This window comes from Mustela putorius, unplaced genomic scaffold, assembly GCF_011764305.1.
Source record: "Mustela putorius furo isolate JIRA1106 unplaced genomic scaffold, ASM1176430v1.1 tig00000589_pilon_pilon_pilon, whole genome shotgun sequence".
Classification (NCBI taxonomy): domain Eukaryota; kingdom Metazoa; phylum Chordata; class Mammalia; order Carnivora; family Mustelidae; genus Mustela; species Mustela putorius.
The window spans coordinates 7,222,657-7,366,835 of NW_025421425.1; the positions used below are offsets into that span (position 1 = coordinate 7,222,657).

Below are 144,179 nucleotides of genomic sequence, written 5' to 3' on the forward strand. Positions count from 1 at the left end.
CCTCCCTCCCCAAGCAGACATACTCTTCTGGTAATGACAACCAAGTAGCAAGGAAATGACTGGAGCTAAGGATGTAAAATGTAGCACTTAAGCATTTAGGATATTTATTTAAATAGGTCTACTGGGCCTATTTCTTCAGAGTAGCCTCTGTAGAACAGTCTTCCAGGACGCCACCCACCCCCCGGCCCTAGTAATGGCAATGGTGCACAGTCACCTCCCAGACCTTCTAAACGTGTTTATGTCATAGACATAAACCCTCCTACTCTGTCTGAGAGCCATTTCAAAGTGCATTCTCCACTACGTCCAGAAAAATCACCACTCATGGACATAGTTGCTTTAATTCATTGGAGCTAGGGTTTTTAATACCATTTTAGTCCAAATACAAAGGACTCGAGTCATGAAGTCTTATAAAAAAAAAATAGTTTGCCTGCCTTTTTGATGAAATCTCATTCTACAAGCCTCAGGAAAAAAAAAAGACCAAAGTAAGTTTTACCCTAGGGTATTTTAAGTAAAAGTGGGGAAAAGAAATAAAAGAACATTTTCAGTCCAAAGTTCTGTCAATAAATTTATTTGGCTTTTATTTGGAAAGGTGTTAATGCAAATTCTTCATAAATATGGCTAGGTAAAGGTTTCTAATGGAATAGAACTTGCTCCGGCATAATTCCCAAAGGCTGTAATTCAAACTGTGCTCTCTGAATTCTGTTTCCTGTAAGGCTATCTGGTCTGAGGCAAACAGCAAAGATTAAATCTGTGAGAAATAAATGTCACACTCTCTTCCTGAATAGTCTTCTGACATTTAAGATGTCCATCCACTTCAGGAAACCCGTCTCTGCCTAAATTCATGATTGGTGCTTTGGGCATAGATGTCAACAAAGAATTATATAAATCGATGTTTTATTTATTTTCTTTTTAAAGATTTTATATATTCATTTACTTTAGAGAGAGAGAGAGAGAGAGAATGAAGGGCAGAGGGGGAGAGGGAAAGGGAGGGTAAAGAATCTCAAGCAGACTCCTCACTGACCACAGACCAATGCAGGGTTCAACAGTCCTTGAGCCAAAACCAGGAGTCAGAGGCTTAACTGACTAAACCACCCAGGTGCCCCTAGAAATTGATGTTCTAAAAGGTACTTTCCTCTTCAGAGATTTTGAGAGAGTTTCATGAATTCCAGGAAAAGCATAAGCCATAGAGAGGTAATTTATTAATTATTAACTATTAGTTAATTGTTCTCTGCCATATGTCCATAGAAAGCTAAAATGTAAGAGAATGATTCTTATTCCCTCATTCCCAACGTTATGTTTGCCACTTTTTCCTGCTGTGAACAGTTTTTTTGTTTTATTTTAATTTTTTTCTTCCATTATTATTATTATTACTTAATTATAACTCTTCTAAAGGAGAATAATACTTGGTCCTGGAAGTGAAGGGAGGTGAGAGATACAGGAAAAGAAAGAATGGTCCTCCAAACGTGTCCAAATTTGAATCCTTGCAACAGGGGACTGTGTCGCTTTATATGGCAAAGGAGATAAACATAAACATTTTCAGCTATATCCTGTTTTCAAGAGATGAAATCTAAGTATAGATACACAAATAATTTATTTTTAAAGATTTTATTTTTTATTTGACCGACAGAGAGAAAGCACAAGCAGGGCGAGGGGCAGAGGGAGAGGGAGAAGCAGGCTCTCTATTGAACAGAGAGCCCGATGTGGGCTCAATCCCAGCACCCTGGGATCATGACCTGAGCTGAAGATAGATGCTTAATGACTGAGCCACCCAGGTGCCTCAAAACACAAATAATTTAAAAGTAAAAGGAGGAGGGGCACCTGGGTGACTCAGTCAGTTAAGTGTCTGACTCTTGGTTTTGGTTCAGGCCATGATCTCAGGGTGCTGATATCAAGTCCCATGTCGGGCCCTGTGCTCAGCAGGGAGTCTGCTTCTCTCCCTTTGCCTCTGTCCCCACCCCCACTCGTGTTCTCTTGTACTTTCTCTCTCTCTCTACCTCTCCAATAAATAAATAAATAAATAGAGGAGAAAATGTGTACCATTGTAAATAAAAAAACTATAAGAAAACTGGTTTGGCAAAATTAACATTGACCAGGTTAACTCCCATACCAGAGATAAAGAGCATTTCATGTTGAAGAACAGGTCAAGACGCAATAAACATACACACACACACACACACACACACACACACAGAAGCAGAGCTTTAAAACACATGAAACAAAAACTTACAAGCTAAGCAGAGAAATAGAGAAATCCACAATCATAAGGAAGTAATTGATAATAACATGTAAATTTTTGAAAAATATGTAAGGATATAGATTTGAAAACTATTGACCAGTTTGTCGTAATGGAAATCTATAGGATATCATGCCCAGCAATTGTAAGATCATGTATTTTTTCAAGAGTTCATGGAAACTTCATGAAATGCAATACATTAAATGCAACCACAAATGAATTGTCCCTCCTCTCATTAAAAGGTAGAACTCATTTTCCCACTTTTTAAATCTGAACCAGTCTTACTATCTGCTTTGACCAATGAAGTATGGCCGAACTGATGTTACACTACTTAGGAGTCAAGGCCTCAGAGGCCTTGACCCTTTGTCCCCACACTTTTGCAATGCTGCTACAAGGGAGCCAGGGCTAACTTCTGAAGTTGAAAGAGAAGCCCAGCCCCACCAGGGTCCCAACTGTGCCCAGCCCTAGCGAACTCTCCAACTGAATGCAGTCTCAGAGTGAGATCAAAAGAAATTAGCATGAGGCTCACCCAGCCAACCAACAGAATCATGAAATAATAAATTACTGTTTTTATACCAGTAAGTTTTGAGGTAGCTTGTTTTTTGGGGTAGCTTGTTATAAAGCAATAGATCTGTGATACTCTTAAGAAAGACCATATACTTGACCATAAAAGCATCTCAATAAATTTCAGTGGATTTAAATTATACAAAGTATTTTCTTGACCTCAGTGAGTTAAATTATAAATATTATAAATTAAGAATGAAAAGATAGCTAGGATATTTACAGATTTTTTAAGTTAAGCACATCATTCTAAGTAATTTATGGATCAAAGAAGAAAGCACTAGGGAAATTATGAAGTATTTTAAACCGGATGATAGGGAAAACAGTAGTCAAGATGTATAGAATGCAATTAAAACAGCACATAGAGGGAAATTCATATTTTCATGGGCTTATATTAGTCAAGAAGAAAGCTTTTAATTCCATTGATCTAAAACCACACCTTAAAAAGCTAGACAAAGAAGAAAAAAATGAAACCCAAATCTCAAAGAATGAAGGAAAAATACAGTCATAATTGACAGATATGGATCTGACTGTGTATGTAGAGAACACCAGGACTATAACAACAACAAAAACCTTGGAGAATAATGAGAGAACTTAGTGAAGTCTCAGGATACAAGATCTACATAGAAAGATCAATATATTTCCACCTACTAGCAATAGACAGATAAAATTAAAACATCATTCACAAAAACATAAAAATATGAAATACTTAGAATAGCTTTAACAAGAAAAGTGAAGGAACTCCACCCTTTAAACTGTAAGATGAGATTGAGATAAATCAATGAGATCCTAAATAAATGTCTAAATAAATGTCTATGCATTGAAAGATTCAATCTTGTTACACATATTTGCCCCTAATTTCACATTTACCTCTGGTAGAATTTTAAGCAAGAGACCAGCATGCTGGCCAAAGCAGTCTATCTTGGTCTGTGTGGGGCTGGGGGGTGCTTCAGCCTCATCCCATATTCTAGGATTCTCTCAGGGGTGTCTTCTTCTTCAATAGTTGTTAGTTGTTCTTCTTGTAAGGAGAGCAAAGTTGGGAGAAACCTCTGTCGCCATCTTGGTTATCTTCTTTAGGAAACTCTCTCTGAACACTCAGTTTGGGTCGTCTGTTCCTTTCTATGCAGTCTTTTAATGGCATCAAAGTGCTTAAACCACTTCATTGAACTGCCAATTTACTTGAGATCATCCTCCCCAAGATCATAAACTTTGTGAAATCAACCGCTTATCCCCTGTTCCCAGGCAGCCTTCATTATCACCTCTCAAGCAACCCCTTGGGTTTGCTGCCACTGTGCCACACTTTTTCTTGTCCCTCCATTATGACTGCCTCTTCTGAATTCTTCCTTATCTCATTATGGGTGGCAGCCTCCCCAGCCCATCTGGGAAGCTGGTGCTTCTTGATATACCCAACTGGAGCAGCCAGGGACCTCATTGCGTGTCTGGGTCACAAGACTTTAAAAAATGGCATAAGGGTGATCATGCCCCTTTGTGGTCTTAAACCAAGAATAATGAATAAGTAGGGAGAGGAAGAGAAGTAAGTTTCTTGGGGACTGCAGCTAACAAAACCAATCACATGGTGAAGGGCACAGTTAAATGGAATTACTTTTTCTTCTCCTGGTCTCTGAATCTATGCTTTGGCTCTTTCTTCTTAATAAATCTTGACAGTCCCAAGAGTATCATGGAAAGTGTGCCCTGTAGAGAATTTCCAGCTTCCATCCACATAGTTCTTGTCATCATAGCAGCTTCTGGGCAGATGTCTTGTGTTCCCAAAGCCCTTGTACAGCTGTGATGAGGCTCTAGAATTACCTCTTATACAGACGTTTCTCCCCATGGTTCTACTCACCCACAGCTGATGCCCCTCCCATGGTTCAACAGCTCAGTTAAAAATTCCTGCCTCATAGCTCCATAGGGCAGGATTTGAAAACATCCAGGTCACCATGATCTACCTACAAGCATTAGGCTCCATTCCCTATGCATCTTGGAGCAAACCTCTTTTTTCTACTTGCAGCTCTAGAAAAAGATAATTTTCCCCTGAAAGGCCATGTTGCATATAGAAAAACTTCTCAGAAACTTGAAAAAGTTACAACAAAATTAAGTGACCACTAACTTGTTTTGGAAAAATCAGTAAAAATCCTTTGAGGTATAGTTTGTGATGGTTTTTAAAAAATCACCAAAATTTTACAGGAAATCATGCATAACTTTCATTCTCCCACTGCCTCCCAGCATCTCTACTTCCTAAGGGGAACATCCCTTGAAATAACTTTGAAGTCTTTGACTAATTTACTAGATAAATCCACTGTGTGTAAAATGGCATCTTTACGAGATAATGAATTAATATCTACGTTCCACTGGGGCCTGGAACTTTGAGCTTTGCTGTAAATTATGACACCAGCTGCAATTCTGTATCACACACACACGCGCGCGATGGGAACATTTTTTCTGAAGTGATTAACTGGGTCTGAACTAACTGCCTCAAGTATCATCTTAAGGTTTTAAACCAATTATTTCTTAATATGCTAAGTATCAAATTATGTTTATGTTAGGTCATTTATACAAATACAAATTGAAAATTAAAAAAAAGAAACTTTGCCACTGAATTTGGATAAAGGATGAACTTGGAAAGAAAAATTTTATGGATCAGATATTGGTAACCTACTGTCATTAAAATGTGCAAGTCAAAAAAAATTAAGCTACAAAGAAAAATACAAATTATGACCTCTGTTTAAAATGACACATCAGTTGTTAGATGATGGCTGATCTGATCTAATTGTGGATTAGTAAAGATGCATTCATTTTGCTATTTCACTCCATCGATAAAGGAGGGTTGATTAGCACATCATCAAAAATATTAGGCTATGCTAACAGTGTGGGGAAAAAACAAGAAGAATAGCAGTCCCAGTCCAAAACAGAAGCAACACAGAGAGCTTGCTTAATTTTGGCATATATTTAGTTAATGAGACATATAGAATAAAAAAATAATTAATCATGTTTAAGAGCAATCGGATGATAATCTTTATCCTGGGAAGCGTTTAGGAGTATTTTCAGTAATGGAGATGCTGTCTTCTACCTCACAAGATTTACAATGTGCTTTCCTCTTCAGAATTACACATTTTGCTCTCTTCTGGGAGAGGGAGGAAAGCCCATTCCCTGCCCCCATATTTCTACTGCGTTATCTAACTTATAGCAGTAGATTTCTGTCTGGTCTCTGCCTACTACTTCATTTCGTAGGATTTCTCCAAACTCTTTTGAGGGTATGACCACAATCCATCATATTTTAGTTCCATCTTGAGAAGTGAGTGCTGCCCTTAGGTATGGGCCTAAAGGACATTTATTCTCCCAAAAATGACTTTGCCAGTGTTACCAGTTGCATGGTTCCCTGTGGAGTTTGGTCCCAGTTACCTAGTCAACCCCGTAGAAATGGATTGTGTCTTCACATGTATCCTCTGCTCCACAATGTGAAATCTCTCATCATTACTGAAGCCTGCCTATCTTCTACCCACAAGGAGCTATTCCCAGAGTGTTCTTCTCTATTTGTTCCATTGGCAAACTTCTACTCATGCTTCAACACCCAAGTAATGCCAGCTCCTCTGTGATGCCTTCCCCAGCTACCCCAGGGAAATCTGCTTCTCTGGCCTGCCACTGCCTTTTGCTCACCTCTATCCCAACACATACGCTGCAGTGCAGCATGGCCCCACAGTCTCCCCGAGAACCTGAGCTATCCTGTGGCCCACTGCTCACAGCCTCTGGCACACAGGAAGTACTCTGTAAATGTCTGTCCCTCAGATGAGTGATTGAAAAGAGACAGAGGGCCTATGGGTCTACATTTTTACAATATTGATAAATATTTTTAAAATAATGAAAATATTTCCAACTCTTTCCTTAACATAAATATTTTTGATATTTAAGGCTGCCCAAGCTTGAATTACAGCATTTATAGCTGAAAGTTAATTGTTTATATAACTCATATTGTCTATTAAAATTTTAATTGTTAAGCAGTGAATTCAGTTCTTTAACTGCATGTCCCCTCCCCATCTGGAGCACTTCTTTTGAGTGTAATTATTTCACTGATGGTACATTTCATTGAGTGGTAGTTCTACCAGATCCTATTTGAACCTTGACTCGGTCCCATGTGGGCACGTGACTCTGTGTGGGTGTGTTAGGAGGTGGGGTTTGTGAAGGTGAAGAGGAGAAATGGCAGGTGTAGACAAAATGTACATCCAAAGGGCAAGGTGCTGGAAAGCAGGAGAGCCTAGGGGTGCATACTCCTTCCAGGTTGACAAACCCACTCTGCACTCTCGAAGTGACCTCTCCACTTCCTGCACCTACCTGAGGCTACAGCGAGGGGTTTCTCATCCATTCCCCTTTTTGTTTCTAGTGAGTTGATGTGAATACAAAAGTGCACGCTAATTAGGAAGGCAGACTTGCTAAATACAGAGCAGTGATCGTCTAGTCTGTGTCTAAGTCTCCTTGTCTAGTATTTTTAATGAGAGGCTCTGAGCAGTGCCTACAATGATTCTCCATTAAACGTGGTGTTGTCGAAGACTCCTCTTGGTGATTGAACAGTCCAGGACAAACACGAACACGTGTGGGGTCCAAATAATGGACTGCTTCTTTGAAAACAGATTCGCATTCCTGGTGTCTCTATTCCATGATCTGCTCTGATCGCAGGTGGCCACATTCTGAAAGACAGGGACCAAATTTATACCCAGTGACTCACCCAGGGTTGTGGTCATTAATATCGGTTAAAACAAATGACACAGAGGGGCGCCTGGGTGGCTCAGTAGGTTAAGCCTCTGGCTCCTGGTTTCCACTGAGGTCATGATCTCATGGGTCGTGGGATAGAGCCCCGTTTTGGGCTCTGCCCAAGACTGGTGGGGAGTCTGCTTGAAGATTCTTTCCTTCTGTCCCTCCCCCACTCATGCATTGTCTCTCTCTAAAATAAATAAATCTTAAAAAGAAAAACCACAAACAACATAAAGAATGAGCATGTGTAACACTCTTCCTACGTCTGCCCCTAAACAGTAGTTGTTTTCTTTCTTCTGTGACTTCTGGATTCCTTCCCATTTCTGCAAAATGATCACATCCTTAACTCCTTTGTGACAGTTTAACTGGGAATATATTATTTCAAGTACTGGTGGGATTTGTTATGTTGGAATCACAGTGCTACCTATTCACATTAACTGTTCTATCATTAATCATTCAGAGGTCATTTTTAGAGAATAGGATGTAAAGCATTTTATTTCGTATGCTTTAAAATCTAATCATCAATTACTTCAAATGACTTACGTGTTCCACTCCTGTTTCTAAGGAAAGCATGACTGCCTGCCTCTTCATTTATCCTGTCATTGCTCATTAAACTGTGCCATTTCCCTCCATTAGGAGGATTAAAAGGTGGAAAATCTCCAGGTGCCACTAGTTAGCAAACTGTTCCTGGCGAATCAATAGCCTCATTTTTCTTTTCCTCTTTTCATTTAAAAATACTTATCTAGCGAAAGAGAAACATTTCTCGCTGCTGGTGAATATATTTCCAGGGACTTCATTAAACCAAGTAATAGAATCAGTGTTTAAATGATTAAGTAGGTATATAAGCTTTTACAAAAAGAAAATCTAATTAAGATAGGGCTCACAGAAATCAAGACACCAATAATTAACCCAAGTGACTATGATCGGTCTGTAAGAGGTTATGTAAATGTGAGGCAGTGTTACTATTATGCATGAGCAATGATGCAATGTGTTGGTGGGTTTTAGGGCTCGGAGTATCCAGAGTGCCTGCCTCCTTGTATGTAACACAGTACGTCATACATACAGGAGTAAAACTATTTTTTTTCCATTCATCTTTAACTTTTTATAAGCTCTCTGGGCTGTTTCAGAAGCTAGAAAACAGGCCAACATTCCTAGAACTTGTATTTCTGGTGACAGATTATTTCAACCCAGCAAAAAAGTCCCGCTCACATTTACCGCTAAGCACGAGGCACACAGAGGGCCAGTACGCAGCATCACGTCGCCGGTTGGCGCTTTCGCACCTGCCCACAGAGTTCCAAACTCTTTCCCGCCAGTAGCATGCCTGAAAAACTACACAGGGAGCAAAAAGTTTGACAAAAATATATTTAAAACAAGCAAGAAAAAATAGTTTCAGCCTTAAGGATAACTTTCATCATTCTTTTAACCAAGTAGAGTTAAATTATACGTAAAATGATTTCAAGTACCAACTTATAAAAGATGGGATAAGTCAGAAAACAAAGAACCAGAGTACTCTTTTTTTTTTTTTTTCAGAAAAATGTATTTGCAATTCAAATGTTCATATAAAAAGCATAAATTTTAAAAAGTTCATAGATGTGTGTTTTTAGAAGTGCTATGGTTTTGCCATTCATTGCAATTACATTCCAAAATGTGCAGGGTGGTCTGCGCCACGCCGTCTTACACTGTGTCACACAGAAGTCACTCTCATGACAACCTCCCCTGAGCTATTATCCTCTGACAAATCTTCATGGGGCCTCATCCGATTGAGCAGATGCAGCAACACGTAGCCACACTGGAACCTCGGGGAGGTTAACTGCGTTGGGTGGACCAAGTTCCTGTTCCGCAGAGCCGTCAACGGCAGCCATAAAGTCCTGCTTGTGGAAGACTCTCCCCGGCTACTTTCTTCGATGTCTGTGGCTTTATCGTAATTTAATACATCCCAGTGTAAGTTAACAGCTCTCCAGCGCTTAAATACTCTGTAAACTGCAGCTCCTTCATGGACAATGAGACCTAAAATTCATGGAAAAATAAAAAAGGCCTGTCATGATCAAAAAAGTTAAGAATGTTGTTTTCAGGTAAGGGATTGAAAAAAAATAGTCAATTCTCTGTTACTCGTCATCGTCAAAAAAGACAGTATCCTAACTTCTCAAATATTATGGCTAATGGTAAGCTACTTTCCAGATTACACAGGAATAATCAGTCTCCAAAGAATAAGGACACTAACAAGCACAGAGCAAAGTTCTCATGAATATAATTAACTTGCCTCATTACGGCTGAGAACATACCTTGGGCACGTACATTGCCGTAAGAGAATCATTAGGATTATTGATTCATTCATCATCTCTGACTGCCCACTGTGGGCCAAGAAACGTACTGGGGACTTTGGTCTCAACTGGTAATTTAGGAAAGAAATACATATTCAAGTCATTACCATCTTCCCAATTCCTAAAACAATGTCTGACACACAGGAGGTATGACACACGTTTTTCTTATTTTTATTTTCTTCAGTAATTCAACAAAAATGTATGTAGCACCGACTTGAGAGTTTCCGGTATATTACACTTCAGTGAGTTTTCACCATGAGCCCATCCCCCATTTTACAAACAAGGAAGGAGCTCCAGAGCAGACAACGAGTAGCCGTGGAGGAGGGATTCAAACCCAGCCAGGCCCGTTCTAGAGTCCTTGCTCTTTGTTGCCATACAGTAAACGGGATGATTACACATTTCTGAGACAGACTCTCGGGAAAATAAACAAGGTCAGGGATCGTAAACTGGCAGCCTGTAACTGGGACACCAGGCTCCACCTCTACCATCCTGCCCAGATGCCACCACACCCTGCATTTTTCAGTTACATTCAGCCTGGTCCAAGAGCTTTTGAACTGGTGACCCCTCACAAAAAGAAATTCCTCGGGGAGGTCCCTTCATTTGAGAGGCGAGAAGGAACTCGACTTTATGAGACTCAAATTCCACTGAAAGTCAGTGGAGAGATCAGTAAGCGTCTTTTCTTAGATGGAAGATGGCACGTAAATACGGCACATCAGGAGCGCCCCGAGTGGCTCAGTGGGTTAAGCCTCTGCCTTCGGCTCAGGTCATGATCTCAGGGTCATGATCTCAGGATCCTGGGATCGAGCCCCACGGCGGGATCTCTGCTCAGCAGGGAGCCTGCTTCCCTCTCTCCCTCTGCCTGCTTCTCTGCCTGCTTGTGATCTCTGTCTATCAAATAAATAAATAAACTCTTAAAAAAAAAAATACAGCTCTTCAGTTGGCTACAGGCACTGTTTAATTGAAAGTGAGCAGATCTACCTCCAGTATTTAGATCTTCGAGTACAGAGCCTAGAGAAACGCTCACAAATGAGAACAAGGAAGTGTGCTAAAAATGTTTACTATGTAGGGGCGCCTGGGTGGCTCAGTCGGTTAAGTGTCTGATTCTTCGTTTCAGCTCAAGCCCTGATCTCAGGGTCATGAGATTGAGCCCTGCATCAGGCTCTGTGCTTGGACAGGGCACTGGGGCAGGGGGTGGTGGGGAAGAGTGGGAGTGGATCCGCTTGAGATTCTCTCTTGCCTCTCCCTCTCCCCCTACCCCCTTCTTTCTCTCTCTCAAAAAATTAAATTTTTTAAAAAATGCTTATTCCATAATCATTTGCATTTGAGGGGGAAAATCCCAAACAATCTCAAAGTGCTTTCTAAGAAGAGTGGATCAACTGTGTTGTGTGGCTCATTGGATCACAGCCACACAAGTGAAGGGAACAAGGTCACAGGCACGAAGATGGAGAAATCTTAAAACACTGAGCAGAAATCTCAAAGTCACATTAACAAAAACAAAAACTGAAAGTTTCAGAAAGAAATGATGGGGTTAGTAAATCATTGTTAATTAAAAAGCCAATAGTGAATCTAAAGTATACTTGAGATTTAGTATACTTTACACTTTTATAAAGAATACTTTAGTATACTTTATAAAAGTATAAAAACATGCATAAAAATAATAACCATGAAAGACATGATGGTGGGGAGCTAAGAAAAGAAATAAGGTCCAAGAGAGGCTTCAAATAGGCTTTCTAGTCTCTAATGTCACTTTTTAAAAAAAATTTTGGGGGTGGAGATGTGGTTGCTCAACATATTCTGTATACTTTTTTCTGCCTGAATAATTCATATGTTAAAAAATTCAGAGAACTTATTAGGAAAATTTACCCAAGATGTACTGAGGGACAGACAACTACAGTTGTGGCGACAAATAGGGAGTTTAGCACATTGCACGGGGACAGCAGAGTGGAAACAGTAAGGACAATCTAGAGGGACAAAGTAATACACTTGCCAGATTTAAAAAAAATTGATAGAAATAGTAATGTGAGAAGCAGGAAGAACCAGAGGCTCACATTTTTAAGGCTGCATAAATGGGTGATTGAAAGGATGATAGTTATCTTCCCATAGCTACAAATAAGTGAGAGTTTTGAACATGGTTTTTTTTTTGAGAGGATTACTTCATTTTTTGTCAATTGAAACAATGACAGGTAGGTGATGGAGATACCCAGCTTTTGTTTTTGTTTTTAAATCACAACTGTCTAATACTAGAATTTAAGTTTTATATTGCTCCCTTCCCAGGAGATAAACTTCTGACACATGTGGCTTTAAAGTATTCCAAGGATGGAATACATAGGCCACTAAAACAAGCATGTGGTCCAATAAATAAAAATAGATAATTGCAGAATATCACCAAAATAATGAGAAGGATGGAAACTTCTGTTAATCATACCAATTGCAAAAATTGTGTTTTGGTCAGCTTCATTTCCTAAGGAATGACTGACAAAACTGATCAGATATTTTTTGGGAAACAGCCAGAATTAGAAGAAAGACTACCAGATATTAATTGATGATTCTATTATTAGCCTTCTGATATCTCTGTGGGCCATGATTTAAAGTTTCTGGCTCCATGTTTCCTCATTAAAACACAATCAGAGTACCTAATCTATACTTTCAGCAGGATAGTATGAATATAAATTGAAATTCATCAATTATAAAGCACTCAAATTTCCTCGAGATGGTGGCTCTATAAACACAAGACATTATTATTAACTAAAAAGTCAATAGTGAATCTATGTGGTGAGAAACATTCAGTCACACGAATCACAAAACCATTACAGCTTGCAACAGGTCCATTCTGGGGGATGGCTTCACCCCAGGAAACCACTCATTTCACAGGACCCTATTCTTCTTTTATTGATTTCCTTTAAGGGGCCACAAATCAGATCATTTACTAGAGCGTACAGTTACTTTCTGGGAATACATTCCTGGTAGCCCTTTCCTAAATACATAAATGTACCCAATGTGCACAAATAAATGCCACAGGTCTTTATAGGACATTTTGAACGGAACTGAGAGAGTTACTTGAAGTTTTCACGAAGCCATAGTCCTCTTGAATTTTCAGCTCCACGTGCTGCTTCTTAATTGCATTTCAAGTTATGAATGATGCTTAGATTTTAATTTCCCATGAGCGTTTGGAATGCACTCCACCCCCAAGTTGTCTTCTGGAAGGTACATTTCCCCCTTTCTTCTCTGAATCTTCTAGAATCACAGCAAATGCCTTTTGTACTTGATGTAATGAGAACATATGGCTACTCCCATCACTGAAATTCAAGAGTAAGGATTCATTTGACTTTAGCTCACAGGCTGAAAATCCAACAATTAAAAATCATGCTGCCATACTTCCTTACCGACGATCTTGTCTCCTCTTGTTTCACAACTGAGAAACTCACTTCCTCTAGTAGCTTCACTATCTGAGCAACACCTCAAATTAAGCTTTAAGTGAACTTGTCACCTAGATATTTCAGGTCATATAAGAATAGGCTTACATTTATTCTTAGATTTATATTTTTCATCTGAGCCACCAGACGTGAAAGGAAAAGCAATGATAATTTCTGTAAAATGTAAATATTAAATATTTTAGGATACTTGCTACATATTAATAGCATGGATGTCCACAAGGTAGGATTCATAGGAATTTGGGGTTTTGAGAGTTCAGTAATTGTGTGTGTGTGTGTGTGTGTGTGTGTGTGTGTGTGTGGTTATCATTTCCCTGCCAGTAACATTTAACTAGAGCACCATTTTATTGATGTGCAAAAGGAACACTTTTGTTAGGGAATAATCTTCTTTAAAAAGAGCAAGTTTAAATGTTTCTGGTTTCACTGAAATTAAAGCACAGTATTCGTGTATAGGTAAAATATCTTCCAAATTTGTAAGTGGTGTGTTGGTTGAAATTCTTATATAGTAGTAGAAAATGAATTACCCAAAGAAATGATGGGGGAGACTATCCAGGTACATATATGCTCACACACGTGTGCACACACACACACACACACACACACTTGTTCGTATCTATTTCAATACAAACAAGTGATGTGTTATAATGAACAGAGACTTGCCAAATTTACAGTCAAAAACAAATTTTGATATTAACAACCAAACTACCGATCAAAACATTTCATTTCTTGTGTTACCTGTATCAGCTTTTGTTCAAATAAGTTTGGTTGTTTTTCAAGATTTAAATTTTTATCAAGGATCTGTTTTGTGCCAAGCACTGTACTAAGTGCTTTATTTGCATGATTTTCACTTAATCTTGACATCGACTCTACAAATAGACCGTGATTGAACAATTTCATGGTTGAGGAAATTGAGACATGGAGAGATTTAATAACTGTTGAAGCCCTAATCCTTCATGTGATGGTATTTCAAGGTGGGACCTTTGGGAGACTTATTAGAGCTATTTTAAGTCATGGGGGGAGGCTTTCATGATAGGATTAATGCCTTTCTGTAAAATGGAAGAGACACCAAGAAAAGGCCATGTGAGGACACATGAGAATGACAACCATCCTCAAACCAAAATGAGAGACCCGACTAAACACTGAACATGCTGCCATCCTGACCTTGTACTTCCCAGCCTTCAGAACTGTAAAAAAACAAAAGTCCTCTGTTTCAGCCATCCAGTCTGTGGTATTTTGCTATAAAGGCTTGAACAGACAAAGACAGACCATGTAGAACTACAACACCCTCATTTAAAATATGAGTAAATTAAGCCTTGGAGACTGTGATTTGGGCGAAGTTATATAATTAGCTGCCATTTTTAATATCCTTGTGTGTCACTGACACTGTTCTATCTCTAAGAGGCCCAATGAAATAGCCCTTTTCTCCTCTCCCTACCCACGGGAAGAAAGTTGTTGAGGGCAACACTACGTTGGTGAGAGCCTCATCTGGGAAGCTGCATCCACCCTGAGCTTTCCCAAGAAAGCACAAAGGTCCACAAAGGGATATAAAGGCTAAAGCCCTGTGTGCTGTTCTGTCAAAACGACCTTTGCGAGAGCTGAAGAATTTGCAACACACAGCAGATATTTGGCCAAAAAAGGCTCTTGACTGTGAAAATTCCAAGATTTCTAGATTAAATTTCACCACTGTCCACTGCCAAGATTTCTTTCAGTCTCTCTCCCTCTCTCCCCACCTCCCACAGTGAAATTTACACATCCTCTACAAAATACAACCGGTGTCATCCTGAGAAGTCAGTGCGCACCAGAAGCAGACCAGGGACTTTGGGTCCCATTTAATCCCACTTAAGAACAGTTTGGAGTCAATCTCATAAAGTAGACCCATGTTTGACCCCTTAATTTCCATTACTCGAAGACCAGAGCATGGTTGTTCAAAGAGTATTAACTAAATAATACTGTGGTCAAAGATACCCTTTGTTGCATGATCTTTGCTAGAGTGTCATAAAATACATTAATCTTCCTGGTGTATTTTCCCAACCTACCCCAAATTTAAATGCTCAACAGTTATGGAGACTTAGATGTGACTATAGAGGCAAACACTTTAAAAGTCACTCCCCCATGGGGCACCTAAGTGGCTCAGTTGGTTAAGTGTCTATCTTAGGCTCAGGTCATGATCTCAGGGTCCTGGGATCAAGCCTCAAGTTGGTGGGAGGTGGTGGTGGTGGGGGGGGGGTCCCTGCTCAGCGGGGAATCTGCTTCTCCCTCTGCTACTTCCCCACTTGTTCTGGCTCTCTTTCAAATAAATAAAATCTTAAAAAAAAAGTCATTCTGCCATTGTTGAATCTTGTTAATATGAACCTTGAAGAAATAATCATGAGTGATTCTTTCTTTGTACACTGAATGCTTATTTTTTTTTTTGAACTGAACTATATGCACAGCTTAAAGAAAAAAACAAAAGTGCAAAAATATAAAACTTACAGAGATGAAGACTGAAAGACGATATAATAGATACCGTCCCTGAAGTCCCTAGATTCACAACACAAGGCCATCATAAACTGGTATCTTAAAAGTCAAATCTCTGGGACCTACAATGTCCTGATTATATATGGGGATTTTTGTAAAAATGTATTTCCAGTGCTGCCCATATCAGAACAAATAATGTTAAGAAATAGCCCACATAAAATGCACTTACAACTAAAAAAGATGAGTTGATTTTTCCATTGTTGAATATAAATTTTATATGTATATGTCATTCTGAGAATATATTAATTCATAGATTTAAATTGAGAATGTCAAGCTTATCATGAGAGCATAAAGTCCAGGGACTTAAACACTCAAACTACTGGTAAAATCTTCTGTGCAAGAAATGTAATAAGAATAAGAATTATTCACAAACTTCCCACAGCACAAAAACTCTTGCAACTAGAGGCTGGCTAATTTCCAAATACTGATGACCTGACCCACCCAGCCCCAAAGCAGAGTACCCAAGAGTACCCATGGGGAAAAGATTATTACAATAGTGAAGACCCTGAGTGATTGCTCCTCTCGGAGTTCACAAAAGAAAACTGATGGTGTCTGTCCTATGACCCTGTCACTCTCCCTGTCCTCCTGTCTGCTCAGTGAAGTCCAGTCCTCAGGCTGGATGCAAAGAGCACACAGGCACTAGATCTTCCGTGTTGATGATGTCACCGCCTGGCGACTGAACAAGATGGCAAAGCCAAATTTTAATGAGGAAGATAATAGTTTACTAACTGTCAGGGAATGAAGTACACTCTTTTCCAAGAGGTCCCGACAAGGGTTGAATTTGTTTCCTTTTTGTTGTTGTTGTTTATTTATTTATTTATTGTTTCTTGACCTCCTATTCCTGTTTCAGTTACTGACCATCCCCCAAGTCGGTTAGGCTAAAACCTTGGAATCACTTAGGCTCCTCAATCCTCTTGCACTAAATTCTGTTCATTCTATCTTCTGAGCAAATCTGTGATAAAGCTGTAAGAAAGAGACTTCCCTGGAATGATCCCCTCTCCTACATTTTCACCATGAATTATTATTAAACATCTTCAAGGTCCAAATTCTCTCATAATTTCTTCTCTGGCCCACTCAAAATTAATCCTTCTCTCCTACCTTCTACTTCACCACAAAGGAAATACCTGCACTGTTTTCCTTAATATCTGCACTGGAATAATTTTTTCCTATGCCCATGACCTCAATCAGCCAGGTGCTCCCTGAGGACAGGAGCCCAACTCCCACTTCAATGTTTGAAACACAGCAGAAACTCAAAAATCTTCACTGAATGAGAAGGAATGAGAAAGAGAAGAGTAGCCATCACTGGGATTTAAGGGGTGACAAAGGTCAACTTAAGTCTAGTCATGATGGTGCCATGAACACAAAATTAAAGTATTGTTCTTTAAAATCGTGAAGTACTACCTTAAGATATCAAACTAAGACACTGGGATATGCAACATGCACTCCAAGACTAGAGATGAAAAAGGCTTAGGAATCGAGGCCCATGTTTCATACATAGATAAGCATATGTATGCCTACACACACACACACACACACGCACACACACACACGGCCTGGCAGGGGCTAAAAGAGCTCAATTCCTTTGCAAGGACTTATTTTCAGTCCCAGTAAACTGTAGCCAACCCCTCCAGGTGTTGTTCCCTTGTCATCAAATGTCTCCCTACATCCAGCAGTCACAAACCCAGCTAGTCACAAAAGGACTACACTCGGGCCTAAGGCATAAGAGGTCAATGTGGATTCTTCTCTGCTATGTCCATGCAAAACAGGGAGCATAAAAGAGATTGTCCATTCATTTGACTATCTGCTGTTCTAAGAAGCCAATCCGTCAATCAATCATTTTAATTATTTCTTTTCTTAGTAGATGGGAGATTCCCGATCTTTCAATGGCTAGCCCTGCCTCTCAAATCTACCTCTGGCACAGTCACAGAACATTCCTCAAAAGCTGCAGATTTTGTTACATGTTACAAAACACATGATATGTTCATTTTCTAAAGGATTAAGAGAATTCACAGGAGAGAAGAATTGTTATATCATCTAAGTTTCTACCCAAAAGTGTCTGTGAAAAAAAGTCACCTATGGACATGATTGTTTCAATAAAAGAAATGAAGGAATAAGCCCACTGCCCTAAGAGATGACAAAGATATCCTAGAGTCCTCCTATATCTGGGAGCATGGAATAGAACTAGTTTAATTTCTGCTGAATACAACTTCAAATCTGTCCTTCAAGTCACGAGCAGATGAAACACCTTGCAGCAACAGGATGATGTCATCTATCACAGCAATCAGCAGTGGACGTAGTCACTGAATTTCAAAATTAGAAAATACTGGGAATGATTTCATCTAATCCCTTTGTTTGGGGGCATGAGGACTCTGAGGCCCAGAGAAGTGACATGGCTTGCCCAAGGGTCCATAGTTAGTGCTAGAGCCCAGGATCAGAGCCAGACCTTTGATGCCTAGTCCAGTGTGCTTTATACTCTGCAAGGTCTCAGACCTCAAGAGCCATCCTTGGCCAAAGTCAGTCCACATTAGTGTCTCCTTGGCCCAGGAGATATTATATCATGAAGGAGATAGAATCACAGTCTCTTCAGGAACACCCAAAGCTGGGATGAATGGTAAGTTCTGCTCTGGTCTTTATCTTAAAGAGTACACTGTAGCACTGGGAAGGATTACAGTGACCCTCACAATTTACAGAGGTAACTCGGCAAACCTCAGCAGAGCAGTATGGGGTTCAAACCCTATCAATGTCCATTTTATGTATTAATTAAAGGTTTTAGAATTGGGGATCTACTTTGGTAGATTTCCAGTTCTTTCCCCCACATTCTAGTATATGGACTGAACACAGATCTTTTGTTTTTCTTAAGTAGGCTCCAAACTGAGATCGAGAGACAGAGCCTGAAAGGACTGAGCCACGCAGGTGCCCCCGAGCAAACACAATTCTTAGGAGACTGTTAGTGGGCTTTTCCTAGTGGCACGTAGAAACCCAGCTAATTTAATTTGCCTTCTTCTCCAATGGACAAACCGTCTACTGCAAACTCAAAAAACGTGATTTTATTCATCTCTAGAGCAAAGCATGTATGTATTAGCTGTTCTATTTTTCAGGACTAGAACAATACTTTAAAAGATCTAAACTAAAATATCCAGAGCCTGTTTATCTTTAGGACTGTAATGGGCTACTTCATCTTTGTTGGCTTTGTTTTTCATTTCTTTTAAATCGTACAGGCAGTGAGTAAAAATTCCGAACAGAAGCAACCACCTAAACATAAATAAAATTTCTAACTCTTTGATTTCATTCATGCAACCTCAGTAAGGTTTTTTTAATCAAAAGTATTAGTGGATTTTTTAACCTGAATATTAAAGTGCTCAGACCTCAGCTTTCCCTAATATTCTATTCTGTGACCTAGCAACAAAATTCAAGGTTTCGATGTGATTCTTTACATATGTAATTCTTATTTGGAAATTGTCTCACTCAGATCAGTGGAAAGTGATTGCTCTTGGAATGCTGTATTAAGTCTTTCCTATTCTCTACTAGTATTTCTGTATGTTCTGTATGGCTCTACTGATTTAGAATACACGAGTAAAGGTTTCACAAAATGGCTACATTACTTTGGGTTTGGGAGGAAATTTTTTTCCCCATTCCTGATCTAAATTCAGCTCCCCCCTCCCTCAAAAAGGTATTTATTCCCATTGTTAGCCTCAGGTGTTTGAGACACCAACTGATGGTGGTTTCACTTCCTGAATAAACAATATCATCTTGCAAATGAACCATTCAAGCTCAGCATACATGAAGGGGTATTTACTAAATAATAAATAGAATTAACTGAATCACATAAATATTTGGACACGGGCTCTGGAGGACAAGGTCTGGATTCCAGTCTCAGAGCCCTCTTCCACTCTGGGTGACCTTGGGTGGGGGTGGTGAGGGTGTCCTGCTTCATGGTGCCTCGAGTGCTTTCATCTCGGAGACAGGAACAGCAACAGCACTTACACCTGGCAGGACAGTGTCGTGAAGATGAAATGGGAAATCTAAGGAAAATCCTTTTGTATAGTACTCGGATTAGAAAATAAAATCGGAGCCATTATTACAGTGTGGTCTTTAAAACTTTGTTCCTGCATACTGGCCCCAGGCCCCCAGCCTCTGCGCTGTGCACGGACGCAGCATCAGAGGAGGGATCATATTCACATTTTCTTTGGTGAATAAAGCTCTTGGCTGCAGAACAGCCTGGGGCCAGGAGATCCAGAGAGAGGCAGGTTCGGAAGACCCATCTCCAGGATTTTAGGCTCAGGAGCTGCCTCTTCATATCATGGTTTCCTCTGCCACACAATTGACTCTGATCTCTCCTCCCAGGAGAACTTCTGGTTCTGAGCCGGGGGCCTCAATACCAACCCTGTCTCCCACAGGCCTAGGGACATACTTGGATCGCTCAAAGGCTGCTTGGCTGTGCAGGAGCCTCACACATTTAAATTCCCACAGCTCTTCTTCCAGAAAGCAGTAAAGCCACGCAAAAGAAGGGGTAAAGTTGCACAAAACACGTGTGACCACGTGAGCACACAGGGTAGCCACGAAGGCAGCCCCTCCTGGCCCCTTGACCACTCTCAACCATCCCCGGTGCTCTGTCCCCTGGTTCCTGGGCCCCTCGGCCCTCTTGACACACACGACTTGGTGTTTCAGGCTGTTGTGGATGACCCGACCACGACCTGAGGTGCAGGACCTTCGTCCTCCGCTGCGCACCTTTCACTCCAGCCTGGGCCCTTCCCTTCCAGAAACCGCTCCAGCTGCAAGCTTCGGGACTCTCCCACTGGGTGCCAAGAGCCACTGCCTCCCGGGCTTCTTAACCAGTTTCTTAATCTCTGCGTGCCCTCCTCCACCTTCTGAAGGCCAGGCCCCTGGACAGCACATTCCTTCCCCATGGGCCACTTCTTTCTGGCTTTGGTTCCTTCCCCAGCACCAAGAAGACACCGCCTCCCCCTCACCCCCGACCCCGGAATCACTCTCCCAGCCCTGGAGATGAAAGTCAAGACCGCCAGCAATACTTGGCTCTCTGCAACTCTGCACAAACCCCATCTCAGCCCAGCCTCCAAGTTCACCTCTCTCCACTTACTCCTTGTCCCCAGTGAGTGAAAAATAGAGCCACACGGCCACCCTCATTCCAGCCTCCAGGGGGCGCTCTATCTTGCCCAGGGCAGGGACCAAACCCCTCACCCAGCATTGATTTTCATTTTTAATGTTCCCCTCAGATGCTTTCCCACACTGTGCCTTGACCCTACTACCAACTTGACTGAGAACGGGGGTCTTCTGCCAGGAAGCCCTTCAACTTGTTCTCCAGGAGCAGTACAGCCAGCCACGCCCCGCCATGCCACCTCTCTGCCTTCTAGCCCTTCTCAGGGGCACCACACCCCTCCTGAGCAAGGTCAACCCCTCCCCTGAGGGCTGGGGGCCAGTTCTGCGTTCACATAGGCATCAAGCTGTTCATTCTTCAATCTTTCTCTGGTTTCTTCTGGATCTTTCTTCTCAGCATTTGTCCCCGCCTGGCTCTACCATTAAAACAAATAAACAGGAACTTCTCTCAATTCCACACCCAACTCCAGGTTCTGCCCTCATTTGACTGTGTCCTTGTTCAGCCAAGATTTGTGAACCTACATTCTGAGCCCCCTTCTGCCTGTCCCAGCCACTCTCGGCCACCATAACCTTTGTGTCCAGTCATCCAACACCCGCACTGCCAAATACAGTGAGTACATTTTGGCTTCATTCACCGAGTCTCCTGGCACCCAACACTACTGGCGTGGTGCTCCCCTTCCCCCAAGTTCCCTCCTTCCTCCTCACCTTGTCTGACCCACTTTTTTCTCCCCTAGTCATGCCCACTGCCTGTTCTTTGAGTCTCTGTGTTCCTGAAACTGCTGTTCATCTTGCCGAGACCACTTTTCCCTGCAGGCTGAGGTTTCAACTACCACATGTCCATCTCCAGCTCAGATTTCTACCCTGTGCTCCAGACTCCTCTATCCAGCCACTTCCTGGCCATTTCCACTTGATTCTTCAGAACTTCTGCAAAAAGAAAATGCTCAAACAGAACTTATCATCTTTTCCTCCCATCTGCCAATCAGACTCTTTGAATTACACCTGATGGCCCCTCTCCTATACCCTCGCATTTCCGCCCAGCCTCCACGGATTTCATCGCCGTTAACTTGTGATCAACCTCTTTGAATTCCAGGGGCTATCTATGTTAATGATGGGCCTAAACCTTGCCTGCCTTATTATCTTCTTGCTTTCCAAGCATGTCCTCTGAGCCGGCCACCCCCTTCGACCCCACCCCCACCTCCAGAGCTCTTTCTTTAACATCACGCTGCCCAATCATGTGCAGCGACCACCCTCCAGGGCTTCTCTGAGCTTTCTGGGTTGGGTCCCACACCCACGCCCCACCCACAGGATCCCTCTGGACAATCAGACCTCATTTCCTCTGCTACTCCCCCAGCAAGTATCTTTTGCTCTTGTCACACCCCATTCTCTAGGAGTCCTCCAAAATACACGTTTTCATGTGTCAACAGACTCAGGCAGCTGCCTCTCTCTGGCCACTTTCACGCTCTTCTTTAAAGCGTAGCTCAAATAAACTAAAGTGTAGCTCAAGATTGCTTCCTCCCCATAGATTCTGCTGCCCCGTGAGGATGTCTAACCAAACTCCTCACACCTGCCTCACAAGTATTTGTCTCCTGGCACCTTCCATTTCCCATTTCAATTGCTTATTTCCCTGTCTCTCGCCAGCAGCTGGAGAGCAGAGAACATGTTACATTCCAGGCTCCACAAACCCTTTCTGGAAAGGGCCAGACAGTAAATATTTAAGGCTATGTGAACATTATGGTCTCTCACTGTCGAGATTGGAACTACTCATCGACAGCACATAAATGAATGGGTAGGTCTGTGTTCCAATAAAACGTTATTTATGGGCACTGAAATTTATATTTGATGTAATTTTCATATGTCACACAATAATATTCTTCTCTCAATATTTTTTAAACCATTTCAAAATGTAACAACCATGCTTAGATCATGGGCTGTTCAAAAATGGGCAGTGGCCCCTGTTCTATTAATACCTCTACCCTGCAGTCCAGGCGATGAACACAGTCAACACCCAGGAAATGTTGGCTTCATACATGACTGGTGCCCCTTCGGCTCCGCTGTCCCCAGTCGAGAGAGACAGCTGAAAGGGTCACCTTTTCTCGGGAGGAAATAGAAGTCAACAATATGAGCATGTTTGGTCTGTTGCTCTGCTAACTATTCAACATTTCTCCAAATGAGCTTAAACTTTACAAGGTCAAAGGAGAGAAGGCAATGGCTTGTGTTTTCTCCCCCATGAGGAAGCCTAAAGAGTTAATTTGCTTTGAGGGTCCATTTCAGGTGCTATACTGAAGGACAAGTAGCAAAAACAAGTCCTTCTATTCTATTTCCTGGGGTTTAAAGGCAGCAATTTCTCTAATAATCAGCCATGATCATGACCTTTAGAGATATTCGTAAACATCAGTATCATTAAGGCATAGAAAAGCCTTTAATTTGTACCTCCAGAGTGAAGTGATAATAATGGAGTACTTCTCAAAACATAGAAAAGGTGAAGGTTTGTTTTTCCTCCGACAGTTCTGAGTTACAAAGCTCCACTCTGCTCCTCCCCTGACGGGACTGACCATGATGTGCTCAGAAGCGAGAAATGTAGGGACCAGAGGACGGACTCCTGCTTCGGACTCTGTCTAAAGGAAGCCGTGGCATTTCCTGGGGCATGGTGCCTGCTCAGACACGCTCAAGTCAGGAAGGAATGATAGATGCTTGCCAAGGAGTTCTACTCTATTTAAGAAATGATTCCATATTGAACCAACCTTGCAGCCCTGGAATAAATCCCACTTGGTCGTGGTGAATAATCCTTTTAATGTACTGTTGAATCCTATTGGCTAGTATTTTGGTGAGAATTCTCGCATCTGTGTTCATCAAGGATATTGGTCTATAGCTCTCTTTTTTGATGGGATCCTTGTCTGTTTTGGGGATCAAGGTGATGCTGGCCTCATAAAATGAGTTTGGAAGTTTTCCTTCCATTTCTATTTTTTGGAACAGTTTCAGGAGAATAGGAATTAGTTCTTCTTTAAATGTTTGGTAGAATTCCCCCGGGAAGCCGTCTGGCCCTGGGCTTTTGTTTGTTTGGAGATTTTTTAATGACTGTTTCAATCTCCTTACTGGTTATGGGTCTGTGGACATTGGGGAGGGTATGTGCTTTGGTGAGTGCTGTGAAGTGTGTAAACCTGGTGATTCACAGACCTGTACCCCTGGGGATAAAAATATATGTTTAAAAAAATTAAAAAAAAAAATGATGTATTGTATGGTGACTAACATAACACAATAAAAAATAAATAAATTATTTTAAAAATTTAAAAAAAAAGAAATGATTCCAAACAAGCTAGCAGAGCACGCAAGTCTGGTAGCAGTCATGGACATGGTGGTACTAGACCCAGCAGAGCGGCCGCCCTCCCAGACGGACCAGCCTCAGCCTGGGACAATGGTTGAAGGGAATCCCAGAAAGGCTCTGGGCAAGAGTAGGAGGCTTTTGTCCTCTCTGCATTAGCGGCTGGACCACGTTCTCCTCAGTAGCCAAACTGTGCCACTGCAGGGATATGGATGCCTCGTCGAGCCACCGCTCAGGAAATGGAAGCGTTTCTTGGAGCAGAAGGGGCTGATCGTCTTTTACATCAGGAGGGAAAACTGTGATAGGAAGACTCAAAAAGGAATTACGGGGCTAGTCAAGTTCCCTAGTTATTCTGCCAACCGCTGTTTAAGCAGAGCGGCCTTTTCCAAATGCCTTAGGAGTCAGGCAGATGCTTCCACATCAGCCTTTCCTAGGACACTGGACAGCCTCCAGCAATGCCATCTCCTATGATTGTAGGGGGGCTTTCCTTCTGGGGCAGCCCGAAGTGCTGTCCACAGAAGGCTTTCCACAGCTCAGATCCCAGACTTGGGGGTGCTGGTGCTGGTGTGACTGGGGTGGGGGAATATGAAAGGCTGGATCTGGGCTCCCAGTGTTCTATGATTTCAAAAAAAAAAAAAAAAAAGAAGAAGAAGAAGAAGAAGCAGCTACATCTATTTGGAGTCTTGCCATAAAACTTGCTGACAGTTTTGAACGGGGTGGGGCTCTGAGAAGAGGCTGTGGGGGTTTGGGTGGCGGACATCTGTCCTCCCCACTTCCATAGAGGAAGCCCACCCAGTCATTCAGGATTCTAGGGTCATGGCTCTCCTGTTCCACCAGGCATCCTCAAGCCCTCTGTGCAGACAGCATCTACACGGGCCCTGAAGAACGTGAGGAATGGGACTATTCCCGTGGTAACTACGTTTTTCACTCAGAAACTTTTGCTAGACTTTATATGTATCCATAGATAAAGTTTGTCTCTCTGCAATAACCCAAGGGTTATTTTTTTTTTAACGTTTTATGAACTTTGCCTAAATTTCTCTTTAAACACACTTATCCATATGGTTGATGGTCCTGCCTGACAACGCGAGAACCAAAGGCTCTACTGGGGTCTCCGGCAAACCCATTTTCTTTCTGCCCTATATTATGGCACTTTCCAACTTCCAATGCTAATTTCTTTCAAATTCCTTAAGTAAATATGTTGTTTTTCACTGAAACTCCTTCAGGAAATATTGTCAACTTCTGAATCATACTGAGAAGTGCCAGAGAGCATGGAAAATTTTAAACAAGAGAGATTCCAAAAGTCATTTATATTTTGCTTGGAATGCATTAGAATTCTTTTTCCCGAGTTGATTTACTTTCTTAATCATGCTTTGCTTATGCTAATTGGTTTATATTTGTGGAGAGCGAGCCACAGGAAGGAAGACAATCTAAAAGCATCATTTTAGGAACAAAACAACCCGGGCATGACCACTGGCCCTCTGCAGTGAGAAGAACTCATCTGTGGTCACCAAGAGTTGAATTATCCTGAAATTCTTGGACAAAATTCTTCACTTTTCCTCATACAATATCACAGAATCAGAAAAGCTGCATTTTAAGCTCCGTGTCAGTAAAAGGTTCGATCACGTGTAACTTTAAGCTGCTTAGCCTAGTGGGAAGAAAATAGCACAGTGAAGCAATATTGAAAGCAAGAGAAAAATATTACCTTGGTTTTTAACATGTAAACATACGTCTCATATAATCAAAGACTGCAGGAATATGCAGCATGTATTTATCTGAAGTTCTATAATGAAATGTGAATATATTACCAATGGGTAACTCTACCTGGTTTATTTGAGTGTGCCCAAGAACCTTGAGCTGGACAGATCATCAAGTTATGAAAAACAGATTTTTCAAAACTAAGAGCTATAAAAATTCACATGAATTTTTTAAATTAATTAGATGGAGACTAGAGGAAAATAAAACCTGACATTGGAGGTATGAAATTTCTGCAGAAGGAGAGTTGGTTTTTTCCCCTACTACTGACTATAATTGGCACATGAAGGAAAAGTTATTTTGATCTGATCTTCATTCAAGTGTATATATCAGGTTATTTTTTAAAATTCCCCTAATCTCTGCAGTTTTCAAAGGCAGGGCGACATAAGCAATCTTAGTATAGTTTATTGCATTATTTAAATGGAGCCCCAAGAAGGACTTCTGGTTCCCAGTGGGTCTGTGTGCGTGTCTCCTCCATCCAGTGCGCCTCTGTTTTAATCTGAGAAACAGAATAAGAGGGAGAACAGGCAATAGTAGTCTCAGTGCTTTAGCCACAGACCCAAGTGACAGAGGGAGGCAATTTTCTTAAAAGCAATTTCTGGGAGCCCTTTGTACATGAAAAAAGAGACCGAGAAGTGAACTCCTGGAGTGTTTCATGGTATCAGAGCTAGGAGAAACTGGTCCTGAGCGCACATGTCGGGGAATGTGGGGTGTCTGAGAGGCAGTCATCTCTGACCTTGATCCTGTCTTCTGAATTCATGTTCAGGAAGAAGAAGTGGAGTACTTACAGGACAGAGCTAGTCTGGGCCCCTGCCCACCACACCCCAAGAGACGCCAGGCAGGACCAGCTGCCCTAAGAGCAGGGGCCCCAGCGTGGATGTTCTTATTTTCTTAAGGCAAAATTGCCCCACAAACCTAAATAGTTGCAAGACAGACTTTAAGGAAAGCACTTAAATATAGCTCAAACTACCAATGAAAATGTCAAAAGAAAATGGATATCCATTTTGGTCAAGGCGTGGGGGAATGGGAATTGTCATACAATGCGTGGAGGGCAAACTGGCAAAGCCTTTTTTAGAGAGCAAAAAATGGGGCAGGTACTTGTTCGTCAGCCCAGACTTTGTACTTCTTGGAACCTTGCCTACGGAAATACTCATTGGCAGCATTGTTTCTAATGGCGAAGACTGGTAACAACCAGGATATCCATCAGTAGAAGAAAAGTAAACAGTTGTACATAACACAGGGAAAAATCTCTAGATCATGTCATTGAGTGAAAATGCTGATTTTTTAAACAATGAATAATATGATCCCGCGTATATTGAATTACCTATGTGTCTGTATCCCCACATGGATGTAAACCCAATAAAAAAGATCGGGCAGATACCAAAACACTGGGGAGCGGGAACCTTTCCGTAAAGGGGAGGACATAACAGAAAGAGCAGTATGAGTGAAGTGGTCTTCTTTTAAACTTTATATATTCATAAAATGGGCTTATTTCAATACATAGATGTTTATACTACGTGGACAATTAAGAAATTTTTTTAAAAGAACAAAAGTGATCCAAGTTTTTAAATTTTATAAGCATATCTGGTCCCTTTCCTTGGTGTCTCAGGGAGGATCCAAACACTTTCCAGATACGCAGTTGGCACGAGTTTATAGTGTTAGTGAGATTAGACATAAGTACTGCTATTCCTATTTCAGGAATCCCACTGACCTAATGGGGTTTCAGTCTTATTTTGCTGCTTCAACAAGAAACAGGACTCACCTCATCAAGTTCTACCAGACACTGAAATGACTTGGTAACCTTTTAGAAGCAAGTTAATCATATGAATCCCTGTCCTCATGGCTGACTCCAGTCATTTTAGTCATCACTAAATGCCGTCTTCTTTGGAACAAGCTTCATCTGAATCTCACAACCAGTGAGAGTGACAGCCTTCTCTTTTCTCAGTGTGTGGAGCATGGAGGTCAGAACCAAATCCGGAGCCCACAGCCTCCTGCCACGCATTTGCTCTTCATTTCCCGCCGGGTTTGCTAATCTTCCTTTGTCCACTGTGCAAATCTCAGGAGGGAGCCAACATTCGGTGATTCGCCCTAAATGACTGCCCCGGGCTAACACAACTCAGTGATTTAAATCCTTCATATTAGTTCCCCTGGTACACAATCATAGTTGGAATGCCAACTGTTTCAATATTTAAAAGAGCCCCCCAAGTGTAATATAAAGTGATCTCTTTGCACTTTGAGTTCCTGCAGACCCGGCCCCCTTTCGCGGCTGTCTGTCTACCTCTTGGCCTCCTCCCACACCTTTAACACATTTCTCTTAATCCTCTTCAATTCATTCTTTTTTTTTTTTAATATTTTATTTATTTATTTGACAGACAGAGATCACAAGTAGGCAGAGAGGCAGGCAGAGAGAGAAGTGGAAGCAGGCTCCCCGCTGAGCAGAGAGCCCGATGTGGGGCTCGATCCCAGGACCCTGGGATCATGACCTGAGCCGAAAGCAGAGGCTTTAACCCACTGAGCCACCCAGGCACCCCTCTTCAATTCATTCTTACTTTCTTCATCTGTCTTGGTACAAAGCTTGTTATTTAGGAAATACAACCTATTTATACAGGTGAGGGGAACTGCGCTAATCAAACCCTTACACATTTAATTTGAATCATCATCTAGGATCTGTGCTGTCCAATACGATAGCCACTAGCCACAGGTGGCTATTTATTGAAATTTAAGCTAATTTAAAGAAAATTGACTTTAAAACTCAGTTTCTCTTTCTCACAAACCACGTTCAAGTGCTCAGTAGCCAAATAGAGCCCATGGCTAGTGTCTGTGGTACTGGACACCAGACAGACATCTTCATGACTGTAGTAAGTTCTACTAGACAGCCAAAGTCCAGGCATCTCAACCCTAAGAGTACCTCGGCCCCTGGGAGAATTCAAAACTTGAATGCAAGAAAAAACTGAATCTTGGCTTGACTTATTTCACTCAGCATAATCTCTTCCAGTCCCATCCATGTTGCTACAAAAGTTGGATATCCATCCTTTCTGATGGAGGCATAATACTCCATGAGAGACTATGGACTCTGAAAAACAATCTGAGGGGTTTGAAGGGGCGGGGGGGGGGTGGGGTTGGGGTACCAGGTGGTGGGTATTAGAGAGGGCACGGATTGCATGGAGCCCTGGGTGTGGTGCAAAAATAATGAATACTGTTAAGCAGAAAATAAATAAAAAATAAAATTAAAAAAAAACCTGAATCTTAGAAATGCAGAAAGGGTATTAACTAATAATAATGAATAAAAGCAGAAGACAAATTCACTATGTGTACAAAGGAGTAAACAGATTTCCCCAGGTAAATACATTTTCTACAAAACTTTGTATTTAACATTTCACCAATAATCTCTTCCTCAGCAGTACAACCACTGGCTGGATTGTAACATTTTTTTCATTCAGGTATAAGCTTCTGTGGATTTTCAGAATTATTTTTTAAACAACATTTATGAAGCTGTCAGTCTGCTCCTTCTCATTTAGGTGTAAACCAGTTTGAAAAATTTACCTTAAGGCCCTCTGCATGGGGAGTCAACTTGACATTGTCCAATGGTGACAAGGGGGCCACTTCCCCATTTGCTAAGCTGACTCATCTGTGAGCCTGCTTGGCTATCCCTCCCCCTTGAAATCTACCTGGAACCACCCCCAGCTCGCATACAACACCCCAGTACTCATGTCTCGCCACTTTGTCCAACTACCATTCCCGTTCCTCCCTCCAGAACCAAGTACATCCCACCATCTTCTCATTACCTAGCCGCCCGCCTGTCCTCCTCTGCGGCTGGGAGCTCCTCCGGGGCAGGAAAGGGACTGACCCTGATTTGTATACCCAGCACCTACCTGGCACTAAGTCTGACACAAAGAAAGTTCTCAATAAATATTTATTGATCTGAGCTCAGCAAACTGAACATGCTTTCCACCCTAACTCAGACTCTTAAATCCTGTGGTGAGGGATAATCTGAGGCATAATCAGTATAATCTATCTTGTTACTGTCTACGATTAATTCAGCAGACATTTGAATTAATTTGAAACATCAGCAGAAGCTATTACTGGCTATGATCCAAATGGTTAGTGATAGCCTATGTGTATTTGCTAACTTGACTATAGTAGTTTCCCAACTTCTCGAGGAAAAAAAAGTGATTTTCTCTGGGCCCGAACAGACCAATTAATGTGATTATGAAGTGACAGGAACAATGCCATTCCATCCGAATTCTTTAACATTTTTCAAAATACAAGTAAATGCTTACATGATGAGATTTGGATTTCATGAGTCAAAATGTAATGAAAGGTACTGTCAGTATTTAAAACTTCAGTAAAAACTCATGGTCCAAAGTGTAAGCCAGGAAAATATCAACTGGCTTTTGTTCCTAAGAAACTTATCTTTATAAAATGGGCAAATACCCAAATTTCAAAAGGAAGCCTGAATATGTCATATTCTGCCAAAAAATCATTAGCTCATATGTATGTGCTTTTAAAACCAAAGTTGAATAATTCTGATTAAAAGACTGGCATTAGCAATCAAAATTTAAGACCTAGTAACTCAGTACTAAATGTAACCTGTAAAAACCAGGAAAGTGAGTTCCCAACCAGAATAGTGTGTGTGTGTGTGTGTGTGTGTGTGTGTGTGTGTGTATTCCTCATTAGTGCTGTTATGATATCATGGTTCAAAGTCAACTGGACTCTTTCCCTCCAGGTTGGACTGGAAACCTAATGGTTCCTTTGTTTTTCATCTCTCCTTTTCGTATCAGTGAAATACCACATTTCATAACATTGATGCTGGAGGACTGAATGAACACAGTCTATCTCTGAACTTACTGAGGAATCTGTAGAACAATTCTGTGACTCTCCTTTATTTAAAGCTGTGTCCTGGAGACTATATTTGTATAGAGATGTGGCATTTCCAAATGCTTCCAAGTGCATTATCATATTTAATGCAAACTGTTTGTATACATAATTAGCTCAATCACTCAGGCAACATCTGCTCAGTTTACATATTATTCTTGACAGTTCCCCCTCCCCCCATTCTTTTTCCTTCCTGGCCTGAAATGTGATCGTTTTCTTTCCTATTAGTCTTGTACTAGTGGCAAGGGAGAAAGAAAGGAGAGGAAATTCAGGCTAATCCTATTTTAAAATTTATAGAGTTCTTTTAGAAAAAAAGTCACTGAGAATATTAAAACTTCCAGTTAAATTAAGGCTCTGGTTAGTAGAGGCATGTATTCAAGTGATTTGAACTATTTTAGTATTTGTGACTTATTCAAATGCCTTTCATTTATAATTTCCAATTAATAACATCATTGTTTAGAATCATCATTTCTTTTACTTAGTCCTGTCTGCTAGGGAGTATTATTTCCGTCTTCATGGGCGATGAAAGAGGACACGGAGAAACAGAGTTGACCTGTCCCAGCGGAGGCCCAGATTGGAAACCAAGTCACTGGATCCCAAATCGCACCCTTCCCTGAAACCAGTGGTTCCCAAGCTTGAGTGTTTGTGCGCATCTCAGCGGGCTTGTGATGCACAGATGGCCAGGGCGGGGGGTGGGGGGTGGGAGTGGTGGTATTTGTCCTAACCCTGAAATTTCTGATTTGGCAGATGGGGTGGGGCCTGAGAATATGCATTTCCCAGCGGGGCCACACTTTGAGAACCACTGCTGTCAACTATGGCTGCCTCTTTCAGCTTTCTTCTACAGCCTACTGAGCTGCATCAGGGCAGAGAAAGCCTCTTTGAGACCCTGTGGCCCTCTACGTCCCCACCCCCCACAGCCGACCAGACACCGTTCACAGCGCCAGGGCCAGGCACCTCACACACTTGAACCGGCTTCCGCTTTCTCATGGTACTAGGGAAATAGCGGATCGGCCAAGAGAAACGTGTAAGTCACCTTTTCTGGTAGGATCTGTTTAAGCTGAAATGTTTCATCCTTTTTCTCTTCTAAGCCACTGAATTGATTAAGCAAAACAAAGAAGCCCAAGACAGAAAGGAAAACTGACCCCTGGTCCCCAACCCTGCAAGGAGCACTTATGTTCTCGAGGAATCTGTGTCACCTCGCCACGAGGTAAGCCCTCCCAGGGACTGTCGGTCCTCCCCCCAAACACTCAGAGCACCACCGGCATCCGTCAGTGCTTCCCCGGTTTGCTGAAGAGGGGGCTGAGGTGCTCTCATTCCCTGGAAGTAAATGACAGTCCTTCTCCTGCCCACCCCAATCATTTCCTCCATCCCTCCTTCCTTTCCGTTGCAAAATAAGTCCCTTTAAATGGGCATTTTCCTGTTCATTTTTTAGACTGCATGGGAAGATAGATACTATGCTTTTTGAAGGAAGTGTCCAGATTGTCACACCCCCGACAGTCAAGTAGCTGGAAAACTGAGATCATGTGAACCACAACAGTCTATACGAGATCCCACTGGTGGAAACGTAGTAGCTGCAAGAAATGGATTACCGACAAGTTAATGTTAAACGTCATGGTCTTACCTATGCACACTAGATCCATAAAACCATACATTCCATAGCAGATTTGAAAAAGGATGTCCTTCCTCTGCCACACTGCATAGGGGCTGAAGGCGGACCAGAGGAGCCAGGTCACACTCGCTATTAAGAACAGGGATCCTAGGATTACAGCAATCATCTGAACTTTCTCAACCAGTGTTATAGATATGCTTTGCCACTAAAAGAAAAACAGAGGCATGTGAGAAAAAGGTGCTGCGTTTAACTTAAAAAGAAAAAAAAAAAAAAAACACATTTTCAGCCCCATGTTTCTCTCCATCAAGTTAGACCCTTTTCAATCTGATCAGCCCCCAAATGAATTTTTCCATTTCATCAGGCTATAAAAAATAGACAAGCAGATAAAGATTAATGAATTGCCTTAGCGTCATTATTTTCCATAATTCACCATTCTGCAAATTTAATCTAGTTTTATTCCAGATAACAGTTCTGAGAGCGAATGGCTGAAGAATATTTAGTACCTGTGATCACATTATTACCTTTCATGCATGCACAAAATTACATAGACTTTGAAGATACGTCTTGAAGACTCCTCTATTTGGAAACATATTTTGTTCTTTAACACATTTGGCTACTGCAAAAAGGGTCTCTTTGTACACCAAAAAAATACATAAGAAACAAATAAGTAACTTAAGAACATCAGTGAAAAGTCATTAAAGTAACACACTAGAATTATAAGGGAACTGTACGGTTGTACAATCTGTTATTGGTACATTTCATGTACTCAGATATTACTGAACTTTAATTATCTAAGGGGTGATCTGTGAAGCCATTTTTGTCAAGATTTAGAATTTGTAAACAAATGGAGAATCTTTGAAATTTTCAAACTACGTAAGTACCGCACTAGTCAACGGGGAGGGTAATTTGGTGCCCGAAGTATCCGAATGTGGGAGGATTTTACAGTACAAATGATCAAAAGTCTTTCAAGGGTGTTATCTACTTGAAAAAATTAATTAATCATGTTCTCCCTTTTGCATCATTGAGAAGAAACAAAACTAGAATCGCTATTAGGGTTTGTCAGTAAACAATGAAACTCCAAACAACCTGCACAATTTCATTCTGTGTGAAAGAGCTCTGGCTGTTGCAACATATGGCTTGTCAAAAGAATTCCGAAGCAGTTTAAATAAGCTTTAAAAGCAAATGAGCTTGAACAATCAGTATCCATTGGGTGAATGTGATATTTCCTTAAACTCTTTACTTACCTTTCAGTCTGAATACGAGCATCCCAAATGGCAAGTCTGTCACTACTTCCCTTTCTCCCTCACTGCTTCCATCTCTCATCATAAATACTTCGCGTACCGTATTTAAATGTGCCCTTTTCCTTGCATATTCATGGATATTGTCAAATTCTACATTTGTTAAAAATTAAGTATCAAAATGCATTTGAAATATTGAATTCTCTAAAGTCATTTATTTTTCCTTTAAAAACTTCAGAACCAAAGGACAGCTTGGTGGAATTCTACAAGAAGGGTATTTCTAACGATTTTAATATGCAGATTCATTTACTGAAAAATGACTTCTGCTTTTACAATTCTAGATAAAGTAATAATTAAATTTGTCAATATTATCTTATTATACAACTGAATCAATTTATTTCAAACGTGTATATGAATTTGATGTCTTTTTTTTTTTTTAACTAGTTTCCTGACATAATTTTAAACAGCCAGGCATTGGAATTTAAAGCCATTTTAAATCTGGTGTCACCAAACAGGTGTGAAGTGTCACTATTTGTTGGTTTTGTTTTGTCTCAGTGCTCACTGAAATCCGCATTAAACACAACAACATGGTAAACATCACAGGAAACCACTTCCAGCTAACATCCACCCCAAATGGGTGCTATCATGTCTACATGCATTATGTTACCCTTTATCAATTTATTAACCACATCAGATAGATGAAACAAAGCATACTTTTAAATTCATGGGGCAAAGGTACACAAGTTGTGTGTGTGTATGTGAGAGAGAGAGAGAGATTTTCGCATGGTGAACCATTTGTTTCAAAACTCATAAGCCGGAATCACAGAAGTCTTGGGTAAGCCCCAGTGAGTGAGGATTTATCCAGAACGGCACAGGGCGCCTGCGAGGCTCAGTGGGTTAAGTGGCTGACTTTGGCTCAGGTCATGAGCTCAGGGTCCTGGGATCGAGCCCCATCTAGGGCTCTCTCTGCTCAGCAAGGGCCTGTTTCTCTCTCGTGCTCTCTCAAGTAAATAAATAAAAATCTTAAGGAAAAGAAAATGGACTTAAGTTTTTCCTTTCCCAGAAATCCCTTACATTCCACGTTCATTCTGTAGTTTTAGTGGAGTTAAATTTGGACAGCTCAATATTGTACAACTAATCATATTTAGCTTCGGTTAGGCTTACTAATTAATTGATCCAAGACTGCCTGCATGTCAATTTAGAAAAACATGGTGGCCAAGGGCATATGTAGGGAGATCCTACCAACCACTCGGGAGTTTGGGGAACTGGACAGGGCGGAGGGATGCAGCTGAGCTATCTCCTGGGACACAGGATATTACAGTGGTTCCCATCGGAGAGTGAACGTGACTGCCAGCCACACTGGACCTGGAAGCTTCTGACACACAAGGCTTAGGCTGTTCCTTGGCAGGGAAGGAGAATGAGTGAAGGGACAGACCTACCAGGAAATAAGAAACACAGATGTTTCACCCTTGTCTGAGGACATCAAATTTAAAATGGTTTAAAATTCAAATACCTGGCAGGTTGAAATTAATGTGTTTTAAAATTATGCCCAGAAAGCTCGGGGGAAAAAAGAGAACAACTCTCAATTTCAATACACTGAGATGCTTATTTATTATTATCAGAGAAATTATTTTTTGTGGTAGAGATGAGAAATAATTTGAGATTTCTGAAGCTTCTTTCTCAAGAAGGATAAACTGCTCAAAATCTATAATAAGCTCCCTGAAATTTCTGGTTTTATATCACTCTGGTAACAATGCAAATACGCCAGTGTCTGCAAGTGTATCGATGTTCTTTATACACTGATGGACCTTAAAATCAGCACCATTCCACTGAATAGCTAATGAGGCAAATCCTTATTGAAACCAAAATCATTAAACTGATTATGAACACAGGGATTTTCCCTTTGAACGCTGATATCATCTTGGTAATTTCTTTGCCCATTATATAACGCTCTTTCTTACTGTTACCATTATGCAGAAAAAGTGGGATTGCTCACATTCTTCCCCTAGGAGAAATAATGCTGCTTTCCACCACTAGGAAACACCCACCTGGCATCTTTGCCCTGGGAGGTACACATTATCGAGCGGGCTCAGACTCAAGAAGCTGTGTTAATGGACCATTAGCTTAGACAATAAAAATAGAAGATGAGTCTCTTGAGGCTTCTCTCCCCATCCCAATGGTATCCAAGGCCTAGATTTCAGTCTGTAAGATATTTCTGAATCTTGAACAGAATTTGTCAACTGCTGAACATACCTTTCACCTCTAAAACTTAGTATGTATGGATGGATACATGTATGTGTCGTATGTATTTCTTTAAATTTCTTTCCAAGTTTGTTAATGTAAGTACCATACCAATAAGCAGAATGACTCTGAATAATTGTTACTGGGCACCTGGGTGGCTCAGTTGTTAAGCGTCTGCCTTCAGCTCACATCATGATCCCGGGGTCCTGGGGTCAAGCCCCGCAGCAGGCTCCCTGCTCAGCGGGAAGCCTGCTTCTCTCCCTCTCCCACTCCCCCTGCTTCGGTTCCCTCTCTTGCTGTCTCTTTCTCTCTCTCTCTCCGTCAAATACATAAATAAATCTTTTAAAAAATAAATAAATTATTATTATATCTATTATGTTTGACTTTTATATTCCTGAAAAGACGTTCACATCTATACAATCTATTGGCTGTATTGTTAGGAAAAACGGGACCAAGTAGTTCCTCTTCTGAAAATTCATCCTCATCTGTTGTAGAGAAGCAATTTAATAATTACAGTCTATATTTATAGAGGGCTGACATGTCCCCGGCACTTTTCTAGGAGTTTTTTAAAATTCATTTAATCCATTTAATCCCCACAACAACTCTGTGAGGAAGGTACTCTTATTATCCCCACTTTAAAGATAAGTAACCTGAGGCAGAGAGAGGTCAAACAATTTTCCCAAGGTTACACACCTAGTAAGGGACAAAGGCTGACATTGAACCCAAGTAGTCTGGCTCCTAGGTTCACACTTTTATATTATATTTATATTATATACTTCTATGTCCTTGAACAACACAGAGATTAGAGATGCCAACCCCCCCACACACAACCAAAAAACCCATGTATAACTTCTGAATCCCCCAAAATGTAACTACTAATAGCCTACAGTTGACTAGAAACCTTAGCAATGACAAGGGCACCTGGGTGGCTCAGTCAGTTCAGCATCTGGCTCTTGATTAAGGCTCGGGTCATGATCTCAGGGTTGTGACCTGCATTGGGCTTGGGCTCGTGCTCAACAGGGAGTCTGCTTGGAGAGACTTGCCCTCGGCACCCCCCACCACCGCGTGTGTCTGCACGGTCACTCAGATAAATAAATAAATCTTAAGAAGAAAAGAAACCTTAGCAGTGACATAAACAGTAAACGGACTCATATTTTGTAAGTTTATATATCAGATGCTGTATTCTTATAGTAAAGTAAGCTAGAGGGGGGAAATGTGAAGAAAATCCTAAGAAGAGAAAATACATTTACAGTACTGTACTGGATTTATCCGAAAACATCCATGTATAAGCGGGTTCACGCTGTTGAAACCTGTCGTCCAAAGGTCGTCTGTACTATACAGTAATTCTGAGCTCTGATGACAATTAACTACATAGATCCCATTCTGATGACAACTACATATATCCCATCTTTGCAGTGACACTACAGTTTTCCTGGGAACAGCTTCAAGTCTCCATTCTTTGGTCCTGAAATAGCTTTCCAGCTGGACTGCTGGCTATGAGCCATTCCCTGATCCCGAGTGGCACCCCCAAGTCTACATTCCTAATGAAAAGAGCCCCGTGACGGAGGGCTACATGTGTGGCACTGTGCCCGTGCCTGGCATATAACTCTCGCAGGAAGGATGAAAGGAACGGACAGAGGCATATGATGAGGAAAAGAGGGAAGGAAGGGAATGGGGGGAGGGGAGAGGAGGAGCGGGAGGGTGGATACACTCCCCACTTTTGCTTAATCTGTCTCCCCATATTATCCGAAATGTCACGTACTTTTCATTTTGGTCCCTCTCTGTCTTTGAGCATGTTCCTTTCTCAGCATGCTCTGCCCTTCTCCCTTTTCTCACGGGCAGAAATCTCTCACCCATCCGTAACTGGTTCACATGCCAAGTCTTCTCAACAGGATTCTCCCCTTGTGCAGAATCCCTCTGTCTGGACCCCATAATCCACTGTTTATATTTCTGTTTAATGCAGATTTCTCTCTTGCATCCCAGATGATTATCTCCCTATCATTGACAGCCTGTAAGTTTCATGAAGGCAGAAGGTGAGTCTCACCCAGAAAATGCTTGACTCCTTGGTATTCTGACTTCAGTTCCCATCATCTTTCTGATGTCCACAATCTCATTCTCTGCACATCCATTCTGTCCTTCCTATGGGATCAAGTCCCAGGTCTGGCCAAACCACCAGTGAGTAGAGAAGCGAGAATTTAAACTCCAATTTATTTCCAAAGCCCAAGTTCTTTCCAAAATGCCCTTCTCCCTGCCTACATAAACTGACACATCCTACATCTGAAAACAAAAACAAACTGAGCATAATCATACCTCTTGAAAAGATGGTTGTACAGCTAGGGAAAAGTCAACATACGCAAAAGGCTGTTGAGCAGAGCAGAGTGCCAACAAAATGGGACCAATTGTTTTCTAAATGGCGTTCTCGAATACTTCTTCAGTCTGAAAGTTGCAGTTTGTTATATGAATATTAACACAAAGAAGATAAACTCAAGGAGCTAGAGCTCTTTTATTTTACTGAAATTTAAAACCAATGAAATAAATTCACATTGGAAATTATTTAATATTCTCACTATACACAGCTGCTTAGAGATGTACCAAGTACAGTCCATCGGTCATAAAAAGACACAGACAAGGTACATGGCCCAGAATCGGGTATCACTGTGTGTGAGGGTTTATGTCAGTGTGGCATTCTTCATGAGAAATTAGACAATTACCCCAATAATTACCACAGACTTCTTTGAAGTCATGGCAAAACGGCTGCCTTTCCCAAAGAAATCCAACTAATTGATACAGATTTATAAGTTCCTTCAGAGAAAAAAGGATGAAAGAATAAGCTGGGAATTTTCTTTAAAGAAATGATGGGAGCCCAGTCCAAGGTAAGACCAAGTCATCTCCTCATATAAATCACTTCCAGCCCGTAAGATAAGAACGGGAGAAAGGCATCCACTCCATCGGGTCTCCAGGAAGCTATTTAGAAAGATGTACCTGTCATTCTATTGTCTGAAACAGTTAATGCACCTTCTCAATTTAGAACCCAATTTTCTCCCTGAAAATCACACATGCTCAGAGGGAACGAAATTGAACTCAAAGAAAGTGATTTGTTCGGTGTGCATTAAATCCTTCATTCTCGAGTACTGTTTCACCTTTGTTTTTAAAAGGCAGGTCAGATATGAATCATGAGCTAATAGATTTGTAGTATGATGATTTGTATGGGCACGTATGACAGCGGGATTACTTAACAGTGTCACAGAAGAGAACACCTGCTCTTAAGAAATGTCCTCTTCAGAAAAATGAATTTAGCTAAAACCTATTTTCAATCATCTCAGATGGTGTTTAAATTGAACCACTGTAAGCTGGGATTTGAAATGCTGGCAGAAAACATCTCTGTGTGTAATCAATGTGACATGAGGATACAACATTCAGTTAATTATATGCCCATTCTTTGTAGAGTTGTATTTATAGGCTGCATAGTAAACAGGATTTCTTGCTTTGGTATGGGTCCTCTCTGCTAGAAAAACTTCTTCAGAAACTTATCAGAGCTGAAATTAAAATCAGACAAAACACATTTGCTTTGCCTGAGAAAGGTGAAATCTTTTTTTTTTTTTTTTTGAGAAAGGTGAAATTTAAATAACTCAGAGAAAATAAATAGGAAAAAAAGAAATACTTCTTTAAAATAATTAAGAAAAACTGATAAAACTCTACTACAGGTAATGAGGGAAAAAAAGAGAAGATATAAAATGACTGTTTCTACAGGTAAAAAGAGTAATAAAGGAATATAATAAACAACTTTATGCCAGTTAATTCAATAACATAGATGAAATAAATTATTTGAAAAACATAAGTTATCAAAACTGACTCAAGAAGAAATAGAATGTATGACTAATTCTTCGAAAAATGGTTGAACTTATAATTAAAAGCCTTCAACAAATAAATGAACAAATGCCTCAAGGACCAGATGGTTTTACTGTAGAATTTCGTAAAACATTGAAGAAAAAAAAAATCAAAGTTACATATACTCTACCAAAAATAAAAGACAGAATATTTCCCATCTTATGTTATGAGGTCATGCAAAACCCTGATACCAAACCCTGAAAAAGAAAAGAACATTTTAAGAAAAATTTCAGACTGATATTCCCTACGAGCATAAATGAAAAAGTAATCCTCTACAAAATATTAACAAATCAAATCCGGCAGTAAATAAAAAGACTAATGCATCCTGAGTGAGTGGGACTTATCCTAGAGTTGAAATGTTAATACAACAAAATGTTAATCAATGTAGTTAATGATATTAAGAAACTAAAAAATAAAAGAGAAAGAGAAAGATCCTCTTAAAAGATGCGGTAAAATTGGGGCACCTGGGTGGCTCAGTGGGTTAAGCCTCTGCCTTCAGCTCAGGTCATGATCTCAGGATCCTGGGATCGAGCCCCAAGTCGGGCTCTCTGCTCAGCAGGGAGCCTGCTTCTCCCTCTCTCTCTCTGCCTGCCTCTCTGCCTACTTGTGATCTCTGTCAAATAAATAAATAAAATATTTTTTTAAAAAGATGCCGTAAAATTATATGACAAACACTCATTCAGGATAAAAACTAGGAACAGAAAGAGAAGTTCTTAACCTGAAAAGGGCATCTGCAAAAGACTGAAAGCTGGGATCACACTTAATGGCGTGAGGAAAGAAACCATGTTTTCTCCCTACGATCAGGAAGTGGGCAGAGACGTTCACCCTTATTACGCCTATTCACTAGGGAACTAGAATTCCTAGTCAATGGAATAAGTCAAGGGAAAAAAAAAGGTATAAAAATTGTAAAGGAAGAACTATAAAATTATTTCTATTTGCAGATGACATGATTATCTATGGAGAAAATCCTAGGAAATCGACAAGAAAACCTAACAGAATTAGGAAGTTAATTCAGCAAAGCCTCAAAAAATTTTCAATAAACAAACATCAATTGTATAAAATACCACAGCAAGAAGTTGGGAAATGAAATTATAAAAATAATACCACATAAAAAATACCATAAAACATTAATTACTTAGGACTAAAATTTTTGAAAGATAATCTGCAAATCACTCTAAAAGAAATTAAAGAAGACCTAAACAAATGGCACTTATGAAGACTTACTACTGTTCAGATAATTATTCTCCCCAAATTTAGGTTCTACAGTTAAAGCAGAAGAAATTAGTATCAGAAAAACAATGGTTTCTTGTTACTGTTTACAGTTTCAAATCAGAGGCCACTGGTTTAGAATGATCGCTAATCAGCTGACATCATCAATGTAATTTTAACTCACAATGATTAAAAGAAAAACAAATCTCCAAATCGTTGGTAGCAATCTCCACAGAAGTTCAGCAGAAAACCCTCTGGACCTACTTTCTTGTAGGGAATCAACTTTCCCACAGTTCCCTTGACAGGTCCTTAACACATATCCTGCGAGGCGCCTGAGTCTTGGCTACAGAACATCATTTTGTTTAATTAAAATGCCTGGAACTAGATCGCATGACCACCAAAAAAGCAGAAAAGTGGAGGGCACCTCCCTGTGTGTACTAGGGGATGTTGTGAGGGCTTCATATTATTGTGCAGTACTCACAGCACCAATGAAATTTTATTCTTTCTTCCAGAAACCTGGAAGTTCAAGAGGTTTGACAAGTCATGTCTCCTAACTACAGAGATTGTAGTCAATATGGTTTGCAGCTCAACGAGAAGAAACTGAGAACCTCAAGGTGAGGTTCACCATGGGGGATCCTGGGATGAGTGTCAAGGACTATGTGTCTGGGACCTAGGATTAAGTGAAGTAGGAGATTTTCTTTCCCCAGAATAAAGCCCCTTAGAAGATGGGGGTGGGGTGTGGGGCAGGGTTAGGGTGGCAGGTTATAGACATCGGGGAGGGTATGTGCTATGGTGAGTGCTGTGAATTGTGTAAGACTGAGGCCTGTACCCCTGAAACAAGTAATGCATTATACGTTAATTTAAAAAAAAAAAAAGTTAAAAAAGAAAACAAGAAGAAGAAGACGGCCTATAAGACTTCACTCTGGTAAGGAGGTTCTTCCCGGTTTTCCTCATGACAATTAGGCTTGATTGCGCTAGATATAGGAATAGGCAAGGCTGCCCTTTGACTTCAGGGTCAGGAGAATAAAGTCCTGTATGAATAGGGACAAAGACAAAACTGATCCAAGGCCACGGAGAGCACCAAAGGGACCACAGATCCAGAGCTAGGTAGGCCACTGTGACCAGAGAGTCTGCAAAGTGTGAAAATTTAGTTCTGGTGGTGGGGGCCGGGGGGGGGGGCGGTGGGAGGGAAGGAAAAGAATCTAAAATCAAATCAAGGTTTGGTTACTGAGAAGTAAAACTAGGGGAGCCCAGAGATGTGCCACGGGAAGGGACGCTACACGGGAGGGGCATCTGTGAACGGCTGGGGGCCACGACACCACTGCGCATGTGAGAGGAGCCTTGTAAAGCACCCCATGTCCAGAAAAAACCCTGGAATAAAAGCTGTCTCTTATCTCGATGCCAAATTTTTGGAATAGGAGACTAAGTCCTCGAGAAAATCCTCTCTCGCTGCCTCCAGATTGGCCGGATGATGGTACACCAAAGAAGCTGAAGGTGTGAAAAGTTTTCTTCTAAGAGATGAGGATCATTAATTGGAAGGTTTCGTCTGAGAAAAATCTCTCAAATGACTATGTCTATCCCCGACAGACCTCACTGCGAGTTCTCTACAGGCAGGGATGGACCTTACAGATGTCTGAGTCTTTGTCTCTTGGCACTGTAGGGACAGGCCAGCAGAAACAACAACTTTTGAACTAACAAGCATCACTTTACCAACTATAGGACACATAGTCCGCATGAGAAATACCAAAGATTCTGGATTTCCCTTAAGATAAAGCATATTGATTCTCCCCTTTTTTTTTCTTTTCATTCTTCCAGAATTATTCCCCACCTCATCTCTCAATGTTCTCTCTTATTCAATTGTTTCGATTGTTACCGATTTTCATAATTGTTAAAGGTGTATTAAACCACAATTTATCCAAAAGTTAGGATAAAAATACACTTTAGTACTTCAGTGTTCCAGTGAACACTGCCTTTTCTCTCTGTGTTAACTCTTTCTGTAACAAAAGCAGGTGCTATCCATTATTTCAAATCAGGGAAATCTGCTCCAAGTGCCAACTGTCCGATAGAGCTAGTCTTAGTAACTAGATTCTGCCCCATATGAATCCAAAGTGTGTCTGTATATAATCCATTTTTAGTTCATTACCCTTCTCAATATTTGATATTAATTATGTTTAAACACAGATTCCCCTGGAGATTTCTATCTAAGTAATTAGTCGGTGGTCATAACCCTATTTACATGTTTTCTCCACCAAGACTTGAAAGCTACCTTTGCTAAAGCTTATTTAAACTCTCAGTGGACTGCTGCTGTTTTCAATCTTGATCTTGGAGCAAAATTTTCATGGAAAGCAACTATCTTCCCATTTGAAATACTTGAGCTCATGTCACCCAAACACTGTATATTCTCGTAGTCAGAACAGTACATTCTTGTAGTCTTTTTCTTGGGTAATTACAAACCAGACCATGAGGAGCATTAGCTCTTCTGTGGAATTTATTCAGAGTCTTAACAAAGTGACTTTTTCTTAGCAGTGGCGAGGCAGCATAACGTGCTGGTACAAACACACAGCTGTGAATTGACTCTGATAACAAGTGAATTATTCTTATAAGGATCTCCAGTGTTCTCTATAAAATGACAGTTGACATTGTATCTCAGAATTATTGTGTACTGACACTCCATGCTTTGCTCCCCTTCCTTAATTGGGTTCTGGGGACTGAACGAGTGGCCATAAGACCATGAAGTCAGGAACAGGGAAGACACAGCCCATCACACTGAGTACTAAATGCACAGTGTCCACTACACGGAACTGGGCTTCGCCTCACTTCTTGGCCAGGGAAGACTCACCATGAGAGGACACCACCAGCAGAAAGGTGGACATAGAACAGCACCTGCTTTAAATTTCTGATGTGTATAAATGTATCCCCCCTTCAGCATATACTTACCAGATGCCTGGTACCTGTCAGGCACTACAGCAGTTACTAGGCTGGGGAAAAATCCTATTCTTACGGGAATCACTATCTAAGTATTAAAAAGAAACCAAAAAGGCTTTTAGGACAAGGCAATGGGGGGAGCAGAGTTTGAAAGGATGGGCAAGAATGTTGACTCAGTGGAGAGTATGCTGCAGACACGGGGAGTGATGGGAAAGGCAGACACGAGCTGCGAGGTCTGGAAAACAGTGAGATTTTTATTGTTGCTGGAGAGTAGGGTCCATGTGGACAAGCCATGAGAGCCAACTCCTGAGGGGATCCCAGCATTGGTTATGGAGTTTGAGCTTTATTCTCTCAGGCAATGACTATTAGAAAAATCACAAGGAAGAACCAGGTCTGAAGATGACAGGATGTCTCCGAGGGGTTTATCTGCCTGGCGCTGCTCTTGCTTCTGGTGTTTTCCAAAGAAGGACACAATGTACCCCTTCCCACATGCTCTTCTGCTATCTGGCCTTGCCCATTCCTGTCAAAAAGGAGCACTGATTTCTCCACTGCCTTGAGTAACAGATGCTTTAACCAGCAGAATATGGCAGAAGTGACCCTGTATCAGTTCCAAGCACAGACCTTAACTGTCATGGCAGCATTTCTTCTAAGAAGTGTGACCACCTCAAGACCGCCATCATGTAAAAATCTCAAGCCATGAGAAGCCCTGGGTAGGGACAGCATCATGTGAAGAGGGAGCCGAAAGAGCACTGAGGCACTAGACATGTGAATGAGAAGCAATCTTGGAAGTGGCTCCTCCAATCCCAGACCCCCAGCAGATACCACAGTGATCACAGAAGAATCACCCAACTGAACACTTTCTGACCACAAAATCATGAGCAAAAGAAAATGGTGGTTTCAAATCACTAAGTATCGGGATAGCTTTTTCAACAGCAAGAGAGGAGTGCGATCCCTCCCTTCACTGATCATTCTTTGCATCATGGTAATTGCAGGAGCAACAGGCTGAGAATCAGAAAACCCGACTCTTGGTGGGTCACCAACTCATTCCATTTCCTCAACTTCTCGACCCTTCTCTTCCTCACTTAAAATGAAGATGTCAGTGAAATCACCTGGAAAGCTTCCTTTCTGCTCTATAATTCCCTCAAATACCCCTTTCTATTATGTAACCTTACCTTCCCACTCTCATCTCCCTCTGTCTCCTTCTCCCCGTATCACCTCGGGGTCCTAAGACAAATTGTCTTTAAAAGCACAAGGATTTCTTGGGGGAAATGGAAATGATGTAAAACTGGAATGTGCTGATGGTTGCATAAGCCAATGTATTTACTAAAAATCACTGAATTGTGCATTAAAAATAGGTGATTTTAATTACATATAAGCTATACCTCAATAAAACTTATTTAAAGATATATTCATTTGTTTTAGAGAGAGAGAGAGCACTAGCAGGAGGGACAGAAGGAGATGGAGAGAATCTTAAGCAAAATTCCCACTGAGCGCAGAGTCTGACACAGGGCTTGATCCCAGGACCCCAACATCAGGTCCTGAGCCAAAATCAAGAGTCAGATGCTCAACCAACTGAGCCACCCAGATGCCCTTCAATAAAACTGTTTTTTAAGACCTCAGAAAGTCCTTAAAATAGCAAAATGAGTGAAATCTTTTCAGCAATTACTTGCTTGGTTAGTGTGTGCTATCTTTTATTATAAAATACTAGAAATGGGTTTAATTTTTTAATTCCATAGAATTCCCCATGACCCAACAGAGAGAGGGCCCCTCAGAAGGCCATTTACCCAAAATCACTCTGCTCTATCCACTATCCTCTGCTTGGAATCTGGGTGAGATTTGAATACAGGGTCTGATATTTCCAGCTGGTTGCTATATGACTTTGGACAAGACCACAGGGACTCCTCAGCAATCACATCTGTGCATGCAATGCTATCAAAGCAGATACACTGTATAATCAGAAGCCACAGAAAGCCTAGAGGCGAAGGTAACATGTGCTCTGGGGTCTTGGAGCATCAGCAGAAGTTCATTAGGCAGGAAAGAAGGTGCCAGATGGAAGACCCAAGGACCTGCAGTTCTTTAGCTTCAGGTCTGATTCACCTTCATCTTTCAGTCACTGTTCCTCCTAGTTTTGAGTTCTCTCCCGACACGGAGTTTGCAAGCCAACGACAGTCAAAGAGTGGCTCGCTTAGCCATTAATGTGAATAATCCAGTGTAATATCTGGTTTCCACCTTCAGGTAGCCCAGAGTCTCTTGAGTGATTAGACCCACGGATGGTAAGCAGGGGGCAACAGGCTGTACAAACAATACAGTATGTCATGAAGCCACAAGCTGAGCAGAAAGGATTGTGAGCTTCATGGGGGGAGTTTGCTGGATAGACACCGACACAAGCTAACGCAATACACAACAGCTTCCTGGAAGAGACGGGCTGGCCAGGGACTGGCAGGGAGAATTCAGGTGTGAAAATCTAAGCTAAAACCTTCCAGGCAGGAGCAACTCAGCAAGGCTCCAAGGCGGGAGAATGAGCAAAAGATGTTTCTGCCGAGCACAGGTTTTTAAAAGGGACTGATAATGCAGGATGCTGGAAGAAAGAATTTGAGAAGTAAAAAGTGTCATCTGTGGGATCAGGCTGGAACATCCAGCAGTAGGACTAATTTTCTCCCTGTAAGTCCTATTGTCCGTGACTATCTGTTCACACATCTGTCCTCGGCAGACCTCACTGCGAGTTCTCTACAGGCAGGGCTGGACCTTACAGATGTCTGAGTCTTTGTCTCTTGGCGCCGTAGGGACACGCCGGCAGAACTCAAGAAACAGGGGGTCAACAAAAGGACAGATTTTGCTTTATCTCTTTACCTGCGGGACTTCCCAAAAGTCACTTTCACTTTCTCATTCCAATGCAGCTCTCAACCAAGGATGACTTTGCCCTGCCCACGCCCCAGGGGTCATCTGACAATATCTGGAGGCATTTTCACTTGTCCTTCCTGGAGATGGTGCTGTTGGCATCTAGGGGTCAGGGGTCACAGATGCTGTCCAACATCCTACAACTTGTAAGTCAGCCCCCACAACACAAAATTGGCCCAAAAGTTTGCTAGTGCCAAGGTCATGGAACACTCTCCTGGTCTACCACACTTAAAACTAAAATAGATGCTGTGTTTCGACCGTTGGTGTTTTAGTTGTTTCCCTTCTGAACACAAAGCAAAAGAAACGAGAAGGAATGAGGCTGACTCTTCAAGATAATTGCACTTAGTTTCCTGGGAAACTGAACAGCAGAGACACCCAAGGTGTGCCACGGGTCAGCGTACCAGCCAGCAAACCACATTACATGGTCACTGAGTCTGGAAAATGTGTGAGAAATGGTGCAGAGAGGATGTCAGGTGCTGACTGACGCGCCCGTCTGTTCGCAGCGCCTGGCTAAACGCAAGTGCACACTCTCTGTGATGCTGTAGGCAATCAGCTACGTGTATATATTAGCACAACATGCTAATTTTTAAAATATATGACAGAGGATTCAATAAAGCGTTGATGAAGGAGGGAAAGGCATGTTGCTTAAGGAAAGATTTCTGTATAGCATGGGAGAGATAGATAGCAATGGATAGAGAGAAAAAAGGGAGGGAGGAAGGAGAGAGTGAGGGAAGAAGTAAGGGAAGGTGGGTGACGGATGGACGAATGGATGGACAGAGAGACAGACGGAACTACCCTCATCCAAGGCCAAGGCCTTGGTCACTATAACATCCGTAATACTGTATGGCCTTCCCACACTGTGTCTCCATACACGGTGATCACCCACATTACTGGAAACTCTCGGCCTTCTCTAGTTTGGACTAGGAATTGGAAGAAAGCTATACAAAAAGATTAGGATGCTGCTAATCCTCTGGTACCCACCTGGACCAGGCCACTTTTAAGCCTTGGAGAGAGGAGCCTGTCCTACAGACTAAACTCCTGGGTTGTAGAAGGAACAGCCCTTTAGACAGGAGAGAAAGGCAAAACACTCTGGTTCTGAGATGGTGAGCACAGAAGAAAAATGTGTGCTCTGGGGACCAAATTCAGCCTAGTCCAGCTCTGAACACACACAATTTAGAACTTGTCCTCGTAAAAGCACATTTGGAAGGAGACAGAACTCTCCTCAGAGGCCCTTCATTTTAAGGAGGAGAAGAGAGGAGCAGAGCTCCACGGCAAGGCCACCGAGCTGGCCGACGGAACGGGCACACGAGCATCACGCATGGGTCCTCAGCTACGGGGACTCCAGCCGGACCCCGACGCCTCGCCCTTCCTAGCTGGCTCCTCTCCTTCCTGCGGGCTGCTACGATTCACTCGTAACCCTGCCTTCCTGCTCCAGGAGAGCCAGCCGGCTCCTTACGATGGACGCAGAAATCTCCTGCCCCATGACCATCGACCGCGGCTGGATCCCTGGGCAGCATGCGACTGTTTTCACAGAGCTTCACCCCTACTTCTTATGAGAAAGTTCTATCTGGAAAACATCCTAAAAAATGAGCATCGTTGAAGGAATGAGTATGAAATTATCCTCCTGACAGCCCAACTGGCTCCGAAGCCACTTTACTGATGAACAAGATTTGTCTGCTAGAAGATGTGAGAGCAAATTTCCTAGAGTTTTCCCTCCCGGGAAAGGTATGTAGAGTGAAAAAACAAAAATAAAAACAAAAAAAACAACTAAGTGATTTGAAGATAAGGAGAGGGCTTGAGGGAAACACTATTGCTATTTTTGGAAATCCTATTACCATACTGTTGCCTTTTAGGAGGTTAGGTCCCTGGTGAAGGATAATTTATTCCTCAACAAACGTCTCTGACAAGTTTTACAACCCAAAGCAGGAGCACACGACCAGAACTAAGCATGTTTTGCAAATAACAAAAAAAGGCAACTTGCAATTCCACAAAATTAATAAATTATGAAGTAGCTGTGATAACATTAAACGAGTTCCTCGCTAAAAGAAATAAAGCCTGTATCTGGGCATTTTAAGGCAAAGACCAGGAGAGGGAGGGCAAGCATCAGGTTGTGGTAGTGGGTCCAGAACTTGGAAAGTCCTGTCCGGACATGAACCACGACATGAACCACGGAAGAGAAAGGGGACCTGCAGGGGTGCGGAAAGGTTCCCAGGGAAGGACAAGCTCCAGGTGGAGAAAGGGAGGAGCCCGGAAGCTCACATCCATTCACTTGCAGAAGCCCCAGCGGTCTGGGACAGGGAAGGCGGGCTGAGAAGGAGACGCAAAGCGAGAGAAGGCAGCAGGGAGGGCCGCTAGCACAGTGGTCCACAGTGGTCCACGCTGTGAGCTCTATAAGCTGCTCCCACTGACGTTACAACTCCAGGAAGGTGAGAGTGGGCAACACGGAATAAGGCCAGTGTATTTCCAGGTAGCTGGGACCTGGGAACAAAGCGTCTCTCCTGCAGCCACAGAAATGGAGCTCTATGTGAACAGCTTGATAGAGACAGCATCTGCGTAGTGTGTGCACGTGGGTGTGCGTGCGCGTGTGCAGTCACGGCCACGTGCTGTGTCCTCCAGCCTGATGATGGTCACCATCAGAAGTCCCAGCGGAGCTGGACCTCAGTGAGAGTGCTCACTGCCATTTTCTGTATAACCTGGGAAATGTGCTGGACATTTCAGAGCCTCATTTTGCAAAACAGGGATAATAATACCAATCTGTAGAAATGCTGTGAGCATCACAAGAGATCATTTTTATAAAATGTTTATTAGCAGCATTCCTGGCACGTAAGTGCCCAATGATCGACATCTAGCTATTAACCGCGAAGAGGATGGACTTCCCAGAATCGCCCCAGCTGAGCTCTGCGATGGTTTATCAAATGCACAAGTAACAGCAATGACCCTTTTTTCCCAGGACCATCAGTGTAACTTATCAGTGAAGTCCCATTTGGGGAATATGTTTTCTTTCTGGTTCTCTAGAAAAACTGGGCAAATTATATTCATCTATTTTGGTACTAATTTAGAAAATTTTAGAATATATGCAATTTTTAAAGGCCCCCTCTGAAAGACAAAAATGATAATGCAAAGAATACTAAGGGAGGCCAAGTTCACATAATTCAGTTTGTAAGATCACTTTTTAAGGGGGGGCAGGGGTGAGGGAGAGAAAGAGAGAATCCCAAGCAAGCTCCACGCCCAGCCCAATGCAGTGCTCAGACTCACAATCCTGAGATCATCACCTGAACCAAAATCAAGAGTAGGACCCTCAACTGACTGAGCCACCCCGGGGCCCCAGTAAGATCGTTTTCCACAAATGAATCACTAAAGCATGTCACTGAAGCAGAGGGGATCAGATATAATGACGAAGACCACTCATCCCACAGACTTCTGCATTTTTCCACCAGTGACATAGGGGCTAATAGTTGTAGGTAAAGAGCAGCAGCATCATATGTGAAGCACACTATAATACAATATAATCAAACAACAGAGTAGAAAATGGATATTTATTTAGACTAGAGAATATCAGAGGTTTAAAAAAGTACTTAGAAACAATCTAGTCCAAATTCCCATTTTACATAAACTGAGAACAAATGTAAAGTAACTTACCCAAGATCACACAGCTAGTTAATGGCCCACAGAACAGAAGTTACAGATCTTTTTTGTTTTTATTACAGATCTAATTTATCACTATAATTAATAACAGCAGACTCAGAAAATGGTGTGATTTTTATATTATGAACCCCCAGCCTATGAAGTAATAGTTATTATATTCCTTCAGGTCCAACAAGAAGATAATTCATTCCATATCAAAAGCTGAGGAATTGATGACACAACCAGAAAACATGAGTGTTACAGTAACCATAATAGGAAACTGCTCACACCGTGGCCAACATCCCCAGTAAACTAAAGCCTTGGCAATATGTGATATATTTAATATAGATTTATCTCTGGCAGATGTATTCTTTTTCCTTAAAATTATTAGTAGTTTAACATAATTTATAGAAAGCTCTTTATATACTGGATTGGTAATATTCAAGGTATCTCGTGCTTTCTTTTTCTTTGGGTGGTGGGGAGTTGAGACTTTCATTCCAAAGGAGCTCATCTGTATCTAACATACCATTAACCATTTCAATGCAACAACCATAATTAATGTTATCTAGTGATCAAATGAAAAGCATGACTAAAATTTGGAATATTCCCAGGCATACTGAAGAAATTCACTATGTTAATATTGCTCCATTTTTTAAAAGACTGAATTTTATTTATTTTTTAAAAGCTTTTATTTTTAAGTTATCTCTACACTCCATGTGGGGTTTAAACTCACAACCCTGAAATCAAGAGTTGTAGGCTCTATGGACTGAGCCAGCCAGGCACCCTCAAAAGATAGAATTTTAGAAAGATAGTTTTTAAATCAGAGTCTATCTTCTCCAGTTTAAAAAAAAAAAAAGTACACATATTTCAGTGAGGATAAAAAAGGGCATAATTAAAGAATGACATGTATTAAAATCTCAACACCGCACTGTCTTTGAGAAATTGTTAACAATATAATCCACCCTCCTAATTCCGATATTTTGTATCAAGGGAGTATTTTTATTTTCCAAGGATGGTCATTATCTTACTTTTTCACAGAGCCACAGAGACTTTGGTTTTTAAGATAAAAGCCAAGATTATACAACTAAAGATAAATGGCATAGAAAGAACCTAAAATCTGAAAAAGATTTGTTGGTGTTGCATTTTTGTACTAATTATGTTTGCACATCATTTCCAATGTGCCCTTTTTTCCTTGCTTCCAGCTTGTTTATCCCCCAGAAAGCAACCTTACTCTTGGTAGAGTGATCACGTCTCCTTCATGTCTGGAATTGCTGTATTGCACGACCGGGAGATACGGAGGTCCGACTGGCGTGAGTACTGGGACTGACTCTCTAGGAAGTCTCTCTCTCACAAGCAAGAAGAAATGGCTGCCTTCATTATTAATACGAAAATGAAATACAACATGATTTCTCATATTTTTCCCAAGATTCAATTTACTTTGATTATTTGGATTATTGTTTTTAAGAATAAAACGTCTGTGTGGTGGAGTGAGAACCAAGCTCAGCTTGTTGACAAGACTCATCTGTAGCATTTAATTGCACACCATGGTTCACACCGTGGTGATTCTTTTACCCTTTTGCAGTGAATACATTCCTGTCACCAGTGAAGTCCACGAATAGGATTATTAGTCTCGACTTGGCAGTAACATTTTTAACGAAGACTGAGGTAGAACTTTGCAAAGCGCATTTTGCAAGAAGAATAGCGTCAAATGAAATATTTAGCCAATCTACTTATTGAGATAAAATTTGTGAGTCTAATTTAAGCCATTATTTTGTAACGCATGCCCTCTCCTTCCCTAATTCATCCATTTCTGTCATAACACTCGCACTTAGATTCTCTTCCTGTGCGTCCCTGAATGGCGTGTTGTGTGCGGCTGGCTTTCTCCTCAGCTGTGGAACACTGTCGAGTCCTGCTTGATGTCACAGTCTTGTCAGTTTATGAGAAAAGAATGAGCTCATCATTCTGAATCAAGAGCGGATTGTAGAAAACAGGACAGAAGCAATAGCGTGAAAGGAGAACACTTTTTCTTAAGGAAGTATTTTCAGAAAGCACGTACGTTACCAGTGATCTAGTATTTTCATTCACTGGGTGAACAGCAAAGGAATAAAAAGGTTTATATAAAAATTTTATAGCACTTATATTGAAACTTGGGACTTATTTACATTTCTAGATTATTTTTTCTAGGAAAATGTTAATATAAGCAATTTTGCTGAGACTGGTTTTGCATGGGCATCTCTGAGAACTAAATGCTCTTGTAAGCTCACATTTAGCGAGGTTGAGAATTACTAGGGGCAAGAAGGGAAAAGTTGTGTGTGGCATGACTCTACCCTTTGGAACATGCACGTACTTAGTCATGACCGTCAGAAGAGAACCAGCAGGCAACAAAGGAAATCATCCCCTTTAAGTAGATCTGGCCAATGAATGGGATTCTTGAAGTTAGTGTCCTGAAATGAAGCATTTTGATCACAGGATGCTTTCTGACGACAACCACAAAATTGAATCTATCCCTGGGAAATCAAACTGACTGCACTACAGTGCTCAGGGCTGGGATTCTCCCTCACTAGGGGATATCCTGCACCCACAGTGCTACCTAAATGACAGGTGCCCCTAGATATCTAACAGGCAACTGGGGTTGCCTGCTTTTCCCTGCTTATGATTTCCTCAAACAACTCTGAATATCTCAGATGGCTTAGTTCAGCGTAACTCCTACCTCCTGAATTGCAAAGAACTGTCATTATAGGGATACAGAAAAGTTTCTGCCACCATATGAACTTCGGGGGGGTGGGGTGGGCGGGGAACAGTGCTGAGCTACTGATTACACTTTGTCTACCTTGATAGAGTAAAGAGATCCTATGACAATATTAGAGAAATTAATCTTTTATAAAAGATTTTAGTTATTTATTTGTTTGTTTATTTACTTATTTATTTCGGGGAGAAAGAGAGCATGAGCATGCATGAGCCGGGGGAAGGAAATAAGGAGAGGGAGAAGCAGACTCCTGGCTGGACGGGGAGCCTGATGTAGGGCTTGATCCCAGGACCTGGCATCATGACCTGAGCCCAAGGCAGATGTTTAGCTGACTGAGTCCCCCAGGTGCCCCTCAAAGAACACCTTTATAACAGAAGTTGTTTTCTCAGAAACAGTGCTACCCCCTCATGCAGGGGCAGCACAGGGACAAAAGCCCTGGAGTGCTGACGTTGTCCTACCAGGACATCTGAGTTCGACAGAGACCATGGAAGAGAACCAAACCCCAACTCAAAGTCATTCCGGCAATTGGAAGCACAGAGCATTACAAACTCCAAGTCAGAGGGGCGCCTGGGGGGCTAAGTCCATGAAGTATCTGATTCTCGATTTCAGCTCAGGTCATGATCTCAAGGGTCATGATATCAAGCTGTGGAGCCTGCTTAAGCTGCTCTTTTTCTCCGCCTCTGTTTCCCCCCACCCCCGGCAAATGTGCAAGCACGTGCTCTCTCTCTTCCATAAATAAACACAAACAAGTAAATAAAATAAGTTAGAAACATGCTAAAAAGGACAGACGTGTAAGTCCTGCAGTGGTAACTGCGGTGGGGATCTTACCAGAAGTAATAAGAGCAAGAGAAAGCACGAGTTTTGCAGCTGTTCTGTCTGAAAAGAATCACCCAAGTTTACACATGGAGGAGTGGGGGTTGGGGGAGCGGAGGGGATCAGCTAAGCACAGGACTGTTCTGGAAATTTTCTCAAATTGATTTTCTTCAATATAGAGATAAATAAAATATGACTGGATTGGCTGTGCTATAATATGGCTCATTTGGGATGCTGTGAATTATTTATTCCTGACTGTACCCACTCGGCATGTTTATTCACTAACCTTTTAAAGCCATCTGATAAAATGGGGAAAACTTTTCTTAAGCTGATTTATTTGGGGAGGCATGCCTCAGGACTAGCTTCCTTCTTTGCTCTCCTGAAGAATTTTCGTGTTAAGCATCCAGAAAAAACATCATGCATCTTGGAAGAGCTCTACACGAAGCAACAGGGCACAGTCTGGTCCCCACTTGCATGGTCCGTGGGGAAGGCCCACAGAAACTGATGACTGGCTTCTTCAAACACGGTTGTCTTCCATAACAAAGTCGGATATAAAATTCACGTGTTCACCCAGCAACAGTGCTCACTATGTACCTGATGCTGGGCATGTGTTGGTGGAAAGTCAGGCAAGTTCCTGCTCATGCGGTGCCTGCGAAGAGTGGAAGGCACAGACCCTGGACCAACATGGCACAGAGTAAGTCAGCACAGAACTACGAACTGTGACAAGCGCGCTCAAGCCAACACAGGCTGCTCTGGAGGAGGAAAGCAGGAAGCGCTCTTTTGGGTTTGGGTGTTTAGGATCAAAAGGCACTTTCTCCTGAGACTGAGGAACGGGTAAGAAGAAGTCATTGGGAGGAGAGCAGGGGAAGAGGCGTGCCTGGCAGAGGGCAGAGCCCCAAGCACCTGTGGCCTTTGGAGGCACATGCATGTGCACAGATGAGATGTGAGAAGAGCTCCCAGCCTCAGGCACCGCGAGGGTCAGGCAGAGCCTGTGAGTCCTTTCAAAGGCTGAGGTTTTCTCCCAACGTCACTGGGGAACCAACCACTGAAGAGTTTTAAGGCGGAAGGTGAATGCTTCCTTCATCGCCATGTAGAGAATGAATCTGAGCAAGATAGAAACAAAAAAATCCATTTAGAAGGTCAATCAACGGGTCCAAATAGGAGGTGGCTGTGATTTGGGCCACATGGTGTCTTCAGAAAGCAGGTGAATGGAGAAGCCACACGTCGAGATGGGGAGCCTGGGGAGGGCAACTTTGATGGGAAAGCCCAAGAGTCCGGCTACAGACATTTAGATCGACATTCCCATAAGCATTCTAGTGACAGCATTAAGTGGGTAGTTGGATTTATGAGAATGAAAGAATTTACCATATCTGAACGGGAAAGAAGAACCAAGATAAAAACCAAAAGGAGACAGAGCAGTAAGCGAGATAAGGGGAAGGAAGAGAGAGGCATGAGAGCAAGACAAGAAAGGGGGGCATCTCTCACGGCGCCGTGCTCCTCAGACATGTCTCAAGACCCACCTCTCTTCCAGGTCTGACTGGCATCAGCAAGGACAGTTTCAGGGAAGTAACACAGAAGCAGTTTAGAGTGGGCTGAAGAAGGACAGGGAAAGGAAGAGGCAGGAACAGTGAGGGGCTCCATATTTTTAAGTGGAACATCCGGGGAAGAAAATCAAAGGAAGGTGGATTTGTAACCATCTTTCCTCTTCCGTTCTGTTGCTTAGAACGGGGCTGGGGGACATCAGAATTCTACATAACTACTCCTGGGGATATTCTAATGGAGAAGAGAGTCAGGCAAAGAAGAAAAACAACTGAGGAACAAAAGCCTTGAGCCATAGAGGGGCTGAGCTCTGGAGCAGGAGTAGAAGGATGGGTCCTGAAGAGCCTGATACGTTTTCTCTGGTACGAGGAGCAGAGACAACCTGCAGGAATATCATCCTCACATGCTTTCTATGAGGGACTTGAAAATAAATTGATTTTCATTGTTCCAAGTTCCTGGAGCCATGAAGGTTGGAGGCCTTGAGATTTTTAAAACGTTAAAGGATGCCTATTCATGAACACAATATGTTTTGGGGATGCTGAAGTCCTTATCAGTCAACAAAACAACTATGTTTACTGACTTGCTAACAACACTATTTAAGAATGCTTAAATTCTGAGTTTATCCCACCGATTATTCCTCCAAGGCAAAAAACCCAAGGCTCTGTGTTTTATTACTTCTATTTATAGTAATAAAAACTCAACCCACAGATTCAAATAAACATGCAGAACGCAATGAAGCAAAATGAACTAGCTTAAAATGCACTACTAAATAACCCTTCACAAATGGATTCCCCTAGGCTTTATGTCCCTACATATGCCACTAAGTGCTCAACTCAAGGACACTCCCACCCCAGCAGCCCAGTCCAAGGACAACAAGCAGAGGCCTTCAGCAGCAAAGCATGCCATGAGCAGCCATGGGCTGCCCAGGGCCACTGGGGTCCCAGGGAGTTTCTGAGAATGGGGTTCTATTTCTTTCCATAAGTTGACCTTGGAAATCACAAGTCCAGCAGATCCATTTACTCACCCGTTCATTCAACAAGTATCTATTGAACACCTACTATGTGCCAGCCATGGTCCTAGGTGTTGAAAACACAGTGAAAAATAAAACATTCCTCACCCACAAAGAGCTTTCAATCAAGGTGACAAAAAGAAGGAACAAGCAGGGGAAAGCACCCGAATATGGTCGTTTCTCACCCCCTTCACCACTACCCTCCAGTTCAAGCTGCTGCCAACACTGAAACGATGATTACACCAGCCTCCTAGCTGCTCATTCAGCTTCCGGGCGGCTCTCTGGTTTCTTTTCCAGACGAGCCAGAGACCAAGTTTTCAATTACGAAGTCAGATCATGTTAAAGCTCTGCTCTAGACTCTCCGGTGGCTTTCCAACTTACATTATGAATGAAATTGAAACTTACACTTACAACTTACGAGGCTGCACCACTCCCTGGCCTCATGTGGTGCCACTCCCCTTACGGGAGATTGCAAAAATGGCTCCAGCGCTTCCCAGCAGTTCTTCCCATTAGGAGGTGGCGTTCCCCACCCTTTGAGTCTGGGATTGGCTGTGAGACTTGCTTTAGCCAATAGAATGTGGCAGAAGGGACTAGGCCATGTGGAGAGGCATCTAATGTGGACCAGACGCAAGCCAACCTGCCTGAAGGCCCCAGTCAGATGTCACCTTCCTGGCGGCTGCCAGAGATGTGTAGGCGAGTCTAGTCAAGACCAACTGAAAAACTGCCCACCTGAGCCCAGCCAAACTGCCCACAAATGAGCCACTGATTTTATGAGCTTCTGAGCATAGAATGACCTGGGATGGCGAGCCTGGGCCTAAGGAACGGGATTAATCATACACTATGAGGAGAAGGAGGAGGGAAAGAAAATGAGGACCTGGTACACAGGACCCGGGGCTTGGCACACAGCAGCCCAGGAGAAGCCAGCAAGGGCAGGGATGGAGAGGAAGGATGGAGGGCCTTGGTTCATGGAGGCATTTCTGGAACTTAATTTCTCTTACAGAAAAGGAAGGCTAGTTCACACAAAGCTCTGGAAGGATGGCTCAAGGGGCTCGCCTACTAGAATGCGGCAGAGATGATGGACTTACACAAAGGCAGGTCTCAGTAACCTAATTAATCTTCATTAATCCAGGAGAAGGCAGAACCATGAGTCTGGGGGCAAACAGTTGCCCAAGAAGTCAGATGAGAGATGGAGCGTTGAATCTGGAGCCCACATAATGGATGACAGGGGACATGCAGGAAGGACAAGAGTATGTTTTCTAGAAGTAGAACCAAACCAGAGTCATGGCCTGTGACCTTATACGCTCTACTAGTAAAGCTTTCTACTCCTGTTGGGAACAGTGAAATGTGCCACATCAAGGAGCCTCACAGTAGTCACTTGAGTGCTAACTAAAGGTGCTTGGGTACTTGGGGCATCTCATCTTAGCTGCCTAATTCAATTAAAGTCCAAGACAGCCATGATTCTTGGAAATGCAGTCATTCAGGGCAATGAGAACTGAGATCAGCCTAATGCAAATCTGTAGGCACAGAAATAAATATCAGCTTCTGCAAGGGTTTCTTTCTTTTTTTTTTTTTTTTAAAGATTTTATTTATTTATTTGACAGATGGAGATCACAAGTAGGCAGAGAGGCAGGCAGAGAGAGATGAGGAAGCAGGCTCCCTGCTGAGCAGAGAGCCCGATTCGGGGCTCGACCCCAGGACCCTGGGATCATGACCTGAGCCGAAGGCAGAGGCTTTAACCCGCTGAGCCACCCAGGCGCCCCTTCTGCAAGACTTTCAAAAAGCTTCCAAGCGCATGAATAAAACTGGTCTGCCCTGTTCAAATGTGATCTGAAACTATCTTTGCAGGAACAACATAAGAGACTTGTCTCCCTGTCTTGCATATTACACTTTGAAAGAGTCTTGGTAATTATCTTGGGTTTAGAGCTGAAGGTCCCAGATTTTCTAGGTTCACGGAACCTTTGGTATGATGGTCAATTTTCTCACAATGCTCCTAATCTAAAAGAAATAGCCTATAGTTCTGTTTGTTGAGTAGTTGGAGCCAGACAACTTAATAAGTATTTATTCCCTAACTTAGTAGCTGTTTGGAAAAAATAATTTAGTTAAGTGTCACTGTTAAGTGACTGTAACTATGTGTAACAGGACGTGTGACCCTGCGCATCTTCCCAGACCTGGGACTGAAATAAGACACTGCCATTTCCATTCCCAGTTCCACCCGAATTGTCGAGGGGCACGTGCATTATATCATAGCACGTGCTGAAAATCCAGCTTCACAAATGTATGACATCATCAAACAGAATGTGCGGAAATCCGAAATCCTGAGCTACCTCATGCTAGTAATTCACCCAGTGCCCGGAAGGTGGCGCTGTATTTTCCTTGACATTTTACAGTCTCTTGGTGCCCTTGGGAAGTCTTTTCAGAGGCAGGGATTTATACAATCATTAGTTTTATCTAGTACACGACAATGCACTTAGGGGAAAGATTTGTAATTAATAATAGAAGATGCAAATCCACATTCCTAAACACCTCTTATTCATTTCTAGGTTTTTAGCTTTTTGTCAGATAGGATTAAATTCGTAATTTTTTTTCCTAGAACTATGACTACACTAGTACTAGAAATGCCAGCTTGGAAATGTTTTTATTGTTTGATTAGGTTTGCAGTATTATAATTTCCATCAACCAAAAGTTTCTTTGCAGGAATATTTTTTAGCCTCTTGCCAGTTATGTGAGGATCAAGTGGAGTTCTGTTTGTTTGTTTGTTTAAGATTTTATGTATTTATTTGAGAGAGAGAGAGAGAAAGAGAGAGACACAGAACACAAGCAGGGGGAGTGGGAGAAGGAGAAGCAGGTTTCCCGCCAAGCAGGGAGCCCAATGCGGGGCCCAATCCCAGGACCCCAGGCCCATGACCTGAGCCGAAGGCAGACGCTTAATGACTGAGCCACCCAGGCGTCCCTCAAGTGGTGTTTAAAGCATGTACTGTAATCTGCACTATCGGCTTCACAGGGCCCTGATGGCCGGGATAGGTCTCTTCAGCCCGGAGTGTAGTATGCATGTGGCGGAAGAGGGCGCCAACGGCTCCTTCTCTGGGGCAGAGCGGACAGCACACTCAGGACTGTCCCAGGTTTGGACTGAGCACTGGCACAGATGCCCACTGTAGATTGAAAACTGGAAAAGCTTTTGTGTGCATTGGGGATAATACATGCAACTACTTAGAACCAGGACGGCATGTGGTTCCAGTTCAATAAATCCTAGTATTATCTATCCTTGAGCCCTTAGTGCTGTACAGAGCCCCCGAAATGGCCCTCTGCCATGTGGCTTTTAAATGTTTGTTTTAAAGATTCATTCATTTGAGAGAGAGAGCATGCGCACAAGCAAAAGCGGAGGAGCTGAGGGAGACGGGGAGAACCCCAAGCAGACTCCCCGCCTAGTGCAGAGCCTGAGGCAGGGCTGGATCCTACAGCCCTGAGATCAGGGCTTGAGCCAAGGTCAAGAGTTGGTCACTCAACCGACTGAGTCGCCTAGGTGCCCCTACTAAGTGGCTTTTAAAGCATGGAAGCGCTGTCCAACAATGCTTGGGCGACCATGAAGACTCTGGTCCCAAGTTTGGCATCCAGGGATGGGAGCTTGTATCAGTAGCCGGGGAACCCTGGCTGTCTGCAGTTTTTGCACTGACCACTGCTTCACTGCAACACCGAAGGGAACTATGCCAAGAAACCCAGAATATACGGCCTGATTGTGAGGAGATCTAGCTATACTTGCTCAGTGAGAAAGACAAAAGCTATATAAATAAGTCAGCAGAGATTTAATATAAATTGCTTTCAGGTTCCATTGATAAACACCAGTAGCCCTGAGGTAACCTGCATTTTTACTTTCCTCAAGAGAAGAAAGTTACAGTGAAGACATGACGCCCATGAAATCTGCAGCCACTGAGCCAATGTGATGAGAACTTCCTCATTCTGATTTGTGGACATAACTTCCTGCTTGCACATCTTTAGAAAATGATCATTCTGAAAGTTCCTTGTGAAAGATTCAGATAAATCCCTTAACTTCATACTTGTTAGTTTGGATTTCTTGAATAACATCACTCTAACCAAGAGTTACTGTGCACACTAAGGGTTGCAGCCTGGTGCAGTCGAGGAGAAATCAGAGAAATCGTTAATGAGTGAACAACCTAATGTAAATCAGGGATGGTTTTAAGTTGGGGTGGTGGATGGAAGGGGCACTCAAGGACACTGACATCTAATAAAAAGAGAATCAGAAAGGAAGAGAAATAATTTTCTCATTTGCACCGTGTTCACCAATTCCATGAGTTCACATGCCAAGAATGTACCATATAAATGCCGCTAATTAACAGCTAAAGCATTTACGAGAAAATGTTGGCAGATAGACTAATTTTTAACACATGAATTATTTTGTAATTTATTTCAAATTATAATACTTTGCATCTGGATTTGAAGTTCTTAATTGCAAAGCCTCTATTTGATAGCATTCTTATTGTTACAACAGCTCCTTTTTTTTTTTTTTTTTTAGTGCCTTACATAGACATTTTATAAATAAGAACTAGCTGCTTATAAGAATGGAAAAAATAGCATCAGATTGTGGGACTATATTTCCTACGGCGAGGAAAGCTAAATGATATATTCTTCCTCTGGATTTTTCTTTGGTCCTAAAAATTTGGTTTCAAATGCTTCAAAATTTCTCATGTAGTAGACATGCAGAGTTGAGATTCTAATTGCAGAGTAAGGATTCTGAAAGCACTGACAGTAAGTCAATTTGCCATATTAACCGTTCCCCATAATATGATTCACTCTTTGTTCTAATCTTAAGTAATGGCATCTGCAAAAGTTCTGAATCTGGTTAGCCCCTACCTAAAATAGACATGAACATTTTATAAGGAGTCAAATTAATATCTTGATTAAAGCATTAATATTTGCCTTAATTAATATTTGGGGAATATTTTTAAAGGACCATAAATCTTTAATGACATAAATCTACCTTCTTCTATCATCTCAACTCAATCAAAAGGGAAAAAAAGCAACTTCCACAGTTCTTCCAAATAATGAATGGTGGAAATAATTAAAGTTGCCTATAATTTAAAAATTAGATAATTAAGGTAACACGTCTAGAGTAACTGGTCAAACATTTCACAGGACATGCTGATAACTCCTAAGACAGCAGGAATTAACGGGTATATGCGAACAGGGGAGGTGAGGATTCCATTACCCAGTTCACTCGAGGGTATGTTCCTTGTTGGGACTGTCATACTCTCCAAACAACCTGCCTTTCTTCTCATTCAGTTTAGAGCCGTGTGGCTAAGTGGTCAACAGGAGGTGAGTGACCGGAGGTGAGCCATACCAGGCCTGGCCAGAAAGTCATCTTATATGTCCCTTTCTCTCTCTCTCTTCCTTCTCTTCCTATGCAAAAATTACTGCTCCAACCCAGCTCCTAAGACCATAAGCCAGGGTGGCATGGGACAGCGGGAAGGAAAAGAAAGGCTGTGTGCCAAACACTCTACAGTTACCCCTCCAGGCCTCTTTTCTGTCTTTTTCCATGTTCTTCATGAAACCATATTAGCTCCTTTGTCCTCTGGCTCCTGGTTGGATGGGGCCAATGGGCAAGGCCCGCAGGAAGCCAAAGGGAGGAAGTGACGTGAAGTCAGAGTGTCTGCGCCCCCGGCTCCCTTCCTTCCTGATCAGGAACAGGGCAGTGGCCACGTTCTGCTACCCATGAAGCTCATGTCCTCTTCCACAGCTATAGCTCCGAAGGCGCTCTGGGAGCTCTCCACCTGCCCTTCACTTCCCAGTGCCTCCCATCGGTTTGGTTCTCTTAACCTGGCTCATCCCACCCACAAAAGCCATTAAGGTATCCATGTGTTTCCCACCAGGGCTGACGCGGGCTACATGCAGTTAAAAAGGCGAGTATCTTTATTGAAAAGTAAGCCCCAAAATACAAGGCAGCACGATCTGGCAAAGAATGACCAGAGAAAGTAAGGCTTTCCTCCTACTCTGACTTGGGCACAATGCAGCCTGACTATCTGAAACAGTCAGGCTATCAGTAACACCCCCTTATCCCCGGGCCCGCAGAGGCAGTACCCGCGGGCCTGGCGGTGAAGGGATAGCGCCACCTGCAGGCAGTCCAAATATGGGCACAAGAGGCTAGCAGGGTTCTTCTGCACAGCGTCGCAAACAGCTTGAACAGCAAGTTAACAGCCACAGCAGCCTCAAGCCCACTGAGAGAGCCCCCGGGGATACCCAGAAATAGACAGGAAAGAGTAGGCAGCCACTCAGGGTCCCATTATAGGAAGGAGGGATGAGAGCCAGAGAAACAGAATCGAATGTTCTTTGAGGTCAGTCACCACCCATGTAATTCTCAGCTGATGTGGCCCAGAAGATCATCTTTCCAGGAGAAGGTGGTGTGGGAAAAGTCTCTGAGCAAACAATGTGCTCTAACAAAAAAAATAACCTCCTCGGAATGGACTGTAGAGTTCACTGGTCATATGCCAAACCGTGTGTGTGTGTGTGTGCGCGCGCGCGCACGCGCACGTGCACGCACACTTGTGTAAGAACACCACTTTCAAATGTGTGTTTCAGAGCTCATAAAAAATAACTGATCCAATATTCAAAAATTTAGAGGAAAAAAAATGTGAGCAAGCTTGGCCATCTGTTCATTCAAGTAATTCATAAAACATCAATTCCAGATGGATATTTAAACCTTAGACATTCATTTATTCTACCCTTTCGTGTCCATTGTTTTCATTTACAAGATAGTCTCTTGTATTTTGTATGTAGAACCACTCCCCTCCCAACATTCATAGTTTACACAGAGAAGTCCCATTAACCCTTGACTAGCAAGGGCTGATCGGAAGATGACCATCACTCCCATCACTCAGTCCTTTCTGGCTAACACGGAACTTACCAACTGTTTGGCACAGTTCATGCACCTGGCATGTGATTGCCGGGAGCTGGTATTCTGCTGGTTATCTTGGTCCACTACTTTGCTTTCATTTCTGAGCAGTCAGACGTCTTACAAATGTAAAAGTGTAGATCAGAGGGTTCAAAGACATGTATAGGTATTTAATGGTGTGGAATAGCTAGGAATGTTTTCCATCCTATTTCCACACTATTACTGGTGTTTCTCTGGTTATATTTTCATGGCACTGCTTGGGAAAGCTTGTTCTAGCATATAGTCTGTGCCCTTCATTTTTTTTTTTCTATAAAGTAATGTATTACTATAAACCACTTTTAAAGTTGCAGTTTACAAAGGGAAAAATTGAATTTTTAAGCTATTATTGAAATAGCCAAGTCGAATTTAGTGTTTTTTATTTTTTTAAAGATTTTGCCTATTTATTTGAGAGGGAGAGAGAGAAGGCGTGCACAAGCAAGAGCACAAGATCAGGGAGAGGGAGAAGCAGGCTCCAGGCTGAGCAGGGAGCGTGATGTGGAGCTCCATACCAGGACCCTGAGATCATGACCTGAGCCGAAGGCAGCCGCTTAACCAATTGAGCCACCAGGTGCCCCTGAAATTTAATTTTGCTTAATATGAAGATGTTCAAATAAAGACTTTTAAAATATTTATCTTAAGATTATTTCACATTCCCATTACTTTGTAAGTAAATTATTTTTCAAACAACTTGCTAGCTCAGCAATACTTTTTTTTTTACTTTATTTTTATACTAAGTTACAGCAATTCCAGAAAAGATTTTATAAAAGTTAAGTGTAAAATTGAAGAAGATATTTGCAGCACCCTGTTTGAGTTTTTTTTCAATTATTTCAATAGGGAAACAGTGATTTCCAATTGACATTCATTCCAATGAGTTGCATAATTCTTTTGCTTACGGTCCTTTCATGACACCTGTCCCCACCTCCTTCGATCTGTACATGGCGCAGTGGGGATGTTACCCGAGTGAGGAATACTTATCAGTGAGACAATGACCAAAGAAAAAATAAATCACAGCCACAGAGAGTATGCAGTCAGATTTGTGCTATGAAATCCAAAATGGCTTAAATTTCCATGCCTTCTCCTTTTCAGACATATTTTTTGTCAGTTACAGAGAAAATGAGAAGTAATTATCTATTGAGCCTAAGATTTTATCTAACTGCATTATGTAAATAAATACAGGTAAAATCTCATGTTGATAAATTTAATAATTATATTTAATTTAAGAAATTTGGTTTATCTCACAGCCAACAACTCATATTAACTGTGGTACAGATAAAAATATCATACATTCTAGGTGAGTAACACCCACATATAATAGGTGTGTTCATATTTTTATTAAGCATTTATTAACCATGATTAGCCCATGTTTCTAATCAATGAAGATCATAAGCTCTTCAGTAAGAATGAGTGTGCATAGACCTTGAACTTGAACACTTCTGCTCTGCTAAATACGCTCACCAATTAGAATACTGCGATACGGGGCACCTGATTGGCTCAGTGGGTTGGGCCTCTGCCTTCAGCCCAGGTCATGATCTCAGGGTCCTGGAATCGAGATCCGCATCGGGTTCTCTGCTCAGCAGGGAGCCTGCTTCTGCCTCTCTCTCTCTCTCTCTCTCTCTCTCTCTGCCTGCCTCTCTGCGTGCTTGGGATCTCTCTCTCTCTGTCAAATAAATGAATAAAATCTTTAAAAAAAAAAGAATACTGCGATACAACATGTTGTGCCTGGGACACTGGGCATTGGAAGTGGTTTTACTGTTTGGCAGGCTTCTGCAGTGCTGTGGACTGTTATGGACTATAATCAGTGCAGGGTGTTCCTAAACAGAGGACAAATCACTCTTTAGAAAATAAAACATCCTTGGTTCTGGTTTAAGAAGGAAAAAAAAAAATCTCCTGATGATGATATTCAGGAAAGGAGCAGATATAAAAGGGCAAAAGGCAATAACAATTTCATAGATGGAAACAACCAAGAAAGCACTATCAAAGGACGTCAGGGATGCTGGAAATATGCTCCTAGCTTGCAGTTTCTAGCGTCAAAGACAATCGTCATCAGCCACAAATCAACCCAGTCTCACTGCCAGAATTGGAACCAGAAACTGATGCTATCTCCAAATACGTTTAGGTGGCACCACATTTTCCTATCTGGCAAAATTTATTTTAATCCATATACCTGAAGGCTCATGTTAATTTACCATGCAAATATGATCTGATGGATCCTTCGTTTTATTTTAAAGATTTTGTTTATTTATTTGACAGAAAGAGAGAGAGACAGTGAGAGAGGGAACACAAGCAGGGGAGTAGGAGAGGGGAAGGGAGAAGCAGGCTTCCCGCGAAGCAGGGAGCCCCATGTGGGGCTCGATCCCAGGGTCCTGGGATCACGACCTGAGCCAAAGGCAGATGCTCAACAACTGAGCCACCCAGATGCCCCTTTACATGTGTCTTTAAATATACATTTTAAAGCCAGCGGTACTTCCTTGATTGTCCCATTTAACAGAGGACAGCCTAAAGACAGGAGCAAACGAACATGAATCCATAGGTACTACTGAGGAAAGAGCTACAACACCTAAAAGCAATTATTTTTTAAGAAGTTCAAAATACTACGGACACCTGGCTGGCTGTCGGGCGAGCATGGGACTCCTGATCTCGAGTTTGTGAGTTTGAGCCCCATGTTGGGTGTAAAGATTACTTAAAAACAAAATCTTAAAAAAAAAAAAAAAAAAGTTTCAAAATTCTAATCCTAATGGTGATAACCCTAGTTAATTTGTAAGGAAGAAAGTGAACAACCATCATGGAAGACACAGTATGTGGCTCAGAGTAACATAATCCCCACCAGAATGACCTCATATGGAGAAATGGAAACAGAAAATAGTAAATTACAGTTTGTTATTTGTGATATTCTAGACAAGTAGATTCTGAAAATAGTTTCACTTTTGAAATATAATAAATAGGCAAGTGTGTAATTATACGAGGACAAGGGTGGAAAAATGTGTACTGTGGTAGCAGAAAGGGAAGAAAAAAATCTAAAAATGTGATGTTATCGGCAAAGCAGTGTGAAGACCTGTTGGGGCACAGATAAAGAACAAAGGGCAGCAGACTGGGGGGACCTGGGTGTAAACCCTGTCCTTCAACTGTCCACTCTGGAATCATGAAAGAGTCAGTCCCAACCTCCTGGGGCTCAGGTTCCCCCGGTTCAACCTGAGGATCTATCAGATCCTTGTCAACTCCCATATTCTGGGAATACTGCCATTTCACCAAGGATGACTTAAATAGAAAGCTCATTTTACTTTGTGCTTAGGAATGGGAATACATGTCCTTTTTTCCCCCTAAAATTCCTAATTTCTTCCAACTTCTGATGGGAGATACTGACTGGTGGCAACGTGCTACCATTTAGGGTAAGCACAGAGGTGAAGCCGCAGATGCCCCCAGGGAGGGCAGAGTTCACAGACAAAGAGAACAGAAAAGGAGAGCAGAGGTGAAGACCACCGACTGAGGTCCTCCAGTGAGTCCAAGCGGGCCCCAGAGGATTCCTTTCACCCCTAAAAGGGAGAGCCCCCCCAAAGAGCTCCAGGCACCCCAACTTTGGTTGGGGAGGTTCCTTGGGGGAAGAGGGAGGCTGCAGCAGGCGCAGCTCTTCCTCTTGTCTGCAGAGCAGGTTTGCTGCCGTTCGGAACCGAGTATAACCAGAGTTCTTTGAATGGTCCAAGAGCAAAGATAATGAGAGGAAATGATTAAAGATCTGAAAAAGGAGAAGGGATAAAGTGTGAGGAGCAGCCATCGGATGCGTTCCTCTCGGTCTGATATCACCAGTCGTCACGCGGGTCCTGTGTCCCCTGGCTGTCCCACTTAGGACCTCTCAGGGCTCCATTTCTTGCTTGTCCGGGACTTTTCACTTTGCACCCATCTTTGGCTGCTTCTTCCTTAGAGGAGTCCCTAACCTTCCTCCAGTGTCTGGATTACCAGAACCAAAAGGAGTCCGTGACGGAAAGGTTGTGCACGGAAAGCTGGTTGTACTAGGAACGTTTTCTACAAGCAAACTACTAGGATATGGAAAAAGTCTGAATGACGTGAAAATAATGGGCTGCATTTGGATGTGGGTGATTTTTATTCAAAGCGTCAGAGGACACTAATAGCATGATGAGCTAGCCTGGATGGAGACTGAAAGAAACACAGCTGAGATCTTATGAAAGGAGCCCAAAGAACATTCTAGAAGACTTCTTAGAGGCTTCAGAAATATGAAAGAAGGGGCGCCTGGGTGGCTCAGTGGGTTAAGCGTCTGCCTTTGGCTCAGGTCATGACCCCAGGTTCCTGGGATCAAGTTCCAGTCGGGCTCCCGCTCTCTCACTCTCTCAAATAAATATATAATATATTAAAAAAGAAAAAGAAATATGAAAGATGTATGCCCTGCAAACGCTGGAATTAGAAAGTAACAAGGAGAAAAAGTCCTCAGATCAACAGTCAGTGGGAACAGAGAGAAACAACCAGCTACAACAGAGGTAAAAATAAAAAACTGCAAGGAAATAAGACATAAAAAGACAAATCAAAACTCACATTGCAGTAAGAAATTGACATGATCAAGAATAATAGGAATAGATGTGATAATCAAACACATGCTGAAAAAAAGCCTTCCTGGACAGAAAAAAAAAAAAGCAAAATTATTTTTTAAATGTCTCCTAAATACATTCCTTTTGAAACAAAAGGATGAAGAAATATCCTAAAAAGAGACAGTGAAAAATAAATAAAAATGAAAACCACCACCAACAAAAAAAACCATTCCCCTACTGTGGAAAACTAAAACGGCCACAATTAACCACTCCTCCCATTGTCTTTCGCAGCGTATTTTGCTTCTCTCATGAAAAGGTAAGAGTCCATGTCACCATCCTTTGAATCAGTCTGGTTCTGTGCCTTACTTTTGCCATTAAGAATGTCAGGAAAAAAAGGAAAAAAAGAAGAAGGAGGAGGAGAAGGAAGAGGAGGAGGAGGAGGAGGAGGAGGAGGAGGAAGAGGAGGAGGAGGAGGATCCCTGAAGTGTCAGACATAGCTGGGTACCAGTTCCAAGGCTTTCTTGGAAGCCGGCCATTTAAACAAACCATGCTAGTCTGGAGACAGAGAGAATGCCCAACTGGCTTAGTTCAGGTCATCAGAGTCCGGACAGCTTGCCAAAGCCTTAAATGCCTAAATGTGAGAGATCGTGTGTAAAATCAGCAGAAGCAGGTCTACCTACAGGGGGCCACAGAGGTATGAGAGAATCCAACCAAGACCAGAAGACTATATAGACTACCCCAAAACGAATAAACAATAAGAAAGGATTATTAATGTGAGCCACCAAGTTTTGGGGAAGGGGATGTTTGTTACACAGCGCTAGCTAGCTGATTTACCTAAAGAGAAACAAAAAATGTAATGTGAAATTTGGCAAAGATCTCTTTAAATAATTCACAGAAAAAAATACATATGGTTAACAAACAACAATCTACTCAATTCCATTGATTAAAATAAGCAAATTAAAGCCAAGAAATGCCATTTTTACTGTATGAAATTGACAACAAAATTTCAGACTCACATAAATGCTGAGGTTGGCATAGGCAAGCGACCACACAAGCACGTTCTCCTGGTGAGAACATAAAACGGCACAACCATTCTCATCAGTCTCACATTACATCTTGAGACTAAAAATGTTCACACTCCTGTCCTATTTCTGTATGTGCAGTTTTTCAAAATTAAACACTTAGAAAACAAACCAAAAAACTTGGCACCAAAAAAGTCTTCATGCTCACCCATTAACTTTACTTCTTGGACCTTAGCTCAATGAAATATTTATAAATATGGACATTTGGTGAAACAAAAATTTCAACAATGAGGGAGTGACTAAGTAAATTCAGGTATAGCCTTATAATAGCCTTATCATTTAAAAATTATGTAGTCATTACAAAAACCACATGTAAAGAATATGTACCAAAATGATATAACGTGGCAATAGAAAAAGGAAAACTTGATACCAAATTTTAGGGGTACAGAGCAGGACTATAATTTAATAAAATTAAACGTGTATATACATACTTAAGATTAAAAGGAAATATAAAATCATGCTAAATAATCTGTATGCCCTCAGGATTAGGGGTCATCTCTCTCTCTCTCTCTCTCTCTCTCTCTCTCTTTCACAAACACACACACACAGAGTTTTCAAATTCCCTATAGTAAGCATGCATGAATTTTATTATGAACAATAAATTCACTTTTTTAATGACTGGTTACGATTTGGGGTGAACCTAGAAGTCATTCCTGGCTGGGGGCATTTTATAATCTTGTCATCAGTGACTACACTTTGGACAGTGCATTAACTTAACAGCTTTGGATCTTTTACCAAACCTGGAGACTTTATGAATTCAGAATGACGTGGGTAAATGCTGAGGTAATCAGAAGCAAAAAGGATGAGGTACAAAAGGGACCGCTTGCTGGGTCATTCACAGAGGATAAGTTAATTACACAATGTAATAGACAAGGAATGCAGGTGTGCCTGAAATGGATCTAGGAGTTAGTAGACCAGAAATTGAACAAGAATTAAAAAGCTGTGTGTAAAATCAAGTGCATTACTGAAACATATTGACAAGTAAAACATGAGATTAATTCCTCCCCACCTTACTGGTGGTCATGTATAGTCTTTTATGAATATCACCTATAGTTTTTGGATTCACAATTTAAGCAGATTCAAAGGAAAACATAAGTAATAGTATTCTTTGGAAATAAGATCATGCTCCCCCCTCCAAAAAAAAATGTTGAAAATATTTAAATCTTGGGATAGATGAAAAGCAATTATTACATAGCTGGCAATGGCCAGGTGGTCTACTGAAAAAATGTCCCCCAGATAGCATGAGTCAATCATGTGATAATCACATCATCTCCCTACCTCTCACCATGACCACCTCTGCCCCCAAACAGCCGTTTTTATAGTGAACATAGTTCCCCGGTGCAAAGATGTGGGAAAACATATCAACAGTAAGAAAGAATGAAGGAACAGAGGAAGAGAAACCAGAGCGACAGGAAGAGAGAGAGGGGCCAGGGGGCGAGTGAGGGAGGAAGGAAAGAAGGAACGTGGGACACACTAGGAAGGATCTGAAGTAGGAAGAAAGGTGCTCATGGGAAAAGACAGATAAAGGAGGCACCCGTGGTTTTTAATGCCAGCCAGTCCTGTCACTTACCATGCCTCCGTTTCTCATCTGTAAATTAAGCAATATGCTCTTTAAAATTTCAAGGAGAAAGTGGTAGCAGTTTGACAGAAAGAAACTGTGTCTGTACAAAATTTGGCCCAGAGTAAGAAAAGGGAGCAATCAGGACAGAGAAAGAAAGTAGGGAGAAAGGGAGATAGGGAAGAAGGACAGGTGGGAGCGGGTGAAGATGATGTAATACAAGAAAATGTTTAAGAAATGAAGAAACAGATTGAAAGTATACCTTGGATGCCAGAAATAAATCTGATATATAACAACAAACATGAAGTTTATAGACTTCAGTGATAAAGAACAATCCTTTGGGCATCCAGCTAAGCGAAAGAGGTAAATTTATCTCGAAGAGGAAGACATCAGCTAACCTTGGACTGCTCCCCAGCAACATTCAATATTGAGACATGGCAGAAGGTGTCCAAAGTCCTCAAAGAAACTCAAGAGGCAACTAAAAACCCTTAGCAGAATGACTAGTGGTGATCCTTCGCTGCATTTAAATAAGGAATGAGAGTTAAAGCACTATGAGAACTCTAGAACAGAATGCAAATGTTCTGTACTGTGAGAAGGCAGAAAGAGAGGGGCAAACACCAATTATTTCATCCCTTACAAACAGAGCAAAACTATAACATTTAAATCTGGTAAAGGAAAAGAAAAAAAAATAAGTATATGAAAAATATAAAGGTAAATAGAGAATAGCTAAAAAAAATAGAATCATCTAAAATTAGGTGGTAGAAAGAAGGAATGGAAAACAGAAACAAGTGGAATGATACTTATTTCTTCATGAGTCTTGGGGGCATAAATAGATACTGTCTAAAGAAATATTAACTAAATCTATCTAAGAAGCTATAGTTATAAAGGTTGTTACCAAAAGAATTATGCCATAACAGATAGGAACTTTCTAAATAAGAGGAAAAAACATACAATGAAACCAAGACCATATGTAAAAAGTCAAGAAATAAAAGAATAACATAAAATATGATTACAGAGTTAAGACTAAACGTGTCTATTTTATAAACAAACATTTACACTATATTAAGAAATAAAAACAAAAAGACCCTCAGGCTGGCTCTCAGAGAGAAAAAAAAACAGATGCCATTACCTATTTAATAAACACCTAAAATAAAGTGACTCAGAAAAGCTGAAAATAAAAGTTCTGGGCAAAGACATGCCAGATGAGTACCAACCAAACCTTGGAATACTGATCTAAATTTCAGACACATTGAATTCAAAGCAATTTGCATCTAATAAGAAAAAGCTACTTTAAAACTGTAGAGACTATAATCCACAATGAACATCTAACAGTTATAAATATGGCATCACTGTTTATATAGCAAAACCTATATGAAGAAAAAAGTATGAAATACAGAAGTATTGAAATTTATCTCTTTCTGCAGAAGAATGATCACATGAACAAAAAATAAGAATAAAATCACAGGGCTATTCTGATTTATAAATGGAATTCCATATCTTAAAAGAAAGAATGTGACTTCTTTCCAAATTAATGGAATATTTTGATCATTAATTAAATCAAAAATAAAGCTTCAGTCAGAAATGGAGTAAAAAATAGCTTCTGCTCACAATGCAATAAAAATTGAAATCTGTAACAAAACCAGAAAATCAAAGGACCCTACCATGTGAAAATTTTAAGCCTCCAAAATAAACTTTGTGTCAAAAATAAAATTAAAACCCAGAATTATGGACTATGCAGAAAATAGCAAAGATGGAATGCTCTAGATCAGAAACTCTGGGATATAGCTGTGATGTGCTCAGAAGAAATTACACAGATTACACTGCTCGTATTAATAAATAAGAGACAAAGAGTCTTTTTCTCAAGTCAAGAGACCTCGGGCCAATATATGAGATTACACTTTTAGCTCACCAAAATAAAGAGGAAAAAAATTGAGAATATAGAAACAACCATAAATTTTTTATGGAATATATGAATCATAAAAAGTACTGGGCTCCAAAATATTATAATAAATGTAAAAACCTAAACGAATGGATGATGTCGTACATTACCAATTGCCACAAATGAAACTGAAATACGTTTTCAAAGAATAACTCCTCCCAAAATGCACCCGATTTAATCAATTTCACACTTGAGAATTCTACAAATCCTTAAAGGAACAGATAATTTCAATGCTATTTACCATGTACATAGAAAATGAAGGGCAGCTTTTGATTTCTCCTAAAAATACAGCATAACATCCACACCAACATCTGAAAGAGACAACACACCCACACGAGAAGAAACTACAGGCAAATTTTACTTATGTTCTCAACGCAAAAAATCTCAAAGTAAATATGCACAAGCTGAATTATGCAGCACAATGGTGCTCAGAACAGGTGTGCAAGGAATGTTCAACATTAGAAAATATGTCCACGTAATTCTTCATATTAGTAAGTAAAAAGAAACTGTGTTCTCTATTAACACTGGGAAATAATGGGACAAAATTTAGTAAAATTTAACGTTTATCCCTTTTTTATTTTTTAAGACACTTAATGAGATAGAAAAATGTGGAGACATCACTAATATCATAATAACGAGTAATGTAATATTATGAGCATTTATAAAGTGCATATTACATGCCTGGTGTTGCTGTAAGTGGATGTGTACCTATTCAAAATTGTTCTCTTTCCTTTTTCTAAAGTCATGGTTAGATAAGGCAAGGGCAGTGGGAATGAAGGGGCAGTGGCCAGAGCCAGCACTCCAGGACTCTTGATTTATTCTGAAAGGAAGGAATCATCTAGTTGCCAAACCAATGGAAGTAGAAACATCCAAAGTCCACCTCACAGAATTCTTTCAGTGCTCTTGACAGGACACCTTAGAGACTGTATAAAACACCCCGCTTCCTCTAATTACGGGTGTGTAACACATCAGATGGCAGACACATTCATTCAGCATGCAAATATTTATTGAGTGTCTGCTGGGTGCCAGGCACTGCTAGAGGTGTTAAAGTGGTACAGATAAACTGTCCTCATCCAGCTCTCTTTCTGGTCCTAAATCTAAAAGCAGAGAGAATACAGCTGCATAAACCCTCTTTATTGGTAGCAAACACTCCCAAACAGATCTCAAGCACTCAGTGCAGTAAAAACAAAAGCATTGCCGTTCTCTGAGGAGCCCACAGTGTCCACAAGGACATGAAGGCCGTCTGGAAACGAGCAAACTGCAAATCCCTCAGCCATGTTCTACTGGCAGAATCAAAGGATATCCTTGGAAAGTCATCAAACAGAAATGTGAGAGAAAACACATCCATTAAAGGAGAAAGAGCTTGGGATATACTCATCTACACGGCATGTTCACTTTAACATTTTGGAGAAAAAATTATATCTTTTTAAAAAACCATAAACTTGGGGTGCATGGGTGGCTCAGTGGGTTAAAGCCTCTGCCTTCGGCTCAGGTCATCATCTCAGGGTCCTGGGATCTAGCCCCACATCGGGCTCTCTGCTCAGCAGGGAGCCTGCTTTCTCCTCTCTCTCTGCCTGCCTCTCTGCCTACTTGTGATCTCTGTCTGTCCAATAAATAAATAAATAAAATCTTTTTTTAAAAAAACAAAACCATAAACTTGAATTTCCATTCACCTTGAAAATGTGAGTTGAAACGCAAGAGCCAAGAAACTCATGAGAACGATATTATTCTGACCTTGAGCACAAAAAGTAGCATGACCTCCAAAACACGATGCTGTGGAAAGTACTTTCCAGTGCCCAAGTTCACGTTCATTACCTCATGGCACAAGGACCCCCTCGAGGCATTCAGCAACCAGGATGTTGCCTAACTTTTGGAGGGATCTCTTTTCCATCTTTCTGGAAAATCACTTTAATACAAAAATTTTAAAAGGTGAAACGAGCCACCCTATGGTTCCCACATGACTCACTGCCAGAAAGTTAGAAGAGAGCCTTGTGATCATTTTTAAGAGGAAAAACAGCAAATTCTATCTTAGTCTCACAGTATCAACTCAGGCCAATATGACTAAAAACCTCACTGGAAGGGGTTGGTATCCCTATTTCCGAAACCAAAATGATTATCAACAAGTAGTTAAAATTGGGGGGAAATTATTAAATTGTACTCTATTTTAAAAAGGTAAGGCATTTCTAAGGTGAGATTTTTAAGGGGCAAAGGCATCCAAGAACATCCAATCAATCCTGGTTTTCTGCATAATCTAGTGTGTACCCATGCTATCATCTCTTCCACTCAAGCTCACTTTCCTTGTTACAATATCGACATTAAAAGCAATTCTACACTAGGACAATTGGGACAGATTTCAAAAATCCCTCCTCTGAACTCAACAGTGCCTTCAACCAAGTAGATGGTTCAAAAGGTGACCGGAAGACAAAATATACCATGGAGTACAACAGTGCAGCCTGACTGTGCCCTGAGGGTTCAGACAGCCTACAAGCCGTGGACGCCAGGGCTTCCGTGGAGTGTGGTGTGCTGGGTCCTCTGCTGGACCTGGGGAAGTTCCCGTTATTGCTTCCAGGACCCTGCCTTCCTCTTCTTTGTTAGCACCATTCAGAAGGACAGCACTGCTTACTCTGTGCAAGCTACCAGGTACTGTATACAGGCAACCAACATCAGACCTTAAAAGCGGGGAAGCAGGGACACCTGTTGGTTAAGCATCCAGTTCTTGGTTGCCGCTCGTGTCATCATCTCACTGTTGCGAGCTCGAGCCCCAAGTTGGGCTCTATGTGGGGCATAGAACCTCTTTGAGATTTTCTCTCTCCTCCCGCTCTGTGTTCTCCTCACCCCTCCCCCCAGCTCAAGCATGCTCTCTCTCCAAAAAAAAAAAAAAAAAACAAAAACAAACATGTGGGGACATCCTATGCCTCTCTCTTCCTTTCTGTGTTCCTCCGGTCTCTTATCCACCCTTGAACATTCATTCTATTCACAGCTCCTCTAGCTTCTCCCTTTGTTCTGTCGCCAACTGACTCCTATTTTAGCAGAGACAGGCAAAGACTGACAGGACACCATGCAGGTGGAGGCAGCTGATGGGGACACATGTCTTGACCTACCCTCTTTGCTTCTATTTCCCAGCTATTCCCTGTCCCTCGAACAACCCAAATCTGACCCACTGGGCCAAGGCAATGTGGCTATACCATCCCCCCCTCTTCCAGGAGTGGGCTCACAGCACCCCTGAACATTGACAACCCTTCCTTGGTTGATCTTGAGAGATGCTTGAGAGCAGCAGATCTACAGAACTATGAAGTCTTAGTAGATACTGTAGTAGATACTTAGTAGATACTCAGAAAACAACTGTCCTACCCAAGAGCTGGGCTCTAGTTAGTATTCCAAGGAACACAGGCATTTTTCCTTAACTATAACCTAATCCTTTTAACTAAGCCAGAGAGACTAATTATACAACAGAGCAAGGTCAAAGAGAGAGATGCAGGCATTTGGGAGAATTTTGTTCAGATCTAGGGGAATGAGAGCAAGGAGTGGGAAGTGCAGTCAGAATCCTCAGGCCTTGGTTTGGGTAAGCAACCTCTTCACCAAGAAAGTTTAAGCATCCTGATAGCAAAATCTCTTCAAAATACTGGTGGGCTTCAGGAGACAGTTTTAAGTGGACTGTAGTAGATTCCCCCGTGCATGGCTCCCCCAGGCTCAGCTGGGAAGGCTGCTCCCTTCCCTTTGCTGACACAATGGACTTCAATTGAAAGAGTGAAATTCCTAGTTCTTTATCCCTGAACAAGTGAGACCTCCGTAAGTCTCAATGAACTCATCTGCAAAATGGGCCTGATGATGAATTAACACCTCGGATTCTTCCTAAGAGATTAATGGGCCAATGCAGGCAAAAGCACTTCACACGTGAAAAAAACAAGAAGTAGATGTTTGTTACTACTTCTCAGAGAAACTCAGAACGAACACCGTAAAGTGAGTTTAGTGAATACAAAAGTGGATAATGTATTCTTGAATACTTTCTAAATATGCATTAAAATGGTCGTGCTCTTTGAAACAGAATTTAGCAAATTGCTCCTTAATGCCCAGAGCATACGTTCTCTCCCAGTGTCCTATCTGCCTTCACGTACAATCAACAGCGGGTCCCCACGGCCCTCCCCACAACAGTGTGTCTCAACAGCATCGCCCCGCCTCGCCCCGCCTCGCCCCGCCTCGCCCCGCCTCGCCCCGCCTCGCCCCGCCTCGCCCCGCCTCGCCCCGCCTCGCCCCGCATCGCCCCGTCCTCTCCTTCGCTCTCTACCATTCACTGTGAAACATGTGCTCACTGACCTTCTCTCCTCTTTATCCTATAATCCTACCTCTTGTTTTTCCATCAGCCTGTTTGATTGATCTGGGGGTTTTAGCTCTTAGTTAAAGAATGCATTTTGATTCCTAATCAAAGCAACATATTGCAATCTGTTTATCGAGCGCACAGAGGAATGCTCAGATGAGTCACACGGCTCCACATCCAGGGGAATGATATCCTAGTTTCATAGCAGAGTGAGGCATTCACTGTGCCAGAGGAAGTGTCTCACTTAGCAATGCCAAACACTGTGATTAAGAAACGCTTTTCAGTTCGCTATTTGAATTTTTAGGCTATTAGGCAAACGTTTACATTAAGTGGGAACAAGGGGATAGCTGACTAACTTTTTCAGCGTTACTCTAGATTTTAAATGCCATGTGCACACAGCGGAAAACCTGCAAAATTAAGAGTGACAGCTGCCAGAAATGAAAAAATAAGATGGTACGTAGAGCTTGTGAGACAAAACCTTCCCGCTAGAGTTAGAATTGAGATGTGCTTAAATGTTGCAGATTAACAGAAGACCAAAGAATATGTTCAATTTTAAAAGTTCAAGATCTTCCACCCTTTGAGTGTGGGCTGTATCTATGGACTGGTTTTCCAAGAGTCTGTTATGGAGAGGGAGAGAGGAGAGGGTAAATTTATGGTGGAGAAACCTTACAATCATGACCTCAAGCCAAGTGGTCAAGGTCACCATCAACAGTGCTAAGTCGTGTTGACAGCATGTATCCCTTGATAGGATGTGATGTGGCACGTCATCTAGGCGGGTCATTCCCCAAAATCCCACAATCTTGGTCTACCTAAAAGAAGAAAAGTATGCAAATCCAAATTGAGAGACATACTAGAAGACTCCTGACCAATAATCCACAATCTGTCAAGGTCACCAGCAACAGAGGAAGTCTGGAAACTGTCACAGCCACAAGGAGCCTAAGGAAACACAAACCACTAAACCTCATGTGGTACCCTGAAGAAGATCCTGGAACAGAAAAAGAATATTATGGGAGAACTAGTGGAATTTTAGTAAAATGTGTAGCTTGGTGTCAATAATAACACACCAATGTTTCTTTCTTCATTAAGACAGGTACACCATAGTAATACAAGATGTTAACAAGGAAAGTTGGATGTGGCGGTGTACAAGAACTCTCTGCACCATCTCTGCAACTCTTCTGTAGACATAAAACTGTTTTAAAATTAAAAATTGATCAACATGTCAAAGATCACTAACAACTGGAAAAACTAAACTACTTTCTTTTTCTTTAAGCTTTATTTTTAAGCAACCTCTACACCCAACGTGGGGCTCAAACTTACAACCCCAAGATTGAGAGTCACATGCTCTACTGATTGACCCAACCAGGTGTCCCAAACACTAAACTAACTGCTTTCATTGCAAATGTTTTGTAGGGCTGGAATAAAAAACAGGTTAAGCTGTGTCCTGCTGTTCATTTTCTATATCCTCAAATTCCAGACCGAGCTTCACTTTCACCTTCTTGTCCTCCATGCCTATCTAACCAGCTGTCCCTCACAGGACCCTAAATTCAGTCTCTTTCCTGATCCCCACCTTGAACTCCCCTCTCTTTTCTGTGGGAAGAGCTAACCCATTTGTTGGTGTTAATGTATCAACAGCTCTGAAGTAATCTATGATGCCACCTGGAATAATTTAAGGGGAAAAGGTCAATAAACGGGGCGGGGGGGGGGTGCGCAAAGCAGGATTTTCCGGATTTTTTTCCTCATGCCCAGGGAATGTGAGGGAGCTCATTCTTCACCAAGACATCTGGATGGAATTTATAAACTCAGTTTATAATTTACAAATCTCAGCATCCTCGCCAGACTTCCAATGAAACTGACAACTAAACAGCTTGAGTTTTGTAGGTGCTCACTTTCAGTCCAACATAAGTTCTCATTGCAGACAGAACTGCGTCCCCCACAAAATTCATTGTTCAAACTCTAATCACCAATGAGGCCATACTTGGAAATAAGATCTTATAACGTAATAAGATTAAAGGTCATGAAGATAGGGCCCTAATCTGATAGAATTGTGACCTTTTAAGAAGATAGCCCTCCATGGAGAACACAGTAAAAGAAGGTGGCATTCTGCAAGCCAGGAAGAAAGCCAGGCCAGGAATGGAATCAGCCAGCACCTATCTTGCACTTCGTGGCTTCCACAACTATAAGGAATACATTTCTTAAACCCCCCAGTCTGTGTGTTGGTTACAGCAGCCTAAGCAGACTAATAGAGTTCTTTTTGAAAGAAAAGGTGGTTTTAAAATACAGGACCAAACATAATTACAACATAAAATGATACGTATGTTGAGAAGATCAGTTTGTCAATATTGACAGAAGTATATTTGGGGAAAACTATAAATCCTGTCCATTTTTTCCCCTTCTAAAACATGCCATTTACCAAATAAATGCAGGAAGATATATTCTTCTTCATGAAGAATTGTGAAAAGTGCTACTTTTCACAGAATCACTATCTGTAAATTTCAATATTCACAGTATATGACCCCAGATGGGTGTCCTAGTAATGAATGGCCTTCCATTTTTAGATAAGATTTATCCATATTTGCCCAGGGGGAAAAAATTATATATAAACTTTACCTTTTTTTAGGCCTTGGATCTTTAAGAGGGTTCTGCGTGGAAGAATTTTGAGTTTCTTCTACCTAAATTCAATGAACATTCTCCCCAATTTCATAAATGTGGCCATCTTTCAAGAACAGCAGAAAATTGCTTGAGTTCGTCAATAATCAAAAGAATCGGAACATAAGGTCAACCTCCTCAATCATGAGCAGGCGATGATGTTAATTTCACTGTCTAAATGTCAAGACTCAGTTTGTTTCTATCTTGTCAAAATAAAGGGCCAGGCAGTATTCCTTACAACCTCTCTCAGTGACTGTCTTTATATTTACCACCGAATCATTCCAACTCATGGAAGTTAATGCCTGCTACACATCAGTTAAGATCACAAATGGAAAAACCACAACAACAACAACAACAACAAAACAAGGTACACTTAAGCAAAACCTTTAATTTGCAAACAGAATTCTACCTTTTCTCTTTAGCTCTGTTTGTTGAAATAGTCTCACAACAAGTATTCACGCGGAGAGAAAGATGTCAACTCAGAACTGGAGAACCCTCACTGGTTCGCCACCACTAGGAGAAGGAAAAGGCCCCTGGATCCCAGAAGCCAGGATTTTAGGGCTCACTCTACCAGCTTCATGACCCTGGGGGGTTTGGAGTATGTGAGGACTAAGGTACCCTAACTACTAAAAACCTTAAATTAATCCCAAGTCCTAATTTCAAAGACTGTGAGAAGAAGAAGAAACGCTTCTGGGTGGGCTGTTCCCAAGTTTTGAAGTTTGTGGCACAAGAGCCCAACTGGAGGGTAACCAATAACTTCCATGTAGGCTTGGAACATGTCTGCTGGAACAGTTTATAGCAGTCTGGCTCGTGCAGAAACACAGGCTGAGCGCTCACAGGTTGTCAGCAACACAACTCTTGCCTTCCATTACATGGTTCTCTGGAGGAGACGAGGTAACTGGAAATCCTAGATTAGCTCTTCTTAAATAACACTGAGAGACAGACAGACACAGAAACAGAAAGAGAAACGATGCTGACTGTGTTGAAGTATACCAGGGTGCCAATCATGAAATATCTCAGTAGTCCTTCCATCAGTGTTCTCAAAGGAAGGAACAGTTCAAAGAACTCTCCCGCACTTGACACCGTGGTAAAGGCACGTGTTTGAGGGGACTGCGTTTAAAGTAGGGCAATGCCACAAAAGAGCAGTTTTTCACTGGGCAGTCTAGAGGGACTTTCAAGAACACCTTGAATCAGTACTTGGTCTTTCTCTGCCTTCCACCACTCTGCTAAGTGCATTACATGCATATTCTCATTTAATCCTCCAAAACGCTATGGCCCAGTTACTACTATTATTACTAACCCCCTCTGACAATCGAGAAAACTGGGGCACCAAGAGGTTAAAAAGCAGGACCAAAGTTACAGAGCCAATAAATGCGGAGACTCGAAACCTGACCCATGGGTTTATTAAATCATGCTCTTGTCTCTAACACTTCCTGGAAGAAATAGCAGATCCTGGTTCTAGACACGGCTTAGCCACTAATTATCGTGGGGAGCTTGGCTCCCTCCTCTCTTCTTTCAGTAAAGAGGGCTGGTCTAGAAGATCTTTAACGTGGGTGTCGAACGACCATAAATCAGCAGCCCCCACTCCCGTTAACTCAAAGGAGCCCGTCCTAGACAGTGGAGTCTACTGTACTGGATCTATTTTTGCTACCTAAATATTGTGTGGCACACACAGCAATTCCAAACACTCTGCACATGGGTTTGCTGTGATTTGGGTTCGTTGTCTATGTCTTGAATATGATACCCATTCAATGAGCTCACGTGAATGGAGGGAATAAGCCACAGAACCCAAGGAGGAACAGCTTGTTCGTGGTTTACAAGACTGTAAATTCCAGAAAAATCTCTGCCCCCCACAAGGCCACCCAGTACACCCTTGGCCATAAGCAAAGTCTATAAAGGGAGTTTTTCTTCATTGTCTGCCCCTGTTTTATACTTCACACTTTAGGAAATATTAAGGAAAAACTGGGGGAGGGGCAATCAACAGCAGATTTAATAAATAATCAGAGTATGAAGCAAGTGCACTGTTAGGAAAGAGAAGGCATTAATTTAGTTGAGAGAAAACCAACATGTAGAATTAAAAGATACATATATATGAATATATATATTGAGTAAAACTACAAACATCATAAATGTACCACTATTTTTTAAACTCAGGTATAATTTCCATAGACCTGACAAAAGAATGGCTACCAGAAATCAACCAAATTCAGGGACTACATGGGATTTTCCTCTCCTCTTTCCTTCTTTCCTCACAGGTCCACACACGCTCACTAACATTTGGCCACTTTTCCCTACCCCTAGTACCAACTTCCAACTATAATCAGTATTGACCCTCATCCAAAAACATGCGCACAATGGCGAGTCTGGCGAAGAGGGAGCAAGCGTCCTATCCTTCCTTCCATGACGTGTTCTCCACGCCCCTACTGAGTCTTTCCCGCCATCACCAAGGCACCTTGCTAGCAGGCCCCTCCCATCTCCTCACCCAGTGTCCTGCTAACCCCAGCCCAGAGCTGGTCCATACCTCCCCCAAGCCCTGGCTGGCCTCAACTTCCAGGGCTTTCTTTTGAAATAGAAGTGGAGTTTTTCCAGAAAGTCACTTGCATTTCTTGTTTTAAAGACCTAGGATTCAAGTGAAATGAGGAGAAAAAGCCATGGAAAACGGAGATGAGTGAAGAGCCCTTTTACCTTACAGATGCTTCTTGATGAGGATGTGGAAATGATCTCTTACATTCCTGGTGGGAGTATCAATTGTACAAGCACTTGGAAAAGTTCTTGATAGTCTCTACTGAAGCTGTCTATACAATATGCCCCGTGACTCAGTGCCTCCTAGAGCGTATGGCCCCAATTCTTCACCCTGCCCTGTGTCCATGGCAGTCACAAAGCTGGAGAGAATGGAGATGAAGAAAAATATGTCTCCCACCTCCCCAGACCCAGAAAACAATTCACCTAAGCAACTTGATATGTGGTGTTAAGCCTACAAACTAAATGGCCTCTGTGGGCAAGCCGGAGAAGACCGCATGGACTCCGTGAGTGGAAAAGTAGTGCTATTTCCAAACAGGTTCAACACACTACCTGTCAGTGAGCTGGAGAAGGTATTTTCCATCCATGTAACGGTCAAGTCTGAGGTAAGCGTTCATGCTTGCTTCTAGTATTCTTTACTCTCCACATAGATAACTCATCCTGAGTTTCAACTCATGTTCATCTCTTCTAGAAAGTTCCCTCATGCTGCACCTCACTGTCTACCCCTGTTCACCCTGGTCCACTCAAGGCTTAGGCAGGTACCCATTTTTAGCACCCCCACAGTGTCTTTAGAGATGTGTTTTCCACATTGGACTGTAATTTCTCTGCTTTCATTCTCCAGTGGGCTATAAGCTCCTCCAGGCTGGGAGCTCTAAGTTACACATGATTCCTGGCATCTGCCTCATCGCTTCACACAAACGTTGCAGGACGAACACTGTTACCCTTCTCTATGACGCTGCTCCTGCCTCTCCAGCCAGTCAAACCCCGACTCTGGTAAATGAATTAACTCAAGTGCTTCCTACTGTGCAAGCCCCTCTTTGATCTCTCTGGCTACACTGATCTTTCCCGGCTCTGAAACCCTGTGACCTTGAGTTATTGCAAATATCTTCCATTATTCTCCGGCGGCCTCTTTTTGGCAGGTGTCTTCCCAGCTGGATTTTAATTACCAATGTCCTTATTTTAGCATTTTTTCTAGCTCTCTCTATACATTCACAGATATGCTTAGATATATAGCTCTAGGTCTACCTATCTATTCAACTACTAAGTGGAAGTAGTACACACACAGGTTCTGTAACCTGCTCTTTGTCCTCAACAAGAGGTTGCGAAAATTTCTCCAAGTCAACACATTTCATTGGCTTCACAGTACTCTACCACATAACCATTCACCAGTCCTTACAAATGAGCATTTAGATCTTTTTCAATATTTCTCTGTCACAAACAAGACTGAAACCAATATCTTCATACATACATCACTTCAGACTTGTATAATTATATCCTTAGAGTAAACCTCTTGATGTATGATTGCCAAGACAAAGAGCTGAACATATTTTATTTTATATTCAGATAAACATTTCTAGACCACTCTCTAAAAACACAGTATCAGTTTATAGGCCCCAAATCCTTTTCCCAGAATCACTCCTCCACCATACCCCACTCTTTGAGTCTGATTCATTATTTTGTCTTCTAGAAGGACAAAAGCCTGGCAGATTACAGTCTTACATCTTTGCCTTAAGAGCCTGTGTGTGTGTGTGTGTGTATGTGTGTGTGTGAGAGAGAGACATGGAAGCTATTGAAGGCCAGTGTCAATTAGAATTCTTCCTCCCATGTCTCCAGTTATTGCCACAAGTAAACATTTCCTATCTCACTCTTAACATTGCCAATAAAACATGAAAAGATATCTAATCTCCCCACTAACAAAGGAATGCAAATAAAATAAAGGGGCTTTTGGGGGGTTTTGTTGTTGTTGTTATTTTGGGGGTGAAAGCAAAGAGCGATATTCTTTGTTGATGTTGACTGTGAAGAAGGTGCCCATGCCCATTTTTTGGTTCTCTTTCTTAACTGCATTAGTTTGCACTTTTAGAATTACCTCAGATAAGAGTGTGCTGGCTGTGTTTCCACTATCTCACTCACTAAGCATGAAGAGGTTTTTAGTTGAGCTTTATATTTTAGTCACAGCTCTATTATAAACAAATGACTTTTACCAAATGCATTTTGTATTTGTTAAGATAAAGACACGTAACTAATATGCATATGATGGGTGTGAGGCAAGTCAGACAGTTTCTACCTGCATACCTGTCTAACAGAGAATGTTTGTTCAAACTTGGGACTTGTTCCAAGTTTTCAACCAACATGGGAAAACATAGTTAAAACTCACATTCTGAGTTTATATATGGCCTAAGAACACTAACAGCGTTATCAAGAGCGATGTCACAAACCATATCAAGCCCTGTTTACTAATTCATCTTAAAGAAACTAAGCCAAATTCTGGCCAGATCCAGTCACATACCAAGAAATCCCAATTGAAAAGAGAAAGGTTTAAGAACACAAGATCAGATCACCTACAAACAGTTCTCACAGCAAAATCAGGGATCCGTTTCTTATCCTCAGTCAGAGACACAAATGGAGCCCAAGAAGTTTCATCACTCCCTCCCAGTGTTGATGGAATAAAGTGTCCCCTGATGAAGCCAATGGCAGGAACTGGCATTGTTTCTAAATTCTGCTTCCTCTATTTGGCTAAGAACAAGTCTATTAAAATATTAAGATGTGCCAGTAAGTGGTATCCTGCTCTCTCCTGCCGCCGGCAGCCACTAGGGCTATCCTTGAACTAAATGCACTTTTTAGCTTATTACAATGATCAAGTAGCAACCATGTCATTTGGGTCACAAAGAACATAAGTTATATTAATGTGATATGGTAATTGACACTGTATAAAATAAGCATTGTGACACTAAATGCACACACTTACCAGCAGTCAATCATTCACTTAATTTCCTGTCTTGACGGTTTGTCCAATGTTATACACACGGTAGGACACCATGGAGGACAAAACACTAATTTGGGTACCAGTCCTGCCCTCAAGTGCCAAGATAAAAATGTGTGCACCATCACAGAAGCACAGAAAATATAAAGTGCCATGGCAGGGCAGAGAAGATTACACACATGGTGGAGTGTTCAAAGATGTCTTGATAGACAAGTGGCTTTTAGTTTAGACTTGGAAAGCAAGAGGGAGCTTCTCCATGTAGAGAAGGGGCAATTCTAGATGAGAAAGGAGTGTCTTCAGCTCAGGAACTAAGATGGGCCTGGTTTGGACTGGAGAAACAAGTATAAGTCTTTGGCAGGATCACAGGTTATCAGAAGCATGGAAGTGGGTATACATTTGGTAGCCAAGATGTGGCTAGCTCCTTAAGACCCGCTGCCATGTTGGGAGCATCAGCTTCACTCTGCAGGCAACCAGGCACTGCCAGAGAGGCTCCTAAGAAGTTGTGTTTTAAGATGTAGCAGAGGTGAAAGTCTAAGCATTTTAACAAAGATTGCACAAGAAATGAAGTGTGGTATTCTTTACACTTCAAGACACTTGTATTCGATAAATTAGGTATTAACTGATGGATGTACCACTGACAGAATTGGTTATGGCAAAGTCTGCTAGCTCTTGCTCAGTACCTATCCATTCCTTTCTTGTTCAGTAATATTCCCAAAATTCGGTTGGTCACAGGCTGACCAGAATGAACCCCACACATTCCCCCTAGCTTGCCTTGAAGCTAAATGTGATCATCGTTAGTCAAGTGGCCCCTATGTCCATTGCCCATGGGATATAGTCTGATGTGCTGTGCATACCTTCTGGGAAATGGCCTCTAGATATGAGTAGACTTTTCTAGAGAGATGTGCTTTTCTCTCTTTTTCCTTCTTCCCAGCTGGCATGTGGATATGAGGTGAAGCAGTGATTCTGGACAATAAGATGAACTTGGGAATGGAAGTCTCATGTTATCAGGACACTAAGACAGGAAGAGCCTAGGCTCTGACACATGGAGCACCTTCAGAGCCCAGGGGCATTTTATCTGACACTTCTTTGAAAAGAAGAAAATCCTATCTCTTCTGAGTTTCTGGCAGTCTGAATATCCACCACTGACTCTAAAGCAGATCTTATCTGAAATGGTTAGGAAGTAACGCAAGGAGTTTTCTATAGCTTCATGTCCAGCAAATGTTAGTTCCTCCCTAGGTAGGAACTCAAAAGAAGTCTGTAAGGGGTGGAGCACGTCCTACTGGAAAATCCAATCAAACCTGAGAAACTACATCCAATGACTAGAGAAAAAAACATTATTTTCCAGCACACGTGAAACATAAATGTAAATATTAACCACATACTTGGCCAAAATTCAAGTCTCAGCAAATATTGAAAGAATGAATTCATAGCATCTATGTTTTCTAGACACAAGACAATTAAGCTGGAAAGCAGAAACACAAGGATAATCCTAATATAGAGTTTAAAAATTAATGGCATGATGATTTGTTAATTCCTATCTCCCAATTAGATTGTAAGTTACATAACAGAAATTGAAAGATCAAGCTGGCCAAAAAGAGGGGGAGAAATCTTAATGATGTAAATATAAATTTTTTAAATGAATAAGCTTGATCTCAATAAAAACAAAGGATATGAACATATAATTCACAAGCACAGAGAAATACCAATGGACAGTAAACACGGAAAGCAATGTTCAACCTCATTAGTAATCAGAGAAATGCAAATCAAAATAACAAGAGATCACTTTTATGTAACATTACTAATTAATAACTGGTAATGCCCATGTTGGTCAGAACAGGGGAAATGGCCACTGTCCTACAATGCTGATGGAAAGTCATATTCATAGAGTGCTGATAGTGGGCAATTTGGAAGTATTTCTCAAAAATCTAATGGTACACACTCCATAACCCAACATTACTCCATCTGACCCTACTCTACAGTAATAGACACAATGTGTGTATAGAGTTCACTGCAGCATTTTTACTACAATGAAAATTTATAAACCACCTAAATGTTCCTCAACAGGAAAACTGTTAAATAACTTGTTAGATTCACTGTGAAGAAGATATTCATTGTTTTAAAAAATAATATGTACTGATACACTGTCAAGTGAAAGAAATTACAGAACAAGGCAGGTAGCAGGGAAAGAGAAATACTATAAATACACAGACCTTGAATATACATGTGTAAATGCATTCTTCAGGAAGTCTTAGAAGGTGAGAGAAAGTCTTAACAGGGATCACCAGGATTGTCATAAATCAGGGGTGGGGCCCGGGAGGTAAATCACAGGAGGGATTATCTATTTTTATTCTGCTGGTTTCTTTCCTGTCTGAATAATTTAAATTTTAACATATATTTTAACTGGGATTCCTGGGTGGCTCATCAGTTAAGTGTCTGCCTTTGGCTCGGGTCATGATCCCAGAGTCCTGGGAACACCTGCATCAGGCTCCCTGCTTGGTGGAGAGACAGCTTCTCCTTCTCCCTCTGCCTGCCACTCTGCCTATTTGTCCTCTATCTCTCTGTCAAGTAAATAAATAAAGAAATAAAAATCTTTAAAAAAAATATTTTAACAATATCACATTTTCCTGAACTACTTGTGCAGTTTAAATCTGTTTAGTCCATCATTAGACTTACTCCACATCCCACAGTGGCTCAGGAACTAGTATTCAGCCTTCCTCACTGATCACTGACAGGGAAGCGTTCTTCCCCTTTTCCCAAACTGATTTCAGTGTGATCGTGTAAATTTTGGCACAACTTAAAATGAAGCATCTGAGTAAGATACATTTTTCTAGACTGCTCATTTTTACAGCAGTCTGGGAAGGACAAAGGCCAATGCCTCTTAAGCACTTTGCAAAGTGACTGGTGCACAAGTGCTTGAGAAAATGGCGGCTCCTATTATCAGGAAGTATCTCTAAAAATAGCCATTGACACAGACTTTGTAACAAATGTGCTTGTTTCCCAGGCTCATCCAAGGTTCAGGGGTGGTCAGTCTGAGAAAGTGTGCCCACGGGGAGGTGCCCAAACAGATTCTTAACCTCCCACTCCAAATCACTCTCGACCATCCTTAAGAAATACTTTCGGTCCTGGAAATGACTTGTTGAGATTCACTTCAAGTAAATATGTGTCTAATCTACATCACTTTCCATAGCTGTTTGCTATGCAATCAAGTCATCTTTAATCCTTAAATAGCTGGAAGTCAATAAAGCAATATAGTCATGGCACTAAGTTCTGAATGGATTGACTATACAAAAGTTAAAAGAGATTAACTGTATCATTTCATTATGGTATAGTCTCTTTGCCATCACGGTTTGGTTTTGATCAGACATCTAGAAGCAATTCTATCATCGGACTCTGATAACACACGAGCAGTGAGCTCGCTCACGTCTGAAGAGCTAGAAGAACTCAGACTCATACTTGATAAGGAATTCCGTATACTTTTCATAGCATACAACTGTACCATGTAGAGTTAGTCCCTTATCTGCATAAAGGACCTTGTCTTCAAGTTACAAACTAAAACTACCTCCAACAATAGCCAATATTCTCTTAGTCCTTCATTGGAATAGTGACCTGTGAGCAGGGAGCTACTAGGAAATGGTGTTAATACAGAATGTGCATTGTGGAGACATTATCAATATAAGCGTTTCTCTCCTTACTTTCAGTGAAACTTCATGCTATTTTATTGAAAACCATCCCAACTCTGTACCAACCCTTTGCTGTAATATTACCACAAAAATTCACATGCTCAGCATTTGCTCAAGGCTTAGCTGCTGAAAACGTGTTGTTGACCATGCAAAACAATTTTAATTTACTGTGTGTGTCATTTAGTACCCCATGGTTTGCAGCTGAAAGAAAAAAGACACTTAATAAGCAATACAAATCATTTTTCTTAGTGTATCAAAATCTGGTGAAGAATATTTTTCTGACCATACAAACTAAAATATACACACTAGCTACCAAGATATTGAGCGGCAAATTAACCATGCTAATGTATGCAATTATTATCATGTTTGGCTTTATTAAGTATTCTCTAAAATTCGTTTTGGCCTAGAAATACATTTCAATTTTTGATAAGACAGAAGTACCATATGTACATTTTTATGTAAAAGATACTGTTTTTATTTTATCTATTTATTTATTCACTTATAATCCCCCATACTTTAACCCTATTTAATATATATTTAATGAACATTATGGCCACATCACTGTCTAACAGAAGCTTAACATTCCTACAGTCCCCAGTCCCACCAAAGACACTTGAAACTACAGTTGAAATGGTCTTCCCTGACCAAATATAACATTCTTTATACCTTTTGCCATGCTCTCCTGGACTATTTGATAAAAGAGTTACTCAGTCAAGGAGTCAGAGACAGTGTTACAAACCAAGTTCTTTGAGTATTTATGCATTGTTAATTTTTAGTAACTAATATGTCTTATTTTCTATGCATCAAAACAAGAGTAATTGTAGCCTCCTTGATATGGAAAGGGCATGCAGGTGAGTCCAGACAAACAGTATTTGTCTAATGTTCACTGTTAGTGGTCTTAAAACACCCATACCTCTAAACTGAAATTATATCTCCCATTTAGAAAAAGAAAACTCTACGTATCTCTTTTTCCTTCCTCCATTTCTTGGTTGTTTCCAGTTATTTACAGAGCAACGGAGACCTTCCTGGGGATTCACAACCAGAGATTCATTCTTCACATCCTCTCCCACCAGGGATGAACCCCAGGAGATGGCCAGTGAGTGCCTAGTTACTGCTTAATTACAGTTCCTCTGGTTGTTAACTAAGAACTCAAGCTGCTTGGAAAATTTTCTCCCTCAAGCAAGATGACTTGCCATTAGTAAAACAATCAGTAGTAATTAAAAACCTCATTTTCAAATATAGTTCATAAGTTTTACATCAAGAAAATTGCTTCTCTTCTAACTCTCTTTTAAAATGTTACCGTAAACAAAATAAAAAAGACCCTCTTAAAAAAAAACTAAAGCCAACACCCCCCCCCCAAAAAAGCGAAAATGCAGTTCACTGTTTTTCAAGTAAAAAACCTGCTTCATGGGGCACGTAGGTGGCTCAGTGCATTAAAGCCTCTGCCTTTGGCTCAGGTTATGATCCCAGGGTCCTGGGATCGAGCCCTGCATCGGGCTCTGCTTGGCGGGGAGCCTGCTTCTTCCTCTCTCTGCCTGCCTCTCTGCCTACTTATGATCTCTGTGTGTCAAATAAATAAAATCTTTTTTTAAAAAACTGCTTCATTATTTATGAACCCAAATAAAGGATTTTTGTATCTTGCTGACAAAAGTATCTATGAAATATTTAATCATCAATATATTGCAAATATTTTGGCAGAGACGAATAGGTGCTATAATTATCTTCAGTTTAAACTTGTGCCCAGATAGTCAATGGGCAATCAAAATGTGAATGCATTCCCAAAAATCACTTTAAATGGATTTAACATTCTAATTGAGTTCACATACTTTACACTTTTAAGCCATTTATAAAAAGTGGCTATTCCAAAATCTCTGAACAGAATAAAATCTAACTCCCTCAAATTGCAAAGTGTAAAAAAAGAAAACAAATACTTGATTTAATCAAATAGAAAAAGACACCTTTTTCTGAAACAAATCAGGTGAACCAATAACAGATGTCAATTAAGTAAATGGAACCTGGGCCAAATGTATTTTCAAACAAGATGCAAAAAGTAGAGAAACGTCTGTAAGATGACGGAATTCTGTACACCTCAAGACACATTTCAGGAATGTAACTGGAGTTAACAGGAAACACTAGAGGGCGGAGTTGCATAGTGAAGTTCTTCTGACATCTCACTGGGGATACCTACACTCAGATGCCTGCTCAGACAAATGGACAAGACCCGCCAATAACTGACTTATTTTGAAAGACTTTAAACTTTGAACAGATGACCTGAACTCATCTACTACAAAGGCAATCAAGCAAATTCAGGGAGACCCAGAGAAGGACTCCATGGACAATACATATCCGCAGGATGACCTATCTCACCTCTTGCTTGTGTTGATAAATACAAATCTTACTCACCATGAAATGACCATCACTTTTCTCCTGAATAAAGGATTTGTAATAACCCACTTCGTTTATGGCCTTTAAAAGCTAAGGGTTATACGTTATAGATGGCACTTCCCATCAAATTTGCAGAACTGATTATTCCATTTTCGTTGACTAAGTACCACAAGCTCAAACAAAATGTCTCCATATTATGGAGTGTTCACCCTTCAAAACTCCTTTATATTCATATTCTCTGACAAAGGCAGAGATTTTAAAAAGATGGGCTGCCCAGCATCCTGTTGCACTGATGAATGGAAGCCATTTATTTCAAATGGATTTTGGGAGCCCAGATGTCAGTTTCCGTAGCTCCAGAAGCGACATAAAAAGCCATTTCCCCTCTTTAAGTCAATACGAGACTTTCATAGTGGCCAACTTATGTTCAGTTATCTCCCAATTATATTATCTTGAAAATCACAGCCTCAAACATTCATTCTCCAAATAGCTAAGTTTCCTACATGACATTCAATGAGATAATGGAGCTTCTCTTTAAAATTGGCCCAATACTCATTTTTTACTTATTTTATTATCGCTATACTTATAAAAATCATTATTAAAAACAATTATAATCCAGGGGTGCCTGGTTGGCTCAGCTGGTGAAGTGTACGACTCTTGACTGCGAAGCCTTGAGTTCAAGCCCCACATTGGGCATAGAGATTACTTTAAAAAATAATTATAATCCAAAATAACTGAATTTCTCAAATATCATAGTTTTTATTTTAAAATCCTAACCTCTTGATAATTCTGTAGATGGAACAGCGAATAACTCAAGAAGAATCTTCACTATCCTCCTTCTCTTGATATCTGATTGTACTCTTTTTCCTTGCTCCTAAAACCAATATATTGAATCTGTACCATGATATCCTGGATAGTACAATGGATTAGGAGATTGGTCACTATTGAGGCTTTTAATATATTGATACAAATCATAAAAATATAGGCAATAAATATTGACCTTGCCAGTTCATAGAAAACTGAAACCCAGAATAAAATGTGTTTCAGTGGGAAAGTTAGTCATGGTGAGTATTCATTTGCATACCCTATCTCTAGAAAGCCATAAATTAAAATATTCTGAGAATCAAAGTCAAAGATCATGGGTTGGTAAGCCTTCCCTGACCAACCTAAAAATTTAACCATGCTTTCCCAAGATTTCATGTCTCTCGTTCTTTCCCCAATATTTTTTTCCTTAACGCTTAGCACTAACTAATTTTATTTAGAGCTTATTTATTTATCCCTCTCTGGATTATATGCCCTCTGAAGGCAGGGATTTTATTTCTTTTGTTTACTCTCTTGTTCATCTGTAGTCCTGGGACAGTGCCTACCAATTAGTAATTAAAAATTTGTTGTAATACTTAAATAATGAATAAACAACAAATACAAAATCTGGCAGAATTGCATGTGTTACAACTCTTGTTCTAACAAGGTTAGAAGTCTGGAATTAATAAAGCACTATCACATGCCAAGAACTCTGAAACTGTTACTTGATTTAACCTTTCTAAAACATGATGAAATTAAGATCTATGGCATTGCTGTTGATCACAGAGCTTGGTAAGTGACTGGGCTAAAATGTGGACCCTGGTCTGCCTATTGCTAAAGGCTACACTTTTGTCTATTACATCACACTGACCCTCATATAATCTCAATCCCTCTAGAAGATGGGTAACAATATTTTTAAAGGATGGGCTTAAGTTACAAAAGCTAATTTGTCCACATACTCATATTTGGAAGGCTCTGGAGACCTTAGAAGGAGCACTTGAATATTTATGAATGGTAGTAACTATCTCCCACTTACTTGAAAAGCATAGAGTCCCACAATTCCTCAATTACTCACACCAAGTCTCCGGTGATTGGGGAAAGAGAAGATAATGAAAAATCACACAGTTCCTTCACGATTGTGGGAAAGGACAACTGCACAAATACATGGGTTAACAGAAGAATTTGATTAGGGATTTGAAACACATAATCTCATTTAGCACATAATCACCATGATTGCAGAATCACAGACTCTCTCTAAATTGATAACTTCACAAAGAAGCTAGCTCAACAATATTTATTGATTTTCAGAAGGCTCCATTCCAGGAATAACCATATGCAGGTCCAAGCTCCCTTAGCCACCAACAATCCAACTATATGTTCTTTGCAAGGATATACTTTAGATTCAAAGACCAAATAGGGTGAAAGTACAAGGGTGAAAAAGGGTACATACCCAAACAGTAACCAAAAGAGAGTGGAGTGGCTAACACAATTGAGGAATTGTGTTGTACCAACCCTGTGGTTGGTACAACAATATCAGACAAAATAGACTTTGATATAAAAATTGCTACTAGAGACAATGGACATTGTGTCATGATAAAACAGCCAAAGTCTCAAGAAGATAGAACACTCATAAACATATTTGCTTCTAATAACAGAGCCATGAAATACAAAAAGCAAAAACTGACAGAACTGAGAGAAATAGACATTTCAATAATAGTTGGAAATGTAAGGACCCCACTTTCAACTGACAGAAGATCAACAGAAAACAGAATCTTCAAACAACACTATCAATCAACTATACCAAGCACACATTTATAGAATACACCATTCAACAACAGCAGAGTACACATTCTTCTTAGAAATACATGCAACATTCTCTAGGATAGACCGTGTATTAGGCCAAAATCCCTTACCCCAAATACTTTGGACCACATATGGTGCATTTCAACACAAATGGCATATTCCCACATCATCAGCAAGGTCTAGGTCAACATCCTATTAACTAAACACAATATTTCTATGACAAAACACATGAATATTGATCTTAACTGATAGCTAAAGACCACCGATAGCCTCAAGTCAATTCAGATATTTTGTCTTCGAATAAATTACAAAAAAAAAAAAAAACAAAAACAAAAGCAAAAAAATTAAAACACACCTGTTGCTTCAACTTTCAAACATTTTCCAAACGGATCCACTTTCCCTTTTTTCTACCGTCATCATGACCTACTATTATGTCCTTCCTATCCACCCACCAAGGAAGCCTTCTAACAGCATTCCTGCCTCAGCCCAGCATCTCTCCAACCCAGTTTCCACAAAACAATCAAAGACAACTATTATTACTAGTATATTACTCCTCTACCTCAGACTTTCCAATGTCGTCTCCTTGCTCTTAGAATGAAACGTGAATTCCTCATGACAGCCTACATGGTGAGCTACACTCCTGCTTCCCCAATGACATCACTTGCTCCTCCTCCATCATGGTCCTCTTTTTATTCCCTCCAATGCACCAAGCTCTTTCCTACTTAAGAGTTTTTGGTTCAGCAGCTCTCCCTCTCAGCACACTCTTCAAAGGGTTTTTCAAAGGTGGGATTATCATCAACCTTTAGGTCTAAGCTCAGACGTTGCCTCCTGAAAGACTTTCCCTGCCCCTTCTACCTAGATAGACTTAGACTTCCCCATAACTTTTTCCTAAAAAAAGGGACCTGGGAATATTTTTAGGTTTACATAAAAATTACAAAACTAGTATAAAGAGTTCCTATGTACTCTACACACAGTTTTCCTCATTAACATCTTAAATAACTAGGATACATTTGTCACAACCAATACGGTAACAGTGGTGCATCAGTATAATTAAGCTCCACACTTTACTAGGATTTCTCTAGTTCTTCTCCAGTGTCCTTTTTTTTTTCTGTTCTAGATTGCATCCAAGACACCAACAGGACATTCAGTCATTATATCCCTTGAGATATCTTCTATCTCTGTCTGTGACAGTTTCTCGGACTTTCTTATTATTCCTTTGCAGTGTGGAAGAGCCCTGGTCAGGTACTTGTAGTCTCTCTCCTAATTTGGTTGGGGATGATGTTTTTCTCATTATTAGACTAGGTTATAGGTTCTGAAGAGGATGACCACAAAGGTAAAGTAGTCTCATTCACATCATAACAACAGCATACATTATGAATAGGACTCATCACAAGTAATGTTAAACTTGACCACCTGGTTAACATCGTTATTTGCCAGGCTTCTCTACTGGAAGGTCACTCCCCTGCCTCCTTATACCTTGTAACCGATCTACTCTTGGGAAGCAGGTCACTTAGTATATCCCATACGCAGGAAGGTACAGCTGGAACACAACTCCATCATGCGATATGCAAAATATATATATATATATATATATATATATATATATATATATATATATTTGGAGTTCTTCAGTTAAGGAGATTTGTCTCTTCCATTCACTCATTCAATCATTTATTTATATCAATATGCACTCATGGATGTTTATATGATAGTATGAGTTATCATCCAATACTACATTATTTAGTTCATTGCTCAAAGTATTCCAGATTTAGCCATTTCAGGTTGGCCTTTATGTTGCATTGCTATTCCTCATCCTTTTGTTTTTTGAGCATTTCTTTACCTTCTAGTATGAGGTACTCCAGCCTCATCTTGTGTAAGAACACCATTTTGTATGTGACCGGTTCCCTTGATTGGAAAATGGAAACCAAGACCTAGTGCTAGGTGAGTTTATTATTACTGGAGTGTCACAACCATTAGGCCCTCTCAGCAGACAGAGCTAGGAAATGGAGGTATGAATACTAACCCATGCATAAGCACATATCTATAAATATTTACATCTATCTTGAGCAAACCATGAATTTATACAGATGTCTCCAACTCTAATCTAGGGCCATGCGGCTCACTCTAGCATGCCCTGCTTTAACTACTCAGTTTATTTACAATAGAAATATTAACATAATCTATAATTACCTACTTTTTAAAATTTGCTTACTTTTTTATGGTCTATCTCTCACCATCAAGGATTTAAAATAAGAAGCAAAGGTTCACCTAACTCTGTAGCTCTAGGGCCTAAAACTGTCTGCTATGTACTGGTGATCAATTTGTTGGATGTGTGAAAAAATAATCAACAGAAAAGTATTGATTACATAATTCTAAGTAGGAAATAACAAAGATGGAATATTTTGAAATTAACCCCTGACATGAGTAAAATCATCATTTAGACCAAAAATAAACACATATTAATCCATTGCTATGCCCTGTTATATTAATAGCCTCTACATATTCATCATCACTTAGCACTGAAATTTTCCCTACAAGCAATTCAAGGAATGGTTGGTGTTTTCCCCCTAAAGTTTACTGTAGCAGAGCTTAATCATGTCCAAAATGAAGGTAGTATCTTCTTCTTTTTTTTTTTTTTTTTAAGATTTTATTTATTTATTTGACAGACAGAGATCACAAGTTTGCAGAGAGGCAGGCAGAGAGAGAGGGGAAAGCAGGCTCCCCGCAGAACAGAAAGCCCAATGCAGGGCTCCATCCCAGGACTCTAGGATCATGACCTGAGCTGAAGACAGAGGCTTTAACCCACTGAGCCACCCAGGTGCCCCAAAAGTAGCATCTTCTATCTCAAATTTCCTTTTCTGTAACAGTAGAGTTCAGGTCAGAGAGAAGAGCCAGGCAGGAAGCAGGGAGATGAGATGAGTCACCCACTGCTACTTGTTTCACCAAATTACTCAAAAAGTTCTCAATATCCAATAGTCTTTCCCTTCATAGTCTAAGAACCATTATGTCATCCAAAGCTACCCAACAAATTTTGGCACCATTACTTAAAATCTTGTTGGCTTAGCATTTTTTCACTTTTTACTCCTTCTCAAATCGCTGAGAAGTCTTGTCTAGATCTGAAAATGACTTTAATAGAAGTTAGAGCAGTAGAACTGAGAGTCTACCATCAAAGTAAAAAAAGGAACAGTTTCAATGAACTATTGGGATTTCATCAAGATCAAAGATCAAAAGCTTTTGCACAACAAAGGAAACAGTTAACAAAACCAAAAGACAACTGACAGAATGGGAGAAGGTATTTGCAAACGACATATCAGATAAAGGGCTAGTGTCCAAAATCTATAAAGAGTTTAGCAAACTCAACACCCGAAGAACAAATAATCCAATCAAGAAATGGGCAGAGGGCATGAACAGACATTTCTGCAAAGAAGACATCCAGATGGCCAACAGACACATGAAAAATGCTCCACATCACTTGGCATCAGGGAAATACAAATCAAAACCACAATGAGATACCACCTCACACCAGTCACAATGGCTAAAATCAACAAGTCAGGAAATGACAGATGCTGGCGAGGATGCGGAGAAAGGGGAACCCTCCTACACTGTTGGTGGGAATGCAAGCTGGTGCAACCACCCTGGAAAACAGCATGAAGGTTCCTCAAAAAGTTGAAAATAGACCTGCCCTATGACCCAGCAATTGCACTACTGGGTATTTACCCTAAAGATACAAATGTAGTGATCCGAAGGGGCACATGCACCCAAATGTTTATAGTAGCAATGTCCACAATAGCCAAACTATGGAAAGAACCTAGATGTTCCTCAACAGATGAATGGATAAAGAAGATGTGGCATAAATACACAATGGAATACTATGCAGCCATCAAAAGAAATGAAATCTTCCCATTTGCAATGACATGGATGGAACTAGAGGGTCTTATACTGAGCGAAATAAGTCAATCAGAGAAAGACAACTATCATATGATCTCCCTGATATGAGGGAGTGGAGATGCAACATGGGGGTTTGGGGGGTAGGAAAAGAATAAACAAAACAAGATGGGATTGGGAGGGAGACAAACCATAAGTGACTCTTAATCTCACAAAACAAACTGAGGGTTGCAGAGGGGAGGGGGGTTGGGAGAAGGGGGGTGGGGCTGTGGACATTGGGGAGGGTATGTGCTTTGGTGAGTGCTGTGAAGTGTGTAAACCTGGCGATTCACAGACCTATACCCCTGGGGATAAAAATATATTATATGTTTACAAAAAATTTTAAAAATTTTAATAAAAAAAAGAAAGAATAACAGTTTCAGAAGGGATGAAAAGGTGATTTTATTTTTTTTTTAATTTTTTTATTTATTCATTTGATGGAAAGGGATCACAAGTAGGCTGAGAGGCAGGCAGAGAGAGAGAGGAGGAAGCAGGCTCCCAGCTGAGCAGAGAGCCCGATATGGGGCTTGATCCCAGGACCCTGGGATCCTGACCTGAGCTGAAGGCAGAGGCTTTAACCCACTGAGCCACCCAGGTGCCCCTGAAAAGGTGATATACTCAAAATTTTCTTTCAGCTTCCAGGTTTGAGCTTGGTCCTAGAGGATACAATGTGGGTAAAGATCAATAACCTTTCCTCTCTAAAAGGACAAGAGCTTCCCCTGGCAATCTCCCATCTACTTGCTCCCAGTAAAACAATAAGGGAAGATGTCAAGAAAAGGAAGAGAAAGATGGAATGAGTGTGAAACAAATATTTATTGAATGCCACATATATTCCTAGTAAGCCCTATGCTCTTGTCTATCAACTTTTTAAGTTCTTTATTTTTTTCTTTATACTAATAGAGAGATGCCTCTTACATGCATATTTATGTAAAAAGTTGCAAATGTAACATTGAAAAGAAGTTAATATTGGGGGGAGAGAAAAGAGCACAAGAACAAACGTATTTCCTGGAATAATCTGGAGTATTCTTTCAGAAGAGAGGAAGTAAAATTCCCTGATATTTGTGAGAAATGTTATTATGCTTAAAAATTTTTTGAACAGGCTGAACAAACCAAGGCGAGCCTGTATACATTTCTTGAAATAGCTCCTTGATTATTTGAACTATATTGTAACTCAGAGTCATGACACAAATGAGCTTTGTGGCACAAGTGCATGTCCATATATAACAAAGGAGTGCCCAGAAGGTTCCTGTAATTAGAGCTAGATGCATATGGGAGGGCCCCCTGTGCCCAAATTAAGCTTTGGCCACTTGCACAGAATTAGCATACCAAAATGAGAAACAAAACCGAAAGGCATATTAAGGCAAGGGCACTTTTTACTATGGTAAGGATACACTGCCCAACTGTGATCACAGTGAATTGTCTTAAAGAGATTAAAAACTGGAGAGAGCATGGTTTTTATACAGTAGTTTCCAGAGCATACCACACGCAAAAGGAAGGATGGAATAAGAAGTGTCTCCTCAGTAAATTCTCTTACTTTGTCTATAGAGAAACGCTGCCAGGTTTCTGGCATGTCTTCCCACGTGACTGCTTCCTGCGGAGGCCATTCACCTCTACTTACATGGGACTTCCGTTTCCATAAATCTTGTCGAACAGCTGTTGAATTATAAGTTACGCTCGCAGGGGAGATGCTGTCAAATATCCAAGGATACAGAAAGCTCAAGCCACAGTACAGTTTTTCCTGGAGAGATCTCTGAGTCTGCCATCCATTTACTGGTAATTGTAGGTGACCCTCTCCTGTTGGTCCCCTCCCTAGAAGCACACTCCCCTGGCCTGCAGGCATACCACGTATTACGCTTATACGGTCCAAAGACAGAAGGAAGCCAAGTTTATCAGTCACATCACAACAAAGCCACACACCAAGCAGGAAATGAGCAAGAAAGAAACAGTCCATTCTCTTACTACATTTCCTTGTGTTGGAGTATTGTTATCACCAGTGGGAAAGCACCTTTGAAGTTATCTTACAACTGTACAGACCTTTTGTCAAAGAAAAAAAAAAGTCACCTTGTTTTCAGCCAGGTGAAAAGATTCCACACCAAAAAAATTCTACCAAGAACACGTTCTTAGCAGCCCATCTATACCCATGATAATACAGCAAAATTTCTGACTAATTATTCAAATTCTCAGGACAGACCTTCGATTAAATCCTTCAACCAATGACAACCTCAAGAATTTCGCAAGCGTGTTCCACATGGATAATTCCACATTCACAGGGACTCTTTTCATGACATTTTATTCTGTGAAAAGAGCAAACATGTCTCTCTGGAAACTTTTTTTTTTTTAATTTTAGGTTTTAAAAATAGATCCCTCTATTACCCTTCAGGTTTTTTCCCTGTGGTCTGAAGAACTGAACATACTTTGCCCTAGCACGTTGAGAACAGAATTCTTAGAAGAGCAATTTAAGAACGAGTTAAGAACTAACAACCAGTAGATGGCTAACGTGTGAGCAAAGAAGGTAATTCGTTTTCCTTACGACACATTCTCACTGCAGGAATAGGAACATAACCCCCATGGTTCAGTTCCCCTTTCAAGACATTCGCTTAAGCATGCATGCATTCATTCATTCATTCTACAAGTATTCACTGAATGACCACAGAGTGACCAAGAAAGAGTTTTCCCAAGCTATGTTGAGCTGTGTTACATTTGTTCTGAAACCCTTCCCACTCACTGATAAGCTTGCCCTCCTAGAAGGCAAGCTTGGAAACCCCAATCAAACTAAATATTACTTTAAGGCATTCAAAAGGTGGTATTCTAAGCATATCTGTTGGGTTGCAGATAGTCTGGAAGGACTTGTTTTAGGAATGGATCTGTGAACAATCTCTAAAATGCATTCTACAACTCAAGGTGATGAGAAGGTGGCCTATTCCAGGGATGCTGAGGGCTTACTCTGGGATGTCTCTGCCTTCTGCTTCTAACTTAACTAAAGCTCCTCCTGGAAATGGAGGGTTGAGTCTGACACAACCAAAAAATGGTTTAGAAGAAACAATGGTTTTAATATTTAATATTAAAAAGTTAATAGCATTTTGTTTTTGGAGCTACAGTGCCACCATTTTCTGAATGACAGAGGTTTATGACGATTTCACTTAAAATTACAAAGAAACACAAATTTTGGAACACTTCACCCATTTCATTTCCTAAGAGATCAGAAAAAAACACCTTTGTCCATACTGATACTCAATTTGTTTAAATCAGGGGTTGGCAAACTATTGCCAAATCTATGTGGGCCCAATCCAGTTCACCACCTTTTTGTGTTGTCCACAAGTTTTTAAATTTATTTTTTTTAAGATTTTATTTATTTATGTGACAGAAAGAGAGAACAGGAACACAAGCAGGGGTGGTGGGAGAGGGAGAAGCAGGCTCCCCGCTGAGCAGGGAGCCCGATATGGGGTTCAGTCCCAGGAACCCAGGATCATGACCTGAGCTGAAGACAGACACCCAACAACTGAGGCACCCGGGCACCCAGTTTTTAAATTTTAAATGGTTGGGGTTGAGGAGAGACAAAAGGAGGGTCTGATTTCCTGACACATTACGGTTACATAAAATTCAGATTTCAGGGCCTACAAGTGAAGACTTCCTGGAACACAGACACACCCATCCCTTTATACAATGTTTATGACTGCTTTCATGTTAGGACAGTAACTATAATATTTTAGGCCCTCAAAGCCTAAAATATTTATTCTCAGGCCCTTTATAGAACAGATTTTCTAAACTCTGGTTTATATAATAAGATAAATGTCATCAAGCGAAGACATTTTGGAGCTACAGCAAGGTTCCTCGACCTCACTACTCCCAAATTTTCTCGCCACCACAACTTGCTTTGACCAAAAACATCTGCCCAAGCTCCATCCCAGCGGGGGTTGTGGGCAGGGGTTCTTTCTTCTACAGGCAACTCGGTAGAGGGGCCAAGAGAGTAAAGAAGAGGAAGATATCAAAATGGAAATACACTTAAAAAGAGGTAGGAAATGAAGAAAAGCAAATGTGTGTAGAAGAGAGTTCTGGAGAGTTTCATCCATCTGGGCGACACCATCCCCAATCCTCTTTCAATAAAGGGTAGAGGCCCAGGCTGACACACAATGCCTAAATGGACTCCATCTCTTTTTACTATCAACTCAGAACAATCTGGCTTTGAGACAAATTGTAAAATCCCAGTACATGTGGCCTATACAATAAGGTAGATGGCTTATAAGTAGTACACAAAGGGTAATTTACATATTTTATTCAGCAGAGAATCATTAATCTGTTCTAGTGAGTAAAATGAAGATTCATGTGTTTTGAGAATTAGTAAGCAAATGAAACAAAAATAATTTCAAAGGCGAGCAAATTGCCTCATGATGTGTTCTTTGTTTATTTTGACATTTTTAATTACCTATAAAATATGCCAACATATGCATTTAAATATTACATTTTAATGTTGTTTCTCGGTTGTTCAGGCGTGGTAATGAAAAGCTTCTCCTCAACTTGCCATTTGCTAGCAAACCTTCAGAGAATGTTAGTAATAGCAACAGTTAGAAAAAGAAAAAAAGAAAAGGGGACGCTCACCACGCCAACATTTTTAAGCCATAAAATGCAAATGCTCTGAAGCACTTCAAATGACAGCACACAATAGTGCTAAAGTTCATGCTCTGATGTTTTCTTATTACATTTTCAAAACCACAGTCATTTTTCTAGAGTAACTTGCCAACTTCTCCTAGTGCATCAGCTACACCGTGAGAATGATTACATCACTTCTGAAGGCAGACCACCCCTTTCGTGACACAGCCCTGGTCCTTGAGAAGTTAAAGTTCTATAAACATTTTACAAATATGCCCCAGAACATGAGCCCTGAGGAACCTACCTGGTGCCAGCTTCCTCTGTAATTCAAAACTGTCATGATGAGCACCAGGGTTTTAAGAATATGGATAAAAATGAAAAACACTCCCAAGTCGTTCTCCCTCCCAAGAGACTTTCCCGTCATTCTTACTGCTCTGAGCCGACCTGTTGCAGACAGCACGCTGTAAGTGTTGAAAGGAGAAGCCATAAGGGGAATGCAGATAAAAATGTTACAGGCTAGTAAAAACGTCCAGGGGCCTAATATTCACAAAGGTATTTGTGCCCATGCAACTTTCAGTGCTGTCCAAGGCAAGATCCTTCTTAGACCTTTCCTACGGTACTCTAAGTAAGGCGGGAAGAAGGAAAGCTGATGGACACCACACTTCACCCTGACTGATGCTCTGCCCACTGTCTGTGCCTCTTCAGGATGCTCCCCAGGGATCTCTGGGGGCTTCTCCAACCTCTTCTTATGCACACACACATCCCACCCAGCACGGAGATTTCCCAGTGTAAACAAGTGACACCTGAGAAGCTGAGCAGCGCTGTGTGCTTGGCTACCTGTGGAGGCATCTCGTAACTCCACTTATGAGCAGACTTCAATAAGGACCCCTGGGGAGGGGTATCTGGAAAGTACAGATGCTCCTGTGTGCTGAGAACATTATATTGCATTACACCCCTGAGTTTTTTAAATGCTGATTCATTCATTATTTACAAAAACAATTTTTTTCAGACACTGAGATGGGCTCTCCCAGAAAAAGCGGAGAGGTAAACATAGTGAAAAAGAATGATATGGAAAGAGAAGTCCTTAAATTCATGTTGGTGACAAGAGACTGAAGGACACGGCAGGGACCCATGAATGACTGAACGTCCCCATCTGTTAGCTGAATAAACAGGTAATAATAATCAGAGCCAATATTAAAATGGCACCTACTCTGTGCTGGGCACTACTCTAACCAGTTTACAGATATTATGTATTTAGTCCTCAAAACATACATTATATTATATATTATATATGTACATATATAATATATATGTTATAATAAGTACATATATATTTAGTCCTCAAAATAGTAGATAAAATAGTTGCCCTTATGATCTTTTAAAGATGAGTTAACTGGCTGGCCCAGTCGGTAGAGCCTGAGACTCTTGAATCCAGTGTTCCAGCCTGAGGTTGAGTTTAGAGATCACTTTTAAAAAATGAGCTAATGAGGCACAAAGAGTTCAGTAAATTGTACAAGGTAATACCAGGAGTACCTCCCATTTACAGTGTATTTTTCTGTTTAGGCAATGCGCTTAGTCTTTTATAACAAGTCTTGAGTTTCCCATACAATATGTTACCAAATAAACGCTATCTCTTCAAACATCCGTATTTCTTGAAAAAGTTCTGAAAGCATCCATAAACTTGAATATAGCTTAATTAATGTCACCAATATCGCAAGATAAATTTGATCTGATATATTCTTAGATTCCACTAATTTTATACCGTGCTATGAGATTCAAAGCAGAATTAGCTTTTACTCTTAAAATATTACTAGTGCACCATCTTGAATATGTTAACCAATGAAATAGATTCTACAAGTAGGTAGGAGGGTAAATGCATGTTAATTACTTGGATTGTCTTAATTAACTCCTACTGCTAATGACACAGCAATTAAGGTTTAAATATGCTTAGAGGATACATCAGGTTTTCTACTGGGTCGTGCTGCTGAACACCACTAACATCCAAAGGAATGGGGAGTTTTACACCCAAGTTCTCAAAGAACTCTAATCTCAATGGGAAAAACAAGTAAAACTTAAGTTTTAGACTGTGCAGCACAAGGTGCGTGTGCACGCGCGCGCACACACACACACACACACACACTTTTGGTTAGCTGCCCTTCTCTGTCCCCATATCCCTCTGAGCACCAGGAGACACTCCATGGTAGTAATCATTTCTGAAAGTGCTTCAGGGTATGCATCAAGCTTCACTGATGGAGTCAACCTCCCATACATTTTTTTTTTTAAGTTTCCTTATTTCTGAGCACTAGGAGGTACATCATGGTTCCTGTTGACCTATCTGGGCTTAACAAGTACTTGAAGCAGAGACCAGGGTAGGTAGATAGAGCTATTTTTAGAAGCTATCTCCTGTTGTGAATTAAAGATAGCGATTCTCTTTTAAAGAAGGACAGGCTCCAAAGGTGAAGTCTATTTTCCCTTCTCTTAAATGTGGGCTGGTCATGTGACTTGCTTTAATCAAGAGAAGGCAGCATACATGAAACTGTGTCACTTCCAGGATTGGACCTTAAGAAATCTGTATGCTGTGTACAGTATACTGTGAAAACATGGAAAGAGAACTGAGGCACCAGGTGACAGCCCCAGCTGGGCTTCCAGCTGACACCCAGCACCAAGAACAAGTCCTACGAGTGAGCCATCTTGGATACTCCAATCTAGTCAAACCTCTGGATGACCATGGCTCCCAGCTGACACCAAATATGGAGAAGAACCTTCCAGCTGACCTCAATCAGCCCGGGCTTTGGAGAGATCATGACAGATTGTTGTTCAGACTACTAAGTATTTGAGGTGATTTGTTATACAACAATAAACGGTCAAAGCCTTTCTAGACCATCTTAGAGACCCAGGGTAAAACCGGTTCCTGACTCACCTTTGCACAGGACAAGCCATGATGGAATTGAGATCACCTTCTAATATGGGGCATGGAGACTAAGACCATGGACCTCAGAACTAGACTGACTAAATTTGGAATCCTGGCTTTGCCTTTGACTAGATATGTACCCGTAGAAGTTATGTAACTTTTCTGTGTCTGTCTCAGTTTGCATCTGTGTAAAATAATGATTATACTATTCCCTACCTCATAGGTTTGTTATGAAGATGAAACATCAGTATCAGCATATGTAAAGCACTTAGAACAGTGCCTCGCACAGAGTACGTATTCAGCAAGTGTTCTCTGTTAATATTATTATTGATTCTCTCTTCTGTTCTACATCCAAGGAACCACCCACTCGCAGCCATGGAGGGCTCTATACTTAGGACAGAGGGATAAGGAAAGTGAAGGGCGGGTGCCAAAACATACTTCCTGTTGGATCCTACACCATGAAGAAATGGATTTCTGCCAGGTCATAAAAGTGTGCATGTGATAAATGCTAAATCTGATAGGCCTCACACCAGCAAGGGAGAAAGCCAAAAATCAGAGTAAATGCTCACTCTGTAGGTGATCCATAAGAGAAGCGTCAGACAATTAATAAAACTTCCTCTGAAAATAAATTGCTCCTACGTAAAAGAATCCACACTCTAGGAACCTTATAACTGATTTCCGTTCATTAAATGTACTGAGTTTTTAGGCATATAACAAGTTATTTTCTTGGGTATGATCTAAGTGATCATCATCACACTCATATCAACTTTGTTTCTGAATATTATTTTGTAATTCACTCTAACAAACAGGTCACCTCACAGATCAGGGTAGTATTTGCATATGTCATAATAAAATTAATTCTAGTGTATTAGTAACACTGGGTTAGTTTGGGGGTTTGGGTCATTTTTTAAATTTTTTGGTCATATTGTACACGCACTTTGGGGAAATGTTTTTTGTTAAAATGATATTGAATGATTTCGTTTTATGAATGAAGAAAACATAATAGCAAATCAATTCATTTTGCTATAGAATTACCAAACAGTACTTTTTGCTCTAGCCCGTTGTCTCTTCTCTATTTTAAAATTATATCAAGGACCTATTTCTGTTGACTTCAAAATTGATCATCCCACATGAGTTAATATATGATAGCCATACGTTTCTGAAATACTTAGCATTCTATTTGAGCTCTTGAACTTCTGGCCATAACGCTTCTTATGGACTTTTCACTAGAGTTCCAAACTCCCCACTTCTCATCTCCCCATGTTTCTAGTCATAGAATTATTGGAGATTCCGTGATACCACTCTTATCCTTATATCCAGACATGATTCCATGTGTTTTTCAGGACAACTTTGATAGATCTATAAATTGATACCCAGGGAGTTCAGTCAATTGGAGGTTCTGGGAACAAGTGTCAGCTTTGTGCCTATTTTCAGCATGATAGTATCACTTTTCCACATGAGTTATTCTTCTCTCCAAACTATTTATAAGCCTTTGGTCAACTTGAAAAAAATCCACATTTTCATCTCATGCCTGCTAATCATGCTTTAAATGATGACTATCAGAGATGCAAATTAATTGCAGACCATATGAAGGATGTGCAAATTAAAATCTATCAAATTTAAATTATTAATGCAGTAGTAATTCAGCTTCCAGTTTCCTTCTGCAGTCACTAACAGTTTCACCTATTTTATAGTGCTCAATTTAAACTACATTTGTTAAACAGAAACAAGGGACACTAGATTCTATGACTTTCTTCCCTTCCTAACTTTTCAGTTCCCTTCCCCCTCTTCCTGCTACTGCAGCCTTGGTCTCTGTTTTGAACTTAATCTTTTATGTCTGCTTAACTTCAGCCCCATGTTACTACCAGATCTCATCAATTACACACTATTCTGCTTTAATTTAATATGTCATTCTTAATATTTTGAATTTTACATCCCACCGGTCTTTTCAAAGAATCTGAATCAATTCCACCGTGAAAAAACCAAAGCCTGTTTTTCCAAGGGCATTTGTAGGGTTATGGGTATTTTGTTTTATGTGATTATACACAAAAAGTTTAAGAATATACGCAATTTCAGTGGTATTATTGAGAGTAACTGTTGGAAATATTTCTGCATCCACTATGCAGTTGAACACAGCAAATGAAAGTAGCCAAAGTTTCCAAATGCAGCATCATATGAAAAGAGCCCAGTTAAGTAAAGAGAGTTTTCAGATTAAAGCTAATAGATTCCACTGAAGTTTCCAGACTCGTAAAGTTCTGCTTTACTTGCATGTGTTTCCCGTAAATGGAGCCCATTCTGAGCTTCAATGCTTAAATTAACAAAAATATTATTAAAATAAATTATGTAATCTTTCGAATTAATAATAACTGATTTAATAGAACATAAGACAGTTTACCAACTTGCCCTTTTAGAAACAAAGATGGATATAACTTTACCAAAAAGCAACAAATTAATAAAGGAAACCACTTGAATAAACTGTCTCTTGAGTTTCTCAAACAAAAATGTCACAAATTTCTCAAAGCACAACTCAACAAATTCTAAATCTTGGCTTATTTTGATTTGCATAAAATGTTTGTAAGTAGCATATATAAATAAATATCCTTAGTAGTCACTAAACTCAAATGCACACATGTTTAGCAAAAGCATTTCAGGAAAAAAAAAATGTTATGGATGTTTACCTGGCAAGGCTGTTTCATTTTAATGGCTATGACATGGTATCTGTAACAGCAGAGCTCACAGGTCCAGGAACCCCTCTCACTGATCCACTTTAGCAGGCACAGCTGATGTGTATATCGAACTGACCCATCACAGCGGCAGGGGTTTAACAACTCCCCCTGAAAAGAAAACAGCTCATGAGAATATTTACACTTGTGTGTCAATTTTAAAAACAAAACAACACAACACAACACAACACAACACAACACTTGCTTTCTTTTCTTTCAAAGCCATTTACCCGGAAGGATATCAGCATCAAACTATCCTAGAAAATAAAATTAAATTTTTATACCTCTGGTGGGAATGAAACTAAAGTCTTAAAACTATTTCAAAGATATTGCTTAGACTTATGACATAAATGTTCTACCAACATTCAAAATGTCTGCAAGATATAGCTCCCAATACCCTTGGGGGAAAGCTGTACTATTAAATCTCTTTAATAACTTTTAAGTGGATGGTCAGATGCATTTCCTCTGCAGTTATTCTTAATCATCGCTAAAGAAGAAATGCGTGGCATCCCAGAAAGTAGCTTGCAATAGCATTATGCTTTTATTTTTTTCTAAATGTAGCATCATAAATATTGACTTAGGGCACTATATTCCTGAAAGCCTGTATATTCTTATGCAATTTCCTTACTTTTAAAAATATTAAACCTAATGTATTCTCAGATCGCGTAAAGACAAATTATCCTCTTGTCTCTATGATTACTCTCATATAAGTTTGCATGCACCTCTAATGGAGTTTTTAATTTTAGTTTTTAATTTATGTTTCTAACAAAATACAAAATACATTGTTAGCTAAATAGGCTTTCTTTCACAAGGTCAAAGTACATTCCTATTTCTCTTGTAAAAACTGTACCATGTTCTTCACATCAGTGAGATTAAGTCAACATTATTTGCAATATATAAGAGCTCTGTCCTTTTTTGGTTCTGGCATGCCTCACCCCCAGTTTGTATTCTAAGACTATCTGCCTCAGGACACATTTGTAGAAAAAAGGATATAGGTTTGTTTTTCTCTATAAACCAAAATCCATTTAGCAATTTACAAAAGATACTTAGGACCTGATCCTTAAAGCACCTGAGGAATGCGTAACTGCAAACCAGGTGGGGGAAAAAGTAAGTTATAGATCAAATTAAACCTTGCATTCGCCCCCGGGACATTTTCATCTGCCTTCGCAGAAAGGGAAAAGGGAACACAAGTAGCAGCTGCTCAGTTGGCCGGACTAGATAAGCCCGACTGGCGAGGAGGGAGCGCTGTCCGCGGTGCTGAAAGGTCGACCGTCCGGGGCAGGAGCCGGTCCAGTCCAGACCCGAGCCCACTGCCAGCTGCTCTGAGGTCCCCCAGGGCCTTACCTGCTCCGCGCCCTGGAAGCAGATCTTGCAGATGGGCTGGTGGTGCTGGTGCTGGTGCCCGGAGCGCTGGTCGCCACCGCCGCTGCTGCTGCTGCGGCTGCTACACACCGAGCGCGTCTCGGGCTGGTCGCCGGCGCCCCGCCGCTCGCCCTCCCCGCCCGCGCCGGCCTCAGGCTCCCCGGGGACGCCCTTCACCGCCGCCGCCGCCTCAGGGATCGCCGCCTCTGGAAGGCGCCTCGGACCTTCCCCCGAGTCGCCAGCCGCGGACACCTCCTGGCCGGCCGGCGTCAGGGGCGGCGGCGGCAGCTCGTCCGCGCCCCGGCGCCGCGGGACCAGCTCCGTCGGCGGCTCGTCTGGTCCCGCGGCGCGCTCGGGGGACGCGGGCGGCGCGGGCAGCGGTGGCAGGTAGCGTGGGAGCGCGGGGACCGAGGCCGGCTCTCCCGGCGGCGGCGGCGGCGGCGGCGGGGGAGGCGACGGGGGAGGCGACGGGGGCGGCTCGGTGTCCCCGCTCTCCGCCCCGCGGCGCAGACTGCCGCTGAGGCCGCCCTCAAAGCTCATGGTGGTGCCGCCGCCGCCCTCCTGCCAGCCCAGCCGGCGGGCCGGGCTCGGGCAGCAGCCGAAGGGAGAACGGAGGGGGCGGGAGGACGGAGGGAGGAGTGGAGGGAGGGAGGAGGGTGGGGAGGGGGACCAGGGCGCCGGGGCTGGGGGGCGGGACGGGGAGGGGAAGCGGAGGGCCCGGCGGCGGCGGCGGCGGCGGCGGCAGAAGCTCCTGCTCCGCGGAGCCGCCGGCTCGGCTCTGATGGAGGCGGCGCCGAATTCGGCTGCGCGTGAGAGCCGCGCCGCGGGGGGGGGCGGGGGGTCGGGAGAGGGAGGGGGAGGGGGGACTGGAGCCGCGCCGCGGGGGGTGGTGGGCGGGGGAAGGAGGCGGAGGGAGCGGGCGCGGGGCTGACGGGGAGGAGCGGAGGGGGCGTTCCGGGGGAGTGCGGGGGGATGTGGAGGCGGCGGGTGCGAACCCCGGCTGGGGTGCGGAGACCTCGGGCCGGAATTCAGGGAGGGGAGATCCCCGAGCCGCCTCCGCGGACCCCGCCCCGGGGCAGCTCACGTCGGTTCCGGGGCGGATTACCCCTCTCCAAACGGCGCGGCACTGCGGCTCTCGGGAGCCTGGAAAGGGGGGAGGGGTCGGAGGCCACGGGTCCAGAAACCGTTACTGGGAAGGCAAGTGGGATGCGTCTGCGCCGGGCTGGGTGGAGCCGGGATGGTCGAACCCGAGACCCGCGTGGGAGTTGGGGGGCGCAGGCTGGTGCCCTGGGCTCACCCGCGATTGCTCCCAGCCCTCTCAAAACCTTGTCCCTCAAGGGCACTCTCACGGATCCACTAGAGCCCTAAAAACCGAAGCCTCTGGAACCTATATCCTCCCTCTGCCCGTCTCGCCCCTGAATCTTCCCCGCGTCCTCCTCTTCCCCTCCTACCTGCAGTGAGTATCCTGGCTTATTTGTAAATATCTTGGTGACATTGTCACAATCTTGGGTCATTGCCTGCGATGGTTCCTCCTAGTGAACCCTGGTGCCACGTTGTGCGGCGGTGGTCACTTTCATCCTTGCCCTTTTTTAAAGGATTCTCCTCTTGGAGAAGTGGCTGTGTCCTCCGGTCGGGATTTTAAGCATCCCAAAGCTTCCGTATCTCCACTCCGCAAAATCTCTTTGGGACTGCTCTATGGGCAGGGCAACTTTCCCCTCAGTTCTTTTCTGAAAAAAAAACTGCCATACCTGCATGAAACTGAACGGAAAAGCGTGCACATGCAGTAGTTTCCAAATCCGTTCAGAGTAAACTCATGAAGTACTGGATTTATATAGTGCAATGTGCCCATCCAAATCAATGGTGATTTTCAATGTCCTAACAATTTAACGTCTTTGGCACAATCTGCCCTCTCTGGGCAGGCATTTTGGGCTGCATTTCATAGCTGAAGACCCAGGATCAGGTAGGCAAAGTAACTTGTTCAAGGTCACCTGACTATTAACAAAGAACCTCTGAGCTCCTTGACCTCAGATTTTCTGGCTCAAAACACCTAATGATTTCCTCCCCCATCCTCTATTGTCTCCTAAAACAGTATTATAGTACATGGTATGTTTGATGGCGCTGACTCCCATTAATAGATGCTCTGAAACGATTGAGACAAACTACCAGCTTAAATTAATTTGTCCATTACACATTTTGGCAGTAAAAAAAAAAAAAAAATGTTTGTTAAAATATGAACAGCAGCAGCAGCAACAGCAAAAAGAACAGTCCTAGCTCTTTTGACATAAACTGGTTTGGCTGCAAAGTAGAGAAAGAAAGTAGTAAAAAAGAGTTCAGAAATGCTTTGTCACAAATGGTCCTGAATGAAATAGTTCCCAGGAATGTCCTCTAACACTTAGCCCCCCCTCAGACTAGCTTATTTTTGGTACCAGAGTGGCAGGCAGCAAGCATATTTTTAAAATAATAATCCCTGGGTGCATTCGGAACTTATCACATTGAAGAAATGTTGGTTGTAGATAAGCTTTCATTTTCAATCTGCACCTGTCAAAATGACATTGCCACGTTTGTATGCTGCTACAGTCTTATGATAGAAGCCTTGATCCTAAGTTATTGAATTAAAACTATCTAAATTGTCTTTGAAAAAAAAACCCTGAATAATTCAATTTATATCCAGTAAATTTCTACCCAATGTGATACAGTCCATTATTATTTGAAGGACAGCCTAGAAGCTGCGAATTCTGTATAAAAACAACATGGAATGATTCAGACAGCAGAGTAGCATGGAAAAAGGAGGAAAGAACCACAGTGCTGGGTGTGTCCTCTTGCTTGATTGTTTCTGAAAAATAATTCCAGTAAAAGAAAATTAATTTTCATTGATACGCTGAGAAGCCACATAAGAACATTATTTTTTCCAGCTATGACCTCCAAAGCTGACCCTTTCCTGAAAAAGGGAAATTTATTTGTTCGTGTGATCCTTCTTCAGTTAACTCAGTGAATCTTAAATGGATCAAGGAAAAATACCTTTGTAACTTTGAAAGCATTCTCTGCTGTAGAAATATGGAGCATTGGGGAGCACAGAAAGGATGAACCACTCTAGCTGCTGGCATCCAAGGGAAAGAGATGATAGAGACAACAGACATCTGGTAACATCAGGGAACCAGCAGCCACTGACAGGCATCCAGTAGCCAAAATGCATCTACCAACTAAAAAACGAATGAGGGGAGAGGCAATTCTATCAATTTGTGGAAGGGACATCCAACCTGCATCAACCTATCTGGAGAAGAAAGCTATAAATAACATAACAAATGCTTGGCATCTCCCTTATTATGTCTCCCTCCCTCATGCACACACACAGTGAAATGTACCCTTCACCAGAACAGGTCTCTCATTATGAAGTTGCAAACCCCTTAGATACCCAGAGTTTCTTGTGCTGAATCCAAGTATGAAGGAGAGAGGAAAGGGCCCAGGCAAGTATGTCCCCAAAAAGTGACTTGGTGATATTAGTGGATATCTTTAGGAATTGTCCTTGAACTTCCCTTGTTACCACATCCTGAATCTGTCCTCTGGGGTCACGTTAGGGATTTTAGATAGAAAGCAATTCAGGCTACACTAGGTCAGAATGGTTTCAGAATGACCTTGAAGCTACATTATTTGTGATCTTGAAATGCCCTTCAATAGGAGAGTTAGCAATAGGAGAATTAGTCTGGAGAGCACTTCAGAATTGCTTTACAATTCTTTTAAGTTAAGCTCTTCAAGGTGTTCCAGAATTGTACACTTGGCAACTTTGGGGTGCACTGATTTGTTTTGGGGGGTTTAGCTTCTTTATTTTTTATTTATGCCATAAATCCTGCCATTTAATTTAAGATAGTCTAGCATTTACACAAAATTATTTAATGGTAACATTTTTCTCTTTTCCAAACTGATGACAAATGTTCTTTAAGCTATAGACTATGCCATATTTGTAAATATAAATTCATGGCAAATATTCATAATACATATTGAATAATTTAGTGATTAAAAGATGAATAAATATATGCAGGGACACATGGTAGTGGTTACATATATTTGAAAAATGTTTTAGAGAATATTTGGTTGGATAGGGTGCACTAATTTGTCTTTGTGGTCGCTGAGTACAACACATAGAATTCTCAAGTGCCTTCAAATGTCTGAGAAAAAAGAACTCTATTTTATAGAGCAATCAGGTTAAGCTGTATCGGTGGGAGGGTGATTTTTTTAAAGAGGATAGTGAAGTGCATTCTGTGTATTGTGAGTATTCAATGCAGAATGTCGCTTTGTTGTACATCAGTACTAAAACTTGGTCAGTATCCTACAACACAGTGCTATGTGCCGACCAGTCCACAACTTATATCTCCTATTTTAACCTCTCCACTGAACCTCAGACTCATGTATCACAGTGTCTTCTTGACTCCTCTCCTGAAATGTCACAGAGTCATTTCAAACTAACCCTGTCCAAAAGCAAACAACATCCCAAGCCTGTTTCCCAATCTACCTTGTGCCAGTAAGCTAGTCGTTTCTTCATCCAGTTACTTAAGCCAAAATCCCTGGAGTCATCATTGACTTGAATTTTTCACGTCATATATCAGGGTATCAAAAAATTCTTTCAGATGTACTTTCAAAGTATAATCCAAATTCTACTACTATTTTTCCCCACCCCAACATCCCAATTCAAACTACGATCATGGTGCTTCAGGAAGATCAAAGGAGCCTCTCATCACTCTGCTTCTTACTCTTGAATCCATCCCCTGTGGCAGCCAGGATGATCCTATTCAAACGTAAGCCCAATCACGCACACCGCCCACCAATGGCTTCCCCATCACTTGGCAACATCAAGAATCTTAGCCTGCCCTACAAGTCTTCAAATCTAGCCTCTGGCTATATCTCCAAGACATATCCATACCTTCCCTACCACCCTGTCCCCCTCCCTGTTATTCAGTGCTACTCCTCTGAGCTCCCAAGCTTACAATTTCCCAAGTATACTCCCTCTTCGCTCTTCCCAGTCATGACGGCTCTCTCCCTCACTTTGTTCAGAGAGCCGCTCAGAGGCACGTCGTCAAAAAGACCTTCCTTAACCTTCCTATGGGAAATAGGGTCTTCTACTACTCAATATTCACTTCACTTCATTGAAGTGAATACACACAGATCTTCTGTGTTTTACAAACTGAAGGATTGTGGCAACCCTGCACTGAGCAAGTTTGTTGGCACCTTTTTGCAGATAGCATAGTGTTTTTCTCACATTTTGGTAATTCTCATGGTATTTTGAACTTTTTTTAAATCATTATTATATTTGTTATGGTGATCAGTGATTACAACTCACTGAAAACTCAGATGATGGCTTGCACTTTTGAGCAATAAAGTTTTTTAATTATGTATTTTTTTAGACATAATGCTATTGCATGCTTAATAGACCACAGTATAGCATGAACATAACTATTGTATGCACTGGAACACTGAAAACCTCATTAGGCTCACTGTATTGTGATATTTGCTTTATTCTGGTGGGCTGGAACCAAACCCATGATATCTCTGAGCTATGCCTGCATTTACATATTGTGTGTATTTTGTTTGCTTATTTTCTTATCTAACATCTTCCACTGAAACACTTGATTCATTGGAGACTTTTGTTCACTGTTCTTTTCCCAATGCCTAGAACAGTGCCTGGTCAGAGCAATGTTCAGCCAAATTTTATGGAACAGATAGATGAATAGTTCAGTCAATCAGCCAGGTGATCACTAACCAGCCTCTGTCTTTAAGGTGCTGTGCATCTGGTTAAACCCTAGTTCCCAGGTGGGACTGCAATCTGTAGGACAATGAAGGATATATGGTACTATATAGCACATTTTTTTCCATTGCCTAACCAAATTAACTAAAATTATATTGTTAGCAATTTGTAACTAGTTAGCCATTGGCTACAGGGTAGAAGTGAAATCAAAGTCTTGATTGACCTTTGATGGGGAACAGAATATATGACACCAAAATATGCCATTTTGGCATGTGCATTATTTTGGGGTGAAGACAGTGATGACCCAGCAGTTTTGAGAAAAACTTGTACCTCTCCCTTAACTACCTACAGAATTTAGATAAAGGCCCAGAAAGAGAACTATTACCAGAGGTAACTTTTTTCTAAAAGTTAGGTGGCAAGGAAAATATCTAGTTAGCAAATATCTTCCCTTCATATTGTCCTGTGACTTGCCCTCATCTCTTCTGATGCCCCATGCCCCTATTCCATTCCTTAGCTTAGGGTGGCCTGTAAGCCACAACTGCTTCTCTTGCCTCTGGGTGTCCTATTTAATGGGCCTCCCATACCTACCTAATTAAATTTGTTTTTCTCCTATTATCTGTCTTATCTTACTTTAATTAGTAGACCAGCCAAAAGAACCTAGAAGGGAAGAAGGGAAAATATCGCCTCCCCTACACCTTGATTTCACATTCAATGAAGACGTCAGAAATTTGAAAATGCATGCCATTGGTCTTAAAGGAAAGTGAAGGAATATGGATGGAGGGGTCTCCATATCTAACCAATCTAATTGATCACTCATGATGCACCCCACATGATGTTACACAAAACTGCATTCTAGCATTCATCAACTCTACTCATGAGTTTAGTACTATACTTTCCTTCAAGTGTCTCTATCTCTGCCTCCTCTTCCATCTCTCCACCGTCCTCTGTTCCTACTGGCTCGTCCATTCCTAAAGGCTTCCAAATCTAAGCTGACTGGCTAGTCCTCACTCAACCCTTCATAGGTGCCTTGATCTTCACCAACCTCCTTTGAACTGTTAGCTTTCCCAGAACCTGGTGTCTTCTCTGGATGCTCAACAGATGCCTAAACTCTGCAGACAGAAGTCTGAAGACAGAAACTCAGAAGACAAAATCTTCAAAGCTGTGAAATAATTAGCTTCCTAAATTCTACCCCAATCCCCTCCTGTATCTTCTCCAATACCCTGAGAACTTCAAAACAATAAAATAACATACTAAGGTTATATCTGATTTGTAAAGAATCATATTGCATTTTAAAAATTATAAAACAAAACAAGACATTATTTTCTATCTTGGTTGTGCTACCTTGAAAGTTGGTAATCCAGAAGGGATTTTTACAAGACAAGTTGAAGACATAGAAATATGTTGAGGGGCGCCTGGGTGGTTCAGTGGGTTAAGCCCCTGCCTTCAACTCAGGTCATGATCTCAGGGTCCTGAGATCAAGCCCCACATCCCCACATCGGGCTCACTGCTCAGCAGGGAGCCTGCTTCTTCTTCTCTCTCTGCCTGCCTCTCTGTCTGCTTGTGATCTCTCTCTCTCTCTCTCTCTGTCAAATAAATAAATAAAAATCTTCAAAAAAAAAAAAGAAAGAAAGAAAGAAAGAAAAGAAATACATTGAAATACTACATATGCTGAATATCCTAAACCTGGCTAAGATCTGGAATGCAGTCGAATCAGCATAACCCAATAGGGCCACCTGAGCCTTCCAAGGACCTGGAATAAACAGCCCTGATTCCCCTCAGCTAAAAATCATGTATTTTTATACCAAACTCACATGTTAAATTAGATTTTTTAATAACCTTTATCACATTATACCTTGCATTGTGCTTAGGTATGCACTTACTGGGATTTTTTTCACTCTTGTGCTAGACTGTAAGCTACCTACAATTCAAGTCCGTCTGTTTAAATGGACCTTTTCTCGGGGCACCTGGGTGGCTCAGTTGGTTAAAGCCTCTGCCTTCGGCTCAGGTCATGATCCCAGGGTCTTGGGATCGAGGCCCGCATTGGGCTTTCTGCTCAGCAGGGAGCCTGCTTCCCTCTCTCTCTGTCTCTGCCTGCCTCTCTGCCTACTTATGACCTCTGTCTGTCAAATAAATAAATAAAAAATCTTTAAATGGACATTTTCTCTGAAACATGTGCTATGATGGCCGATACTAGTGGGAACTCAATTAATGTGGATCAAATAAGTAAATATTAACTGAAATCTTATTTCAAAAGAAAGATTATTTACTTTTTTAAAAGTTTTTGATAGAGTTCCATGAATAACTTAAAGATACCTGTGCTTCCATGATGCTTGAATAGAGAGCAGAAAACTAGTTTGCTAGATAGACAAACTCTTCTACAGATACCTTCATCAGAGTCCCTAAGGATCAATCCAAGATTAATAAGTACAGTGAAGGACAGCTGGCTTGCTCAGTCAGTAAAACATGTGCCTCTTGATCTTGGGGTTGTGAGTTCAAGCCCCACATGGGGTCTAGAGATTACTTAAAAATAAAATCTTCTTAAAAATTAAATAAATTAATGAAGTAAGTACAGTGAAACACCCACATTTCCTTTTTCTTCTCCCTTTCCCTGCCCACTCTCCCTCAGGATACTTCTCTCTCTCTCTCTCTCTCTCTCTCTTAAGATTCTATTTATTTATTTATTTATTTATTTATTTGACAGAGATCACAAGTAGGCAGAAAGGTAGGGGGGTTGGGTGGGGGAAGCAGGCTCCCTGCTGAGCAGAGAGCCTGATGCGGGGCTCAATCCCAGGACCCTGAGATCATGACCTGAGCTGAAGGCAGAGGTTTAACCCACTGAGCCACCCAGGTGCCCCCAGGATACTTCTCTTAACCACCTGGGTACCTAGTCAGTTTCCCACCATTTTGAGAAGAGTGGAGCCATGAAGCCAGAAACATACAAGGATGCTCTGCTGGAGCTTGGCTTCCACTGGATTCTGACCTGAACCGCGCTTGCCCTACTCATAGAATCCTAAGATCCTAACCTCTCTCTTTCTTCTACAGGGTCTCTGCCTGCATGAGGGGTACTGGTCTGCTCTTATTCCCCTTAGAGGGTCCTCATTTAGATAAAAGGAGGGGACAGCTCCATGTTTATACCAGATCACATGTCCCACCTCCAACCCTACCCAACCCACTCCTTTTCCAGACTTTAGAAGTTTCAGAAAATGACTGTGACTCAGTCTGGATCAAGAGCTGCTGACCAATCACCAAAGTTAAACTTCAACAGATTGACATGGTTGGTATGGCCAAACAGCAACTCCTCAAAGGAAGAGAAATGTGTTTCCAGGGAAATGACTTTTTGACAGATACAAACAAATGTCAACCCTCCCCGCATCTTGGAATTTGACTTCTAGCCCATTCGATATACAGTACTTGTCAGCTCCTCCCTCCTGTCTAACAGAACTCCCAAATTTACCCTGCCAGCTAAAGCAATAAGATGAAACTTCACTCCAAAACATATTGAAATGCAAAACCAAGAGTTATAAATGGCAGCTCTATACAAGGCTTCTTATATGGAGGAGTTTTGAATAAGTGAACTAAGTTAATACAATTAAAAAATAATTTTTGATGCTATAAGCATGAGTTCAATATGCTGGTGGGGGGGATTAAGATGATGGGGGAATTGAAGGATCCCACAAATGATAGGCATTATCAAAACAGGATTGAGGGCAAACCACAAAACACCATGTTTTATAAAATCAACAACTACCAAGTGACAAGTTTTTGTGTAATGGACTTTGAGATGGACCTGACCTCAAAAGAGCCATAGTCCAAATAAAAATATAGGCACATAGACATAAATGTGTTATGCAAATTAAGAGTCACAGTAGAAAGATTAAAAGCCTGATGGAAGTAGAGATATAAACAAATCTGCATGAGAAAGATGACTGTCCTCAGAAAAAGTTTCTCGAAGTGGGTCGTTTGAACTGGGCTTTGAAGGCTAGATAGGAGTGTGCCAGGTTTCCTTCCATCTCAGCAACTAACAAAATCAAGAATCTAGAGAAACTGCTGTGGCAGACTTAAGTTATGAGGACTGTAGAGACAAGGAAGTGTGATTGAGGATACGATTCAAGTTCATAAGAAATAAAGGCAGTGATAAGCAGGATAAAGGTGAACCTACTCCATACTGAAATCCTGGAAGAGGAGCACTCCTTCTCTCGGAAAAATAATCACTATAGAAGAATTTGGATAATTCTTGGTAATTTAATTACCAAGAAGTCACTACTCCATCAAATGCAACCTAGAACCATGAAATAAACAAATCAGCCTCCAGAAGACCACTGCAGCCCACCCCAGTCACATTCACTAATGCTTTTACTTTCCTATCAAGTGAAACCACTAGATCTGTTATATTTGATTTTAAATATAATCCCAATACCTATGCTTTATTTCCCTATCCACAGCAAACTACAAATAACAAATTTAGAAATGTAAGCAGAGTAGGAGCTTCACCAAACAACAGCTAACATTCCAGTTCTCCCCCCAAAAAAACAGACCCAATAATTTAAAAATCTTAGCAGGGGGGCACCTTGCCGGCTCAGTCAGAAGAGCATGTCACTCTTGATTTCAGGGTTGTGAGTTCTAGCCCCACGCTGGATGTAGAGATTATTTTAAAAACAATAATAATAATAATAATAATAATAAACTATTTTTTAAATAAGGTATTATAAAAATAAATTTAAAAAATCATAGCAGTAAGAGTTCATTTAAGAGCAAACAGCTCTATACACAGTTTATTAAGCTGCTGGAGGTGTGTATGCCTTGTAGCCTTGCATAATCACTGGTATTTGTAATGAAGGGTGTGAATCTGCAAGAAAAGTTTACACCTTGGGCAATCTGCAAAGAATGATGAGGCACGTGTTCAGAAGATTCCCTTCCAGTATTGTTAGTTACAAATTTCTACCACTGGGGTACCTGGGTGGCTCTGTAGGTTAAGCCTCTGCCTTCAGCTCAGGTCCTGGAATCAAGTACCATATCAGGCTCTCTGCTCAGCAGATCGTGCTTCTCCCACTCTCTGCTTGCCTCTCTGCCTACTTGTGATCTCTCTCTCTGTCAAATAAATAAATAAAATCTTAATAAAAAAAAAAATTTCTGCCACTTAAAGTAACCAGAGTAAGTAGTTGTTGTTTTAAAGATTTATTTATTTACTTTATTGAGAGGGTGTGGGGAAGAGGGGCAGAGGGAAAGGGGTAGAGAGTCTGAAACTGACTCGGAACCAGATACGGGGCTTGGGCTGAATACCCTGAGATCATGACCTGAGTCCAAACAAGAGTCAGATGCTTAACTGACTGTGCCACCCAGGCACCCCAAAAAGTTTTCTTAGACTTTTCTTTGTCCCCTTCCCGAGTGGAGTGGGGATCACGCAGGGCCCTTTTGAGCCTAGGCCACAGCGCACTCTCCTCTTAACTCTCCGCTTGTCTCTCTCCACCAGCAGATCACAAGTTACTGAAGCCAGATCATTTATATACATATGAAATTTATGACTTGCTCCCAGTGCTAGGTACAAATGCATTGGTATGTAATGGGTAGCCAAAAAAATTTTATATAATGAACAAGAGAAATGAAGTGATTGTAGTACTTTTAAAGAAGATTTATGCCACAAATGAATGAACCTTTATCTACATGAACCATTCTCTTGCACTTACCAATGATAACTGAAATTGATCATTTACTGGGTCAGGCACCATTCCAAGTGCTGAACATGTGTTAATTTATTTAATCTTCACCACAGTGCCGTGGGGCAGGTGTGATTATTCTCATTCTACTGATGGGGAAAGCCAAGCCAGAGAGAGTGTGTGGTGTCCATTCAGGCAGCTAGTAAGCTGCAGAGGCCATCTGACTCCCAAGCCCATCCCTTGAACTACTCTGCTACATGCCTTTCATGCTATCTAATTCATAGCAGACCAAAAAAATTTCTGTTGCTAGAAGTGGCTAAGATCATCCATCCTGCTTCACCACTTTAAAAAAAAAAAAAAAAAATCCTCTGTGTTTAACCACCCTTGTAACCTCTGCTTCTATGAGTTGGACATTTCTGGATTCCATATACAAGTGAGACCATAAAATATTTGTCTTCCTCTGTCTGATTTATTTCACTTAGCATAATATCCTCAAGGTCTATCCATGTTGCTGCAAATGGCAGGATTTCTTTCTTTTTTAAAGCTAAGTGATATTCTATTGTGTATATAGATCACATTTTCTCCATCCATTTATAGATCTCCGCTATCGTAAATAATGCTGAAGTGAACATGGGAGTGTAGTGTTAAAAGATACACGGAGGTATATTAAAAATGTTGAGTTTGAGCAAAAATCAATACTAATCTGGTAGCACCCAATCCAGCAGATAGAAAGGAGCTCTGAGAAGCTGTACGAAATGAAAGATTTTGACAGGCAGAGAGAGCAGGAGCAAGAAAGTTGTATTAAGCAAAAGAGCGAGTTGGTTATTGCAAGGTCACTTTCCCTTAGGGGCTGGCAGGGGTCTATCACGCAGAAGACCTGACTCTTGCTGAGCAGGAGATTCCTGATTGACAGGTTTAGGATTCCATTTCTGGAAGAGCAGAAACCATCATTAAATTTTGGATTGGTGATGCCATGTTAGCATAAGAGACTCCATTTGGGCCCTGATGTGTTTTGTTTTGTTTTCTTTTAAGATTTTATTTGACAGAGAAAGACATAGTGAGAGAGGGAACACAAGCAGAGGGAGAGGGAGAAGCAGACTTCCCAAGGAACAGGAAGCCCAATAAGGGACTCTGGGGGACTCTGTTCTGCGGGACTCTGTGGGACTCGATCCCAGGACCCTGGGATCATGACCTAGCTGAAGGCAGACACTTAGTGACTGAGCCACCCAGGCACCCCAGGTGCCTGATGTTTTTAATAGAGGTAAACTTGACTTTCATCCACATTTTCAGAGCTCTGCTCCTGAGTAGCAGGGAGTATTAGGATAGGGGACTGGGGAGGTGGGAGTGTTATATGCCGGAGATGGATAGAGAGATTTTTGAGATTGATAGAATGAAGTACCATGGCCATACTCTTTCAAAATTGTGTTCTGATGCCAGTGGCAGAGAGAAAATAACAGAAATGAAGAGTCATTGAGTTGAGTAAGTATGATACTTCTTAGGCTCTTACCTGTGTACTGCTTGGAAAAAATAACCAGGTGTAAAAGGCTTAGTCACTTTCATGTTTCAGAGAATAATTCATTTATACATCATGATTGAAAAATGGCAACACAAGCCTAAAACTCACCCTCATTCTGTGGTTTTCCACTGGGAGCAACTTTGCCCACTTGTATCTTCCACCCCTATGGAAAATTTGTCCATTCAGGAGATTGTAGAGGCTGCTTTTAGGCAACTGGCTTCAGCTATGGAAACCTGATCAATGGAAAAGGGCCCACAGCTGAATACAGACCCCTGAGCTGAATACAGACAAGCCCATCAAGCAACCCACCCAAAATATCCATGAGGAACTACTTACAACCAGGCACAGGCACAAAAAAAGGAAGAAGGAAGGAAGGAAGGAAGGAAGGAAGGAAGGAAGGAAGGAAGGAAGGAAGGAAGGGAGGAAGGAAGGAAGGAAGGAAGGAAAGAAAATTGCATGTGTTCCATACCTCTTCACCTTCCTTCCCCACCACCCCCTAGTGATGGATTCTGTCAGCTTCTAGCTCCTTTGTTCTGCCTTGGGTAAATCCTTTCACCACTGGTGCTGCTGGCCTCCACCCTATTGGGTCACCCCACATTTGGGGACCCCTGTCTGATTGGGAGAGATGCCACAGAGAAGTGCTGGTGTGTCACAGTCAGCGGTGGTGCTTCTGGAAAGGAGTTGGGTAGGGACTGTGGTGTTGCTTTATCACCTACCATACAGAGAATTGCTCCCTCAAAAAAACGTTTTAGACATCAATAATACTGTAAGGACCTATGTAGCAAGAGACTTTCATTAAACTGTCCCTGCTCCCCTTCCTCCAGGGGATTCCCTTAAAAACAAGCCCCAGAAACCAGCTCCAGGTAACCAAGCCCAGATCCAAGGGTGGGTCAGGCCATGTGGAGACATCCGATCAGTGGGGGGGGATGCATACTGTCTCCTTGGTTACCAAGGAGTATGGGTCCCCGCCCTTTGGGAGCCTTTTTGGCGCCAATCCCAATCAAGGTGTAATAGGCTGGTTCAAATGTCTTATAGGGTAAATTGTAACTCAGTTGGTCACCTTGCATCACTGTGGAGTTTCCTGTGTGTGTTACAATCTCATTGGCCACCTGTGCGTGGCCAGGCCTGACCGCATGGCCTTTGCCCTTAAAAGCTAGTCTGTGAAACCAAGAAGGGTCGCCCTCTCTTGTAAGAGGTGCATCTTCGAATGTTGAGTCTGATTCTTGATGCTTGGCATGAAATAAAGCTTTGCTTGACCTTCACTTTCTATCAGTCTCGCTCCTTTAATCACGGACCCATTACTGGGGCACAGCAATACCAAGGTCCCACCCCAAAAAATTACAAAACTCTTATGAAAACACTAGTTTTCAGTAACATAGGAGAAAAAGTTAAAAATTTAAGAGTGATAGGGAAAAATTGTACTCTAAGATGGCCGACCAAACCAGCAAGGGAATTCCAGGCCCTGTCTCAAAGCCCTTCCGGGTTCTTCTTTCCTACCCTGTTTCCGTGCGTTTGCCAAAGGTACCAAGTATGTGGAAGTCGAAGGGTATAAATCCCCCTCCCTGCTTGTGCGCGGGGCTCAGACCTTGGGAGAACAACCTCGTCTGTGCCCACCGGTGTTAAATAAACCTCCGATCCTCCAAAGTCTCCAAGTGCTCCTTGGTTCTTCCATCAGGATCCAGTCCAGGTTCTGCAACAAAAGCAACCCCGAAAAGGAAATTATAAACTACACAAAGAAGGATATTCTGAAAAGTTTCAGAAGAAGTAAAAAAATGAGAAGTTGAATATTATGAGAAGTTATTTTTTTTTTAATTTTGAAAGAAATAGCAACAATTAGGGAAGAAGGACAGGGTTCAAAGACGAATTGGACCAGCAATGCATAATACAAGAACACATGCTTAAAGAGCTAATTTAAGATAGATGGAAAGTAATGCCTGTGTGAAAGGTAACCCCTCCCAAACAGGTGAGAGTCACTTTGGGCTTATTTTTCATCTTTTCCAGTGCTTAGTGAACAAACCTCCTACTGATTTCAAAGAATATTTTGGTTTTGACATTAGCTTTATGGAAGCTAAAATTCAGACTTAAAGAATTATGAACTCACAATAATTTAGACTTCAAAACTCTGAAAATGGACATGCTTATCTAATTTTGGCCGAAATTTGTGTACTAAACAACAATAAATATTTTCAGATGAAAGCAATGGCAAGGACACCTGTATTTCCAGGAGAGGCGGTAGTAATGAAAAGAAAAATTCTGCTGGTAGAGAAAAATGTAGCCCTCATGAAGTGGGTTTAAACACGAAAATACTCAGAAGAAATCCCTAATCATCAGATGTCATGTTAATAACTCTTAAGACAAGAAGAAAAAAATTTAATAACATTGATTATACTTTTTCAGATTTTTTATAAGAAGGGGAGTCAAACGTGCCACTCCAAAATACTCGGTTTTTGGCCTAAAGATTATCTTGAGTGGATTGATTGATTTTTATTTATTTATTTATTCTTATTTTTATTTATTTTTTAATTTTAATTTTAATTTATTTTTATTTTGTTTATTTATTTATTTTTAAGAAAAATCAGCCACAGCAAAAGCTCTGGAAAATAAAGAGGTTACCCACTCCTAAGGGCCATTTACATTTAGGCAGAAAATCTGCATGTGTAAGGATGTTTCCCTCTGGGGAAAGATGCCTCTAAATCCCATCCGGAGAATCTTGACAAAGGAGATGGCTTCAGTTTAGATCTACATAACAAGTCTCACCTTCCGTTCTGAGCTTTTCCTGGTCACATCCCCCGCCCCCCACCCCCACATTTGGTCTTTACCTTTAAGGTGATGTTTGGGGGGTGCGGACAGGAGGGAGGGTTGTCTCTCCCAAGTATATACAGGATTAAACTTCTGTTTGTTTTTCTATTAATCTTTTTTTCGCGGGCGGGGGGGGGGGGGCGTTCTCAGCCAAGAACCTAGAAGAGTAGAAGGAAATTTATCTTTCCTTCCCTACACGTTATTGGTTGAAATTTTGAAAAATACAGAAAACAAAAATTAAACAGTTGATGAGGGAGCACGAGGCTGGCTGAAGACCAAGCAAAAGCTGGAGCCTTGCACCCCCCTCACCCCCTCTCCCTCCGCTCCCCTCAGTCCTGTGTGTAGCGTCCCTCAGGCAGCCCTGACTGCCATGAACAATAAGCAAATAGTTAACTCACAGAGCTCACCATGCTGCTAGACAGGAGTCTCCCTTGGCTTACAAATGTCCTAAATCTCACTAACAAAGATGATGGATAGCAGGATTGTGACACCCCACCAAAAAGTCTCCCAACTATCTTAATGTTAATGGCTGGTCTAAAGACAACACTGATCAAGCCGCAGGGGCAAGACCTCAGGTAGGCCTCGGACATCCTGGCACCTTGTAGGCCCTCTTTAGCATATGAAAACTCCACTGAACCCTTCCTTCCCCTCACCTTCCCCCAACCGCAGGGTACATAACCTGCCATTCCTCACAACCCGGGGCAGCTGCATCTCCGCCTGCCCACGGGTCCTGTCCCCGTGCTTTAATAAATCACCTTTTTGCACCAGAGACATCTTAAGAATTCTTTCTTAGCCGTCGCCTCCGAACCTCACCCCACCGAACCTGTCTTAGGTTCTGGGACTTCATCACAGTGACCGCGCCTCTATTACCCAGGCATAGCAAAGGTGCCTTTGTAGTGTTGCAACTTTTCTGTCCATTCCAGAAACCCCTTGCTAGGAAGGGTCTTAGGTAAGAACTGGAAAAGAGCCAAAATCTTCATTGGAATAACAATGCAGCAGTGGAGGAGCCAAAGAGGGGTCTCTGCTAAGAGAGCCAAGTAGTATATGCGAATAAATCCTTTCTTTTTGTTTCAGAAATGCTTCTCCCTGAAGGGCTGGAAGCATCAGAGCCCTTCTCCAACACCCTCAGGAAAGACAGAAGAGGGGTTTCCATGGGGATATGGTATGGGGTGAGCGTAAAGCCAGAGAGAGACTGACTGAGTTCTATAGAAGGGGGCACAGGGACCCAGAACACCTTTATGGTAATAGGAACACCCTTAAGAGAATATGAAATCTCCACAGCCTACTCTTGAGGAATGCGTACTTAGAGAGGTTTCCCCTCTAGTGAATCAACTAAGCCCCTTAGTCCTCCCAGACCCTATGGCTCAGCTAAGGGAAGTCCACGCTATAGACCGTGTATTTTGATCGTTTTCTCACATCCTTCTAAAATATACTTTTTAATGTTGAGATTGATGAGAGTGCAAAAGGCAAGGTGACACGCCACTTACCACCCCGCCCCACTAAATGTGCAATATACGTGCCATTCCTCAGGCACCCAAGACGGCCCAAGAACAAAGGGCCGGGGAGAAACAAATGGTAAACTGATGAAGATCGCGGTCCTGCAGGACATGAAACTCCATCACAGTCTGTAACTGTCTTAATGACTTACAGGTAAAACACGAGTTTAATAATAGCCAGACCTCCAGGAAGAACCTATAGGCTCAATTTCCCGCAGTCCTAACGTCAAGTTCCCCTCCACAGGATACAAAAACCGATCTAATCAGTCACTCCTCAGAATCCCAGCGCCACACTTTCTGCCCACAGGACCTGTCCCCATGCTATAATAAAACCACCTATTTGCACCATAAACTGTCTCAAGAATTCCTTCTTCACCACTGCACTCTAGGACCCTGCTCGACGACCCTGCATCAAAATGACACTACATTATATGGAGATCCTGTTTAATTTTTTCTCCTACAACATTAACAGTATTTATTGTTCACTCTTTTCACTTTTTTCCTGTGCTTGTCATTGTTATTTTGCTTTTGCATATTTCAATAATATTTGTGTACGCATAAATACAGAAAATTTTCTCCATGTTTTCTGATGACTTCCTAAAGAAGAATCACTGTATGACAACTGTTGGGCTGGCAGGAAGGGCTACTAAAGATGGCGAAAGTTCCCGCCACAAGACCTGAGCTCGGACAGGAGAACAAAGGCCCAAGCAGGAATCTGAGACCCCCGCCCCGGGCTCCTGTGGACCAACGGGATCCCAACGAGCAGGCGGGATATCCGAATAAGGGAAACTTGCCAAAAGACCCCTGAGCTTTCCCCAAGACCCCTTAAAGGCCCCCTCCTCCCTGCCTTGGGTGCGACTTCCCCCACTCTGCTTTCCAGAGTCACGGAACCTCGCCCGAGGGTGCCCACCTCCTCCCGGCGCAACTTTCTTGGTTCCCCTTCATCTGGGCCCTGAAACTTCGCCGGACAGAACCTTTAGTAAACCCTGCCTTACACCCACTTCGCCTGGTGTTGTGTTTATTTCGTCGGAAAACTTTACAACAACCAAATGGTCAATCAGTTTGGAACAGAAGCCGCATTTATATTAATGATGGAAACAGTACAAGTGTAAAACCAAGTGACAGTCACTCTTTTGAAGCACCAAAATAAATAAGAGTACTTTTATACAATGGTTGCATTAATTCCTTAATAGCATCTACGATGCCCTTACTGTGGTTCTGCAGGGCTTCGCTCTCTGCGCACTTGACATGTCTGTTTATGGCATGATCAGTTCTACGGCCTCAATGTTCACGTCTGTTTCCTTAACGTCCTTCTCTTCACTCTCCTCTGATACAGTCGGGGTCTTTCTTTTTCTTGAATGTTCTAGACAGCTTCCCCTTGAACTCTGAATTTCTCAGCAGCTGCTAGCTATGCTTGCTGAGATAGGCCCTTGACCTGTTACGAAACCTGGACTGGATCCTGGTGGAAGAACCAAACAGCACTCGGAGACTTTGGAGGATCGGAGATTTATTTAACACCGGTGGGCACAGACGAGGTTGTTCTCCCAAGGTTTGAGCCCCGAGCACAAGCAGGGAGGGGGATTTATACCAGAATTCCCTGTTTTATTATGCCCTTAGCACCCCCACTCGTTTTCCAGTATCGTATGGGTTTAATTATTTATTATTATATTTGACTAGGGTTTGAAAAGAGAAAGACTTTATTATGCTCTCATTATCTAAACGGGACCAGAATTCAAATGCTCTTTATATAAGAAACTTGCCTATGTTCAAATTTAGGATCTGTCACTTACCAACTGCATACTAACTGGACAAATTATGGTGCCTCAATTTCCTCATTGATAAAAGTGTGGATAAAAGTACAACATAGGGGGCGCCTGAGTGGTTCAGTGGGTTAAGCCTCTGCCTTCGGCTCAGGTCATGATCTCAGGGTGCTGGGATGGAGCCCCACATCGGGATCTCTGCTCAGCAGGGAGCCTGCTTCTTCCTCTCTCTTTGCCTGCCTCTCTGCCTACTTGTGATCTCTCTCTGTCAAATAAATAAGTAAAATCTTAAAAAAAAAAAAAAGTACAAGATAGTGTCATAAACAGACATCTAGAACACTCCATAAATGCTACCTGTTGTTATTATTTTGTATGTTATATATATTGTGAGTTTTCTTTTACTTGTAATAGTGTGTATTTATACATGGGTAAATATATGCATATATATCTTTATGCTTTTCAATAATAAAAGCCAGCACTTATAAAGTACTTACTATGTACCTTTTTAGCCCTTCGTATATATTAATTTACGGTCCTAAAGGAGAAATCACAATGGCAATTAGGACATTTTTTTTAGCAGATAATGAAAACACAACCTAATAAAATGCATAGGGTGCTTTTCCCATGATGTTTCCTAATTAACCATTGTCGGTGTCTTAAAAATATTCTAGTTTCAGTTCATTTATTTTGAATCCGGTTTCAATACTGAGCAAAGCCTCAGGCTGAAGTCTTACGAGCTATTAGTTTATTAGGAATTAGCATTCCGGGGAGTAGGAATGAGGCCCAAGGGGGTGAGGCCAGGCTGTCAGGCTCTCATGAGTCCATGAGAGCACGGCTGCCTGCAGGGGGGCTTGCCCAGTGCCTGCGAGCCTGCCCTGAGGAGCTCTGCAACCGCACCTGCACCTCCGTGTGGTCTTTCTGGGGAAGCGGAGGGGAAGGAAAAGGAAATAGTTAATCTCTCAGCTTCCGTCTTCCTCCTTCCGTCTGGGATATTAGCTCCTCAGTTCCCAGCCTTGGCAGAAATCCGAGTCAGTAAGTCGGCCTTTCTCCAAGAGCATGGCCCCTTACTTCCAAGTGGCTTCTGCAATCTCTGAAGTCTTCAAAAAGATTGTTTTTCAATGCAGCCAGCTTTTGTTGTTCTCAACAAAGTACCCCTCAGCCACAAATCTGCCACTGAGGTCAGAAGTAAAAAATCACCTACATATTTTGGTAAGTGATTTTTCTGTAACTGCCCCCCGCCCCTACCCAGGAATCAATAGTTTTAGTTTTGGTTAACTCTTGCCCTAAGAATCATTAAGAAGTAGGTTGGGGTGTTTTGTTTTGTTTTGTTTTCCAACTGGTTTTCCATTGCTTCAGAACAAAGTCTATAAAGCCTAGTAGGTTAAAACAACATATACTGCTTCTGTGGGTCAGGAATCTGGGCACAGCTCAGCTGGGCGGCTCTGAGTCAGAAGCTCCGCCAGGATGCAGTCAAGGTGCCAGCTGGGGTGGAACTCATGTCAATGTTCAACTGGGAAAGGCTCAGCCTCCAAGCTCACTCACAGGCTGTTGCTTGCAAGATTCCATTTGTCCACTAGATATTGAACAGAGAGACTCTGTTCCTCCCTAGCTTTTGGCCTGAGATGCCTTCTATTTCTTGGGATGCGGCAGCTCATCATGGCGGCTTATGTCACTAAATGAGCGAGTGTCAAAAGCCAGAGAGCAAGAGTCCAACAAGCCGGCAGTCTTTCGCAGCCTAACTTCTGAAAGGCTATCCCATCACTTTTATTGTATTCTCTGTATTAGAAACAAGTCTCTAAATCTAAATCTAGCCCACATTCTAAGCTTGCTTTCTTTCTTTCTTTTTTTTTTTTTTTTTCATGTTTGGAGATTCCCCAGTTGTGTCTGGAAAAAAAGTCTGTGCTCACCTCTACAGAGAGTGGAAATGGCAGACACCACAGACTGGGCGCCTTCTCAGCCTCTGGGATACAGGGACAGGATCTACACTTCCCCACTCAGATGCACCACTGCAGACTTTGAAACAAAAGTCACTTGCGGGAAGAAGCTGGAGGGCAGCAGCGGGAGTAGCTACATCCAAGTACCAAGAGCAGCAGGAAGCAGGAGCATCCCGGATCCTGCACTCAGTCCTTCTGCCTCATGCTGTACCTCCTTCCTGGTTACCAGGACTCCAAGCCTGATTCTGGTATTGTGAGCTAACCACTATTTGTACGTAAAGTCTTCTCTGGTTAAATGACCCAGAGTTACTCTCTTTAGCTCTCAGGGAAGAAATCTGAAGGCTAGAATGTCCTCATCCTTTAAGTCCGTGTCCTCCAGTGTCTTCATCCCAGTCAGTGGCTCTCTGCTTCTGCTTTGCCTCCTCTCTCCGCATTTTCCTTTTGCTCATTTTGGTAGTATTTCTTTCCTTTCCCTGCGTCTTCCGAAATATTTTTGTTCTCTTTCACCTAATGATTTTTCTGCAGTCTCAGGGAATCTCCCAAGGACAATTTTACCTCCATAATTTTATCTTGACGTTGTTTTCATTGCTCTCTCTCTCATCCAGTTGTCTTTTATTTCTACCCACTTCTCAGGTATATCCCGACTCGTGCAACACCGGGATTTTCATCTTGTCATCGGTCTATTATTTCACAGAATTCATGTACTCCTTACTGAGCATGGAAGCAAATGCTCCCCCAAATTAATCTCTGTTTTTTCATAGTAAATTTTTTTAAAGATTTTATTTATTTTAGAAAGAGGGAGAACATGTGTGAGAAGGGAGAGGCACAGAGGGAGAGGGAGATTCTCCAGTAGACTCCCCACTGAGTGTCAAGCCCAATTCATGACCTGAGCCAAAACCAAGAGTCCAACACGCAACTGTCTGAGTCATCAGCTGTCCCCACAGAAAATATTTTTAAATGGGGTCTTTTTTCCTCTATCTTAAGGGCTATACTCTTTATCATCCAAAATGTAAATAGAACCTTTTCAGAGATCAACTCTTTTGTGGTCAGATTCCACTTGAGTGTGGTCACTGTCCACTGGGTGATGCTAAAATCTTCTGGGCTTTCACCTAGAAGGCATGCCCCCATTCATGGCTCCTAGCAGTTTTTAAAAATTTAGATTAAATTGAAATTCTCAGAACAAATATGATATATTCTTTATAGCGTTGACTCTCAGGGAACTTCAAAGGTTGAATAATTTGCTTATAAAATAAACTAATGATATCAGAAAATTCCACAACATGGTCTACGTCAACTGACAAATAGAAAACTACAAAAAAATATTGGCAATATTCACATTAAGTTTCATGTCCCTAATTTTATAAATACATATAATGGTTACTATAAATATTATTGATTTATTATAAATTATTAATAAGAAAAAGGGGTGCCTAGGTGATTCATCAGCTAAGCATTTGTTTGCCTTTGGCTCAGGTCATGATCCCAGAGTCCTGGGATCAAGTCCCATGTCCGGCTCCACGACGAGTGGAGAGCCTGCTTCTCCCTCTCCGTTTCCATCTACCCCTACCCCTACCCCTGCTCATGCTTTCTTTTTCTTTCTCTCTCTCTTGCTCTCTCTCAAATAAATAAAAGAGTATATTTAAAAAAGAAGAATCCTATGCACACAGGCAAATGCCATGAATAGGTAATTCTCAGAAAGGAAATATAAACATTTTTATTCTTATGAAAAGATAGTTACATCAAAATAAGAAAATTGCAAATGAAAACTACAATAAGGCATCATTTCTTACCTATCATATTGGCAAAATTCTGTGACACACTGAATAGACAAGGGTTTGAAGAAATAAGCACATGATACATTTAATTGGTGATATAACTTTTATATAATGTCTATAAAATTTGACAATATGTATTAAAATTTAAAACGTGTATATCTCAGTGATTCTGTTGGAGTGCTTTTACCTTACAGATATACTTACACATATGCCTAGAGACAGTGTAGTAGACTATTAATTCTGGTATTTTCTATGGCAGCTAAAGATTAAAAAAACTTAAATATCCATCAATAGGAAAATGATAAAATAAATTATAATACATCATATAATGGAATCCTATGCAATCTTGAAAACAATGAGGAAGCATCAGTCATTGTAACATAGAATGATTGCCAACATATGCTGGATACAGTGGGAAAAGAAAACAGGGCATTGGAGAGTGTTTATAGCATGTTATCGTCCAAATGAGAGAAATAAAAGAGAGGTACCTGCCTAACGTTTTTGTGTGCATTGACTATCTCTACAAAGGTAGAAGAAACAACTCAGATGGCTGACTCTTGGAAAAAGCACTGTGGGACAGGTGAACAAGGGTAGAATATAGGGCCACTTTGTACTCTATTTCCTTTGTAACATTTAATATTTGTCCATTTGCGTCATTTCAAAAATATAATAAAGGTCTTAGTGCGGTGTGCAATACAATCACGTATTGTTTTATGCACAAGCTTTCTTTCCACTGTTTTGTTTGTCTATTTTTAATGGTAAAATTTTTAATGGTAAAAATTGAAGCAGGAATAATACAGCATTTACAATCTCACAGGTTTTGATCCTTAGGTTCTTAGGCAATTCTGTAAACTGAAAAAAAGACTACTTAAAAAAAAAACAGAAGCAACACTGTCTGGAGAGGTATTTTGATGGTAAATTAATTAGATAGTCAAAAGTTTTGAATAATAAGGGTTGATGCTCAACTAGTGGTACTTTGAAAATGAACTCGATTCAGAATTTGAACCGATTACCTTAAACGCGTTTGTTCAGTTGAGAGGATATAAGCCTAGGGCTCCATATGTGTGGACCCACAGGGCACATATGGTACATTTCTTGGTTTCCTCACAAAATATCAGGACTTTGATCTTTCCTCTGAAATAATTTTCACCTGTGTGGTTGATTTCACATAAAAAAAAAAAAAACTTGGTCTTAATTTTGCATTTTCTTTCATTTCTTCTTCCTTACCAGTTACATTTAATTGTTTTGTTTTGTTTTTTCCTCTCCATTCCAAATGCGAATTTTCTCTTTATTCAGACTTCTGGACTGAGTTCATAATGTGGAGTTAATCTAGAGCAGTCTTCAAAATGATGTGCCAAGAACCTGAGACAGCGGGAGTTTTGAGTAAGTGCGGCTGCTTCATTTGTAATGTTGTATTTAGGGAAAAATTAAAAGGTCTTCAAGTCATTTTTCTCTCTAATAGACCAAGGATCAACTGAGTTAAAACACAGGCAGACATACACACATACCTTGTATCTACGGGGTGGCCATGCTCAGATAGTTGAGAAAAGTTTTTACTCTGAATAAATGACACAATATTGGTCATAAATTTGTAATTGTTGAGGAAGGAGTTCAACTTCAGGAGCAGCATATTAAACCAGCTTTTCTACTTTTGTGCAGATTGAAATTTTCCACTCTTAAAAAAATGTCAGTTGTTGTTGACTGCAGCTCACCCGGGCGTGTGATCCCCTCACTTCTCCTGACAGGGCCTCCTTCTCTTCTCTCTCTCCAGCAAGGAGGAGGAGAAGCTGAGGCTGCTCCACCAGGGCCCTGCAGGAGATTTTCGTTCATTCAACACATATTTCCTGAGCGTTTCTGTGGGTGGCTTCCAGACTCTGTTCTAAGCTTGCCAACCCAAGTGTCAACAAGACAAAGTTCCTGCCTTCGCAAGGCTAAATCCTAGAAGAGAGGACAGTGACTAAGCAAATCATCATACATAATTTCAGAGAGGGATATCTGTCTGTCTTTCATTGCCATTCAACCCCGAAATTTAGTAACATAAAATGGCAACCACTTCTTTGCTCATGATTCTCGGTGTTGGCAATTTGGGCAGGAATCAGCTGGGGAACAGTCAGCTGTTCCAAGCCATGTCAGCTGGGTTTGTGTGTTTACTCGTAGTTAGTTATAAAATTGTCTGTAGGCTGGCTGGTCCCAGAGACTCCATTCACAAGTTTACCAGTTGGCTTGGGTTGTAGGCTGGGACACCTCAGTTCTCCACCACGTGGCCTCTCCAGCAGGCTAGCTCATGTATTCAAATGGTGGTCTCAGATTTCTAAGCGCAGCAAGTGAGGGCAAGACCTAATACACAAGAATTTTAAATCTATATGTGTGTCATATTTCTTATTCCCCCTGTTACCCAAACAAGTCACTGGAGCAAGGCCAAAGTCACTAAGAAAGGTGACTGAACAAAGGCATGAACATAAAGAGGAAAATTGTTGTACCTATTTTTTGAAAAAAAAAAAAAAGATGCATACATGTATGATATATAATTATATATATATATATATTTTTTTTTTTTTCATATATATCATGTACCAAAGATCTCAGATTCAGGCATTTTCATGCAACCTTGAAGGCTCTTCATGAGGCTCTCATGAAAGCCTGCTTACATTTTGCTTCTACATGTCTCGAAGTCTATTTTTTGAAAAAGGAAAAGTTTTCTTGCCTGCTGGAAATGCTGCATTAAACAAAATTACACAGTGATTATTATCATTAGCATTATTATCAGCATGATTTAGGGCTTGCCAGGGAGTTTAATATGGCCTCATGGAATGGGAATCCCCAAAATGGGGACTCTCCCTTGCACTACACAGTCTTTTTCAACCACATAGTCTCTTCTAAGGGAGATGCTCCCTGATTCCTACAACTGCTGCTGTCAAGATTGGGGATCCCGTATAGCTAGATCTTTCAAAAGAAGCAAGTAAGTTTATTTTATATGAAATTTCTAAATTTTAGATATTGACAACTTGTTTGAATGTCTTTTAAAGATTTGTTTTCCTTTTTAAAAAAAATAAGCAAAGTACAACGGCAAATCAAATTTGACTGGTTGGTGACTTTACATAGAAGCCCAAGGAGCCTCTTGGGAGAGAACTCATGTTGATGGAAGGCAGAATGGAGGCTCAGAGATTTGGCCTCACAGGAGACCTGGCTTTAAGGGGAGGGCAACAGAAGAATGAACACCAGGCAAAGAACTATTGTCCATAACCTCCGTGGGGACCAAGAGCTCAGAGAGTGAGTATCTCTGGTGAAAACACTGGTGGCTTTCACTCAGTGATCTCAGCATCAGTAAAGACCCTAGGCCACTGTGTCGCAAGGAACTAGCAGGAGGAGAAGCCCAGTTCTTCCTGATAGACCCACCTGTCATGGATTCGTAGCTTGTCAATTGTACCAGAGATGGGGGAGAGGCAATTGTCCCTCTCAGCTTTCCTATCAGAAGCATACTTTTTTCTATAAAGCACATTGACTGGGTCCATTCCATTCCCCATCTGCATTTTATATATATATTCTGGACCCCAACTTTGCTGGCATTCAGTGCTGTCCCCCCATATCTGTTTTATGCTTCCATCTCTGTTAGAGTAAATTGTACTTTCCTAAATCATGTTGTCCACATGCTCTAGCACAATGTCACCTTGCCAATCCCCAACAACAGGTAGAGTCTAGTCCCTTTCCCTAGACTTGCTTTGTGCACCTCCTGGAAGGAGTACGATGGGGGAGAAGTGACTCTCTGTGGCTTCCGAAGGCCTTACAGAGGCTTCCTGTTTCTCCTGGGCCCCTGGATCTACCACAGAATTTCTCGACATCAGCACTATCGACATTTTGGGCTGAAGGACCCTTTGTAAGGAAGCGTGGGTGGGAGTTGTCCTCTGCATTATAGGATATTTAGCATTGTGGACCCTCTGACTAACCCATCTGCTGACTGAGGACCACTGAGCAATCTCAAAGTCACCAGACACAGAAGAATTACCCAGTTGAGCCATATCTGATGCCCCGCCTACAGAATCTGTGACATTTACCTTTCGAAAGGCTGCGGTTTTAACCCACTATTTGGAGATAGTTGTGTAGCAATAGTGACTAGAATGCCTACATAGCTGGAAGTGAAATGTAATGATATTTTGCTATTTTAAGAAAAAGGGAAATTGGGGCACCTGGGTTAAAGCCTCTGCCTTTGGCTCAGGTCATGATCTCGGGGTCCTGGGATTAAGCTCCGCATTGGGGTCTCTGCTTGGCAGGGAGCCTGCTTCCTCCTCTCTCTCTCTGCCTGCCTCTCTACTACTTGTGATCTCTGTCTAATAAATAAATAAAATCTTAAAAAAAAAAGGGGGGGGGAAATTAGTATCCATCGGTTGGCCTTGGATACTTCTTTTAATTTTCTAACTTGCTATACAGCAAATGAGGTTGCTCTCACTCATTTAACACATATTTATTGAGGACCCATCTTTGAGCCAGGAACCAGGCACAAACACATTTTATAATTGTTATATCTGTATAATTTCCTTCATCTGTACAATTTGTTGCTATCTATCCAACATTTTCTGTTCTGTGAATTCATGACCTTGAAATAACCTTCACTCTTGGATTTCATTCTTCTTCTCATTCTAGACCCCTTCCTGGAACTTATTCTTCTCCCCACCCCACCCCCCACTTTACCTCCATCTTGTCCACCTTAAGGCCCAATCCACCTCTTCCACAAAACCTTGTCCTATGGCATTAGTCAAAATGATTTCCATCTGTTTTTTATGGTCTTTCATATTATTCCTCCTCTTCTTTCACTCCAGGTAATATATATTACCCTCTTTACTTGGTATCTAGCCTTTCCTCCTACTTCATAGAGAAAACAGGGCTCATAAGCACTGAATTCTCTTGGCTTCTAGCTTTCTGAGCCCACAAACACATCTGTATCTGTGATGCAAACAACACAGCCATACGTTTTGTAGTAGGGCTCTCCAGGGAAACAAAACCAACAGGAGATAGATAGAGCTATAGCTAGAGATAGGGGGAGATTTATTATAGGAATTGGTTCACACGGTAATGGAGGCTGAGTAGTTGTACAATCTGCCCTCTGCAAGACCAAGCACCAGGAAAGCCAGTGGTATGATCCAGTCTGAGTCTAAAGGTCTGAGTATCAGGCCAATGGTAAGTGCCAGTTTGAGTTCAAAAACCTGAGACCCAGAGGTATCAATGTCCAAGAGCAAAAAAAAAAAAGATGTCTCAGATCTATCAAAAAGAGAATGAATTTGACCTTCCTCTGCCTTTTTGTTCTGGATAGGTCTTCAGTGGGCTAGATGATGTTCCTCCCACCCTTTCCCCCACCCCACAAACAGTGAAGGCAGTCTTCTTTATTCAGTCTACTGACTCAAACACTAACCTCTCCTGGAGACACTCCCATAGACACACCCAGAAACAGTGTTTGACCAGCTATCGGGGCACCCTTTAGCTCATTCTAGTTGACCCATAAAATGAACCATCCTACCTCTTTAGCTCTATTTTCATTGAACAAGTTGTTCTGTCTTTAGTTGAAAGCCACTCAGATCTCTGCTCTGGACCCATATTTTCCCTGTCTCTGAGAGCTAGATCCCTTTTTCTCTGAAATAATTCTGTCTCTCTGTCTCTGTTGCTATCTCTCTCCCATTAGCTTCAGTTTTAAATAATTACCGGAAGCCTCTGCCATTCACAAGGGAAGGATGTTTTCTTGATTCTATCTCTAGTTCTACCCACGTTCCTTCTTGTCAGAGTCAACATTCTTGAGTTACTTTCTCTACTTTTTAAGCCCTCGTTCCTTTAACATGATACGATGTGCTGTCTCCTCATCCCTATACACAGCCCTCATCCTCATCCCAAACACATTCTAAAACTTGTCTGCTGAAGGTGGCCACGGATTTCACTATTCCAGGCTCCATATCACAAACCTTTGCTGTCTTCAACAACTGCCCACTTCCTCCTGCTCACAAATCCCTTGGCTTTCCAGAACCCTGCTCTCTCTTTATTCCCACTACTCCTTCATCTGTTTTTTGAGGGGGCTCCTCTCTGTCTACACATCAGCATTAACATGCTCTTCTCGCTATTTCCTGCTTCTCAGGCTCTCAGATACTTCCACAGCTTCTTCAGTCACCCACACAGCCCCTGATTCAGTGATTCCCAGTCCCAACCACTCTCCTGAGCCCTAAACTCACAGATTCAGCAGCCACCTGAACATACCCACTTAATTGTCCCTCACATATATCAAATGCCCTAGCTTTAAGACCAAACTCGTTATTGGTGTATTTAAATATGTGCCCGCTAAGGTCTCCATCTTGGGGAATAGCACCACTCTCACTGGAGCATCTGACAGAGCCACCATACCCTACCAATGACTAGACCCTAAGGATTCTGTCTTCCTTAATTTAGCTCACTTCCATCAACACTGACTTTGCCTTAGCTCAGAACCACATCATTTCTCCCCTGGACACTTGCAGCTGCCTTCTCTCACACTTCCAACTGTGCCCTCTCTCCTAACCAATCTCCAATCTGCTGCCAAATTCATCTTTCTAATATAAACATTTGATCATCTGGACGACATGATGAAAATCTCCCTTGACAATGAAGTCCACGTTCCTCAGTCTGGCAGACAGGGCTTTCTGACTGGTCACTGCTCTCTTTTCCATCTGACCTCTTGCTGCATCACCTCTTACAAACTGACCACACTAAATAAATTTACAGGTCCATGAAGACATCATCCTCTCTCATGTCCATGACTTCCCAGTATGATATTTTTCTCTATTACTATTTTCCTTTCTGGTATATCTTTCTCCTATCTTACCCTTTTCTTAGTCGGCTATTGTTATATTAGTTAGATGATACAACCACAAACAGATTATTGCCTTATTTAGATTTGTTTGTAACCCAGCAAAGCAATGAAAATATGAGAATTCAGGTATCTGACATTTTCTGTTATTAAGATGATTTGGCGTTAAAATATATTATTTTTGTCTCCACATACCTAATGTTTCAAAGCAAGTTTAGCAGCTGATATTATCTTATTTATCTATTCACTTATTCTCTTTCTCCCCACTAGAAATATGCTCCACGAGGCCAGGGATCTCTGTGGTGTGGTTGCTGTAGATCCATAGGCCTAGAGCAGTGTGAATGGAACAGTGAGTAAATGCTCAGTCTTAAAGAACTCAACCAACTGTCTTTGGGTAGCCTTCTCTGATGCCCCCAAAGGAGGACAATATGGCATCATCTTCTTTTGTGACCCAGCATATTCTCGGGTTTTCTCTATTACAGCAAGTAAAACAGTATACTGTGATTTTCCATAGCCCTGTCTCTTCCTGCTGCCACCCTGCAACCTTATTGTTACCTCCTAGGGAGCAAGCACTATGTCTCTTATGTCTGTATTTGCAACTTTAAGCATAATGCCAGGCATATAGAAGATGTGCAAAATAAGTCTAAAACAATGAACCCCGTTCCCCTTCCTACGAAAGCAATCTACACCCATTCTTTGTCTCTTGTGCTGGCCCACCAATACTTGGAAAAAAGGAATTCTATCTTCCCAACAACCTCTCCCCTACCATGCTGTTCACATTCTAGACACACAATAAATGTTGAATTAAATTACCATTAGTGTTTCATATGCTCAGATAAACCTAAATGGTGTTCATCAAAAACAGCAAGATGTTCATTTTTCCAATGCTGACCAACAGCATGATGTCATGACGCCAAAACAGATGGTTAGTTGCAACTTCTATAATGATATGAAATGCATTCTTTCCAATAACAATTTGTTGTGGAAGTTTTGGCATCTAGTCCATATCTAATAGTCCGTGTTGTTTCTGTTAGGATTTTGTGCTAAGGTACTCATTACCTTCAATCAGAACTTTCTAGAAGGATAATGCTCTATTGCTGCAGAGTCCAATCTACCACAACCTGGATAACATAGCCTACAGAATGATTCCACTCCCTTTGCTGTGGCCGCCTGCTCAACAAGCCTATGCATTATTTACGTCTTGGACTATAGAAAGTAGAAAACTTCCTGGTCTGCCTCCTGGACAGTGTTTATTTGGTCCTGAAAAATTCTGACTCCGAATCTCTCCTTGTACGATTTCACTTCTTTTGGAATATTACCCCTAACCTACTAAAATTATAGGCATCAACATTTATCTTACAGTGGCTATCACTTGGAATTTCTTTAAATATTATAAACAATCTTACACCAAAAATGAGATTTGGGAAGAAAAGAAGGTTTTCATATGATGTTGAGGGAAGACTGTTCAGCTGTTGGCTAATTTCATCCAAAGTATGTTTAATTTCTTATTGTTTCTAATGTATATAAAACATGTTCACTTTTACCAATCCAAGGTTAACATAATATATTGATTATCATGTAGAGGATACACATTTCAATCACAGTAGAGTTACACTCTACCGGGTTAGATTCTAAAGTCAGTCAACATGATTTGGCAAAAATCACACGTAAAAAAAATTACACAGTCACCCAAATGAAGGTAGACATTCTTTCTCTCCCAATCCAAGGCCCCCAAATCCCTCTCACATTACCAGACTGCTGTTTCATCAGTTCTCCACCAAATGGAGTTCCTGACTTGCATGTCAAGCCACTTTGCATGAATAACATCTATCTGCAAAAGAAGAATCATTTTCAGCAGTGTAAGATGATCACGGAGCCAGGGCCCCCAGGACGAACAACAGATTCGTCCTCCTTTCCATTCAAATGGAAGGTACATGGTCTTTGACGGCTAGCGAGCAGAAGCATCACAATGCTCTATCTCTTTCTCTTCCTCCTCTATCTCTTCTTCTTCTCCCTCCTCCTCCTCCTCATTTCTCTCCCTCTCTCCTTCACTCTCTCCTTCACGGTAATTCATTGAAGTTAAACTCACATATTCTGTGTCTAACTGGAAGTTTTCTTAACTGTTCTTAATAGCTTATTACAAAACCAACTGTAACCAAGAGCTTATCTGTCTACTCTCCCCCTTCCAGCAGTTGCCCATTTCTGATCATTACAAGAGTGATTTCTGTTTGGGGTTCTGAACTCTCTGTATCCTGGTCATATGAAAACCAACTGGACTTGTCTATTTCTTCCAGTTTTAATGAACACAGAAGAGAGTCCTGGTGGCATTATCTGCAGTTGTATTTTCAGGACACGGTTCATTTTCTCACAGCTAATGGCATCCCCTATGGTATACATCTGGGGAAATATGTTGGGTGTTTGGGGTATGGGAATCGGTCTGTTCACTTACAACAGGGGCTTCTTTTAAGAGATTTTATGTTCTATCTCTGAGGATATACTTTAATTTGCTCCTTAACTGAGCTTCTACACATTTAATTAAAACTTCCTCTGGCATCTAGCTGTATCCAGCCCTCATTGAGAGGTGGTTCGCTGCAAAGACAAAAGAAGGGCAAGAATTTATTTTAAGAAAAATAATGTGAATAGGATTTGAAAATTCCCCACAGACAAAGTCGAGCAGAAGGGACAAGGCCAAAAACATACAATCTCTCTCTTTAATTCTCTCTACTGCCATGAAAGGGGTTATCCCCACCACCACCACCATTTTATAGAGAAAGAAACTGAGGTTTGAAAATATTTAATAACTTACCCCAAGCCCCCCAGACAGTAGGTGGTGCAGCAGGGATTCAGACCCAAATCTGTCCAGCTTGCACACACTCTGCTTTCGTTAGACCCTCATAATTAGTGCTATTCCTGAATCCCACGGTTTTGCCTATGTCAAAAAGGTACTTATTTTTATAACACTTTTTTCCTAATCAAGCCACAAAATTTGTAACTACTGATTCCTTTCAAAGATTTCCATACAGTAAGTGAGATTGCTAGACCACTTCCAGCTTCTGAAAAGGACTAGAAATCTTGGATAAAATACAAAACAACAAGAAATCAATTCTTGGGCCGGGGGGGGGGGGGTGGTGGTCAGAAGAACACACAGTGCAGCCTTTGTGCTCAGGTCCTTTGCCCAAATAGATGCCCTAGAGCTTTCGTTTTTACAGCCTCGGTGGATACAGAGGACAGAATATAAGGTCCTAAGAGTCAGCCCGAGTTCGAGTCCTAAACAGATGATGGCCCTAAGAGAGGAGAAAGGATGAGTTTCCAAAAGGGTTACACCCTAACATGGGGGAAAACCGGAAAGCAAGATGCCACCCCCAGATTCAGGGGTTCTGCAGGGACCAGCAACACTTGGCTGTGAGCAGATCACAGGGGAAAAAAGCCCTGGGAATTTGGACATACCAGTTGGTCCCCGTGAGAAGGTCAGCCCTCAGTCAAACTACCTGTGAGATCCCAAAAGCCTCAGGCCAAATAAGCATTGAGAATCGGGGTTTTCATCCGGTGCAGATCCCCCCGACAGAAGAGAGTCTGGACAGGTCTGGGGAGTTTTCTGAGTGCTCATCATGCCCAGGAGCACCGCAGGCATTTTTCAGGTAGAAGCAGAGACACGAAATCTCTATAATAAAGAAATGTCCCACCCAAGACGCTAATAACACACTCCTTGAGAAACACTGATTTAAGGTACCTCGATGGGCGGCAGCCACAGGGAGCTGAAAAGTGCAGCAGTATTTGCCTTCAGAAACCCACGCTCAGATCTCACATTTTTTTCACAATTCTTAAGGAAAAATAAAATCATAGTCAATAATAACAACAGAAATAAGAGAAGAAAATGAGGCACAACCTAAAACTGACACGTCCCCCACCCCCTCCCCACCCCCCACCCCCCCCACCAGCCTGTTTCCTGAATAAGGAGTAGGCAAGAAATTCTGCAGAGTCCCCCACCAAACATGCCTTGCCACTACCAGCCTGGGTCTGGCACCTGACCCTGACCCTGACCCTCCCCACACCTGCGCCAGGTCCTCCTGGTGTACCAGACAGCTCATACTAGAACATTCCGCCCCAGGCAGCAGTCGCTGTGCGGCTGGGAACAGAACAGGAGGTTGAGTGAGGCACAAGGACTCAGGAGAACCTGTTGGGGAGAGACAGGCACCCGGATATCCGCCGCCTCAGCATCTCCACAGAATAATTCTCTAGCCTTTCGCCAGGTCAGGAGAGCTGGAATCAGGATCACCGTGGAAGGTGGACGGGCCCTGGGGGTAACTGATCTCATGAATACTTGTAGACAGTCTCTGCCTTCAAGCCCAGGCAAACCCTATTTTCAGATGTATACAAAGCTTTCCATTTATAAAAACTGTCATTTCTAGGCTTATAGGACTTGGCTTTCCCTTCCCGGCTGGCATTTCGACTTCCTGGACATCGCTGATTCAGTCACCACCTGCATCTCTTCCATTTGCATGTTCAGAGGCTCAGTGTAGAGAGCTTGAAGTTAGCCATGGAGGGGAGTACTGACACCACAAGAATTGGCAAATGCTACAAATCAGGGTTTTGGGGTTCCCTCCCTGGGAGAGTTGGTTCTTAAACATTTAACGGCACATCACTGATGGTAATCCTAGTTGTGAATTTCTCTGGCCCTCAGTCTGCCTGTCTGTGAAGTGCGTATAACCCTTCTGCTTTTCTTTCTTCTCAGAGATGTTGAGATTTACCCAAGATAAAGACGCTAAATGATTCAAATATTGAGTAACTTTTGACAATATACTTCAGTTTTTATCATCAATAACACTGATTGTTAATGACACATTTCCTTTCTTTTCTGACTCATAACTTATGGAAATAAAGATACTAAAATAACATTCAGAAGACACAAAAATAAGTGAGTAAATTCTCTACTCATTTTCTTCAGCAAAGTGCAAAAACCCTTGAGCAGAACCATAGAGAGAAAAAAACTAAGTTGCTTTTTACTATCCACCCTCTTCTCCTTGGTAGGAAATGGAAAGAATTTCTAAAAGATTAAAACACTCATCCAGTCTGAAGGTGAAAAAAAACCTCCAACTCTCTGTATACTACAGTATTACTTTGTATTTGTACACAAATATATTTTACAAAGTGAGTCTAGGTGCCTTATCTTACTTGATTCTACTAACATCTGTTTTTGTTTTAGAGCCCAATGCCTTTCCCCCCACCTTTCCTTTCATATAAAATAGAAGTTCTCTGATAAAATATGGCCTGAATTTCAATTTCAAGTGCCGAGTAAGGATGCACAATGGCTACATTTAGATCCGTATCTGGGCCTTTGTGCTCTGTGCTCCGAACAGCTGACTTACCATCAACCCTCTGTCCCTCCTTTGAAAA

At 41.5% G+C, this 144,179-nt stretch overlaps 1 protein-coding gene across 1 annotated transcript; it reads right to left on the bottom strand.

Moving 5' to 3' along the window:
• Nucleotides 1-9,011: 9,011 nt before the first annotated feature.
• MARCHF11 (membrane associated ring-CH-type finger 11) lies at nt 9,012-110,084 on the bottom strand. The gene is made up of 4 exons (XM_004761230.3): nt 109,277-110,084; nt 107,888-108,043; nt 32,489-32,681; nt 9,012-9,544 (listed from the first exon to the last, which is right to left on the bottom strand). Exons 1-4 carry the CDS (start codon nt 109,832-109,834, stop codon nt 9,222-9,224), a joined length of 1,230 nt encoding a protein of 409 aa, XP_004761287.2. The 5' UTR covers nt 109,835-110,084; the 3' UTR covers nt 9,012-9,221.
• Nucleotides 110,085-144,179: the final 34,095 nt, after the last annotated feature.

Excerpts from the sequence above, each read along its gene's own strand:
- MARCHF11 (XM_004761230.3), bottom strand. The coding sequence starts at position 109,834 with ATGAGCTTTGAGGGCGGCCTCAGCGGCAGTCTGCGCCGCGGGGCGGAG. Across the intron at positions 108,044-109,276 it reads GCTTCCAGGGCGCGGAGCAG|GGGGAGTTGTTAAACCCCTG; the intron begins GTAAGGCCCTGG and ends TTTTCTTTTCAG. Across the intron at positions 32,682-107,887 it reads AAATGAAACAGCCTTGCCAG|TGGCAAAGCATATCTATAAC; the intron begins GTAAACATCCAT and ends TTTTTCTTTTAG.